The 144179-nt window shown below is 42.2% G+C and overlaps 2 protein-coding genes across 10 annotated transcripts; both read left to right on the top strand.

The window, feature by feature from the left end:
• The first annotated feature begins 18199 nt into the window (after window positions 1–18199).
• fat1a (FAT atypical cadherin 1a) lies at window positions 18200–93306 on the top strand. Of its 8 annotated transcripts, none has more exons than XR_015036197.1 (31): window positions 20031–20227; window positions 21817–25106; window positions 36705–37019; window positions 47961–48022; window positions 53091–53420; window positions 54388–54604; window positions 55948–56016; window positions 56525–56664; window positions 63342–63617; window positions 63772–63982; window positions 65354–69427; window positions 70084–70280; window positions 70397–70550; window positions 71919–72152; window positions 76115–76501; window positions 77197–77411; window positions 78702–78839; window positions 79052–79195; window positions 80962–81159; window positions 81902–82513; window positions 83531–83753; window positions 83855–83986; window positions 84077–84234; window positions 84932–85400; window positions 86296–86449; window positions 86609–86719; window positions 86827–87467; window positions 88419–88556; window positions 88831–88894; window positions 90506–90541; window positions 91642–93306. XR_015036197.1 is itself a non-coding variant. In XM_085782902.1 (31 exons), exons 2-31 carry the CDS (start codon window positions 21845–21847, stop codon window positions 92319–92321), a joined length of 14037 nt encoding a protein of 4678 aa, XP_085639028.1. In that variant the 5' UTR covers window positions 20031–20227; window positions 21817–21844; the 3' UTR covers window positions 92322–93137. The 8 variants fall into 8 exon arrangements, 7 of the variants coding, with proteins under 7 accessions (XP_085639010.1, XP_085638979.1, XP_085639028.1 ...); XM_085782902.1 differs by lacking the exon at window positions 88831–88894 and adding an exon at window positions 90003–90062 and having other exon boundaries at window positions 91642–93137; XM_085782853.1 differs by lacking the exons at window positions 20031–20227; window positions 88831–88894 and adding an exon at window positions 18245–18501.
• A 12422-nt stretch (window positions 93307–105728) lies between these two features.
• On the top strand, window positions 105729–142719 carry mtnr1aa (melatonin receptor 1A a). Of its 2 annotated transcripts, XM_085782927.1 has the most exons (3): window positions 105729–105895; window positions 105929–106303; window positions 141053–142719. In XM_085782927.1, the coding sequence occupies exons 2-3, from the start codon at window positions 106117–106119 to the stop codon at window positions 141919–141921; spliced, it is 1056 nt and encodes a 351-aa protein (XP_085639053.1). In that variant the 5' UTR covers window positions 105729–105895; window positions 105929–106116; the 3' UTR covers window positions 141922–142719. The 2 variants fall into 2 exon arrangements, with proteins under 2 accessions (XP_085639053.1, XP_085639041.1); XM_085782915.1 differs by having other exon boundaries at window positions 105729–106303.
• The last annotated feature ends 1460 nt before the right edge of the window (window positions 142720–144179 follow it).

Genomic DNA, 144179 nt, shown 5'->3' on the forward strand with positions numbered 1-144179 from the left:
CAAGAGGCCTCTGACTTCTTCTTGCACTGAAACTCCTTCAATTTATGACGTTAATCCCATTTCCCATATCCAACTTCCAAACTCGTTGGTTGGACATGCCACAATTTGTAACCTCTGTTAAAGACACAGGGAAACTTTCCGCTGTCTGTGTTTTTGATTTTGGAAAGACTAAAGAACTGACAGTGAGACCAAGTTTCTCTCTAATTAGGGCCCCATTCACAACCACACAGCATGTAGAGAAATTCTGACAGGCCTGTCATGCCTACTTGGGGTTGCTAATCTATGACAATCTCTGTTCAGTGGAGAGGTTCAGCAAGTCGTCAGTTACGACAATAGTCTACATAAAATCTATTCTAATGAACCACTGCACAAATCACACTTTTATCTCTTTTAATTTTACTGTAAGATTAAAAAACACTTGGATATTGTCCTTTATGTTCCATTCAAATAGTTATGTAATATTCTGTGTTTAAATACGTGAAAGCGTTTTCATTGGGAGTTGTGCAATTTACCATGACATTGAATACAACACAAGAAGAATTTAAGGTAAACTTTCATCTTTCTATTGGTCAGTTGTCAATCAACGTCAAGTTCCTTAGTTACTGATTGGCCAAGGGGGCGGGGAAACAGAGAGCGTCAGGACCAAGAGCCTGGGAGGGGAGTTGTTTGATGTAGCTGCCTCATAGATTCATGCATAGCTCTTTCGGTGCAAAATGCTATGAGATAATAATGGCACGTTATGAGACAGAGTTGCGTGCCGAAAAACTGCCCTCGACAGGAACGCGCATCAGCGGTTTTGCATGAATTTACCTCGAAAACAACTCTGTCTCGTAACGTTCTGTCATTATCTCATAGCGTGGTGAATGTGCAGGTCACAACTTGTCCACGAGAGCGTTTTGGAGTTGATGGATTGTGTATTTGATGAGGGAAACCAAGAAACTCCATTACCCTCTGTAGCGTAGCTCTGAGCAGCTTGCAGCTCTGCTCTGCCGTTCTAAAAATAGCTTGCACCGACAATTAAAGGTAACGAACCTACTGCTATGACTATAGGGATTATGGCAATGGGCCAATTTGTATATTATATTATATAATATTATTATTATATTGTATATCCATATAACCGATGGTGTCACTGAGTATTTTAAAGGAAGAGTGAAACATGTGCTTTACTGAATGAATTTGTGTCTACTTACACTATCTGATTGTACACCTCCCAACAGAGGATAAAGAGTGAAACGATTTGACTCTCTTGGTTTAATTTTACTGAGATTTTATTATTTAAATGGTGTAGTTATGGAATATATATTTCATAGTTACTTGTTCAGATCTAATTTCGATTTAATAAATCCTTATGTTGGAATTGGAGATGGTTTAATATGAATTATAGATGAGGTGAAAGTTAAAGAGGGTTAAAGGTGCAGTAAAAGTGAGAACATGCATAATACTAAAGTCTTTTTGGCTATTCAACAGCAGACACATTAACAGTAACTTAACTGTCCTAGGCAGTGTTCATAAGACCAGTGAGTAGACCAGTGTTTCATTATAAAATGCCTATGTAATGTTTCCGTTCACTATTAACCCTTTGATGCACAACATATGCACACCCCCTCTAATGCGCAACATGGGTCTAAAATGACCCGCATTCATTTTCCATGTGAATTCATGCTGAGTGAGTGTTTCTTTGTGGTATCTTTTAAAATCAATATATTTTATGATTGAATCCTCCAAGTATCATTTGAATATCTTGTTTTTAATTAGTACAGGGTGTTATTCCCATTTTTACTTTCTTATTTTATGAACAAATAGACAAAAAGTCTCAGAGAGTGGACCAGTTAGCTAGCTAGCTGTTGACATTTCTACATTCTACTGTATTAGTTAACTACAGTAGAACATGTCACCAGCTAGCTAGCTAGGTAGCTGGTGACATGTTCTAGCTGGTGTCTACAATTACAATATTATTCTATTGTTGTCACCAGCTAGAACATGTAATCATGTTAACAGTTAGCTAACTTGCTAATATTAAGGTATTTCCCTTTATGACAAGTAATGTAGCTACTTATTCAAGGTAACTAAAACCTTATCAATTATGCACAGTTATCTTTAATGAGTCATCAAATGTTTCTTTAGGTAAATTGGAATAATTGTAAAACAAGTAAATATGATTATATGTGCTTAAAAAAGAATATTTACTGAAGAAAATGATAAATACTGTGCAGTGATTTCAAAGATATAACATTGAAATAGCCTACTCAGATAGAATAAACTATGGCTAGCTGTTGACCACAGTAGAATATGTCAACAGAACTATTAATGGGGGAAAAGGACAAGTAATGACTAGTCATTATTGTAATCAAGGAAACAATGGTCTGTTGTTGGTATAGATAGTGAGGGAATGCTAAAATTAAAGTATTCTTGCTATACTTGTTTTTTCAACTGGTCCACTCGCTGAGACATTTCTGTTCATTTTTGTTCACAAGTAAGAAATGAAAAATGGAAATAATGACCCCACTAATAAAAAACTAAATATTAAATAATACTTGGAACATTATATCATAAAACAGATAGATTTCAAAAGTTACAGCAAAGAAACTATCACTCAGCATGAAATCACATTGGAAATGAATGTGGGTCATTTTAGACCCATGTTGCGCATTAGAGGGGTAGTGATACAAAATGTGTTTTTATTAAAAAAGTGAAAAAGTAAAAAATAAAATAAGGATGTATTATGATCAAAAACAAGTTAATTGAGGAATACCTGGAATTCTATATGATGAAATAAATTTTTCGCAAAGATATAGCACAAAAAAACTCACTCGGGTCTATTTAGACCCATGTCGTGCATCAAAGGGTTAATACAGCTCTATTAATGTTGTTGCTTTTAATCTAAGTTGTGGTTGTAATAATAATAGAAGCCATTATGTAGTAGAAGTTGTAGTAGTAGTAGTGGTGGTGGTGATTGCAAGGCAGACATAGCTTGGTATTTTTACTACAGCACACATGCCACCTCTCTATACATGGCCTGTACCATTAATATGTTTGCTAATGGTTCACTCGTTAATATTAACTAACAAGCCAAGTGAGCTGATGTCACTCTATTCTCCAAAGGATAGATTAAAGCAGCTGATCAAAGCTTCCAGAGAGCAGAGATCACATTAGAATGAATTGCTAATTAATTAGGCCTATTTGTCATTGCCACAAATGTGCTGTGGGACTGCACAGATTCTGTACTTGTTGATTCTGGTAGCTGCAGCTGTGGGGGTATCAGATTTCCCCGGAGTGTCGGTGAGGCGCGGGCGGGCTGAGAAAAGAGTGAGCGTCTGGCGGCTGAGGCGCAGACAGACGCGGCCTGCTGACCTTTGAGCCAGTTGCTGATTCTGCGGGTGGTGGCATGAGAGTAAATAATGGTGACGTGCCTGTCACCTCAGGGTACAACTGCTCGGAAGTTTGGGTGGAGGGGGGGCTGCCATAAATTCACCAGGGGCCAGATTGGGTGGTCTACTACCTCAACTGAAGGGCATTTCCATTTAGCTGAAGGGGAAACCTAATGAACTAAATGCAGGGGCAGGAAGACCAATTTCATCATATCTTTCATCATTAAAAATAGCTGCTGAGGCATTAGCAAGCAGAGGGTCTGCTTAGAGTGAAATGACCACGAGGGAACCCAAACCAACAAATTACACATGTCCTGTTCTCATTTTTTGTCATAATTTAAAACTCAGCAAATCATATTAGCCTAATGTTAAATCTAATAACAATTCCACATGAAAGGGGTCACTCACAGTGATGGACAAAGGCTGCAGGTCTATGGGGCTTTGTATTTTGTGCCTCTTCAAACCCATTGTTTAGCTTTTACCGTATGGTTGGGTCACAGTGTTATCAACAAACCTTTTCCAGCAGCAGCACCGGCAGCTGTTTTTAACAAACAAGCTGGCAAACAGGTTGGCAGCTGCCTGGTGAGGAAAACCCAGTACCGCAGCAACATAAAACATTACAGTCTTATTTGCGATTGCAAAAGTATAAAAAAAAAAAAACTCTTCTTGGTTTTCTGCACTCTTAAGTTCTTGTAAAAATACATTATGTGCATTCTATCGAATGGAATAAAACATCTGTAGGTCAGTTTAAGACCAGGTGATAGCACAGAGAGACACTAAATATTGCAGATATTGGATATGCCTATTTCTACTTCACAGAATCAATTCAGTCACTTTCTCTCCCCCCACTCCTAAAATTATATCCCAGCACCAAAATGCTGCTTACTGTAGCTCCTTAAGAGATCGATAGAAAATAAAAGCCCAACAAAGATTTACAGCAGAAGCACGGTCTTTAGAATAAATGAGTTGGTGGGGAAAAAAAGGAAGTGTTTACCTTTTTTGTTCACAGACGCAGTCATCAATACATGGGAAATATATAAGTTTCCTGGTGACAATATAATTGTGCCGTAGCAATTTGGTACTGCAAGCAAACACAAGCAATTCTTCTTTCCTCGGTGGAAATGGACAGTTGTAATTTCAGATTGTTATCGTCACTATAGTTTGAATTGGGGACTCTAACTGTTTGATCTCCCCCCTCTCTCTCCATAGATAAAGCTCAGACACCACTTAGCTGTAATCGTGATAAACCTTGACAAGGAAATCCACTTTTGGAGATAAAGAGTTTGTGTGAAAAACATGTTACTGGTGTAAAGTAAATCACAGTTTAGCTTTTCTTCTTGTTTTGTGGTGGGGGTTACCATAGTATATCACTGATTGAACAGTAGATACCCTCACCTTTATATGTTACTCCTATTTCTCCTAATAGGGAGCAGCAGACATATAAATGTCCATAGGCCAAACAGAAAAAAAGGGTTTAAGATATTTACTTCCCCAGAGACTTCTGTGATGTGATGCTGAAGTGCTTCTATTGAAGTTATAACCTTCATTCAGTCAGCGTCTAGTTTTGCTACTATTTACAGTCTCCTTTTTTCAGTAATGGCCTTTCAATGTGTTTAGAGTCGGATTCTTCTCTTTGTAGTAGTTTTTATTGTTAGTGTCTGGATTGATATTTGCAGGGAAACAGGAAATGGTGAATGCATGTAATCCATTGTTACTCTTTGTCAGTTTATCTAAGTGATGCTCGCATTACTGTTCATGGTCATTCTTCTGTAGCCAGAGGTGGACTGTATACACTTTACCTGTTCCCACCAAGAACCTCAGGTGTCACCATTGTTTTGGAGACAAAGTGATAAATGCATTTTATTAGACAACCACAAAGACAGTCCCATGCCGAGCATTTCAATGTTATTTTTAGAAGGAACCTTAATAAAGGAACAAAATAACATATGGCCGAGCATAATGCCCAGATGTCACCGCAGAAGCAGTTGCCCTGCCCTTGACATGTAGGTCAAAACATCAGCATCTGTGAAATGAATAAATGCATCAATGTATATGCATTTTTCCCCTCCTTTTTTTCTTTTTCTTTTTTGTTCTTGTTGTACGTTTGTTACCATGAACCTGCAAGTCTCAGACATGAGCTCATGATCCCATAATGACACGCTTTGATGCCCGAGTGTCGGCCATTCACACAATGAAAAGAGACTAAAGGCATAAACATGCCAGAGATTTTAAAAGGTTGAAGAGCGGACTGTGCGTCTCACTAACCAAGGGCAATTTTCAGGGTGGAACTAAATGAATGATGATGATAATAACATCCCAGGTCACCCCTGCAGTGATGTGAAATATTTTTGCCTTATCTAATATATTTTTGATTCTCCAGCATCGGCCATGTCCAAAGGCTCTCCAGTCACTCATGCCCAGTCCGCTGTATAATGTCAGTCTGTGATGAAATGAAGAAATGAAATATTCACTTCAATTTCACTAACTTTGCAAGGGCCCTGCAATTTTCATGATTTCCTTACTGCTTATGAAAAAATAGTCATATTATTCTTTATCAATATTTTAACTTTCATGCTGATTATTTTTCAGTCCTGTTTACAAAAAAGGTCCAGATTATCATGCTGCACACATTATTTTATGAATATTATCCCTTCAGGCTGAGTATACATGCCTATTGTGTTCTAATGACCATGTGGATGAAATAAAACCGATTTGTTAATTCTGGCAATTTCATAGCGCCCAGCTGCAGTGATTCAGTACTGCAATATGTTACATTCACTCGGCATTATCCCAGTATAAAGATGACTTCTTGTCTCCCTCCTCAAGGTCCGGATCTCCTCAGTTTGTCTTCAGTCCCAGAGGAGTTGGGAGATAACTCGGCCTGATCAAAGAATTTGAATGAATCATTCTGTAGTCTGTGGGCCTTTAGCTCCAGGGAGAGTCACAGCATGATTGGATTTTCCACTTTCAGGAGCAATCCTCTGTAATGTCACTGACACCTCACTAAAGCAACACTGTCATAGTCTGTTATCTGGTTCAATATTCTCCTATTGGCGTTTTCCTGTCTGTGGAGAGCAGGGGGTATACCAAGAAAATGAGACAAGTGAGGGAATATTCCCCTTGTTATTTCCAGCCAGCAACAGAGCAGGCGTAAAAAAGGAGTTTTGTTGTGTTGACAGAAATACAAAGCAGCGGGGAGCCGACTGTAACAGCATTTTGATACAGGTAGCATTACAAAGCACCGTATATATAAATGTTAGATCTACTGGTACGACGGCACTTCATCAATTATGCTCAAACTAAATATGCAGCCTTATTGACTCTGATGGGAGTGCTCAGTCGGTTCATGCTGTTAGTGTGTTTGTGCCTCCAAATCAGATTATAACAGCACAATGATTGTGCTGTATTTCTTGATGCAGGGACATAAATCATGAGATTTTGACAAACCCTCTCTTTAAGGGAAGTGTGTCAGGTGGAAAATGGACGGACTACACTTCCTCTTTGTTGCTCCAAAGTATAGATGGTATAAAAATAGTCCCATTTTCCCCTCTTGCATTTATTCACCTGAAATGTGCTGCAAGCTGAAAATAGTAGATGAAAGCTTTCCTTGAGATTAGTCACGGCAGCCTGTCAATTGTACTTATGTTACCTTATCATTTCCCCCTCTCTGTTGGAATGCTCCCTGATGGTAATATACGACTATCTGATTCCTTATGAAAATATTGAATTCAGCTATCTCAGACGGCTAAATTTCATTTATGTGGCTCCAAGACAAAATCCCACACTGTTATTCTGTCTTTTCTCATTTTTTCTTTTGGTGTATACTTCAAGTGTAGTTTTCCATTTTTTTCTCTGTGAACATCATAAGTTTGACCAGAAACCTGTTTTTCAGTGTTATATAAACCAACATTTGTGAATTATATGTTAGCTGTTGATCATCAGTACCAGCTTGTTGTCTGCAGGCTGTTAAACCACAATGTCTTGGTTTCTGTTTCTACTCATGCTTAATACAGAAGATATGTGTGTGAATGGTGGATTTTATTCTGAAAGACATACACATGTCATGCGCGATTCCGCCCCCAAAGCCAATACAGTCAATACTGTGAACCAGGCAGCTCGTTGGGGACGTAGTGTGTGGATGGGTGGTATTTAAAAATCATTGCGAGTGAAGATGGCAGAGGGAGAGCAGCGCTGTTTGGTCCAGAAGCAAGGTAGAACAAGTTCTCTGGGAGCATGATGAGCAAAAACATATTCAGGGTTTTCCCCTTCACTGAGACACACCAAGCCGAATGAACGGGCAATAAAAAAACAACAACTCTGCTTGTCCTTGAAGCTGCAGCTCTATGTCAAGCACAACAACAACAACAACAACAACATCCTTCTACAAATGAACAATCATTGTTCATTCGACCAACATGTGTCAGTGTATTGACAAGATCAAACATAATGAGTATGTGGGCTGCTGAGTTAGTTAGCTCTTCTGACCGCTTGTTGCTGGTTCATAAAATGTGCAGCTCCCTCGCACCCAATTCAGTTTTTCTGTGTAAATTTCAACAAAACCTCAGCTTTTCTCACTATACTGTTAAAAAGTAGTATTTGTTTTGTGCCATCGGTGTATAAGCCAGTGTCATCTTTACACACTTATCTACAAGATGTGCTGTATGTTTCAGGGTTTGCACTTGTTGCTATAGCTGTTTTATTTTTGAGGCCACTGTGCTGCACTGACAGTGCTGTTCCTGGACTCTGGGAAACTGCCACTATACAGAACAGCCTGTTCCCAGGTGCAGTCATATCAAGGCTTGCACAGGACAGCAATGTTTGAACACCCTAATCCTCAGCCTTCATTCTTCCCAAACTTCAATAGCAGCCGCTGTTGCCACTTCCCCCACAACAACTGCCCCTGTAATGTTTTGCACACAAACCCAGAGAGGGCCCGGGCTGGAAGAAGCATTCGTTAGACCTTCAAAGGGAAGCCGAACCTGCCTGATGATAAAACACTGTTTTGACCCGTCTCTTTGAAGAGTGCTACAATACGTGAACTGTACCAAAAACCTGAGCGCCACATGCACTGTACAAACTCACCTACACACACACACACACACACACACACACACACATACACACTCACATATAAACACACACTCTCACATACATAATATGACACAGGGGAGAGATGGATAGCAGCAGTGAGTACAGTGGTTTTTGCAGCAGCCTGCAGATCAATCCAAAAAAGAAAGGGCAGGGTTCTCGCCCTATCAGTATAACAGAGTCTGTTGACCTTTTTAAATGACTGAAAGATACGCTAAGGTAAAGTAAACAGTGGTTTGTTTGCAGCATCATGGCACGCCATATTGATCCCTCTTCTCAGAAAAGGTCATACACTTGAGAGGTGATTGTTATTAGATAAGCAAAAAACAGTCTGTGAACTTTTCAGTTCTGCACAAGCAAAGACGGACAATGGCATTTAATGGTATTAGCTCCATATTATTTCAACATTGGAAGTATGTTTTCATTTCATGCACGTTGTTGTGTTGTGTACAGCTCTTTCGCTCGGCTTTGGCCGGACAACTGTGCTGAATCAGCAGTACGGTTGTGTGTGGCGGGTCATTAGCTAACGAGAGCCAGTTTAATGTCCACTAAATAGCTAATAAGTGCAGTCTGAGGGAAGCCCGCCAAAAAGCGATGAATGTACCTTCGGCAGATCTATAATGCTTTATTGGCCTCTTGGAGATCAGGTCAAGCTTTCATTGTTAATTTAGTCAGGGATTTGGAACTACACTTATCAGCTACAACATTAAGACCAGTAACTGGTTTTAAAGTTATTAATCCTCTATACAGTATATACGTATATGTAAGTATACACACAGGGACCCCTACAACGTGTGTGCACAGCAGTGGTTTCCCATTTGAAAACTGATCTCAGACTTTTGGATCCCACTATAAACACACACACAACCACCCACAACATTGAAACCAGCATGTTTAGTGTGAGTTGTATATTCATCATTGTCCATATTATATTGTTTGTGTGTTTAAAAATAGACAAGTTGATGATGGACAGGAAATCATTCAAGAGCCATGTCAAGCAATTTGATGCAATTAAAGAGACTAACCGCTCCTTAATCGCTGACATTGTGATTGTGAGAACTTCTTCTATTAAGAAGATATGACGCGATATGTTCTGTCGTCTGCTTGCTTTGAGTGACAGGCTTATTGCCTGCTTGTCCTACTTCCAAACGTGAATGTTCAGGCTTTTAACAACTGCCACGATCACAACAAGCAAATCAAAGTCAACTCCAGACTTGGAAACATCTGTTCAGAAAGTAGCATGTGACATCACAGATGCAATATCCCTGTTTTCCTAATGGGTATGACATGAAATGTATTCTGACGCCAGATGTGAACAGATGTCCCTCTCAACCACATCAGAACGCAACCTGGATGTACGACATGAGAGGGCCTCAAAAACCTTCATCTTAATCCCAAGACTCCTGCATCTTGTTTAAAGGCACCTTCATACGTGATGATAATGCACCACACCTTCATTGCCACAAGGCATTATTCAGTTCAAGGAGCATACAGTATCTGAGGTATGAGTCTCTCAAGCTACTGTGATGCTGTCTTGATCATAGCTAAAATCAAATACACCCCCACTGCTGAAAAAAAGAAAAGGAAACAGAAGAAAAATCTGAGATGGATTACTGAGCAAACCTGCAACAAGTCAAAATGTCAGCAAGCATTGTGTGTGATGTCATTCTCTGAGGGGCAGAGGGTGGAAAATAATGTATCAGAAATAACCCTGAGCACAGCAAGCACAGACATTTTACCCCATTATATTTAACTGAGTGACAGATAGAAAAGAGGGCTTCCACTCCCAAAAGTTGGATGATTTATTGTTTCAGGGGCTTTTTATTCCTTGTTTTAATGTTTACGTTGCCGAATATTGATTTAGATAAAACATGACATAATAATGATCCTCTGTGTTGCGGTTTGAGATCTGTTTGCCGCTCGCTCATCTCTCCATGCTGTCGTGAGTTCACCAGACTGCCACTAAGAAAGAAAGAAACCCATCAAACATTGATGAATGCCACTCTCTGCCTGCTGCTCCACTGATTTGCATCTCTGTCTCTGGCACTGATTTCCAGCTCTGACTCTTGCAGAAGGGACTAAAACATGCAAATGCACGTCAATTAAACTCAGCATCTTTCAAGCCAGCTCGTTTACGTGATGTGTTGCACATTTTAAAGTGCACAAGCATTACACACGGAAGAATATATTGCCTTATTACAATGACAACACGGTTAGGGCCACCAACACAGCCCTCTCAACATGTCCTGAGGGCAGATTATTTGCCACCAAAGCAGTTCACTATTTTCCTGCTGAGAGTCTGTGGGGAGAGGAGGCTGAACTCGCAGTGTCAGTTTCATGCACATAATGCACCGTGAGAATACATCTTTCATGTCCCTTGAATGTTAATAACTCCCGGGAACAAGACACAAGCATGAAACAATATTTCTGGCTGTCATTTTTTGAACCAAATCGACAACCAACCATATCTAAATGACTGAATAACCACTGATTTGACCATTCGCTAAGCCACACACACTTTAGCTCTTGTTACTTCTTAAAACAGGAAATCATTGATTTCCTACTGCGGTAGACAAACGGAGGCCTCTCAGTTCTACCTGACGGCTGTTCCCTACTAGCTGAAATGACAATAGTAGACTCCTAGCATAACTCTCTTTGGATATAGCTTCAAGAAACACATAGCTGAGCAAGTAACAAAGAGTTAATGATTAGATTTGCTTTGTATTTTCAAACTTCATTTCAAGTTTAAAGCCCCAGTATGTAACTTATTTGGCTTTTTATTAGCAAAAATCAAATATTGCTTTCATAAATACGTATTTCACTGAAGTCGAATCACACCCGCATATAAATGAAAGCTTTCTCGTACCTTAGAATGAGTTGTTACAAGTCGTTACAAATACATAAGCGGGGTACACGGAAACGAGGCTGCCATGTTGCATCGCCATTTTTTACATTCAGTGGCAGCGTGACCGTAGGTAACCACGGAAACTCACCGGAGCTGTCGGCTGTTAAAACTGTCACCACTGTGTAGTGTGAGGAAAGACGGAGGCATTGATGTTGCATTCAGGTGCAGTCAGGCAGACGGCCGTCGGCAAACCAACCAGATGTCATTTTACTCGACGAGAGAAAGACGGTAAAACGTTGGTCAGGTAAACAATACGACATCACCATGACAACATTGTCACGCCTGTATTGTTTTGCCTCGTGCTGGCGGACCACTTGTTTACATAGAGGCGTGTTTATCCTGCAGCGTCTGTTGTCTGTCTGACGTCTGCCCGATTTCACGTGAATGCAACATCAAGAATACGTTCCGATATGCAACCGCACCGCTAGATGGGGGTAATTCCTACATTTTATAGATAAGTATACATATGTATATGATAAGTATTTCAAAATATCAAATGAGCTAATTCTGCTAATACTGATATAATAGCATCCAGACCTCAGTAAAATAAAATAAAAATGACATTCTGATCATAAAGGAGGTTTTTTGTTATTGTAACATAGCCCGTAATATTTGTTTTACTTCCCTATGTGCATTACGGCTGATCGATTAATTATATTTTCATTGTCATCATGATATCAACATGCACAATAAACACATCGCAAAAGGTCTATTGAACAGTATCATCACACATAACACATTTGTCTGATATCGTGTAGGCCTACTGTGTGTTCTTCTTGTTTGTGGTTTGCAAAGGTTAAAAAAAAATACAGCAAAATATTTTGATGCTGAGTATGTCTCTGATGAGCCTCATGCACACTCACTTAAGGGACCCAAGTTAGACAAGACTGTCAAACTAAGTTACAGCTGCTGTAAAGTTATGACCAGGCAAATGCTGTTCAGGCAGGGAGGGAGGTTTAGCGAGTGGTTGGTTTAGCATAAGAGTGATCCGCGGTTTCCAGTTACCTGTGACAAAGAACTGGTGATTCAGGTGATTTCAGCAACAAGACACCAATAATTATACAAGCTTAATTTGTACCCCTTGTGAAAAGGGATACGGTGTGAACATGGTGGTTTGTCTGTTTGCCGCAGATGTGATTACACAAAATATTGTCTGCAGGCAAGGGCCAAGTACCCATCATCTGCTGCCACTGTGCCAAGGCCGTGTGTGTTATTTTAGCGTAAGTCACACAAATGTCTCTGTTTTGTACACGAGGCAGGGGAAAAAAAAAAAAAAAAAGAACTAGGGAACTTTGGTCCCTTTTAGGTCCTTTTATTCACTCCCAGAAGTGATTTTGACTTCCTCCAGATCTGAGGATTAGAAGGCAGTGTGAGAGCCCTAGGGCATTCCCTAAACTGTCTAAATCCGAGACACGATATGGCTCCTATTAGATAAGCAAATGTGTCTGTAAATACATGAATACTAGACCATGATTGGCTTGTTTTTGTAGAAAGAACACAAGTGAAGACGGGGGCAGCGTCTTGTGGAGCCTGAATTAATTCACTGTGAAGTACTCAATGGTTTTTGTTTTATTTGCAATTTTCCATTTTCCGAGCACCAGTCTGTTCAAGTGAAAATGTGGACTGGGTGACAGTGAAAGGCAACATTATCCTCAGGGGTTCAAAGCACTCCCAATCCTCTGTATCACTGTCTTAAAGCCCTGAGCTGTAAATGAACATTCAGCATTGGGAGCCAGTTGTTTTGAGTGGATTGTTGACATGTTAAACTGTCCTTGTAAAGCTGAATATTTCTGACTTTGGTATCTGTTCTTTGCTGATACATACAAATTCACAACTTTTATAGCAGTGAGAAATTATCAGGCCTCTCCCAGGGTGGGAGATGAGTAATGTGTGTTAACATGAAGTGGAGCATTTTAATGTGCGACAACAAAAAGATGGAGGTTTCTCTACAAACACGAGCCTCCATTACAAGGCTTTACTAATCCATCCATACAAATCCATGTCCAAAATGCGCCTTTTGTGTATAATCCCGACACAATTTCTGTGGGATTAGGATTTAGCAAGGAAGGGAAAAAAATGACTACAGGAATACAGTACATAAAAAAATATCAGTGAGCGTTGTGCTCAGTTTGTTGTTTATCCCCCACCGCCTTTATATATTACATCACATCAAAGAGCTGGCCACTCACAAGCTGAACAAGGTCTGCTTGAGAGACATTTTGCGTACAATGATGTGTTTCTTCTGTGTGACAATGACATGTATTGTGCAGAGCCAGTTTACTAGTTTGCATGTAAGAGCAGATTAAATTACTTTATCCCATATCATAACAATTTATTCTGTTTCAATCTAGCTTTGTGGCTGCAGTGACACTAATCAGACCGCTCTGCATCTGGTAAGTAGTCATGATATGTTTGGCACACTTCAAAGATACAATCTCCCCAAGCCACCTACTCTACAAGCCAGTCAATCAGCACTTAAGTCCAGACTCTGCAAGAGACGAGATGAGGCGATTTGACTAAGGGGGAGAAAAAAAAACACGCCTCAAGGCATCTAAGCTACATGATAAAACAAGGACATTGACCACACTGGCTGTGATAGGCTTCTTTTTTTTCTTTCTTTTTAAGACATTTGGGGAATTATGCTTTTTCTCAAGAGATACGTACATGTGAAGATTGATACTCTTCTCCACTTGTATCCATTAATATAAAGTGTTAGCTGTCACTTTGATTGTTAGTTTAGCATAAAGCCTGGCAATACCTGAAAATATCCTCACTGTTTCATTGCAACTTGTACTTTAACTTCATTGGGAGCTGTCATTTTTCGATACTTGAAATATATAGTTAATTAGCTTTGAAGTTAAATCATAAATGTTTTATGTTCTATAGCCAAAGTGGCCATTTATCTTTAAATACTGCAAAAAAACAAAACAAGAATGTTGTTTTTATTTCTCACACAGACTGCACTGAGCTACAGAAACTAATGGAACAGATCCTATAGCTCAGACATGATGCATGACTTCAGCTCTCTATAAAATCATCATCATTGCGCTCTCTGTCCTTGGGTGACTAGATGGACTTTGTTCTTTGGAGCTAATAAGACAAAGAGTTTGTTTATAATATATTTTGAACGCACTTCTGTGATCCACCTGGGGACATCTCCAGGGATGCAGCCATCTTATTTGGATTATGGACCAATGAATAACAAAAGGGGAGTCGAAATGCGAAGCAGAGCTGAGTTAAATATAGATATTATGAGCAAGGAAAAAGGAGGTTATTGATTTAACTGAGGATACGGTATAGGTTTTCATGATAGCCTTGCATGCAGAGAGAAGTGCCCTAATCCATTTCACACATTTAAATTTTTCACTTGCATGCTCTCTTAAAGTTACAACACCGATAAATAATGCAGTAATGTTAACTCCCAAAACAGGTTGCTCCAGATATAGCGCGGTGTATTCTTGTGTCATTTTTTGGGGGGGTAATTACGGAAGCTTCTACAACCAAGGGGCTTTGCTAAGATAATCTCCTGCTTTGCTTGAGGCAGCTGAAGACTTTATTTTCAGAGCACAGCAGTTTGTCTCCAGCTGCAGGGGAAATGTAAATTGTTTATTATTATTTCCCATAAATTTCTTGTGTTATTTTGTATTTAAAAAATCCCCGCACCGAAATAGTATCAGGTACATTGTTGATGGAACAAAGCCTATTATAAAGCCCCAAATATCTGCATTTGTGTGGCGTGTTCACTTTGTGATGACATCTTGTGTTTTTTTATTTTTTTTATTTTTATTTTTTTCTCAGAGGGTCAGCGACACCAGCTCGGGGAGGGTCAGTGTCCTCACTCGAGGACACTTCAGGCGAGTAGATATTGAATTATTCTAATCTCTTTTACAGTTAAGCTCTGCCTCAGGAATCAGATTCTACACAGATTGGGTGGTGGGAGAAACAGATACCTGGGTGCTCCATTGCTGCGGGCACACTACAAATCATCTGTATCTTTTCCAGATCTCTATCCAGTTTCAAGTTGCAGAGGAACCTACAGCTTAAGACATTAGTCACGGCAAAAGGAGAAGTAACTCACTCAGCATGCTGGTCCATGCCCGTTCCTAACATCTACCAACAACATGAAGACAATCTGTAGCAGATTAGTATGATGTTTTTTTTTTAAAGAGGAAATTGAGCCTGCAGCGTCTTACATGGAAGAAAATATGCAGCATTGTGTGGAGTCAAATATGAGGCACCCGGACTGAACATTTGTGGTGCTTTTCACTCACGCAGGATGCAGAGACTTGCGGGCCAGTCATCAAACTATCACTCTGAATTCAGACTGACAAAGAAAATCAGCCAAAAAGCCTCCTGGATGTAAAACGTTAGTCCTCAGTTGTGGTGTAATGACAAGGAATGAATTACTCTGCAGAGTTTAATCCAGGTTAACTTAAAATAACTAAATCCCCTGTAGTACATGACAAAATTCAAAGCAAGATGTTGTGGTTTACAAGCAGCCAGCCTGTAGTATAGAGATTACCATCACCATGCAACTACCTTACTATTAGAAGCACTTGCTAGGTTGTCAACCCACACTAACACTACGGTATTCACACACCCTCTAGCTCTGGGAAAACAAAGTCACAGAGTGTGACATCAATTAGAAACTAATATTTTTTTTTACAAATTCAATTTCTATTTCTTTCTCTGGCATCATGCTTCTGTGGGTAGCATGTTATTAGGAGGGGCATGGCAGTTGCCTGGATACAATAGCTTGGCTGTTTCTTTGTTTCAATCTCAGTTTCAACTTTGTCTCTCAACAGAAAGAAACTACACACATTGTAAAAAAGGAACTTTAAATGTGAGTAAAGTGACTTAGGTTAACTTATTGTAATACTTTTTGAAGACCTTTTTGAAAACATGGCTTTTTTGACACATTTTGGCCTTTCATCATCACACAAACTGCATTTTAGCTTATGGAAAACAGATATTTTGTAAAACTCCTTTCACGGTGGAAATATTCAGAAGTTTCAGGGAAAATAATGTTGCATATGAGAGTCGGTCATAACTTTTTGAGGGCTCTGATGGGCGGGCACAGCTTTATGGCCTCTCTTGTTTTGGCATGTTCTTGACCTCCTGTGCCTGCATGTTTTTTGCTTAGGTTTTACCTTGTTCATTCAGTTTTACCATACATAAAGTGTATGTTGTGCCTACCAGAAATTAGCAGTTTACAAGTGACTTTACTTTATTGTGTAACATTAAAATGTATGATATTTTTTACAGTGCAGAACTGCACAAAGTATTGTTGAGTTTAAGGAGGTCTGTGTGAGGGTCTCCATATAAGTAACTGTGACCTTTGGTTACCCATAACTCCCTTCTCTGCATGGCTTTGGATAGATATTTATGTTTATCTTCGGAGAAACATAATTCCACTCTAAGTAGTGAGTTGCCACCCAACAGTGCTCCTTGTGTGCCTGCTCTCTGCAGTTGATTTAACTTGTTATTAAGGGGCTGAAATAGTCCCCCAGTGCAAACACTATACATCCATAAGGTATATAAGGATCTAGGACTTGACCCCCAGCAGCCAGGAGTGCAAACACTTGGTGAGATCAAAGCAGTGGAACCAGCCCAGGGCATCACCTGACCTGAATTCAATTAAAGCTTTACAGGCAGATCAGAGGAGATGCTAAGAGAGAGAGGGAGAAAAAGCTGTTCCAGATACCTAACATTGTCTAAGACAAAACTGAGAGCGAGATAGAGGGAGTCCAGGAGTGAAGGTAGAGAGGGAGGGAGAGAGATGAAACACTACACACTTGCTCTCTGACACACAAGCTCAATCTTTCTCACCCTCCTTCCTTCCTTCCCTCTTGCGCAGGCACACACACACACACACACACACACACCAAGCCCATAGGTCTCGTTCGTTTACTCAGCCTGTGGGCAAATGTGACTTTAATGAGCCAGTGCTGAATGGACATTAGGCAGAGATTCTCACGCTGGACTGCCGGCTGCAGCAGCCCTCTCTGCTGTGGCATTTTTTGGCAGCCACTTCACAGCGCGGTGTCGAGTTTAGTTGTTAACCACATGTTGGAAGAGCTGAATGAAGACATTTGCGCCTCTGATGTTCAAAATGCATTTTTTTTTTTAACTTCTCATTGTTCAAACAAAGTGGTGGTTTCTTTAAGGTTGCAAGATCAAATTCATATTGAGGGTGTGTTGAGAAAAATATTGGAATTGGAAAAAAACAAACAAAAAAAACAAGACAAAAATGCTGTAGTGGCTGCTAACATTATGGACAGAATAAACAGGAAAGACATTGAGCTGTGTGAATGCAAGGCACGAGAGAGGAATTTGTGACGTCAGAGCTGTCTCCCTGGGACTGACGGGTTCAGATCATGGGTGCCTTCAAGGAGATCTGATATACGACCTCCAAACTTTGTAGATGTTCCAGTGACACTCGGGTGCTTTTGGTTTTAGAAAGAGAGGTGTTTTTTTATTTTTTATGAGTCAATGAGAAAAAAATAACTTTAATAAAATGTTGATCATTAGGAACAGCATCAAATGTAGGCTAAAATTCACGTTTTGATACATTTAGTAGACATATTAAAGTTTTTTTTTTCATAAGCCAAAATAAAAACGCACTACAAGCCATATATCAAAAGCATCACTTTCTCCATCAGTTGATGTGACTTCCTTTCACTCCGCCCCCTCTATATCCTTGTCACTTGTCCGCGTAGAGAACTGTAGACAAGTAAATCACGGCTTTGCCTTTCTTTTTTAAATATATATATATATATATATATTTTCTACTTACGCGCCCCTATCAGGACAGCGATATTTCCCGACATCACCTGAAGGCAGCAACAGTACTATGCAACACCACCTGAACCGCTGTGGAGGAGAGGATCGAGACAGAAGCGTAGCCTACAGCTCTACTGTATCAAGCCACCACCATGTGTGATGGCTCTGAGGCGCTGAGCGGATCGAAACACGGGGCTCTGAGACTGAGAGAGACTGAAGAGGACTAAAAACTGCCGGATCCACACCAACTGAAGCCTCGCTGGTCTTAGAGATGCTGGCAGAAAGCGTTCAATTGCCAAGATTTATGTGAAGGGGAAGTTTGGAGCGGCCACCGGCGATCATCCAGCCGGTCTGGTGAGTAGCTCTGAGTGAAATGAGAGGACAGTGACCCGTTGCTTTGTTTCTAAAGAAGGTTAAAGAAAACTTTGCGCTCAGGTCAAAACATCTTTTAGGAGAATGCGTTAAAAAAAAGTGAGTGTAGTGTATCTGTGTGACTTTGTGCCAACTAAGCAACCAAATGGACAAATACGCACGCTTAGCGCACTCGCACGGGCAGGCAGCGGTACAAGTTGACAAGTTGTGAAGCTGCATGCAGCACAGGCTTTCTGCAGGCGCACCAGCTGGATCACTGCAGTCCGGGCAAGAGCAGTGAGACAGCGCCATCAATCGCATAGCAGCCACACTCTTGAGCGCCTGTGGAGGGAAGGTAGTGCAGCTTTGGGCTGGAGGAGCAGTCAGGATGACTGGGAGGAGGAGGGGGAGGAGGAAGAAGGGGGGGTGATAGGATCAGAGCCTTCATGGCGACTGTACCTCCATCATCAGTCACCCTGCGCTAATGCCAAAATAGAGACCCAGGCACGCACTGCCGGGCGCTGTATTTCCATCCCAGATTCAGGCTATTAAAATACAATAGCATTAGGAAGAATAATGACGAGAAGATAATCCCAGGAATTGTTGTTCCAACACATAAAATGCAACAACACGCGCGAGGAACTTTGCATTTGCAAGTATTATGAACCTATTTATCATCATCAGTGATGCCCTGAACTGCGATTTCATTTGCAAAACACTTTCTCTTCTGCTGACAACAATATTTTGATGTTAATTCACGGACCATTTTCCCCCTGCACTGAGACCATAAACGAGGCTGTATTATAAACTAATATTTGTTTGCTTCTGCTTCATCATCAACTCAAGTTTTTTGTTTGTTTATTTAGCCTTCTATTTCTTTCCCCCACTAAATAACCTCGTCACTGCACGTAGCCTAAGTGGTTTGTGCTGCAGATGGAGAGGTGAATATTGGATTAGGCTTCGTCCCATTTGGACAGCACAAGTTTGTGTCCTTTTGTAAGGACATCTCACGTGCCCTAACTTCAACAGGACTTTTGCTGTGGATTGTTTTAATGTGGATTCATGTAATTAGAAGGAAAGATTAATACTAGCCTACGGGTAATTTTACTAGAATTGATAAGGCCTATATGAAAAAAAGGGTCATAATGGGAACCCTAGATCTCCTGCGCTGAGAAATGATTGGTTAATATTCTTCGGCCATTAAAGCCATAATCAGTGTTGGAAAATTGGAGTAACAAATTATTCCAGTGAAATTATGCCCTTAATAATGAGCAGGTTGCCTTTAGGGTATAGGTGAAGTGGTGGTGGTTACTAGATTAAGAAACATGATTTAGCCGAGCACAGCCCTTTGGTCATTTTTTAAATATTTAACATAAATTTAAACTAAAAAAAAAAGTGTGGTCAGTCGCTATAAATCAAAGTGCCCAGGTCCGGGGTTCAGGCAGAGCGGAAAGGTTTTATCCTGCTGCCAGCCGGTAAGTAGATCCGGACGTGCGCAGCGCGGAGAGATACCGGACAGCTCCAGTACGGGAGAGAAAGGGAAGCAGTGGAGGGAGCGAGGCGGAAAGAGAGGGAGAGAGAGAGAGAGCGAGTGAGTGCGAGAGAGGCTGCCTGGTGGTGGTAGTCGGACTAACGGAGAGGAGAGAAGTCCATGTACTACCATGCCGAGATTTGGACTATATAAACTACATGCAAAACCCCCAAATCTATGAGATTAACAATAGAAGAGGTACGTGAATCTTTGTTTTATGCCCTCGGGGAAGGTTTTTCCAGTCGGCGACGGTTTGCAAAGGCATCTGTGTAACGTAAAAAAAAAAAAAAAAAGTTGAGAGAGGTTAGGTCGGCTATTGTGAGCAGCGGGGCTGTGGAAGAAACCAGCCACCGCTGCCTTCTCCACCTCTCCGGAGAAGTTTAACCTCAACAAAGCTGAAGGTTTAGCGTTGGTTTTGATACCACGACGAGTTAGTGTATCCATTATCCGTTCTGACGGTAGTTTATACGCTGCTTTGGGGTTTGTTAGACGGTGTTTTTTCTTCGTTTTATACGCAAACGGCTGCCATCGTCTAGTGAAGTGAATGGCTTTAGTTGGGGGATGGGGTTTGAAATGAAATAGCATGGAAGCACCTAACTTATTATCTTGAGAGATTTAACTTTTTTCCCACCTTTGTAAGAAAACCGACTCACTGGTGATAGCTTATGCTGTGGAGAAATGTTGCAAATGTGCTGAGTTTTTTTTGTGAAAATTAGCTACAAGTTTTGGTTTTAAGTTTGAATTTTCACAATGGTGCTCCTCGAGCAGATGGTTCTTTTGTACCTGCAGGCGATAGTTTCGGATTTAAGGTGATTTGAGCTCGACTCTGTCACTTATTAACCCCACATAAAGCAGTGATAACTAAACCCCGGCCGGGTCACTCTGGCACGCCAAAAGTAAATAATGTGGCTTTTTATAATAGAGCGCTCCTGCTGCAGACATAGCAACGTCTTGCTTTTTATTTGTCTTTGTGCGGACTCCCACGCAGAGCCCGAGACGTTGTAAAGCGGCTGTAAACGAATGAATCTGCAATTTTAAAACAGTTTCCTACTCATCTCCCCTGTGGCTTAAACCATGATTGTAGCTCGACGAGATTGCAAAGAGTACCCTTGTGTTTGATTTAACTCTGCAGATTTTGCCTGTGTGCTGCTGCTGCTGAAATCACAGGCAGAAACGTCCAGTATCTTTTTGAGTTGTTGAATTGTATGCAATTAGGATGATGATCAGAAATGTAAAAAAACAAACAAAAAAAAAAACAATGCAAAAGAAAGCAACCTTCATTGTGCATGGGTAGAATTTTTTTTTTTTTTTTTTTACATTTTGCAATAAGGAAAGTAAAGATTTATGTGTTTTCATAAGAGCAGTTATTTCTATGAGCCCATTAAGCTGACGTTTTGGTAAATGAGGTTCTACTGTTGAGAAATGCACATAGTTGGCGTATGGCATTGTGCAGACATGGGAGCAGTGCGGGCTTACATCTTGTCACCTGACTGACTGCTCTGCCTCATCTTTTCCACATGGAGCCTATTAAGCCATTTATCATCCCAACCATCACTTGCTATGACATTTAAAATCTGGGAAAGTGCAAGATGACGAAAGAAGTAAGGTGTGGGGTTTTTAAGGGCTTATCTTACCAGGCTTCTGACACGGGGAATGAGATGACTGTGTGTGGGTATTTGCTTTTCAAATTTTAGTCGCTGTAATTACAATAAATTACACACATTTTCTGTGATTATGACATTAAAAAAAATTGAAACATTAACAATCATAACTCTGTTTCTTTCCAGGTGGTTCTGTGAAGATCACGGTACGATAATGGGGAAGCACTTGGTTTCACTGCTTGTGCTGCTCCTGCAGCTGCTCTGTGGCTGCGCAGGGAACCGAAGGATGGCGAGAGCTCCCACCATGCAATTCACCCACTCTGTTTACAATGCCACCATATATGAGAACTCTGCTGCTAAGACTTATTTAGAGAGTCACACCAAGATGGGGATCTATATCACAGATCCAGCCTGGGAGATACGGTACAAGATCATCTCTGGAGACAATGAGAACTTATTCAAAGCTGAGGACTACCTGTTGGGAGATTTCAGTTTTTTGCGAATAAGGACCAAAGGAGGCAGCACTGCCATTCTGAATCGGGAGGTTAAAGACCACTACATGCTGACTGTTAAAGCCTCAGAGAGGGGCACCAATCTAGAGTGTCGCACTAGAGTTAAAGTGCAGGTACTGGACACCAATGATCTGAGGCCTCTCTTCTCACCCACGTCCTACAGCATCTCTCTCCCTGAGAATACAGCTATACGCACCAGTGTGGCCAAGGTCACGGCCACTGATGCAGATATCGGTACGAATGGAGAATACTACTACAGCTTCAGAGAGTGGACGGACATGTTTGCAGTTCATCCAACAAGCGGTGTGGTGACACTGACCGGCAAACTAGACTACTCTGAGACGAAGCTGTATGAGTTAGAGATCCTTGCAGTGGACAGAGGGATGAAGCTGTACGGCAGCAGTGGCTTCAGCAGCATGGCCAAACTTACAGTGAGGGTGGAGCAGGCCAATGAGCATGCACCTGTAATCACTGCAGTAACCCTAGCTCCCTCCGATACAGACCATGACCCGACTTATGCTATTGTGACAGTGGAAGACAATGACCAGGGACCAAATGGAGAGATAGCCTCATTGAGTATTGTTGCCGGTGACCCTCTTCAGCAGTTTAAGGCTGTGAGAAGCAGCCCCGGGAGCAAAGAGTACAAAATAAAGGCGGTTAAAGACGTTGACTGGGACAGCCAGCCTTTTGGATATAATCTCACTTTACAGGCAAAGGACAAAGGCAGCCCCCCTCAATTTTCATCTGCTAAATTGGTACATGTCACTTCTGCACAGTTCAAAGTGGGTCCTCCTGTATTTGAAAAGGCAGTTTACAGAGTCAATCTGAGTGAATTTTCCCCTCTTCATACACCTGTCACTATGGTAACAGCTGTGCCAAAGTATCCACAGTTAAAATATGCATTCAAACACAAGTCTGACAAAAACAAATTTACAATCAATCCGGACACTGGCTTAATCAGCACCACTGGACCAATCAATGCTGATTCTGCCCCCCAATTTGAGCTGGACGTGATTACCAGTGACAAGAAAGCAATGACAAAAGTGATCGTTGATGTGATTGATGTGAATAACAATGCACCTGAGTTCCATCAGACATCTTACAAGGCCACTGTTGATGAGAACGTACCCATAGGGACCAGTGTGGTCACAGTGAAAGCCACCGATCTAGACAGTGGTGAGAATGGCTATGTGACCTATAGTATTACCAATGTGAGCCCTCAACCATTTGTCATTGACTACTTCTCTGGTGTCATTAGTACCTCTGAGGTCTTAGATTATGAGCTCATGCCCAGGATTTACAGTCTCAAAGTCAGGGCATCAGATTGGGGATCCCCTTTCCGGAGAGAGGTGGAGGCATCAGTCACCATAACATTAAATAACCTGAATGACAACAAGCCCCTGTTTGAAAATGTGGACTGTGAAGTGACTGTGCCAAGAGACCATGGCGTGGGAGAGCAGATAACAACTGCATCTGCCATAGATGCTGATGAACTGCAGCTTGTACGGTACAATATTAAAGCTGGGAATGATCTTGATCTATTTGAACTGAACCCAAACTCTGGCATGCTTTCACTGAAGCACTCGCTGAGCGAGGGAGAGGCAGCTAAAGTGTCCTTTCATAGTTTACAAATCATCGCAACTGACGGCGAACACGAGACTCAGCCCATGATCATGAACATAACTGTCATCACGGCACGCAAGCCAGTCCAGTTAAAATGTGTTGAAACTGGTGTCGCTACCATGTTGGCTGAAAAGCTACTGCAGGGCAGCAAAATCCACACTCAGACCGAGCCAGATGACAACTTTATGGACTTTCACTCAGTCAACCGGTACACTCCTCAGTTTGCAGAATCTTTCCCCACTGTTATTGAGGTTAAAGAGGACCTCCCTGTTGGGGCCAGGATTGTCCATTTAAGTGCCACAGACCCAGATAGTGGCTTCAATGGGAAACTGGTGTATGTTATCTCAGGAGGAGACACAGAAAGCCGCTTCATAGTAGACATGGAGACTGGTTGGCTGTTGGTTTATTCTCCTCTAGACAGGGAAACAACAGACCATTACACCCTCAACATTACAGTCTATGATCTTGGCATACCACAGAAATCCTCATCACGTCTCTTGGATGTTAAGATCCTAGATGCCAATGATAACAGTCCTCAGTTTTTGCAAGATTCGTATTCAGTTGAAATAAGCGAGAGCACACCTGTTGGTACGGAAATGATCCAGGTGGATGCGACGGACAGAGATCAAGGAGATAATGGAGTCGTCAAGTATTCGATTTTGGGCGGCACAGATCAATTTTCAATCAATGAAGAGACCGGTGTGGTGACTGTGACGAAGCCGCTGGATCGTGAGCTCCATTCTACTTTTAATCTAAAGATCGCGGCACGTGACCAGTCGGTGAATGAGCCACAGCTAGTGTCCACTGTGCCACTCAAGATCACCTTGGAAGATGTGAATGATAATCCACCTAAATTTGTCCCTCCTAATTACCGCGTGAAAGTAAGGGAAGACCTCCCTATTGGTACTGTAATTATGTGGCTGGAGGCCCACGACCCTGATGTCGGACCCTCCAGTCAGGTACGATACAGCCTCATTGACAATGGAGACGGGAATTTTGAAGTAGACAAACTCAGTGGCGCTGTGCGGATTGTGCAAAACCTGGACTACGAGACGAAACAGGTCTACAACCTCACGGCGAAAGCTAAAGACAAAGGGAAGCCCATGTCCTTGTCATCAACCTGCTTCATTGAGGTGGATGTGGTGGATGTGAACGAGAATCTGTACAAACCTTTGTTCCGATCATTTGTGGAAAAAGGATTTATAAAGGAGGATGCCCTTGTTGGGACCTCTGTGATGACTGTATCAGCCGAGGATGAAGACCAAGGACGCGATGGAGAGATCCGATACTCCATTAGAGATGGATCTGGCCTGGGGATATTTACCATCGATGAGGAAACTGGTGAGTGTCTTTTCCCACTGTTGCTATAAAACTATGTGAAGCTTGTGTCAAAGTGTGCTATTTGCATAAACATAGTACTGTGCAGCTATGGTTCATTTAGTCATGTCACACTGTGGAACAAAGAGGTAAGGGAATCTTCCAGGAGACAGAGGGGTAAGGTTCCTGATTCCAGTCATTTTTCTTCTTTGGGAGAATTGACGGCAGGAACAGATGGACCAGCTGTCTCTCAGACCTGTGTGGACATTCTTGAGTAGTTGTTGTGGCACTAAGAAGATTGAGAGTGATTTCACCCTCTCTTTTCCCCAGCCACGCTCTCACTGTGTAAATACACACTCCTTTTTTAAAACAGATTAAACTTGGAAAATGTTCCAATCTGTTTGACCTAAGGATACGATATTCTAATGGCATTTAAAACATGGTTTTTTATAACAGCATGTTTGTAACATTGTACTGACGGCAAGGCTTTGCTTGTGGGTTCCTTATTTATGTTACTGAAAATATGTTAATACTTGCTCAGCTGCCTAGAATGATTTTAACAGCTGACTCAAATTAGCTCAAAATAAGCAGTCTGGAATTTCAGGAGTTTCTGCCCAAAAACCCAGTAATCACCTGATTTGGATGTTTTGGACCTGGCTTGCTGCCCCTTTTTTAACTAGATAACCACATTCTCAGACAGCTCAATGTGACATTTTCACCTATTTGAAATTAAAATTTGCTCTGCATTATGCATGTTTAATGTCTAAATGAAGCAGTGAAACTTAATGCATTATAGATTGATTTATCTTGGCACATGTAATCTCTAAGGTTCATATTGCAAAAAGCTGGAAATGTGCTGCCACTGATAGTGTTTCATATTTTTAAATGTAAGTTAAATGTTTGTCTAGAATCAGATTTATTCAGTTCTCCACAGAGGGAAATGTTTTTTCTCTGTGTGGAAAAATTCACATGAGATGAGCCTTTATGAAGGATGCATCCTCCAGGGCTGTGTGCCAGCTGTGATGCTTTTGTGGTTGTGTCTGTGGCAGTGCTTGTACATTGATACTTGACATACTTGATTAGTAATACAGTTTTATTTTATCAAAAGAGATGTTTAAAGCTTGAGCTAGTACTGTTCTATATTGTTTTCTCTCAGGATGTGTTTTCTGGTTATGTGTACAATTGACTGTGGTGGAAGTTGAATTTTGCATGGAATAGTGTTAAACATGGAGTGTAGCGCTTAGATGGATCCATATGCAGGCCAGCGAGCTTCCTTGTCTTAACTCAAAATCCTGTATCGTGTATGGACTCAGGAGTCTAGTCTGATCTTCTGCTTAATCCCAGAGGCCTATATTAAATGATTGTCAGGAGATGCAATGATAGGATTGTCCTGGGTTGGGTCCTGTTATTATGGATTACATCTGAGGTCAGTAGACAACTAAATACAGCCAAGGTGGTAATGCCCCTCCTAAGATTTCACTAGACGAAGGGTGTGGTTTGTTAGGGTACCATATGCATTTAGAATATTATGCCTCTAAACGGAAAATATAAGCATGGGTGCACAGCCCACTGCATATTCTGTTCTGCAGCTGCATGTTGTGAATCGTAACCAGAATGTTTTAAGAAGGTTTAAAATTAGAAAACAAATGAAAAAGTGGTATAAGGAAAAATGCCAGGAGCCACGCACCTTCAGTTATGGAATTTGTTTTTCCAGAGTGGGAAGGAGCGAGGAAAGGCTGCTCGAGCCTTTTCCTGTTTCACTTGACATTTGTAATCCTAAACCCTTGCACGTGAGCACAAAAGTCAATTGCACAGTCTCGTTCTGTGTTGTAGTGTTTTGTTAGTCCGCTCACCACAATATAAATCATTATTCTTTCAGCTATTCCTCTCATAGTGGCATGCACAACAACATTGAAACAACAATACAACTTTGCGGGTGACAAAGTGTTCCTGCGGAGAGCCTTGCACGCTGTGGTCGCTGATGCAAGAAGACAGTCAGTCATTCTTGTGCGAGTAGGTGTATCTAACCAATCTGGGAAGAAGATGTATTTTAGAACAGGCTAAACGATTACTTGCATGTTTGTGATACATATGATTAAATTTAAATGTGGTGTCCCTGACAACGGTTTACTGAGTGCCACCCTGTTTTCATCTACAATGATTTCAAGTAAAAGAAAAAAAAAACTTTTTAATGACTTCTTCTCAAGATATGGCTCCTATTCTGTCAGACTGCTTAGGGAGTCCGTGACAACTGTTTGCCCAGACATTCTCTGTGTTATTAAAAGCGCTGTGGTCACTGGCTCGGTGCCATCTTAATTTAAACTTATCAAGATTCTTTTCTGGGCCCCTTCCCATGCAGACCAAATTTACCATTCCATGCTTTAATCAGAAAATCTGCTAATAGTTCTGCGATTTTTTGACAGATAAGGTCCACGAAGGCTCTCTGTAATGACACTAAACCTTGATGCACTAAAAGCTTTCCAAGCGCATATTTTTTAACACATTAACCAACTTGGAGTTTTAGCAGGAACAGAGCAAGATGGATATTCTGCTCTCTGATGCCATTTAGCTTTTATCCCCAGTTTACTCTATTAACTTTAGACAAATATATGCACATTTTATAATTTGTGAGATTTTCCTATACTAGCCATTAGTGTACAAACATCGCAAAAGTCTATGTAAGCGTCTATGAGCAATGGGTGCTCAAAACTGCATAGACTTTATGCAGAGTAAGTGCACCAACTGTGCATGATGACAAAATAGATGTGGCGTGCCCTTTATTCGAAACATTACAAAGACAGCCGAATGTTGTTGGACCTAAGAGCCTATTTATGATATTTTGATTAAGTTCTCCCATGGTATATTTTCTCTTTTTTGCTTTCCTCCTGTTCTGTGGTTTTACTTTTTGATCCAAAGCAACAGTACATTATTTGTGGGTCAGTAGAAGAAAGTTGAGAGGATTATAACTCCTTGTGCAGGCCCCACAAACTGAATGCAACCAAAGAGATATGTGATGTATGGAGTACAAAAGAACAGATGAGTAAAATAATGGTAATAAAAAAGATGGATAAGCATCAGCAAGAATTGCAGCAGTAATCAGGTGAAGAGCTCGTGAACCTATCTGAGGACAGCTTCCACTGCAAGTCGAAGCAGACATGCAATAAAACAATGCTTCTCATTATAAACTTGTGCAAGACTCCACGCCTCAAGCTACACCTGGCTGATGTTGAATGTGACACACCTTATACCTTACCAGATAAAAATTGATACAAAAGGCGAAGGCGTTTTTATTGCTTATGAGTAACAGTTTTTTTCATGACCTATCCTCTGGAATGAGCAAGTCAGCATGTAAAAATCAGGAAGCGGGGGCGCAATTAATCAAAAACATAGGTAGAAGATTACAAGACAGGGATGTGAATGGAAAAGGGGAACTTTTAAACAACCCATTGGCTGATTTCATCTCATACTACAGGGTTGTTAGGTGAAAAAGGTCTTGAGGTTTGAGCTAGGATCTGAACCATAGTCCAACAATCTGATTGTCACCCTATAAACTGGGTTTGAACTGATTTGGGACAATGAGATCTTCATGTCTGTAGCCAAACACCACTATTAACATACTCAAAGAACAGTGACAGCAAACCCTATACACAAAAGGTATGATATGCTGTGATAAACAAGTTAGGACACATCACCTAATCCTTGGGTGCTGAATATCAACTATCATAGGCCACAGGATAATCAATTTGTGTCTCTACTTGAAGATAAATAATATTTCAAAGATTCATTGCCATCAAGGTGGTGGTGTAGAGCTGGACCCAACTATGCTCAAAGAAAGTTGCGTCTCGACTTGAAGTGAAATTATCCATTATAAAGTGACCAGAGCAGAATGTGTTGAGTCTAAATGAGACGCAGATGCTGATTGTATAATGTATGCACTGCCCTTTCTTGTTGGATAATGTATGCATTGCCCTTTCACTCAAAGCTGTTTGCAGCCTTTGCTGTGAAAGCTTTCTTTGTGAAAGCAAATGAAACAGTTTGATGCATAATGGCAAAATCCAGTTTTTCATTTCCACAAAAATTGTCAGTCATTCACTCCTTTTTCCACACTTTTTCCTGTTACAGTAAACAGATTACTAACGGTACGGAAAAGATGTATGCTTTCATTTCCTTATGGTCGGGCCTTCTGGCTTCAGTGATAGTTTGTCCAAGCTGAAAAAAAATTCTGCCCTCCGTCCCTAATTTTCTGTTCAGTCTATATGTTTTAGATGAAAGCAGGGCTGCAAAGTGCCACATGATTCCAAATAGTCTTTGCTTGAGTGCTGTTACTGTGGAGACGGGACCAGGAATGTGCAGCGGGACAAAGTTGATTGTAGGTTGCTAAATGAAAAACACACTTTCCCTAGTTAAAAGTATGTTGTTCTCTCAGTCCATTAAATCTTTTTAAAGAAACTCGAGGCTGCCTTGTGCTTCATTGTGTGTTAATTCATGTCATGCTAACACTCTCATGAATTAGATCTATACTTTCTATTCATGTTGATGCACTATGGTTAGCCTTGTAGACTTTACACTTTGAAGCCGTTTTTTTCAGTGGGCCCCAAGGAACATTCAGATGTCCATATTTGTTTAATTAATTTAATAAAATACAGAGCTTGAAGCTTATTATTTTGTAATCATGTAATACTCCTTGTTAATGATGCTAAACAGAACCTCTTCCTCTAACTGTAGTTTAAAGCATTTAGTGGAACAAACAGCTGTGATATTTTGAAAACATTAGCACCTTCCCAACAGACGCATCTGAGTATCTATGCTCCATAGATTCAATTCAATTCAATTCAACTTTATTTATAAAGCGCATTTCATGCACAAGGCAGACTCAATGTGCTTCACAACAAAAATCAATCAAATTTAAAATCAATTATAAATCACATAGAAAACAAACAAAAAAGATCAAGTGCAAGTAAACAATCATATATAAACAGAGAGAGTGCAAGTGCAAACAATCATATATGTCAATTTCAACCCATACACACTTAGATGCACAAATTCACACCCACTCACCCAATCACATATGCATATCTACACACACATACACACACACACACACACACACACAGGTCAACAGAATGCTGTTGAAAATAGATATGTTTTTAATCTGTTTTTGAAGATGGCTAGTGACGTGGCATGTCTAACTGTGTCGGGCAAGGTGTTCCATTTTCGTGGGGCATATACACTAAAAGCTGCCTCCCCTTCTTTGGATCTGGTGCGAGGAATGAGTAAGTTGCCACTGCCTGATGACCGAAGTGTTCTTGCTGGGGTGTAAGTGGTGAGCATATCTGTGATGTATTGAGGTGCAAGGCCATGTAGTGCTTTGTAAACCAGGAGTAGTATTTTAAAATCGATTCTTGTATTAACAGGTAACCAGTGCAAAGACTTCAGAACGGGTGTGATGTGTTGATATTTCTTGGTACCAGTGAGAACACGTGCAGCTGCATTTTGAATTAATTGTAACCTCTGAATACTTGATTTTGAGAGTCCGGTGAATAAGCCATTACAGTAGTCTAATCTACTTGTTATAAAGGCGTGGATTAATTTTTCTGAGTCCGGTTTTGACAGAAAGCCCCTCAATTTGGAAATATTTTTGAGATGATAGAAAGATGATCTGGTGATGTGATTGATATGACTTCTGAAATTTAGATCGCTGTCGATGATTACACCCAGATTCCTTGCTTCGGTTTTGCTGGTAAGAGAGAGAGAGTTGAGATGTGCTGCAATTTTCTGTCTCTGAGCCTGTGCACCAAAAATGAGTATTTCTGTTTTGTCTTTGTTTAGTTGTAAAAAATTTTCTGACATCCAATGATTAATATCTTTGATACACTGAGTGAGGGATATTATGGGTGATAGGTCATCTGGGTGTAGTGAAATGTAAAGTTGCGAATCATCTGCATAATTATGGTAGCTAAGATTATGTTTGCGTATGACATGTGAGAGTGGAAGCATGTAGAGGTTGAACAGTAGTGGTCCGAGAATTGACCCTTGTGGTACTCCACATGTGATGTCTGTTTTGTTGGAGGTAAATTCTCCAATAGAGACAAAGAACTGCCTATCCTGAAGGTAGGTTCTGAACCAGTTTAGAACTGGACCAGACAAGCCAACCCACCTTTCGAGCCTTTCCAGTAGGATTTTGTGGTCAACAGTATCAAACGCAGAGCTAAGATCAAGTAAAACAAGAATGGAGGTATATGAAGGTGGATGAAGACTAAAGAAGAGATACTGACATGCTTTTATGCTTTCATTCAAATTCCAGTGGCTAGTTCAGGCATTTATAGCCAATTTCATGCAGTGTGATATTTGACAAGTGACAGCCCTGACCATGAATACACTTGGGTGCAGTGAAGTGGGGTACTAAAATACATTAGTCTCTCTGTCAACCCATAATGTTATGGCCATGTCCGTCGACACTACAATTTATCATCTGTCAATACAACTGTTGAAGTTATTTTGATTTTATTTAAATCAATCAAGTAATTTAAACATCCTCACTATAATACTGTACTTACATTTACTTGAATTAAATTGTATTTATAACCTAAATAGTGTGGAATATGGGCAAATATCCTCATTCGCTTTCTTGTTCTTTCAAATTCTCAGCATGAAAGGAAATAAGCAGAATTGCCAAAATGCCAAACCAGTTCTTGAGAATCTTGAAGCAAACACAATATCGAAGTTAATAAACATTTTTTTGTTGGTGTTTTGTAACAACTATGAGGAAGGGAATTGATATGTCGCCATGCAGTAAGATGACTGACTGCACAGGTGGGAAGCCAGCAGGGGATCATGTCCCGGTCACTGCAGTGTTATCTGGGAGAGAAGGTGTGAATGTTTTCTCGCATTATGCTGTCCTAGAGGAAATGTGTGTTGTTAGCTAGGCCAGTTTCAAGCTATTATACAATATAGATATAGATTGATAGCATATATATTGAAGTAAATATAGAGCCATTCCCTATACTGAGAATGGCTATACAAAGGTATTCAGAGGGACGCAGATAAAGATGTGAATGGGAAGGTTTTTCTCATTGTTATCAGAGGCACAGACAGAGAGTACTGGGAGGACAAGGAGGTACAGTAACTGCTTCTAAATAATACTGATATTGAATCAAGGAGTATTGCTCTGAGGCCTGTTCAAAAGGCTCTGAAATAATGCTGTTCCCACTAACAATAGACGCTTTGTATCGTCAGCTAAGTCCCAAAAGCTATCTCAACTGGAATTAATAGGCAAAACTTAAAAAAAAAAAAAAAAAGGAACGTAAACCCTATTCATTCATGCTCCATGTAACAACTACATCAAAGGAGTTTTGCAGTTTCTTTCTAATGCTTACAAATAAATTGTTTTCATGTTCTCTTTGGGGTTAAAGAAATTCTGAATTTGTTATTAGTACTTGCTGTGAAACGGCTTTGTATCCACTGCTTTATATATTGTCAGACATATAATGGAAAAATTACAATAGGATTACACTGATACAGGAGCCATCAGTGTTCTCCATCGTTAGGCTGGAGAAATGATGAAGCTTGTCTTAAGTGCCATCTTTTCTAAAGCCAGCAGTTGACAGCCACTTTTCTGCCAGTATAGTGACTGTGTGTGGCGTGCACAGTGATGCATGAAGTGGAAATGGCTCACTGGCTCAATAGGCTGTAATTGTTTGCCCAAGATATTGAATACATGTTTTCTTTTCTTTTTCTATAATAGACATGGTTTTTGTGGGACACTATTATCTTAATGATCATCTAAGAGACCTGTCCTCATGCATTATGACCCAAGTGCCCTTCAACCAGGAACAGGAAGCAGAGTGAATCAGCAAATGATTATGTTTATCATAAGCCTATCTATTGCTAATAGATGACCCATTTAGACTGAAGGGGGGGAATATGGAACAACCTGACACTTGATAATATGCTCTTCAATAATGATATACTATAGGAGTTTTATGAATTTAAGTTTTATTTCACAAAGATAATACAGTACCACAAAACTAAAACTTGTGATGCTTTTTAAATGAATACAGAATCAAACACTTAGTGAAATATCTATATAGAATAGGCAGTCCAGTATAGTACAAAAAGAGTAGTTGTTGTCGCTAAAGGTTCAAAGACCTTTTTGACTTTGACTAATAACCCCCCTATCATATTGCACTGAAATGATGAAATTGATGCTTCAGGCAGTGGTGTCAAAACATATTTTCACTTCGGACTGTACCTTTAATCTGCGCATTTTCTAAATGTTTCAGACATTTGTACTACCAAGCTTAATGGCTTTGAGACTTAGATCTTGGCTACAGATATCTGGGAAATGTGGGATGATGTGATATTAAGTTGCTGGGTTGCAAAAAGCTCAGTTTAGGACCTTTTCTATTACAGTAGGCTCTACGTGGTGGTGGAATTTGAAGCATTTTGCCAGGCCTGTGGAAAGAGAAGAGGGGGGGCACTGAGAAAGTTTATGTAAGCATGTGAGCTAGAGGCCTGAGAAGGCTGAGGAATGTGGGGTAGGGGTGAGGGGAATTAACAAAGGTAGTTCAAAGCAAGTCCCCAACTCTTCTGCTGCAGGATGGACAAGGGCATTTGGGTAGATTTTGAAGGTTGAATGCAAATATCCAGAGTCAAGTCAAAAATGTGAAGATCCTAATCTTGCATTGATGGCATATACAGCATTTATCACACGGCTTTGTTTCACTGGACAACTAGTGTCAAGCAGTGACTAAACTATGTCTTTACTTGGACTCTGAGTCGTTTTAAAATAAATTCATTGTGTGTCCTCACACAATGTTGATTGAAGTGCACTTATATGTAAATTACCTGCTGGTCTTGATAGCTCAAAAATCCGTTGGCTGTCTGAAGATTCCACCTCACTGCCACTGTGCTCAAGTAACTTTGAAGAACAAAGCCAGAGGGAAAGAAAAGAGCAGGGGAAAAGTAGCGGAAAGCAAATCTGGCAGAGGCTGTTGCACAGTCTGTCTTTTTTTTTTTTTCTTTTCTTGTGGCCTTAGGGCAAGTTTTGCTTCTGCCTTACTGGGTAGGCTAGGTATATGGGATGGGTGTGGCAACTAAATTCTTCAGATTCATCTTTCATGTGCTTTGTTAGAAACTATTCACCCAAGGGCCAAGGCAGATACCTTTTCATTTTAGTCGCACTAAGGTCAAGTTGGTGTGTTTCTCCGTCCCCTTCAGAGATAAATGAACAAAAGCTCTCGAGTGTTGCAAGTTGGCATTCACTTGGTAAAAGTATGGATAGTAACATCCCCTATGCAGCCTCAGTTATGTTTGTATTGTCTGATAGACACAAGGTGAGCAACTGTGCAGAAAAAGCATGACCCTGGTGAAAGTGGATTTTTTTTTTCTGTTATGCTTGCATCTGCTGGTCAAACAGATGAGCACTGAAATATGGACATCTCCTTGGAAAAAGCACAAAATATTTGTCTTCTTTGTATGTAACTCCCTTTTAGCATCACTCCACACTTTACACCAACCTCACCTCAACTTCTTATTTGTCTCACGATATAATTCTCTTTCTATATGTGTCTTTAACATTAAACTCCATACTCCATACTTGCATTTCTTATCTGGGTTTAACATTTGCAGTGTCTTGCATACGATTTCTTCGAGAAGAGACCTTTATTGTCCACCTCAAGTTTTCAGCGTCAGTGTTGTCACAAGTTAGTCATTACCGTGTTACCCAAGTTCTAAATTGTTCTCTTAATCTTATTTTCGAATGTCTCCAAATGGTTGGTCATGTTTTTGTCCCATTATTTTGCTTAGACAGAGTCATCCAATTTGCGCTCTTGATATATTTAGCCTATGCTGTTTTTGCCATTGGACTTCTGGCTTTGGGGATCATCAGGGAGCTACCTATTTTCCCGTGCTTGAGTTCCCTTCTTATTACATGCCTCAAGATAAGTTGAAAAAGCTGTAATGATGACTAATGACAAGAGAGAATCCCAGGGCTGAAAACACAGCGACGCTTGAGTAAAGCAGGGCAAGAGAATAGATTAGCTGCAAACCCCCCTCCAACTCCCCTCCTGTGTAAAATGTGAGATTTTTGTGACAAGTCATTTGGCGTGTTATCTATCTCTTTTTCGGAGAAATCTTTCATTACCGAAGGCAAGAGGTTTGGCTGGTCTCAGTTACACTCCATCATCACAATTCATCAAGTTACAGTGCATGAACAAAGACAGCAGCAGCACAAAGATAGCCTATGTAAACTATTCAAACCTTTGAAATGTGTCCTTATGTGTATGGTTTCCTGGAGGCTCCTTATCTGGGCCAGCAGCGACTGGAAGTGTGCCATAGATTCAAAGCCATTGTAGGAAATTGGCCAACACCCATACCCGGTGATGATATGGGTGTGCTTAAACCATGATTCACGTTTATTAGTTTCAGATAACAATATAGTCATAGCCATAAATTTCAATTGCAGATATCAAAGTTATACAGCTATTGCAAATAACAGCTATGAGAGAGGCTGCTATTATACTGAAAAAGGTTGTCAATGTTTCCATTGTTGGGAAGATATCGGCATGTTTGTGTTTCCATCCACAGCCCCTTTATTTTATGCTCGTTAAAAGAATGGGACCTCACATGCGCAAGTTATCCAAATAACATTCTTTTGCTTGTTTATCATCAGCTCTGTCCTTGTTTTTTGCAACACTGTCTGAAGACCTTGCCCTTTGTTTCATCCCTACTCTTCTATCCACATATTCAATTCACTGAAGAGACATTCAGCATCATTCAGAAAGGCATGCACACAGATCCTCTCCCCCAAACAGAAATACCTAAATACCACTACTTGAACCTACACAAAAACACGCACACTTATCGCCTCCGCTTCAGTCCAAACCTACCTACAGTGCACCTGGTGAGTGCTCACAAGTGGGGTCGGATGGATATGAAAAGCACAAAAGCAAATCCTCTGTGCTAGCTAGTCTCAGCCATTTAGGGATCTCAACTAGTGTTGACAGATGCAGTAATTGCAGCATTACTTTAGGCAAGCAGGTCAATGACCAAGTAATTTACATGTCCAGCAGCACTGGATTGCTATTAAAACCAATTACATATATTTTTTGTGTCATTATTATGCACCATACAGATACTAATTATGCAAAACATTTCACTAGACTAACAAAGTTTCACCTTAAAAAAAGCAAAACATATTTAAAACTGTTTTAGACTGTATTTGCTCTCAGTGTTATATTTCCCCGTAGTTCTTCCAAACTGCTCAGTCTACCCATCCTCCACTGTTCCATTTAACCTTGGTCAACGTAGAGGACTCCCACGTTTCTGAAAGCTCTTTGTTTGCTCAGCTGAAGCCTATAGCCCCCACATGGCAGTAAAAAAAAAACTTCCCTACCAGTGAATGTAAACAGGGGAGGAGGCTGTTGTCAGTACTCTACCTTGACAAGTTTCAATCCTTACATCTGCTTTAATAAAAGCTTGTGTTCTCTTCATGGTCCGGTAATTATTTCACAGGTCACTGTTACTACAGGTAGTGATGTTACGCTCAGGGAATGTTGCAAAGGAAATGTTCCCTGACACGATGTAGACTAAAGAGTTTCTTTATGTCTTTTCATTTCTTAGGTGTTATCCGAACACAGGAACTGCTTGATCATGAGACAACATCTCACTACTGGCTCACAGTCTACGCCATGGATCGCGGCGTGGTGCCGCTCTCCGCCTTTGTCGAGGTCTACGTCGAAGTGCAGGATGTCAACGACAACGCGCCGCAAACCTCGGAGCCCGTCTACTACCCCTCTGTTATGGAGAACTCTCCTAAAGACGTGTCAATCATCAAGATAAATGCAGTGGATCCAGATGACAAGGGCAGCGATAAACTCACCTACAGGATCACGAGCGGCAACCCCCAGGGTTTCTTTGCCATTAACACCAAGACAGGTAAGATTGCTGTAGCTGCGATTGCAGTTCATGTCACTGTAAATTGCCTCTTCAGAGTCTTGAGCTTGTGTTGTGTTCCAGGACAGATGCCAACCTTGAATATGGCTGCTCGCTTGAGAGTGTACAGTTTATCTAACAAAGTCCAAAGGAGTAAATATTAACAAAAACAAGCTTATTGAGGCATCCTATAACACTACTGTCACATCTCGTGATATCCATGAAAGGGAAAACCATGAGATTTATGTCAACAACCAGGGATCAGTTGAGATATCCTCACTGATTGATGGATTTAAATGATGGGCAAATTTAGGTCAAATTGCTCATATACTGTATCCTCTTTACCTAAAGACAGTGCCTACTTTAAAGGTCATAAATGAGGCAAACAAAAGGATTGTCCTCCATATTAAATTATCCTCTGAGACTGGAGGCGAGGTTTATACTCTGTAGTGTATGGCTGACGCAGTGGTGGGCTTCTGTGAGGTTCCTGTTTCCTTTCTTGTGAGAAGGAAGAGCAGTGTTAACATAATATTTTAACCCAGGACAGGAGTGGGTTGAGCCTACAGGGGTTTTTCCACTCAAACACTCTAAAGCGTGCTCTCATATGCGTACTCTGGAAATGGTGTGATGATTAATATTTCATTGGGTTCTTTTAAAGTTGCTGGAGCAGGCTATGTTTAGTTAAATAGCAGAAAAAAATAAGTGTAATGCAAAGTGAAGCTCCATGTACCGACAGAGGTAGTTTGTAAACCTACAGATTTATTCTCGTCTAATTCTAGGCTCAGGATTTGACCGTGATTGTGCCTCAAGTTTTGAGTGCTTAAGTGCACTTGACTGATGATGCATTATCAAAACATAAAAGAAATCAAGGACATGAGTCGATTTGAATTTAAACGACTCGACGATCATAGATCACAGGGACAAAATGAGATCCTTAAACTCTGTATCTTCCTCTTGAAGTTCCAATTACTCAGATTGTTTTTCTTTCTTACCTAGTGCACACACCGGTCTCTTATTGCTTTGAATGCAAGTGCTCATTAAACTGCAATGAGGAGAGGGTAGTGAAGCAGTTGCTCCAATTTGTCCTCCCTGACGTGTGTGTGTGGTCCTGTTTCCCAAGGTAGTCACATCAACAAACTGGAGTTATTTTTGTTGGGAGTGGCAATGTGAATTTTCTGACCAAATAAGGATTCGTCATGTAGTGTGGCTCTCCAACAAGCCTCCAAGTAACGCTGGGCTATCCCCAATGGACAGGAAGAGAAAGAAAAATGAATAATAAAGAAAAAAGGGGAAACTTTAGGTATGCGGACACACAAGGTTGTTGTTTTGTCTGCAGGCATGACAGGATCGTCGTATGCATGCTGATAACAAGCCTGGGATTCTGGAGAGGAAAAAAAACTGGGAAATGGAATATTTATACACAGAGCAGTCATATTTAACACTGTTTTAATGAGCTGTGGAGAAAATACCACAACTCAACATATATTCTTGTTATTTTTTAGGCTTTCTGTGACCAAGCAACCTTTGATAATATGGCAACAGAGCTGGAAATCACTGTTTACACTGAAGCAGCTGCTCTCAAACTGCACGGCCTTGCATTTTGGTATTTCACTTTGCTACAGGACTGCATATTTATCTCATACCCCACAAAAGGACGGCCTTCTCTGTTGATTTATTTTATTTTTGTCAAGTTTTCCGTCGTAAACGTGCATGGTAAAGTCACAGCACATAAGTCATTCAGCACTTGAATAAAGTCGTCTTAGCCCGTATATCTGAAGTAAATATTTCCTACACCGAGGATTTATGAAGCTTATGGCCAAGTCGACTATGGGCACAACCTCTTTACAGGAGAATGTAGCTGTACCTTTACATGGTTCTTTTTTCATACAAGTCAGAACGGTTCTCTGAAAAAAATAAGAGCTCAGAGGACACTGAAGCATGTGGATAAGACCTATCCATGCATATCAAAGCATGTTAAAACTTTTATGAGTGGGACACCGGAGCCCCTCGCGTCAGGTTCAACAACGGGTGGGTTTGGACAATGAAAACTTCATTAAATCACTGCTTTGACTCTTGAGGTTGTTTTTCCAGCGTCTTTGTTTTTGAAATGTGAAGGTAGAGAGGGAGCTGGGGAGAGAAGACAGAGAGTCGAGTGCGGCCGACTGCAGGACGGATGATTTATGAAGAGGCCCAGTTAAAACAGCAACAACATTCATAATTAGACAGTTGTTTTAGAGAGAGCTGAGAATGATTACAAATGAGTTTTATTTATGTAAATCTGTGGTTCCAAACAAGGTCAAAACAGGCCTGATATCTATCCACATTATCAACTCAATATGACATTTGCCCGCATATTACAGGTTTTTGAAAATGTTTAAATTTACAACATGCGAGTCTCTGTAATTACATGTTCTAAAATTGCATTGGAAGCGCAGGCCGTGTTTTGGCCTATCTACAAAGCTCGGCAAAGGGGTGGGAAAAGGGAAAAGACGTTAAGGCCTGTGTTTTGTGTGTGGGTTTTGGAACTTCATAGGCATGTGTCCCAAGCTAACTAGCTAGCCTTCTATCACGGGCTACGGCCTTGTGCTGCTTTCCAAGTAACCTGTCAAGCTTCAAACGCATACGAAGGCTTTGCTTGACGCCTTGGGTGGTGTCGGCCGGCCTTTTTTCTGCACAGACCCACCGAGGCTAGCTAAAGCCCAGGATGAAAGGCTTAGGCCAACTATATTTCTGCCAAGTAAACAAGTCCTGCTGTTTTGACTGTTCTGACTTAGGTTTGTCATTAAAGTGCAAGGCCAGCTCTTCTCTCTCTAGCAGACACTATAGCAATCCCAATGTCTTGAGACCTCAGAATGAAACGGCTTGATACAGACGAGCTTTTGAGGGGATTGGGAAAGAGAGAGGAAAGAAAAAAAAGAAAAGGCAGAGTCGTACGTGGTGGAAATCGTGCCAGTCAGCTGGATATGAATTATGTGTTGTAAATCAGTGTATTTGAATAATGCTGCTCAGGAACCAGTGCTCCGTTTGTCAAGTGGCATGCATCTCATCCCACCCACAGACATGACCACAGTTGTTTCAGGCTCCGCGATGCGCCTTCATTTGGCGGCTAAGGAGAATTGCATTTCCTGGATAAAGACTCGTGCTGCTTGGTGCCACTGGCTCACAGCAGGATATGAGACTGTATGTGCTGTGCCGTGTAAAACATCCCATGGTTGCATTGCAGAGTGGCCGAAAGGTTGTTTATTGCTTAGGTGTAAATTTAGAAAAGAAATTAAAAAAAAGAAAAACATGGGTTTGTTCACACACACACACACACACACAGCTCTTGAGACAGTCAGCCTACTAGCTGTCTAGTTTTATTTTCTCTTCATAAAAGAGTTGTCAGCACTCGGAGCCAGTTCATCTGAGGTTGTTGACATGAGTTGCCCACCTTTTCTGTGGGAGAGTGAGCTGTGTTTGTTACCCAGTGAATCACTCTCTCTCTTTCTCTCTCTCTCTTCTCTGAAATGCCTCCACTGTGCTATGACTTAGTGGACTTTGAACATCTCTCTTATGCCAGAACATGCAAGAGTTAGGAGAGGGCAACCAAGCAGAACATGCTGTCAGAACACACACACACACACACACACACACACACAGAAAGAGAGAGAGAGAGAGGAGAGGGGAAGTTTTCATATCTTAGCCAAGGAGAGCAAAGATCACTGTGATAGCTATCTTATCTTGCCGTGTGCTCATTAATCTACTTCCTGCTGTACCTATTCTACTTCTCCATTTATAGTATTAGTACTTTATAAGGCTGCTGTAATTGCCCTATTGTCCATTGACTTTTTTTTGAAGTGAATTATCATCTATGTCCATGTTGACCTGACACATGAGATTTCTGCTTGGTGCGCATAAAGCCTGTTGAAAACTCCACCCTATAATAACGGTGCCTATCTGTATTCGTCACCAGACAATGGTTACGGTCAGAGCTGACAAGAACATGCCTTTAATAAGATTTGGCTGCCTATACATGATTGTATTTGCCCTTAAATGGTAGGTTTCATTCCAGTGGTTAAACCCAAATGAAGACAGATACACCCGAGTGAATTCTTACACTGTGTCGAACAATTTTAGCCTGTCCTTTTTTTTGCCTCAAGGAAAAGTCATTGTCATCAATTGAAAGGAAGAAAAAGTCATTGTTATCAATAGAAAAGGAGCGCCGCGGCTAATGCTTTGGCGAGCTCCAATACTTTTGAGAGGTTTTTATGTGCATTTGTCATCTCCGGGGGTTGAATGAAAAGGTAAGGAAAAAAAAACAGCAACCGGAATTTGCAGCTGTGAATCAACCACTGTTCATGGGGCTCATATCAACTTTCCGTAACGCCTTCCCTGTTTGGAAGAGAAAACATACACACACACAGACACAGACACACACACACACACACACTGCTGTTATCAGTGATTTACAAAAGCCCCAACAACTGTCAGGGGAAGTGAGATAGGAAACGGATAGTTCCAACAACTTCTTGATGTTTCCGGTGATTCAGGGGTCGAGTAATTGTCGCAGCTCTCCAAAGAAGCCAAGAGCAAAACGGGGAAAATGAAAAGTTGCTCGTTTCCCCCCCCTAAAACTACAAACAGTGGTCATGGTGGCGGTCAGGCTAAGATTCGGTTCAAGCGCAGTATCTGTGAACCAAATTTAACCTGAAACTTTTATGCCAGAATTTTTTTTTTTAATGTGGCATTGGTTCTCTTTTCAGAGGGTAAAGCGGGCCACAACATGAAAAAACACAGCTCTGATTTATTCAGTGCAGAGTGAAGCTGGACAAATGAATGTACCAATGCCAAACCATTTGTGCCAGGTGACCAGCTGCATGGTTCAAAAGCAAACCATCCAACCATCTGTGTCATCCACACAGACCAAGTTCGACTTTTTAATGAGGCCCTTGACTGGTTGATCTGGTCATATTATATATATATATTTTTTACTATTGAAGACACATCTCTTCCAAAGAAGCCGAGGCCGAGCGAAGGTAATGGAAGGCTAACGTGCAGTCAGACAGCAGAGCAGATTAAACACTTACTATCACCGCACATTGATGCTAAAATGTGCCGTGTTTTAGTTTGGACACCTTTTCGCTTTAAATGTTCCTTCTCAACGGTTAATGTGGCAATGCTCCAAGACACCTCTGTTTAATGGACCAGACTGTGCTTGTTGGTGCACATCCGAATGCGATTAGGGCGTTCGCTCCTACTCAAGTGAACCACACAAGTAAGCACCGCTGATGTGGAAGGTGTGAAAGTGCAACGGGGAAAGAAAACCAACAGTGCGATGCTACAATTGGTAGACTTGTGTACAAATTTGAAGGAAGCAAATACATTTCGATGTATTTGTATTTAATGGAATACAGTTTAAGTAGGCATGGGAGGAGGTGTTTTAGATTTCAGTTGCTTTTTTAAAAATATATACAATTATTGCATTTAATGTGAGCGCAGTGCAATTCATCCATGTGTGCCCTAAGTGTGCCCAGGGCGAGATGGTAAACAGCTGTAAAAAGTTTATAATAAGCGTCAAACTAACTGCTAACAGCCAGGCAGTGGCACGCTGCTGTCACTTGGTCAGAACAGCTCCATATTTCTTTCTATTTTCTGTACCACTTACCCCTTCCTAACATTTTGAGGTTGTACCATCATTTCATTAAGAGAAGAGTGTCTCGGCGAGTGAGTCCTCCTGTCATCACGACTGTGATAAATTGATTTTTGCCACAAAATGTATTCACCATTTTAAATGCCGGTGTCACCACCAGGCACAATCCCCGTCCACTAAGTCTGTCAGAAAGCTACATTCTGACAGACTCTGCTGAAGGACCTCACCAGTCGTGATCCAGAATTATTTTTACAGTCGCTGGCAGAGGGCGAACAGTCTAATTGGCCCTCTCAGATTTATCCTGAAGACAAGGCACTTACAACGGGACTTATCTGATTTTACATGTCCATGGATGTGACAGTTGCCAAATAATGAGTGTGAAATCTGCCAAATTCCACGCGTTAGACTAGAAAATCATTAAATCCGACTCTTTTCTCATGCAACCACATCATAAGAAATACCCGCAGTGTATATGAGAACCAAATCATCCATCAGCAACATCAACATCTGTGATATTCCTGTAATGCCGTGTCTTGAATACCTCCCAGATTGTATGTGTACTTAACACAATTTACAGAGGTCAAAGCTACCAGTGGGCACCGTGGTGCCTCAGCTGCTCCACGGCTTCCAAACATCCCATCCATTTACACAACACCACATAACATTCACTTTCACGAGCACTCGGGAAGCGGAATCCCCTATAGCCCCAACTCTTCCATGACATGTTTGTCTTTGCAGATTACAAATAAACCTCGCAGCTGCGAGGTGCTGAGATATCTCGATCCTAATGTAAACAGCCCCCTCCTCCTAAATGCCTCTTCACTCATTTTAACAAAGTATATATGAATGTGTTTGCATTAGCTAATGTGGCCTCTCTTTGTTGCATTTATCAAATTCTACTTGTTTGTTTGGATGACAGGACAGGTTACTCCTTGGACTAGACAATCTTTTTTTAAATGGTATGCCAGGCACTGCTTTCCCTCTCGGTAAAAGAGAGCAGTCAGAAGCTGATGTTCAGCAGCATTTCATAAAGAAGGCACAAACAGCTACTTGAATGTAAGAATCCCTTCTTAAACTCCCACGGTCCTCTTGGATTTTGATGCCCCACAGTTTGCTTTCGACAGTATCGATGGCACCATGAGCAGAGAAAACAAGCACTGTTCGCACTGCTTGTGAGGAAGACACTTAGATCATAATCAAGCTGAGAATATCCCTGTGGTTGTTTTGGTATGAAAACTTTCCTTACTTTCCTCATTCAACTAAAGTGCTGATATAATGAAGTGTCATGGCTCACTGTTGGAACTCAGTAATTTCAAAAACTGCACAGCGAGTCAAAACCGCTGCAGACACCCAGCGCATAACATGACCCGATTGTCTGGAGTCGCAGCTAAATGTGTGTTGCAGAAATATGCGTGCCCCCTCTCAAGACTGCTAATCACAGCATTAATGCCTGGGTATGAACAAGCCCAACAATGTCCTAGACTCCTCGGGCTCCCTCCAGGCCTCCATTTTGGAGCAGTGGCTGTAGGACTCAAGGACATGGTTGAGAGTGCCGCTGCTGCTTTGCTGTTGTTTTTCTCCCCCTCTCAAAACAGCATGGCTATAATTACTGTCGGCCCAGCTCAGCCCACGCCTGAGGATGGCTTTTGTGTGTGTGTGCGTATATGTGTGTGTGTGTGTGCGTATATGTGTGTGTTGTGACGAAAACTGTGGTTTGGAAGTGCAGACTTCTTTGGTGAGCTCTGGCTTACCAACCAATCATTTTACAGTTCCTTAACGTTTAGGTAGCGATGGTGAGGTATGCACCTTCATTGACTGGAACACTAATGCCAGCAGAGTCTTACATAAAAAAAATATGGTTCCTGGTGAGCATGCAGCCTTGTAGGGTGAGTTTAAATAGATTTTTTTTTCTTGCATGTTTAGGTTTTGGCTTTTTTTTTTTCTTTTTTTTTTAGCTTTTCTGAAAGTAATATCAGTGCTGGGACATTAGAGTGGGAGGCAAGGCCCGTGGTTAGAGATCTGGCAGAGAGCTGGTAGCGCGTCGGACAGAAATGGAACAGAAGCAAACAAAAGCAGTTTAATCCACAACACCACATGCATCGAAATAACTTTTAATCGTCCACAGATGCAGATGCAACACTTTCTTTTTTGCATTTTCAAATGTTTTTCATCTTATACCTCTTTAGGTTTCGTGCTTCATCAAAACACTGAAACTTTAAGAATGTTGAAAGAAACACTGAAACTGAGCCCGTGGTTCAAACCATTTCACCATGAGGCCATGCCCCGAAACCGCTTTGCTGACAATTATAGGACTGAAATAATAAGTGATATAATTGATCTGTTTAATCGCAAACTACTTTGACAGCTGATTCTTTTTTTTTTTTGTAATTGAAATCGCAGATGAATACAAAACAACCCCAAGCTCCAACTTCTCCAGTATGAAGATGTGCTTTTCTTCATCTTATGTGATATAAAGTTGAATATCTTTGGGTTTTGGACATTTTATTGTTCTTGAAGACATCACACCATCTTTTAATGCAACATGATAGACCTTTTAAAGCTCTTAGACCATACAATTCATCAATTAATTGAGAAAATAACTTCCTAAACTTCTCAACACACACTGTATGTGGTTATAAACAGGAACCTACCTGAGACAAACTGCGGGACTTGAAGTGGTTGCACATTATATGACAGGGCTGCCTGCTGCATTTGAGATGTGTATTCAGAAAACACACGTGGGCAGGAGTCTTTGCCACCCTGCTGCGAGAAGGTCGGCACCCCATTGTTGCCAGAGGCACAACTGTATCTTTAAGGAGTTCTCACCAAACACCTTCCTGATTGTGTTGCTCTGGACAATGTCATTTCAGCAGGGTATAGTTCCTGAAATCTGAGTGCGCTGTGCTCTCTACCAGGGGGGTTTGCTGAGAGATTTAGCTGTCACCATTTTCATTCCAGCAGGTAACCACAATGAAATAAGAACCAAATAACTTTTTTTTTTCTTTTTTTTTTCAGTTATAGCCATAGCTAGCTCATTTTCTGAACGCAATTCCCATCCCTATTTATGACTGGAGGTGATGGTGCTAATTTGTGTGTCAAGTGGAGAAATGGCGAGAGAGGGAGGGAGAGAGGGAGGGAATGAGAGAGAGATTACACCAGAACCAAAATGTGATTATTGAACAAGTGTGTGTACCCAGAAGCAAAAGGCAAACAGTAATGCTCCGTCAGTCATTAACTCATCCTCCCCCTTAGCCACTGTTGCTGCATTGAGGTGTAAATCATGTTAGTGAAGAGGGACCTCCCCTACAAGGCAGAGCTAGAATTCAATTTTGTTTTTTTTTTGCAGAGCGCGCTCGGGATGAAGGCCAGTCGTTTTGTGGTTTCCGTCGGTTTTTGCTAATGTCCCGTCTGCTGCCATTACAGATTACTGTTTACGTTGAACACACTTGTATATGTTATGATACCCGGCCAAGTTTTGATTAGGCGGCTGATTAGCAGAGGAATTGTAAATGAGAAGGCCTCGGCTCGGCGGCGGTTAATATCGCCATCTGTATTCTGCTCTATGATACACGCTCGGAGAGAAAGAGTTACCTAACATGGCACACGGGGGAGCTTAAAAAACATCATCATCCATCAGCCCCGGTCTTGCTAAAGCACATGAATAATTAGTCACTGCGGACTGTTTTGATGTGACACAGCAGAACTATTAGCTTTGATGGTAATATTCAGCAGCTCGCTCCCTTCATGTAACCCACGCTGATCCCTCACTAACTTTTTATTTTTTTAACCCAGACGTCACGCAACATGGCAAAGAGGAATTCCTGCAGGTCGTATTAATTTACTCGTGTTAGTTGTTGAGGAGGTGTTTGTAACAGGACCAGTTAAGAGAGACACAAGCTGTTTTTCTCTTTGGGCTACTTTAGGTTCGTCAACTCAATTTTTCTTTTTGGTGCCCATCAGTATCAGCAAATACAGCGGTCATGTCTACATCAAATGCGTGCTGCTCTTTATTTTTCCTCATGGAATATCAGCAGACCCTTATCCCCTCAGCTCACTCTGAAGATTAAATAAAGCCGAAGAAGAAGGTGATATGAAAGAAGGGGGAGCTGGAAGCACCTCGCTCATATGCCTCAACAACTGCAGCAGTGCAGAGGGAGGGAGGGCTATTTCAGGACCTGTAAGTTGTGGCCTGCTATTCTCGTAGCAGGCGTATGTGCCATTGATGGGTTTGGGTTTCGGAAATCCTTTGCTTTATGCTAATCAGGAGCAGTGTGGCAAGCAGACAGCTCTGGTGCGGTTGAAGCCTGGCACGTCTACACTCGGTGTCTCTGCAAAGTTGCAATTACACTATCCGTGCCTCGTTTTCTTCTCCTTTCTTCCCCCTTGTTTGTGAATTTGATTCAAAATGGAATTAGCAAAGGAACTCAGGCATATTTTATTTTTACTTCTTTTTTTCAAAGCCTGGCTCAACAAAGTCCCCTATGTATGACTGATGTATCACACGACATCAATCCTGCTACTTTAAATGCACAATGGAGTTCAAAAAGACCCTTGAAATACTTTGACTAGCAGCGGGATCTTTTCTGAAATTTCCTTCTCTCTGTTTGAAAAAGTACTCAGGACTTGGGGCGACGTCTGACTGCCTGTTTATTTACTCAGCTTGTGGAAGAACTAAAAGCAGGGTGTCAAGGCTAGGCTGCTGTTTGGGCTGGATTTGCAGACCTTTGTGATATTTCACATATTTAAGGCACCGTGGTGGTCTGACTGGCAACTGGTTTGGCCAAAAACAAGGAGAAGACCTACAGGGATCGCACTTCTCCAGATGGAGACTCTTAACTCACGGGTGGCTGATGAGATAAGCAGCAGAGAAAAAAAAGGACAACTGACCTCATGATTTAGTTTGTCAAAACAATAGCAGTTTTCCCAGGCCAGTGCTGATATCAACAATTGAGAGTTTAAAAAATTCAATAAAGATAACGCAACATGAATAAACATTTCTAATGAGGAGATTTGTGCACAAAATCTGCTTTTGATCATCGAAGTGTGCGGTGGAGAAATTCTTTCTAATCTACCTAAGACATATGTTTGACGTTTCTCTTCTGCAATTTCTTTGTGCTAATTGGTTGACATATGCGTACAGTATTTTTTATCTTGACCTGTTTATATTTGGGACTTTGATCCACATGGTTTATGATAAAGCAATGCAAAATTGAGCTCACTTGGTTGCAAGGTAATTCTATATCAATGCTTTGAATGATTCATTCATTCTATTTATTTGTTATGTTGATTTTGTTCTTATTTTTTGTCTCCAATAGGTCTGGTGACCACGACTTCAAGGAAACTGGACAGAGAGCAGCAAGATGAGCACATTCTTGAGGTGAGCCATTTATTCTGTCAGATTTTCAAGTCCATGGAAGAAAAAATAAACTCTGGTCAGTGTGAGCCTTTATTCATGTTAAAATGAGAATCAGAAACCTCAAGGTCAACTTGTCTAGTCCGACAGTTCAAGAGGGAGACTTTCTGTTTTTCTTTCAACTTTCAAGTGTTTCCACAAAATTTGGCCGAGTGCCACGTGTTGCCAAGTTGGAAAAAAAAGGAAAAAGGGTCTTTTTGTATATGCAAGAAGCATCCTTTTTGGAATAATTTCTCCTTGTACTGATTTCCGCATGGGGTAGGAGGGAGAAGTGGGAGGCGCGTGGGAGATCCCGGTGACTGTTCCTTTGTTCTTTCCCACTGTTCCGTCTCGTGGATGGAGCAAGCTGGGACAGGAAGCTGCTGTCAAACCAACAGGCCAATGTCTAAACTTGTGGGTTTTAATTGAGCTCCGCTCTGTTCTCTCCCGATGCTTCCCTCCCTCTCCCTCCCACCACGCAACTCGAGCTTGATAATCGGCGTTTTAATTGTGTTTCCGGTGCTGACAGGGAGCAGATTGGACGCCTTTTAATTATTGTTAGAAGTTACACATTTCGGTGATCACTGGGCGACGCTTAATGCTTGTGCATCTGGTGCCAGAGCAGTGTTGTATTTCATACTCTGATTGTAGATTGCACTGCGCTAATTTCATTAGAGGACTCAGTGTGAACCATTGGGACCAAAGTGTGGGATAAGAGAATACTTTTTTGGAGGGTGGATTTAAGATGATATTATAATCGAAAAACAAATTTGTATGGAAAAGAAATTACAATTGAATCCTGAGTTCTTTGCCTTTTGAATGAGGGAGGATGATGGACGTCGGGGTCAGAAAGAGGTTCCTATGCAAACCCGGAGCTTGTCTCTTCAGTGGTTTGCTGTAGAGGTAGAGTGTGCCGTTTCCAACATGTGGTTGAAAGCTGTTGAATTACTGGGTTGGAATTAGTGTCTGATGTAAAGTCTTTGTCTTTAAAAGAAGACGAAGAAGAAGAAGAAAGCACATCCCGCCTTAGCCGAGTTCATGAATGTTGTTCATTTGTCTCATTTGACAAAACGCCTCCAGACAGACATTTAATAACCACATTAAACACTCGGCTCCAACTCTCACACTTTAATGCTACGCCAGATTCAACACCCCTACCCCCTCCATGCTAATATTCTGGCTTTTCTTTGTAATGTTTATTACCAAAGCTCACAATGACTAATCAGATACTGTAATTCCAGCGCACAAAGAGCTGCAATCTTCTAGGAAAATAACTAATTAAAAGTTTCGCTTGCACATACTTATTTGGAAATATGTGTTGGGTGGATCATTTTAAAGCAAGTAACATTTGACCTAAATAGGTAGAAAGCGGCTGAGTGTGTAACCATGGTAACTTCAGAAGTTTTTTGTGTGTTGGTCACTGGTGATTGCGTATCCAGCAGGAAGCAATTTATTGGCCTAAACGTTCATTGAGGAGCACAGAGCCCTAAACCCTGCAACCCCCTCCCACTCACATGCACACACTCTCACAAACACCTTAGCGTGTCTGTAGGGCAGTTAATGAAGGGTTAATCAAGACTAAGGAGAATACACGTGTGCGCACATACCTTGTGTGTGTGGACTGTGTGCAAATCAAATTCAAAAGTCTCAGCTCGTGCTGAAGTTTTTGTACGAGCTTGTTGTAGAAGAAACATGTGGGGCCATGTGGAACATGTGGAGCAATTAGGGTGGGGGCTGTGTCAGCATTGTTTGCACCAAATGCCAAGAGAAGGTGGAGGGAGCACAGGGGGGCTTCAGCTTTTATGATGAGACAGATGGGGGTTGGTAGCTGCCGTGTGCCTGTGGGCGCAAGAGAGAAAGAGAGAGACAGAGACAGAGAGAGACAGAGAGAGCTAAAGGCAGAAAGGCAGTGGGGGAATTTGAGAAAAAGCAAAGCTGCTCTTGATGGTCTGTGTGGGCTCTAGCGGCAGGATGAGAGGCCTCCATCCCAGGAAGGAGGAGGGGGGTGGGTGGGTAAATAGCAAAAGTGGGACATGCCAGGACATGCTGTGGATTTAGGCCTGGGACTGTAGGGAACACACTATAATGGAAAAGCAGAGGTGAATGGGCTGTTCACATCTGTTGTCTGGAGCCGATCTCAGCATGCAGCTGGCAGGACGCAAGGGTGCACACCCCGCACAGGCTGCTGGGCTCGGCTGGCCTATTTGAGGAGGATATTAGATCCGACAGAGTCAATTTTTTTTTTACGATTAATCAGTAAACATGTAAATGTGTTGACAAAAAACTGTGAAAATCAGAATCAAAAGTTTTCCGAGCTCAGTGGGACGTCTTTTGAGTAGTTGCTCTATAAAGCCAAAGGGAGTAGCGGCAGGAGGTAAACAACGGTAGGGACTGAAATTCCCCTTTAGGCATTCCTGTTGCAGTTTCCATTACATCTGAACAGCGGTGAGGACTGAGTAAATCAGGCTGATGACACTTTAAAACAGAACAACAACAGCTTTTGAAACACAATTTAATAGTTATTACAGCAGGCGCTGCTCCCTCCTCTGCAGTGCATGTTTGATGGGGATAGAAAAAAAGAGCAAGTTGTGCTATAGTAGATGTAACAGCTGGTATGGAGCTTGAGCTAAATCCCCTCCCCCAGTATTATGGCAAAGTATAATAAAACACTATGATAATTTCACTTTATATAGTAATCAACTTAAAACCATTCAGTGAGTCCTGATTGTCTGGTTATTTGAACCTAACCGTGGATGTATTATAACCACAGTACTCGCAGATAAAGCTCCAAAGTTTTGCAGTAGCGAATTAGAGCGTAATGGGTCGTCTCACTGTCTCAGTTTGCAGCCTCACAGCAGTGCTGTACTGATGCAAAGAGACACACTCCCTCTGGTGTAGCTTCTCTGCCTTTTGTGTGGTTTGCCTAATTATCAGACAAAGGCTTTTGATGAAAATGTTCCAAGAAGCGGCACGTGGCGATGGATAGCTGCGTAGCTGCGGCGTGCATCTTCACACTTGCACATACACAGTGCTCAGAAACTGTGCTGGGGCATGGTCTCATGTGTGGTTTTTATTTATTTATTTATTTTTAATGTTTTTAGAAATGATTTCCGTTATATGCCTCCTCACATTGAGAGCGTTCCTGTGATATCAGACTCTATACTGACACATACGAGGCCAAAAAGCTCATTAAAACAGTGGAAACGTTGATTACAAAGCACAGGATGGGCACCAACATCCTCCCTGAGAGAGACATTCACACACAGGTTTCCCGTCATCCCATTTAATTAATTCTGCTCATGTGAATACCGCGGACAGCTGCAGACACTGAGAAAAACAAAAACACATTATTTTAGAAACCGAAACTATGGTACCAAATGGTGTGTGCCTGGCCCCGGACTCCTGACTGTTTTAGTGAAGCACTTAGCAGATGGTTTTAAATGACTGTGACATTTGTCCTGCCCTTCTGGAGGTTGTTTTTTTTGCTGCTAGAAATGTTCACATCTCTGCCAGCGCTCAGACGCACAACCTTTCAGCCCATCCTTTGGGGGGACTATATGAAAACTGGGTTTGTTTAGGTCAGTGTGTGGCTCTTTGGCTTTTGATTAAACTGTACGCTCAAATGTCTGAAAGACACAACGGAGAGTGTTAAAACATGGCACACATTACAAAGCGTCACGTGCCACAAGTAATATTTGATGTCAAGACTTTTAAGGCTCCATTAATGATGCAGTCGTGCAACACTTTCCTTCTGGGTCTTTTTTTTTTTTGTACTTCTGGGGTTTTAAAAAAAGTCTTTAGCCGCGGGCGCTTTGTCTTAATGTTTATTAGCACTGTAAAGTCATTTTTGCCATTTTGACACACAGCAGCAGAGTCAGTGCAGCTGGTGTTAACAGTATGTTGAGGTGCAGCTAATTAAAAATAATTAGCTCTAGTGTGTTGTTCATGTAGCAGCCGTACGGTCCACTGTTATCATGATCACAGGGAAACAGATTAAACGTTATTTCAGATTAGGAAAGTTTCAGACGAAGCAAATCCTGTTTACCTGAAGACACTGCAGCACGCTATAACCTGTAACTCCTCAGGGCCGCCACGGGGTCCACTTATTATCTACAATCAGAGCACTGACATTCAAAGATTCATAAAATAAGATTATTAAATCATTATTACAAGATTAAATTTGGAGCCCAAGAGCCTGTGAGTCCCCACAGTGTTGTGCTTCTGCTTACATCCAACTACACAAAAGGGGCTTCATCCAAATGCTGTGAACCAAGGGAGTGAAAACCACTGCAGTTAAAAGTTGTGCATACATTCTTGAGCTGGGCTGAAAACACTGTACATACAATCCAATTTAAACTTCTGCTGGAGAATCTGCCTCATAAGTCTCACAGAGTTATATTTGCAGTGCAGAAAAAAGAGAAATCTCTTTTTACAACATCAAGATGTTTTTTTTTTTTTTTTGTCAGAATTCATCATTCTGTAGAGAGTAGATTTTTAGGTTAAAAAAACACAAAGACAATAACTAGTCTGCAGCAGTGGAGCGGAGTATAGCAGCCTGTAAGCAATGTGTATTTGTTTTTGTTAAGTAAAGAATGTGAATTAGAAAAGACCCTCTGACAGCAACTCTCAGAAGCCTTGCCTTTTTAATTTTCACTGCCAGTTAACTTGCTGAGAAAGAAGTGGAATGAAAGCGTGTTTAAGGGGGAAAGCGCGCTTCCCCTTTTCATCTTGTCTTTGATTAATTTTGGGCTTTGGAATGATGAATACATAACTGACTGTCTTGATCTTGACAAATTCCCACGATAGTTTTGTGTAATGTTCAGTGATGTCGCTGACATTATTCGCTGCCTCCTGTTCCACAAGACTGGGACTATTGGAAGGCTTCGAGTCTCATCTGCAACTGTGTCTAAATTACAACAGTCGCTGCATTGTGCGTCATGGAGAAAAGATCGACTGTGAAAATCCTATATATTCTCTGTTGTGATACCTGTTTTTTGCCTCGTGTCTATACACTGTGTCTTGGTGTTAAATCTTTCTCGTCTATTCCTCCCAGATCACCATCACCGACCATGGCGTTCCGGCTAAATCCACCACCGTCCGCGTCATCGTCCAAGTCCTCGACGAGAACGACAACAGGCCGTTGTTCCTGGAGAAGATCTACAAGATCCAGCTCCCTGAACGAGAGAGGCCGGAGCGAGAGAGAGCCACCAAGAGAGACCCGGTGTATCGCGTCATTGCGTCGGACCGCGACGACGGGCCGAACGCTGAAATCTCCTACAGCATAGAGGAGGGAGACGAACACGGCAAATTCTTTATCGAGCCCAAGACCGGCCTGGTTTCGTCCAAGAAGTTCTCCTCTGCTGGAGAATACGACATTCTTACAGTAAGTATTGAATCCCAAGCATTCATCCTGTGAGTCTGAGTCTGAGTGTGTCGGTGAGCAGTTAAAAACAGGTGTTTGTTTATTGTCCAGCCTCATCCTTTCATGTTTTCTAGCCTCCTTTGTGTCTCGCTCTTTTTCTCAGATCTTGTGTTTAAAATGCAGTAAAAGAGAGACCAACAGCTAATTGGTCTACGCACGGCAATTTAGACCACAAGTCTGGAAGAAAATTACTTTCAAAAACATCTACTTTAAATTTTAGATAGCATGCTCACCAGCCAGCACCATACCACATCAGGTTACAAATGTCTGTTTGTTTGTTTTTTTGTTTTTTGTAAGAGCCGACTTTGGCCGACTTTATCACAGAATTCACCTATTTAATAGTTTTTAGACAGTACACCATGTTTATACAGGTGAAAATGATCATTATGTTATCTGTCAGTCGTTTTACCTGGGAGGCAAAACAGCAAGAGTTTACTTTCAGATTATTTTTTCTCAGCCGGCTGTCAAAACCGCAGAGATACACTTAGTGGTGAGACCTGAAGTGATTTTTATCCTGATCCATAAAGGTTGTGTCTCTTGCTGCAAGACGACACTGCTGCTCACCACAGTTTACAATCATTGAAGTTCTGACAAAAGGTGGAATCACAAAAGGACTCTGCACAAAAGATGTTTTGTTATTCCGAATACAAGGTTTTGTTCCCATGTGGACGGTCCGGAAATGCTTCCACAATTGAAACACAACCCTTTCTGTAGATTTGACAGTTCTGTTCATGCACACGGTGTTTGACATTGAAAGTGTTTTATGATATCTACGACGTGTTCTTGTTGTAGTATTTGTATGATCGAGCGAACATAACACAATCCTTGTTTATGTACCTGTGAAAAGATTCAAGTAGAGGATCTGAGTAATGTTAAAAATGTTGCGTAACACTGTGTAACACATCCTCTCTCTCTCTGCCTCTCTCAGATTAAAGCCGTCGACAATGGACGCCCTCAGAAATCCTCCACTTGTCGTTTACACATTGAGTGGATTCCAAAGCCAGTAGTGCCAGCCGATGCAGCGCCCCTGCTTTTCGAGGAGTCCCCCTTCACATTTTCTGTGATGGAAAGCGACCCCGTGGCGCACATGGTGGGCGTCGTCGCCACCGAGTCCTCTGATGTTCCTGTGTGGTTTGAAATCACAGGTACTGCCTTGTTCACCAGCCTCTGCCTCTGTGTGTGTGTGTGTGTGTGTGTGTGTGCATGCATACGGTAGAAATGCTCTGTCTCATAGAAATGCTTTGTAGATTCGAGCTCTCTCACACATCAGGACTAACATAGTATTTGTGTGTGAAATGGCTGGATGATATGACAATTAAAAACAGTAATTTATAAAAGCAATAATATAAAAGACAGATGTCTTATGTTTTATTGCATATTAAGAGTTAAAGTCAAAGTCAGAACACTGAGGTGTCAGATTAGACTTCCTATTAAATTTGCTTCTAAAGCTAAGATGCAGTAATTTCATGTTTTGTCATAATTTGTTAAACCATGCAGAAATATGCCCAGAGAAGTGTATAACTTTGTAAAAACAGCCTCTAAAGTCCCAGCAGAGAGAGAGAAAAAAAGATATGGCAAGTGTAAGCTATAATGAAAGATAGCCACAGCTAGCTTTAACTCAAGCTAAAACTAAATTTACTCCCTGCTCTTCCCCAGCTGTAATCCATCATTTAAAACTACACATTTTTATGAACTGAGATCTTCCCGTGTCTATATCTAAACAAGAAAGGGGGAAAAAAAGATTCAGCTAAAGAATTCAGCAGTAATTGCCATGTCAGTTTTTAAACCAGATTTGATCGTGTGGTTAGGATACCTCAGAATCATACATTTAAATGTTTTAGTGTTTAAGAGATCTTATTTATTTATGTATTATTCACTGAACTGTCATTATGAACAGTGGAATTTAACATAAAACCAGATCTGTTTCCTCCGAAGGATTATGAAAAGGCAGAATGCAGCATCTGCAGTTTGAAGTCCCCAAATTGTTTGTTTGCCTGAACTTCAGTTAAAATGAAGACACCACAGCCTATGTTTTATGCAGTTTACACAGGCACTGGTTTGCAGTCTCATTGTCACTGCAGTTGCTGCTGTCTGCCTGTGTAGAGCGGTGTAGATAACACAATTGTAGCATGAATCAGAAGTTTCAGAAACAACGTTACTGCACATTATAGCTTTTTTTTGTAAGTTTTCCTCGCAGCTCAAATTGCCAACTATGTTTTGAAGTGCTACTTATTTCATCCTCTCTCAAATGTGTGTGTGTGTGTTTGTTTTACCTATGTGAAGAACTATGTGCATGAGTCGACTTCAATTGACTCCTCTCAGAAAATGCCTGCCTCTTCTCCCTTCCTCCCAGCCTATCCTCCCTCTAATCAATGTCTGACTGACACGTCTCTTTTTTTTCTTCTCTTCTCTTCTTTCCTGTGATCTGCTACTGCTTTCCTCTTTTCTCTGGAATGTTCTCTTGGTTGGTTGGTTGGATTTTTGCAAGACGGCATAGAGGATACTGAGATGTTTTACATCCTTCAGATGGCTTGTGACCACAACTGTACAGCAGAAGGTAGCTGCTGGGATCTCCTAATAGGCTGTGCTGCATTAAGAGATCATCCTACATTGTCTGTCGGTGCTGCCTGTTGTTGGATGTGGTTGAATTGTGTTGTGCCTCTGGATTGATGTTGTGCCATATTGTTCCCCTGATGTAGAATCTCTCCTCTCTTTGTGTAAATAAGAGCTCCATTATACTGTATATCCATTGCTGTGAGGGTTAGCCTTGACAATTTGCGAGTAATTTTATTCAGTGTATATAGAACATATAATACCTATTGTGTGGATAATATTTAGCACAACAACAACAACAAACCTTTACAGATAATTAAAACCATCAACCTGAATGTGTCAGTTCATCATCATCTACATCAGCACAGCAGGAAATTGATGTATTTGTGTTCATCTCACCACCTCCCACTTAATGTTTGTGTAACCTTGGCACATAAGCGATGATTTGTCACTAATCTCTCATCCTTTCTTGTTGTTTGTCCACTGAAAAAAAAAAAAAAAAAATTCCACAGGTGGTAATTATGACAGCCGCTTCGACGTGGGCAAGGCCAGTGGAACCTTGATTGTTGCGCGGCCCCTGGACGCCGAACAGAAATCAAATTACAACCTGACGGTGGAAGCCACAGATGGGACACGAACTGTCAGCACCCAGGTAATTGAAACACTAATGAAACGGTTGGAAGCTGATGAGGCAGTTGTCATTGGTTCTGTTACTCCCATGCGAGGGATATCAGGAGGGAAGGGAAGGGAAGGGTAGTGAGTGAGGCGGTGGCCAAACTGTCGTGTTTGTTTGGGATCTGTTTACAAAACCATCATCACCGTCCATTACATCTGCACATGACCCGACTTCTAACTATACAATGCTGCTCTGATAAAAAAAAAAAAAAAAGAGGACAGGTGACACAACATAATAGGATAAGATGTAGAAAGAGGTCATTGTCTGCGTGGTGTGGCTAAATTGTGTTTTAGAAGAAAAAAAGGGTGAAGTCTGCACACTGTTGGAGCTCCTCAAATGTTTATTGTAGGCTAGGGATCAACGTTTCGATCCTCGTCAGGATCATAGATCATAAATTGTGTTTTACCATTTGATCTTCTGTTGTGTTTTTTTTTCAATAGACAAAGAGAAGATGTCAGAAAAAAATCGATATTTTGCAAAGTATACATATTCCCTGTCTTGATTAGAATTAGATGAGAAAACAAATTTACACGACCAACAGCTAGTTAGTTTAGCCGAGCACAATGATAGGAACCAGCTAGTCTAGCTCCACCCACAGGTATCAACCCTCACAGTAAGGTCACTAACAAACACTTATATGTTGTTAGTTTAAATGTACAAAACCAAAAGTTGCACGAAACTGCAGAGGTGGATTTTTCACCTTCAGACAGAGGCAGACTAGCTGTTTTCTGTTTTATAGTGTTTATTCTAAGCTAAAGTAATCATACCTTGGCAGATGCACATATGAGAGTGGTATCGAAGAGGGCAAATTAAAGAAGTAGAAAGGACAAGGATTTTCTTTCTTTCCACCTCACCTACTCTCTACCATGTCAGCTCAGCACTGAGCTACAGGAATCTTCCATTGTCTCATTCCTGACGCTGCTGCGATGATGGTGCCGTCTAGTCAGAGTTGTTGTGTGTTGTTTTTTTTTTTTTTGAAGTGTGCATTCTTAAGCCCCCTCCAACTCTTCCACTCTACCGTGTCTCGCTGAACCTGTGAACCTTCTCTTACTTTGCTCGAAGAAGAACAAATTGCTTCGGCCTTTTGTGAATGGACTCGAAATAACTACATGTATCAAACAAAGCCACACTCATGGCTCGGTCTGGAAACTGTGAAATCAACTGAAGAGATGCTTTAGTGCGGGAAATGAACAAAGTAATGGCTACTGTAAACCATATGTGTGAGCCATTTTGATGAATATTAAAAATGGCTTCCCAAAAACCTCCAAAGCACTTGCATACTTGCATTTTAATATATTAATATGCTAATTTAATCCTTTTTGCATATGTCTTGCTCCCAAGTTGATACCAGAGCTGAGCAGCCATGATAAAAGCTTTTAAGCATGCAAATTGTCTTTAGTTTTTTGTTCGGATGGTCATGCCTTGTCCATGAGATTTTCAACATTTTTACATGGTAGTTTGGGTCATGTGGGAAGACGGCATTCAAAATGTTTTGTCCTTTGTCCTCGGAGGGGAGCGTCAGAGAACTGTAGCTGGAAAGGAATCTATTTGTTGTCACTCCGTATGAATAAAGCCTTTCATCATCTGGCTGCTGTGCTCCACTGAGCCCTGGATGAAGCGCCGCCTTCACTGGCATTTTGCAGCTCATCCACGGCAGCAGCCGAGTCCTTAAGTTCAGCGCGGAACGGCGCGCCCGTTTTCTCAGCCATGGTTTCCTCTCCCCGTCGTAAAACCTCTTCCTTAAAAGCCTCAACGACAAACAGTTTAAGCAATACAGCATGTGCTGACATTTGAAGACAAATTGTCAAAATCAAAGGCTAATTCTGAATGGGACCAGCTGTACACCACAGACATCACATCACTCAATTCAATCTTCATAATAATAATAAAAAAAACACATAGAATCGCCTAAATCATCCCAAACTCATTTTGATTTTAGTTTGTTTAAGTTGCTTTCTGCCCAACTACTTTATTGTATCAGGCTGCTCCAGAGACCGACCTTGAAACTCCGTCACGTGCAGTGATGTCATGACGTTTTATCTCTTTTAACCTAAGTTCACAGCCTGCAGAATGTGACATGTGCCGTGTGCTCACTGGTCTGTGCAGTATTTAAATTGTGTGACCTTGGCAGTCAATGTTGGGTCCCTGGAGTGGATTCTCAGATTGTGTGTTTTTTTTTTTTTCCCCAGCACTTACTTACTTTGAATGTTCCTGCACAGACCCCAAAGCACCGTGTAATCACAACTACAACTGTAAGAACTGCTGGATATGAATTCCATTACTACAGGCCATCACAACTCCATTGAACGTGAAGCTTGAACCCTGAACCTTGGAAAAAAATGGGTCAAAAAACACTCATTCTTCGTGTGTATCAGATGAACCGTACTGCCACCGACGGCTCAGCCTCTCTCGCTGCCCACAGATTCTGAATGTGCATATTTTTGCGTATATACTAATGTTAACGCTGTGACTGATGAACCCTCTTGTAGATGAGTGCTAGAGTGTATGATATTGCATACCCAGCTGACCACTGTGGGTCAGCTGCTTTCTGTTGAGGGAACGGATTTACTGAATTTGTATGCTCCATAAACCACACTTGGTGATGTAGGCCAGGTGTCTGGGATATACCCAGAGCCAAATAAGTGCCTGAAAGAGGCACAACGCAACCAACAGACTCTACAGCCGTCATCCAAATCTGTTGGGCTTGTAATGAACACATCCCTGAGAGTAAACAATTGTTATCATCGCACACAATTTTCCATGAAAAAGCATTTCGGCCTCAGTGCTTCAGCATTTAAAGCAAGGTAACGCAGCATGTGTCTTAAGCGCAGTGTGTAGGCTTCATATTTACACTTGCATACCTGTACATCGGATATATGACACACAGCGCCAGTTGGCTGCCTCGCACAAATCCTCACATGTCCCGAGGATTCAGAGTACAGTGTACTGTGACATGTTTCTGGAAAGCCTTCTGAGTGTTTTGGCTACCAACTTGTTTATCCGATAACATTGTTGATCTACAGTATTTGCTCTGTCAGAGACTCAGAACACGTCTCTTCCTTGGGAGTGCATACTTGCTTTAATGGTATGTAACTAATAGGTTTTGGAAAGGTTTTGCTAAATCACAATGAACTGATCCATATTAATTCACTTCTTGATGTAGGTTTACACATTTGCTCTTGGAAGGCAAATAAGTAATATGCCTTCCTCCTTAGTTAATCTGGCTCTTTGTATAGTATTTAGATTAACTATCAAACACTTTCTACTTAAGAATCTGTGCTTGCAACATAAATTAATCTGTTTCAATGGGGAAACTTGCGAACGAGTCCTAGAGTGTGTGGATTTGTTGTCTTTGGGGACGGTGTGTCGTTGAACTTTAAAGCAAGTCATTCAGAGTTTCACTGCAGATTAGATCTAGCCGATCACACACATGCAGCGCACCTCGTGAAAGCTCAAAGTTGGACTCGTCTATTCCTCAAATCAAAGTCATGTGGATGTGCTGCTGCCCGACAGGCTGGCCTATTTTCTCTCTCCTTGGAATGCATTTTTTTTTGTATCTCTCCCTCTCTTTCTCTCTTTGTCTCCCTTTCTGATTCTTCTCCCCCTCTGGTTTTCAAAAATCTCCACATTTATTGGCCAGGCATGCAGGGATGATGATTATTCTGTTAGGCTAGAATCAAGCGCAAACAAGAGCGCTGGACCTCTGTGGGTAGTGGGCTGTGTTAATCCTGTTTTGGGAACATGTTGGAGTGCTCGGTGCCAGTGCCCTGCCTTTGCCCAGAACCTGCCACCTGGCAGGGGGGCTTCCTCTCCTACGCATGGCACAGGAGGACAATGCGCACAATGAGAACTCCCATGTGTCCTGTTCAAGGATACCGCACAAAAAAAAGGTGTTTTCATCATTCAGAAGGTGGTTTTCTATCTATACAGTTAGACTTCTGTGCTTAGAATGACATTTATTTTCAAATGACAGACACAGAGTTATGTCACCCAGCCATGCTGTGGCTCCAGTGATGGTGTTGGTAGTCTGAGAGAGTCTGTTCTGTGGGAGGTCCGTGGACAACAGTCGGCCATTCTGTTGTGCACTTTTCCATTTGACCGTTGCAGCTCTGCGAAGGCGTCTCTGAAGGATCAGCTGATGGAGACAAGGGGTGCTGCATTCCAGCTCGGGCACCTCATAGTCAGGAGCTGCGCCAACAAGGCAGCCTCGGCATGCGGCCCAGACTCCCTTCCCCCCATCTCCAGCTATATGACATCCTTCCTTGGCCGTTCAGAAGTACCTCAAGCTGTTCTGCTCACAATCTGTTCCTGGTCTCCCGTTTCTCATGTTATCTCAGTCCACAACACAAAGACTCTCTTTATGTTTCCCTCCAAAGTTCACCTCATATGTATATATAGGTTTTCTTGCTTTTCTTCATTATGAAAGCTGACTATTATGTAGGACCTACTTTCTCATGGATACACATAATTCTTGGCCACCTCCTCTCTTTTTTTCTGTCTCATCTCTGTTTTTTTATCTTTTTCATTTTCACCTGCAATCTGTGTCTTTGTAAATCTGACAACTTCCCTTAGCTTTTCTTTGGTTTTCCACTGTCACATATCTTTTCTACTCTCATCTCACCCGCACGGTACTTTTTTCCCCCTCCTTTCCTTTAGTATCTCCATCTGTCACATCTGTGTCTCAGTCCCAATCTTGCTCCCCCTTGCATTCCCAGAGGAAGCCTTATACAAAGACAACAGAGTTTTCTTCTACAGCAGCATTTCTGCTGTAGCCCGGCTGTATCATGCTGCTTTGTGATGTTTGGGGGCAAAGTTTCTTTGAAGTGTTGTAGAGCCTCTTTGCAAAGGAAAGCCAAGTTTGTGTGCATGTGGAGGGTGTATGGAGAGGGGGAGGGGGGGCAGCTGAATAGCCTTTTGTGCGCTTTCTAAACCCACTATGAAATAGTACATTATGGATAGATGTGGATACCACTGACCAGGTTGCATTTCTTTCTGCGTCTTGACGGCACTATCAGCCGTCGCCACCTTACTCACTATTCACAAGACGTGTTATCTGACACTGGCCAGATTGAGACACACTGGACAGCCTCTTTGTGTGTGTGTGTGTGTGTGTGTGTGTGTGTGTGTGAGTGTGTGGAGGAGCATATTTTATGTGGCTGTTGTTGTGTATGTGCATCTGTGTGTGTAAATGGTGCTTTGTGAGACATCAGGGATGTCATAGGCTATATGATTTCTGGCATGACATGAGAGGACTTGTTTGGAATGAGATCGTTCCTTGGTCCTCTGAGGGCGCAACATGTGCTGGAGGCCCAATTACATACGTTTTTTTTTACTTTTCAGGGGTTAATCTTTCATTAGGAAAGTGTCATTTATTTTACATCACACGTCCTGATTAGCGGTGCGACATGGGTCCGCTCGTGACACATGACTCGCCGGCAAACAGCCAGCTCACGGCACCGACAGCCAGCGTGCAGCCCAGCGCTCCCCCTGCAAGATGACATCTGTGAGCCTCAGCGGTGTTGCCAACATCACAGCACACAGCAGATTGTAAATGTTATCAGTCCTGTCAGGTTGAGTCTATATTTGTCTCTGATATAGGCTCACGGTGCTCAACAAACAGTATTTTGACAAAAAACAACAGCGGGGCAGTTGTGTCGACCAAAAAGATCTGACAAATCCCGGTCAAGCTAGCGAGCTGCCCACCGGCCACAGCTTTTGTGACCATACAGTCCCCTCCGCTCTTCCTGCACCATACGGCTCGGCTCCCACTGTTTCCTTACGGGACATCACCCCCTGGTGTCTGGTATGCAGGTGTCTAATCTGGGCTGATCCCTTTGTTCCCCATGTTTGGCAACGGTAGAAGCCCCTCGCTGGTCTGGGAAGCAGAGATGGCATTCCAGCAGCTCCCCATAATCCTCTGTCGGAAGTCCAGTAGACGAGTGGCTGGTGTTGATAAAACATGCTCCCAGTGGAATTTTACAGTTTGGGGATGTGAGATTCTTTGTTGTGTGTGTGTGTGTGTGGGGAAAAAAAAGAGCAGTGCACTTTTCTGCTTTCCAAAGCAAGAAGCAACAATGTGTAGAAATGTATTTCATGCATTTGAGTTTGTGAATACATCAGCATAGCATTTACAAAACAGTATCAATGAAACATATTCAACCACCTTGAAAGTTACATTGCTCTTTAGACATCTTATTAGAATCCCTCTCTCTCTCTCTCCAGTCGGTGCTCGCCGTTCTTTCGATTGAATCACCTGCGCTGACCTACATCTGATTTCGTTTAGCTGCACTGTGGTTATTCAGTATTGATTTCTTGTTTTCACCCTTAGCAGCATCAAGTGGACGTAGAATATTGCTTTTGCTATCATACGCAATCGATCTGGTGCATATCTGCATAATACACGAGAACTCAGGTAATCACTGGGTTGGAAATCCAACTCACAGCTGTAGATTTATCCTGCCTTCAGGCTTTTTATCAAAGAAATGAGCAGCAGCAAGTTGTAACAGTGGATTGATTTTTTTTTTCTGCGTAATTATGCTCTGAAACGCAACAGTTCTTTGTGCTCTGACAAAATTAGAAAAAATAAATTACATGCATGATTCAAGAGGCGACTAAAAACACATTTCTCTGCTATTTTATTTTCCCCCCTGTAGGTTCTTATCCGTGTCATTGACACCAACAACCACCGGCCACAGTTCTCTCAGCAGGCGTATGTTATCAATGTCCCCGAAGACACGCCGGCAGGGAGCGAGGTCATGCAGATCAGCGCTGTGGACAGGGACGAGAAGAATAAACTGACCTTTACGCTCCTCAGCAGCACCGATCCGTTCAGCCTGCGGAAGTTCAGACTAGACCCGGGGACTGGCACTCTGTACACCGCTGAGCGACTGGACCATGAGACGATGCATCATCACATCCTCACCGTTATGGTATGAATCAGTGGAGTTTGTGTCTGTGCTTTTCAAAAACATGAGTCGTTTTGTGTTGTGAATACTTCAGAAGGAATGATCCCTCCAGGTCTCTCACACTCTCCCTCCCTCTTCCTATTCTTCTGTCCCTTTCAAAAAATGTCTCCCCCTCTAGGCTCGAGACCAGGACATCCCAGTGAAAAGGAACCTTGTGCGTGTAATTGTCAATGTGGACGACACCAACGACAACGCGCCCTGGTTTGTAGGCACACCTTACTCCGGACGTGTGTTTGAATCTGCTGCCGTGGGCTCGGCTGTGCTCCAGGTCACAGCCCTCGACAAAGACAAGGGCCGCAACGCCGAGATCGTCTACAGCATCGAATCAGGTAGATACAGTACACACGCATTTGCGGTGGCACTCTGCAGAGCCATGGTTTCCTTTTTTTTCCCCTTTTTTTTTCTCCTCACAGCAGAAAGCTTTCATTGTAAAAAGATGCAAATGAAATCAGCTCGTAAAAAATGCATGAGTCATCTACAGTCCTGCTGCCCACTGGATCATGATCATGAATGGAATACTTTACAGAGACCGGGGGAATATTGAGGACCGTGTCCGTAGGCTCTCCAAAATACGTGGGAGTCGGGCATACCCCCAACCCTCAGACTTTCCCACAGTCATATTGGCTGCTATATGGGAACAAGAAACATGCGGTGATTGGCTAGTTGTTTGAATACATGCATATTTGAAATAGTCAAGATGACTTCATGTTATTGGGCTGCACGGCTTGGTTTTAAACTGAGAGAAACTGAGATCTAATGTTGAGGGAAAGGAAACTTTTTGAACCTTTTATCTCAAATGCTCATCAAAAACGTCTCTCAGGTACATCACGTAGCAAAATGAAGCTAGATTGAATTTGTAGTTTCTCCGTGTAGTGTGAGCTGATAGTATATAATGCCTCACATATATATATTAAATGCTACATTTCAAATATTTCCATTGCCAAGTATGATGTGATAAATAAATAACAGAGCAATATCCACAGCTCCGTGTCTGTGCGTGCTGTCAATCTCACCTGTTGCCGCTGCCCTGGCTGGCTCTCCCACAGCAGCGTGTTGGCTGCTGTCCTCCTCCCCCTCTCCTACATCACTCTCTTCATGAGCTACAGCTTTTCCTTGCTGACCTTCTCTTTCTGCGCCGGGCGGCCACAGCAGCACAATTTGATGCCTGGAAATATTCTAAACAAATGAATTGGGTAGCTAATCCTGCTGGTCAGACTGTTATAGGCTTCCCCACATGTGTTTTCTTAAGTGTCCAGGTGCTCTGGTTTGCTAACGCCTCTGGTACAGACTGTCTGCCTGTTTGCATCTTTGTGAATATTGTTCACTATTCATGTGGATGTGGGAAGCAAATGCTCAGCATCAGAGTTTAAGGCTTAACATTAACATTATCCACTTGCATGAGCAGTTCTCCCTCTCCAGAGAGAGAAAAGGAGCAGGGGGTGGGGGTGAGGGCAGACACGGGCTGAGCAAATTAATGCGCTGCGCCCTGCTCTGCAGTGAAATAAGATTTTACCCATTTGAAACAGTAAGGAAAAAAAGTAGAAAATCAATATCAGTGTTGATATTGTGGCCGGCCGCCACAGATAAATCAATGCATGGGAAACACTGGTTCGGCATCATTTGCCATCACAGGTCAGGATGAAAACATTTCTAGAACAGCCACATAAACATATTATTCTTTTTTTTTCTCTGTCTCACAGGAAATGTTGCAAACTCATTTGCCATCGACCCGGTTCTTGGGACAATCACAGTGGCCAAGGAGCTGGATCGCAACAGCAAGACCCAGTTTGAACTCACTGTTAAAGCATCGGATAATGGAGCACCTCCACTGTCAACCACAGCCGCAGTACAAATTGTGGTAACAGTTTCTGATAATGCATCTCCCAGATTCGCTGAAAAGGAGTTCTCTGCAGAAATCAGTGAGTCTGCCCACCCGGGGAGCTTTGTGAGCTTGGTCACAGCCGTCAGCCAGTCGTCTATCTTCTATCAAATAAAGGATGGCAACATCAATAATGCATTTGATATAAATCCAAACTCTGGAGTGGTTGTGACCCAGAGAGCTTTAGATTATGAGACCACCCCCCAATACAAGCTCATCATACAGGGCACCAACATGGCTGGAGTTGCCAGCAACACAACGCTGCAGATTCACCTGAAGGATGAAAATGACAATGCACCCGTGTTCCTGCAGAAGGAATTCAAGGGACTAATCAGCGAATCCGCTCCCGTCAACAGCGTCGTTCTGACCTATGAAAACACTCCTTTTGTCATCCGTGCCTCCGATGCTGATTGCGACCGAAATGCCATGCTCGTCTATCAAATTGTGGAACCGTTCGCACACAAATATTTTGCCATTGACTCAAGCACCGGAGCCATCAGAATTACAACAGTGTTGGATTATGAACAGCAGAGTGTTTTCCGCTTCACAGTCCAGGTTCATGATCTAGGAATGCCACGCCTGTTTGCAGAGACTGCAGCCAATGTGACCATTGAAGTCATTGATGTTAATGACTGCTCACCAGTTTTTAGCCAAGAACTGTATGAGACAACTGTCATAGTGCCAACGTACAAAGGCGTGGAAGTGATTCAAATGAATGCTACAGACTCAGACTCCGAGCCCAACTCCAAACTGCTTTACTCCATCTCTGAGGGAAACATTGGTGACAAATTCAAGATGGATCCAATCACAGGCGTGATCTCTGTTCAGAATGTCACACAGTTGAGGAGTCGATATGAGTTAAAGGTTAGGGTGTCAGATGGTAGATTTGCCACCGTTGCCACGGTAAAGATAAATGTTAAAGAAAACAAGGAGAGCAAGCTGAAGTTCACCAGGGAGTCCTACAAAGCCTATGTCCAAGAAAACTCTTCAGAGAGGAAAACACTAGCAGTCATTGCTGCCGTTGGGAACCAAGTGAACGAGCCTCTGTTCTATAAAATTTTGAACCCCGACAGCCGATTTGCAATCAGCCGCACATCTGGAGTCGTCTCAACCACTGGGATCCCATTCGATCGTGAGGTACAGGACACATTTGATATCATAGTTGAAGTCACAAGAGAGGACAAATCTGAGGAGATGGCTCATGTTTTAGTGACTGTGACTGTGGAAGATGTGAATGACAACAAACCTATGTTTGTGAACCTTCCCTATCACGCCTTAGTCCAGATGGATGCAGAGGAAGGCCAGGTCATCAGACAGGTCACAGCAGTGGACAAGGACATTGGTTCTAATGCAGATATCCATTATCATCTGAAAGAGCAGCAGGAGCACTTTCAAATCAGCTCCATTGGTGAAATTTCCCTGAGAAAGAAATTTGAGAAGGAATCCCTCAACACTGACTTTGTCATCGTTGTCATGGCAAAAGATAATGGAGAGCCAGCACTCTCAGCTGAAGTGGAGGTGCCAGTAACTGTGGTGAACAGAGCGATGCCTATATTTGAGAAGCCTTTTTACAGCATTGAAATCCCTGAAAACATTCAGCTCCACACACCTGTGCTTCATGTACAGGCCAATGATTCTGAAAGCCCTCGTATCGTGTATACCATCTCTGAGGGAGATCCTTTCAAACAGTTCTCAATAGATTTCAACACAGGCGTTATTCATGTGATTCAGCCGTTGGACTTTGAGACACATCCTGCGTACAAGTTAAATGTTAGAGCCACAGACTCGCTGACTGGAGCGCACTCGGACGTGTTCGTTGATATCATTCTCGAAGATGTAAACGACAATGCCCCTATGTTCCTGCCAAAGACCTACTACGCTAACATCTCTGAGGCCTCTGTCATTGGTACATCAGTTTTGCAAGTGGACGCCAAAGACTCTGATACTGGTAATAACCAAGAACTATTCTTTCAGTTGGTTGAGGAAAAGGGGAAGAGCTCAGATTATTTCACCATCGATCGTAACACAGGATTTATTTCTACTGCTCAAATGCTCGACCATGAGGAGATCCAGCAGCACAAGTTGAGAGTCCGCGTTGTGGACGGAGGTGTTCCAGCTCTTTCCAGTGACGTCATAGTGACGATAGATGTGACCGACCTGAATGACAACGCTCCAATGTTTACAGAGCACACTTACAAAACCACCATCAGCGAGCTGGCCCCACGTGGACACTTCATCACCCAAGTCCAAGCATCAGATGCTGACAGTTCAGACTCCAACAAGTTGGAGTTCTCAATTATATCTGGAAATGAAGATCAGAACTTTGCCATTGACAAACGCACAGGAGCCATAACCATTTCCAACCACCGGAGGCCACATATGCGGTCTCTGTACAACCTCAATGTGTCGGCATCTGACGGTGTATTCAGGAGCTCAGCACTTGTCGTAGTCACAGTTATTGGTGCCAACTTCCACAACCCCACCTTCTCTCAGATGGACTATGTAGTGGAGCTTGTTGAAAACTCACCTGTTGGTACATTGGTAGCCGAAGCAAAGGCAACAGATGACGATGAGGGCATTTATGGGCAAATAACATACCACATCGTCAATGACTTTGCAAAAGACAAGTTTTCTATCAATGACAATGGAGAGATCTTCACTCTTGAAAGGCTTGATCGTGAGAACACGATTGAAAAGGTCATTCCTATTTCCCTCATAGCTAGAGATGGCGGCGGAAAAGTTGGTTTTTGTATCGTCAATGTCATTCTCACAGATCTCAATGACAATGCCCCACAATTCAGAGCAGCTGAGTACAAAGCCACAATTGCATCAGATGTCCCAAGGGGAACCTCTGTGGTTAAGATTGCTGCTTCAGACATGGATGAGGGAAGCAATGCTGACATTGAATATTCAATAGAAGCAGATGTTGAAAACGTGGAAGAGAACTTCAAAATCCACCCAACCTCTGGGGTCATTGAAACCAAAGAGAGTCTCATTGGACTTGAAAATGAGCTGTACGCATTCTTTGTGAGGGCAAAGGATACCGGGAATCCAACCCAACATTCAGTTGTACAGGTTTACATTAGGATCGTTGCACCAGAGACCCCAATTCCCAAATTTGCTGAACCACATTACCGCTACACGATTGCTGAGGACCTTCCCATTGGCACAGAAATTGATGTGATTCAGGCAGAGAGTGAGCAACCGGTCATCTACAGCCTTGTGAGGGGGAACACTCCAGAGAGCAACGAAGATGAGGTGTTTGTTGTAGACAGAGACAGTGGAGCCTTGAAACTACAGAAGAGCCTTGACCACGAGACCACCAAATGGTACCAACTTACTTTGCTTGCCCAGACCAAGCATGAGAACTACGACATAGTCATATCTGTAAATGTAAACATCCAAGTCAAGGATCTGAATGACAACAAGCCCGTGTTTGAGTCTGACCCGTATGAGGCTGTCATCGTGGAAAACCTCCCAAGTGGGACTCAAGTGATCCAAGTCAAAGCCTCCGACCACGACTCTGGAACCAACGGCCACGTGGTTTACAGCCTGGACCCCAAGCAGAACTCGCAGGAGATCTCCGGGCTCTTCGCTGTCAATAGTGAAACTGGATGGGTGACCACCTTGAAAGAACTAGATCGCGAGAAGATGAGTAGATACACACTGGCTGTCCTGGCCACAGACCAAGGGGATATAGTCCAACATGTTACTGGCACCAAAGTGGAAGTAACAGTTGCCGATGTGAATGACAACCCACCCCGCTTCACTGCCGAGATCTACAAAGGCACAGTGAGTGAAGATGACCCTCCTCCCAGCGGGGTGATCGCGATCCTCAGCACCACGGATGATGATTCTGAGGACATCAATAAACAAGTGAACTACTTCATCACAGGTGGGCGTTTTATTATTTTGCAAATCAGATAATTAGTAAGCCCAGAGAGTTTACTCCCTACTCCTTTGTGTAACAGTTTTTCATAAACAGAGCTTAGGGGGGGATTATCCGTTTATGCCACTTAATATGATGATAATATCTCATCTGTGAAACATTACACAGTCCTATTATCTCTTAGGAGTCTGAGTTATTGCCTAATCTGCCCAAGCTCTAGGCAAATATTTAGGTCATCATAATACAGAAATGTATAATTATCTGAATAATGCTTTGAAATAGACTGGGGAAAAATACTTCCTCTGGTGCTAATTAGCAAGTGTGAATAACTATGCCAAGTCTGGAAATATCAAGAGAAATCAGGAACCAGCTCTACCATTAGTTCACGTACATTTTTCAACACTGGTCTGTTTCCTTTTGGTTTGTAGGAATGCTTGTGTACCAAACGTGCTTGATTTAGTGGTAATGATTTGTGAAGTAGCGAGAGTGAGTAGTCGAGACATGATTTCAGTGATTATTTATTGATATTTAGTGGAGTGGAGTTTACGATTGAGGACAGATCCTTATCCTTGTTTCCTTTTCGTGGCTCAGGCTGCTTCCTGCTTCCGAGTTGATGGTCATTCTGACGAGGTTTATTCTTTTTTTTTTTTTACACCAAACAGGAGGGGACCCACTCGGCCAATTTGCCATCGAACACATTCAGAATGAATGGAAGGTCTCTGTCAGGAAGCCCTTGGACCGTGAAGAGAAGGACAATTATCTCCTTAACATCACTGCCAGTGACGGCATCTTCACTGCCAAGGCCGTTGTGGAAGTCAAGGTGCTGGATGCCAATGACAACAGCCCTGTATGCGAAAAGGTATATCGTCTTTTTTTCCCCCCCTCCTGTTTTGTGTAATGTCAGCAGTAAATTTCAGTTTGCTGTGCCTTCGTCTTCCAAGTATTTGCTTTAATTTCTTCCCCTCCCTACACCAGTCTGTATACAGCGAGAGCGTCCCAGAGGACTCCCCTGCCGGCAGGCTCATCTTGCAGGTCTCTGCCACAGATGCTGACATTCGCTCAAACGCCCAAATCTCTTTCGAGCTCCAGGGAGTTGGATCCGAATTGTTCGTCATTGACTCCGATTCAGGTGTGTATGTGTGTCCTGGCAGCATCGTGTGATGTTTTAGGGTCAGTGTAAAAATGATGATCTGAAAGAGTAGAATGTGATATATTTTATTCATATGTCTTTCTTTTCTGAATCCATCTGTGTCCTTATCCATTTTGTTGTTACATTTGATTCTAGCTCTGTTGTAGGTTATTCAGAATTTCAGGGAGTAGTATGTGGGACACTCATGTTAAAGTCTTTGCTCACTCACAGCCCTCTGCTTCGAGTCACAAAATGAAAAAGGCAGCTCAGCATGACAGCAGTCTTCAATTCATATTCGTACGATTCAGGAATAGTGATCCCTCTGCAAAGTTTGACTGTTTTTATTTCTGTGTGTTTGTGTGTGCAAATCACCATCAACCATGAAGGAGACCAGCAAGTTTCTTATGCCCAGTTGTTATTTACTGATTCGCTTTTTTCTTCTTTTTTTTTTCTAATAGCCAAGAACATTCTCCTCCAGGGTAACTGAAAGAGCCACAGTGGCATATAAAATACAGAGTCAAACAATTCAATTCAAATGCTTCTATACTTGCCTCCAAATAATGTCTCCTGGGAGACCTAAATCAGCAGCCCGGCTGGTTGCTGGGATGAGAAAAGAAAGAATAAAAAAGGAGAGGAAAACAATGCCAGTTAATCACCACCAACCTGTTTTTTTATTGTTTGTTTGTTTTAAGAAATGCAAAGTAAAATCATTATTAGACCAAACTAACTAATCCAGTAGATTTAAACAGGCATCCAACACATCTGCTGTTGCACAGGATCCCTGATTAACAGCAAGATTCAGCTGAGAGGCTTGACACCAAGGCAAGACAATAAGGCAACAATGCCATCCAGCTGTCTTTTGACAACACTCACTATTGAGTCTCTCACAGCAGCGCTACTGTTATGGAGAGGGAATGTTTTTTGTTTTTTTTCTTTTTCTCCGCGTAGACAAGTAGGATTATTGCAGATGAGGACCGCCAAGAGGCTCTGGAGTTTTCCAGAGAGGCTGTGGTAATGTTGGCTGCCACTATTCCAAGCTGATCTTAGCTGCCAACACTGTTGTTTCCCTTCATCACCCCACTCTCTTTACCTTTCTCTCCCTCCCACTGTGCTTCAATTACTTATTTGTTCCCCTCTCTTCTCTCTGTTTCCATGCTTTGACTGCAGACAAGGGAGCAACAGAGCTGTAGAATATACACTTTTTGTTCTCTTATACACAAACTTACCCTCGTCATTAATTGCACAGATTGATTCCGTATCAAAGGAAAGGCTTTGATGTTTCACAAATTACCTCGACTTACTCTCCCAGAAGAGTGTAGCCTACATGTCTGTGGGTTTTTGTTCAAAGTAGCTCTGTCTCGCCTGCAGGGGAGTTGAAGACCCTGCAGCCCTTGGACCGGGAGGAGCAAGAGGAGCACAGATTCAAAGTGCGGGCGGTGGATGGAGGAGGGCGGTACTGCGAGGCCGACATCCACATCACCGTGGAAGACTTCAACGACAACCCGCCGCAGTTCTCGTCCGATCCCTACACCTTCACAGTCTTCGAGAACACAGAGACGGGCACATACGTGGCCAAACTGCAGGCAAACGATATCGACACTGGTGAGGAATCTTTACTTTACGTTAAGTCTTAAAAGGCAACACTTTCTCATATTCTCAAAATAACCATCAGGGAACAACTGATAAAGAATCAGACACCCTGACTTTACAGTATGTGTCAGCTTGTCAATTTACTGTTTGAAATGCATTGCCATTTTTGAAACAAAGGACCTTTCTTTCAAAAAGTGGCTCAGTTTTAAAGCTTCCAGGTGACTTGTAAATGAGGCATGAATATTTCCGAGACAAAAAGCCAGCATCCTCATTATCTGAGGAGACATGGATTATCAGCTCTTGTGACTTTACTTTTGGAAAGGCTACCAAGAAAGACACTATTTTTCAATATCTTTATATAGAGGGTGTTGTTCTTACTATGGATCCATGCACACAATTTAAAGGTGTGGAGTAATTTAAGGCCTGCAGCTCCCTTTACGGTTGATAAGTTATGATTGGACCTTTGCAATTCAACAGAGGTTTTTGGTGAACAATCGATTAGAAAGAAAGTACCATTACACATCATCTCAGGTCTATTATTAAAACATTAAAAATGTGATTTAAAAATGTGATTCAAAAAGAAAAAACTTTACCATAGCCTTTATTACCTCGGACAAAACTTCACATTTTTCACTCCCTTTCTGTCTCATTGTATGATGATGTTAGTGGTAGACAGTCAATTACAAATGGATCTTTAAATCATGCTATTCACGTCTCTCTTTTTTTCCTGTTTGGAGAGTTCTCATTTTTAATACTTTTTAAATTGTGAAAGTTGTAGAAATTCTGCTTCAGTGCACTGAATCAATAATTTTCAGTAACTTTGCAGTCACTGGAAGCTCTCAGGTAAATCTGCTTTCATTCAGTTTTAGTTTCTGCTGAGTCAAGAAAAAGTTAATTATGAAGCACAAATACCCGTACATTATTCTTAAAATGCAATTAAGGGCATCCCAGTGCAGTAGTCAAAGTCACAATAAAATAGCGACCACTTTTAACTCAAGAATACTTCATAAAGGGACATTGTGTGGCGCAGTGGGTTGAGCAGCTAGAGGCTATAGTCCTCGCTACAGTCGGCCCCGGCACGAATCCCGCATCGGGCGGCCCTTTACTGCATATCATTCCCTCTCTCTGCCTCCCCATGTCCTGTCTCTCTCAACTATGCTATCAAATAAAAAATGCCCCAAAAAGAATACTTCAAAAGAGGTTTTCTGGCTGCATGGTATACTGTCTGCATATGTGTCTCGGCTCAAGGCTGACTAACAATGCCCAGGTTATTATCTTCCCATTATGCAACTGCATTACACTAAATGGCAAGAGGGAGGGATAACAAATGTGGAATTTCATGAATGATAAACCCCTCAAATTAAAAGCTCCATTACACTCTAATGAAATTCTTCTCTCTTCAAGCTGAATTCTCAAAAGGGATGATTGTAATTTTCCATTTGCCTGGTGCAAAGCCACTGGGCTTCATATTTATCTCGGGTGTCTTCACCTTTCAGCAAAGCAGTGCCAACCACTGAGAGGTTTACACGCGGGCAAGACCGCGAACTTAGAGCCGTTGCAGTTTAACAGTCATTTAAACACCTTGAGATTTAATCCAGGGAGCTGTTAGAGCTGTCACTTCAGATTATACCTTTGGTTTAGCGAAGCAAGACATTCAAGCTTAAAGAACCATTTCAGTCTCTTCACTGCCAGAGAATCAACACCCTCTAAAACCCCCTCTTTTTAGCCCCTTCTCTGGTTCCTCATTTTGGATGGGCTGACAGCTTGACATAATGAAAGGAATGCTCAAATTAGGTCCCTCAGAGAGAAACATTAAATGGTAAAAGGAAAGTGCTGGTATTAAGACATTTCTTCCTTGGGGCTTTTCTGGCACAAAAAGCTTCACATTTTGAATATCAAGGATAAGGGTACTTGAAGAAAAGGTGGAGAAAAATAAGGTGCTGCCTGCAGTTTAGCCAGCAGCAGTAATTATTTAGAGTTACACTGAGTGGAAGCAGAGGGCGGTTTGATTAGTATTTGTCTCACACTCAGGCGTTATCACACACATTTAGAGTTCTCTGTGCATGTGCATCTACCATTTCGACTTTTGATTTAGGCGCGAGCTCGAAGCAGAACCGGCAAAGCCCCACACAGACACACAGAGAGCGCGAGAAAAATAGACGTTGTAGCTTTGACCCAGTTCACTCAGGCTCCAGTCAACTGTCTTGCAGCCAACCATCAAAATTGGAAGCCTAATGTAACCCTCCCCTCCCTTGGAGAAAAGAGTTTCTTTATCTTCCATCGATATTTGACTCTGCATGTCTCTGCGTGGACTTGTTCTTGGCACTAGTTGCTGTGTGCCACAGCCCTCTGCAATCCGCCTGCCCGTTTGGCTGGAAGACGTTTGATAGTTCCCCACATCGCCGCTCCTCAGTTCAGCCTGCTGCTACAATCTCGGAGAGGCAGCACTTATCAGTGTGCAATGGTTATGAACCAGACAGACAATCAGACCCAGACTGGTGCCCTTGATCTGTGATAAACCAAAGTTATGCAAGTGCACATTCTTTCTTTAATTCTGCTCTGACCTTTATCACTCTGCCCAGATCTGTCTGTCTCCCTTCGCCCTCTGTGCTACCTTGCTGGGGTTTTTTTGGGTTTTTTTTTCTTACCTCCATTTGGTTTTTGCCTGCTGCTCAGTTGTACAGGAACTGAATCAGTTCTCTGCTCGGTCCACTTTGCTGTGCCAAGCTTGTTCCTGACAATCTGGCATCCAATTGAAGCTAATGAAAAAGTACAGCTGAAAAAGAACAGCTGTCCACAAAATGAAACCTGAGATCAGTTAGCGGTTCCTGTGCACTGAATAAACGTCCTGTACAATGGAGCTGCGAGTGAACATTATTTTCACTGTTGAATGATTGGGTTCTTTATTTTCTTGATTAACACAATGGTTTGTTTGTAGCAAAGATATTCAGTTACCATCATACATGACTAAAACATCTCTGATTAACTTAATGTCGTAGATTAATTAATCCAACTCAGTTTTTAATATCAAATCAGGCTTGAGCGTATAATCAGAACCGTTTGTATTAAGAAATATAACCAGTCGTGATTTCAACTCAGTTCTCTTAACAGTTCCCCACCATTAAGCAGTTGTCACAAGGATGATCAAACCAGATTAAAGTGATGGGAAAGCGTATAAGCAGGGCTCCCCACGGTAGTCTCTTCAGCGCGATAATGAGATCCACGGAGGATGGGTTTAGGCGGGGGTGGGGGTGGGCGGTGGGGTTGGGGTTGGGGTTGGGGGGGCGGACTTACCTGATAAATGGGAATATAATAGCGCATTTCAAATGGAGGCCACCTGCAGAAAGGCATTATGATTATTATTGTGATCCGTCTCTGTCTTGTTGCTGGGAGCGTCTTGCTAGTGGGAGGACATGAGTTATGAGGAGAGCGTGGATTAGACGCTCACAGCTTCCTGTTTTATCAGAAGCTGCGCGAGAGATGGATGCTCCGGAACAAGAATAGAGGGAGACCATATCAATCGGCCTATAATCAATACGTCAATATTTAAATCAGTAGGCTTGTTTTGAAGGAGTGTCAGTATTGATGTAGCCACCAGCCCTATTGGCGATGATAACATTTTACTCACCAGCTTGATGTAATGAAATTTAACGAAAATACATCTAATACAGGATATAAATCCTCTACATCAGACTCAAAATAACATACAACCATTAAAAACTTCAATAACCCATACATAATATCACTTAAATACATATAACAGAATAATCCAAAAAATAATCTCCCACACTACCTCAAAGAAAAAAGAAAAAAAAATCCAAGTCTAAATTCATAACCTTGCTTTATAATTATATAAAAAATCCTTACTTGACTGCCAGGATGTAGACGGGAGGTTCAGCCAGAGGACAGGTTGGAAACAAGGAGCTGTCATAATATAACTAATTCACCAAAATGTGATTTGTCTTTCATTCCAGGCCTCAATAGCGACATCCTCTACTCGTTGGTCAATTCTGCTGATGGCTATTTCTCCATTGATGAGCACACCGGGGTGATCAGCCTGGAGCGTCCCCTGGACCGCGAGGTGCAGTCGGTGTACGAGCTGAAAGCCCGCGCCAGCGACCAGGGCTCGCCTCGTCTCTCCTCCCTGTGCCAGGTGGTGATCTCCGTCCTGGACATCAACGACAACCCGCCGGTGTTCGAGCACCGCGAATACACAGCCACCGTGTCGGAGGACGTGGCGGTTGGGACACAGGTGCTCCGAGTGCAGGCAGCCAGCCGGGACACGGAGGCCAACGGAGAGATCTCCTACAGCATCATCAGCGGGAACGAGCACGGCATGTTCCGGGTGGACCCACATACTGGTATGCAACACCACTGAAATAAATCACATCAACAAATTAGTACAGTTCTACTACTTCTGATCCAGTGAAGGACAATTAATTCTTAAAGTTTAAATTTATTCTAAATAAATTTCACAACTCCTATCCTAACACCACCACCACAGGGCTAATTATCTAGAGCCACATTGCCCATACTCTAACTAACACTACTGCCTGCGTTCCCATCTAAACATGTGTGATGCCGACAGAAATGGCACCAAACCAGACACCTCACCCCGTGTGTGGGCATTTGCAAATGAAATCTATAAATAAGGCCCAAACTGCAAACCGAACTTTACTTGAATTTCAAAAGCAACACCCGGTTTTGGTGTGGTGGACTGTGACGCAGTGAAGAACCACAGGGAACAAAAAAAAAAAAGAAAGAAGGGGGACAGGATGCTGCTCTGGTGTCCAGCTGTGAGCATTAATGCAAGTTAAAGCCGCAGAGTCGGACACAACTTTTGAATTTCAAATGAGCGCTAGAGGCAGACGTTGATTTGACTTGCGGTTTGTGACACATTTCGGATGAAATTGTTTGCATATGGGGGAAAAAAATGTTTTCTTTGTGTGTGTATGCTGTTGTATCATTGTGGTATTTCGATATAATTTTCACAATGTGACACCAGTAGGCCTCTGTGACCTTTTCCTGACTCTCTCCTGTGTCTCTTTCTCCTCAGGTGACATCTTCGTGATTGTGCCGCTGGACTACGAGGCCTCCCACGAGTACTACATCACCATCGAGGCCACAGACGGTGGCTCGCCGCCGCTCAGCGACATAGCCACCGTGAACATCAACCTGACCGACGTCAACGACAACGGGCCCGTCTTCAGCCAGGATGTGTACACGGCCGTCGTCAGCGAGGACACGGAGCTGGGAAAAACTGTGATGGCGGTGAGAACATGCGCACACTTGTGTTTACATACAGTTAGGTGCTTGTTGTGGGGAAATAACGTCTAATTAATATCAAAGTGCATCCAGGGTGAAAGATTTCTTTTTCTGTCTTGACTTTCCTCCAGCTAAATGTGCCGCTTCATTCTCTCTCTCTCTCGCGCGGTCGTTCATCTGCTCCCTCACAGGTTTCCTCCTCTCTTGTCCATTACTCGCTGAATACACTATCACGTATCTGCACCTGTGGCAAATCACCATCTGGTGGCACAGCTAAATTAGGACCAATGCTCTTCATGCTCGCTGCACCCCTGTTCTCCAGCATTATCTGACACACATGCTCAAACAGTTTAATTAAAAGGCATTTGACTCATTAAGCCTCTATGAGAGATAAGGCGCTTTCTATCTTTTGCATGTTAAATCTATTCCGGTCTACCACCACCACCACCACCACCGCCGCCGCTCACCTCTCCTCCAAACGCATAAAACGCCACTGCTTATGGTCATTTATCTGTGTCTAATGTACCTGAATATAAATTATCGATCATGAAATTAGATTTTAATACCCGCCATTGTCTCAGAGTTGTAAATCTTCACTGTCTGCTGATTTCCCCGGGGATTCCTTTCAATATGTAACGGTTGGTGGGATTTAATATTGTGCGTCTTTCTGTGTGTGTAAGTGTTGGAGGAGTGTGAAGGGGATAAGGAAAAGGTCATGCTTATCTGTATGACGTCGCCACAGGGGGTTGTTGCAACTAACGATTTTATTGATTGTCAAGCTACTGATTATTTCCTCTATAAACTGATCAGTTGATTGAAAGTGTTTCAGACTCCAGTGGGAAAATCTGAAAATTGGAAACGAGGAACAAGAAAATATACCTCAACTATGATGAAATGATTATTAAAACAGTTGCTAGTTAATTTTCTGTTGATTAAATTAAGACGTCAGAGGTTTCAAAGCATGTCTCCCAAAATATAAACAGCAATTAATGACAACTAATTAAAGACAGAAGTTAATTTGAAAAAACACATTTATATTTATTAAGAGTTCACTGAAAAAAGAACTGCTTCATAAGGACTGTGTAGGTGTTCTTAACATCTCCCAGACAGTCATTAGATTTCAAATAAAATGTTGTTTAACTAATTGGCACATGGAGGCAGATGACATTTTTTTCCACCCACTGGAAACCTGAAGCTAATTGAGAAGAGAGGTTTTTCAGAGTCTTAAACATACAAGTCAACATGAACATTTCGTAGCTTAAGGGTCTCATCGAAGATTGTTGATTGACTCCCAAGGTGATGGCCGAGGATCTGGACGGGCCGTCTTACGATCGCGTGCGCTTCGCCATCGTGGACGGGAACCAAGGCAGCCCCTTCACCATCGATCCGGCCAGAGGAGAGCTGAAAGTTGCTCGCCAGCTGGACAGAGAGAGGGTAAGAGGAGAGAAGAGACGAGCAGATTCAATGCTGACTGTACACATGCACTGTAATCCACAGAAGAACTAATTGCACTCTTTGCAGAATCCAATCAGAGTCATGTCAGGCCTAATAGGGAAGCTTGTTTACCCAACTCGCTGCATTATTGCTTAGAAAAGCAGCTTTGCCTACATATGTTAATTCTCTGTCTGTCTCTCTCTGTGTGTCAGACTTCAGGGTACACTCTGACGGTGGTCGCCTCAGACAACGGGGTGCCCCCTCTCTCAAGCAGCGCCATGATCAACATCGACATCTCAGACGTCAATGACAACCCGCCCCTCTTCTCCCAGTCCAACTACAGCCTCATCATCCAGGTGAGCAGCGGGGAAATGGGTCGGTGTGGAGGAGATGAAAATGAGGTGGAATGAAAGGAAGAAAGAGAGGGGGGAGGTGCAGGAGGGGATTGCAGTGGACACAGAGAGAGGGATTAACAGGGAGGAATAATGGGAGACGGTGCGACTAGAATGTCAAGAAGCAAGTAGGAGGATGGAGCAGTAACAGAGGTGATGAGAGGGAAGAAGGACGAGGAGAGGGAGGAAACTGGAAGACACAGGCTGCATTTTAAGTGTCAGAAGAATGCAGATAAAGTATTTATCGTGAGTTTTAAAGCTGATAATAGATGGCTGGGTGGAGTAAAGGGAAGTGAGGATGAGAAGAATGAAAGCAGATGCACTTATATCTGTAACCAAAAAAAAAGAAGCAAATAATGATCCCAAAGGTAGAAGGGAAGGGGGTCCGTTTTCCAATTTTCCCGTCTGTTTAGAAAACAGAAAAAGTAATTTCAAAGATACTCCGAGGAGGCACAGTTCCAGCAGTTGACGATGAAACATTGCTCGGCACCTGAGAAAAAAAAAAAAAAAAAAAGCCTGACCGGCTTTATTTTCCTTTGCTGTGGAAACTTTGATCAAAGTGAGGCACAGAATCACACTAAAACAGAACAAGGGGGAAAAAACACACAGAGCCCACACACACTTTACACATCACCAGGAATATCAGGAGAGCTTTGAGTCGTGACTTGAAAGAGTCAACGGAAGGTGACACATCTGAAGCCCTTTCAGGCACAGAAAAGCAAGAGACAAGGACACATCACAAGCCTCTTCACAGCATCATGGACCAGCTGTTAGACAAGTGGGAAAGCAGAGTACGAGTTGACGACACTGGATTTCACAACTGAAAAAAAGGCAAAGTAGGAAATATATTTGAGTCATAAGTCATCTCATTCAGAACAACAAGAGGAAAAGCCAGATGTCACCAAATTAGGATTCATCAACTGGAAAACTTGAGCATCAGATGCTGTGACACTTCATTTTGGATAGCAAGCAAAGCAAAACTGTATTTGTATAACACATTTCATTCCAGGTTGAAGCACAATGTGCTTTCCACAAGGCTAAACACAGACTAGACTAAAAGCATCAGCCAGACTACTCAAAGACAAAGCTAAAAAGGAATGTTTTGAGATCTTCCTTTTTTTAATAGATACTAATGTTGGGGCACATTTGGTATGGGGTCAACGTGGTTCATATGATAAAAGCATGTCTGACAGATATTGACATGCAGGGCCTTAAAATCAGGGTTGAAATTCTAAAATTTACAGGGAGCCAATATAAAAACCTCAGAACAGGTGTTATATGATCATACTTCTTTTCTCGTTTAAAACCGTGAGAGATTTCTCAGTAAGTTAAAACTTTGACCTGCTGGTGATGTTAGGAGAGAGAGAAAGAGACAAGGATTGAATGTGAATAGGATTTCTTTTCGGAACACCACGGATGTGTGCAAACTGTACATGACACACCAACATTTCTGTCTGCTGCTAAAGAGGCTGGGGAAGGAAAAAAAAAAAAAAAAAAAAACATGGTCCCGGCAGATCTTTGATGAAGACAGTTTCTGGCACAGTCACTGTTGCAATACATTTCTCCCACATCAGCAGTGTTCTGTGGGTGAATATCTTCACTTCAGAAAGGAAAGAGAAGAAGAAAAAAAAAAACGTTTGCAGTAAAACATGACAGAACTGAATAGCTTCACGACAACCGCCTCCTCTCGAATGTTAAACCCCCCCCCCACTCCCTCTTGTATCCCACAGGAGAATCGACCCAAAGGCACAAGTGTTCTCCAGCTCACCGTAACCGATCGGGACGCTTCCCACAACGGTCCACCTTTCACCTTTGCTATCGCGGATGGGAACGAGGACGACGCTTTCCACATCAATCAGCAGGGAGCTCTAGTGGCCATGGGGGCGCTGAACAGGAAAAGTAAAGAACACTACCTACTCCAAGCACAGGTGAGTCACAACGCTGAGGAGAAACCAGAGTTGAGAGGTTGTATCGATTTAACCGTCAAGCCACAGCAACCTGATGTATTTGTCTGTCCTCTTTTCCCTCTCTGTCCCTCTCCTGCCATCCTCACTCACTGGCTATCTCCTCCTCTCAAACCAGTCGGTGTTTGTCTCTGCGTCTCCATCCTTTAATCCCTCTAAATATAATCTTAAATACAGCGTTTAGCCTGCATAGAAAAGGAATGAATTGGAACAGGCGGACGCAACAAAGCTGCTACAGTACATCCCAGTGCACCTCGTATTAGAGGCATAAATAAAGGACATTTGCTTTGAGTTGGCACGATGCTGTGTGGTGCTGGGTGTTGATGTGTCATCTCAGAGCAAAGAACAGAAGAGGAAAAAAAAAAAAAAGAGTGGGCAGATGGGATATGAGATCTAAGTGTGAAGTCTTGTTACACACAAGCTTCACACTCACACTTGAGTCATAGTTGTTGTTTTTTTTTTGTCTTTATTTTTTTTTCCTGCAGAGCCGATGACCATCCATGTGACAGTATGAGTGTTAAAGTGCATGATCTGTCCATGTTTTGACGGCTTTAGTATCTAATGCGCTGACTGGATGTAGATGCCCTGAGCAGTGGAAGAGCTTGATTGCCCTCTGCTGTTGGATGAATAATTCTTGCAGATGAAAACTTAAATGATTTCCTCATGAATGTTTCTTCACCTTTCTTTTTTTTTTTTTTTTAATTAGGTGTCAGACAGCGGCAAACCTCCGCTCTTCTCCACGGCCTTCATCAGCGTGCGCATTATCGAGGAGAGCGTTTACCCTCCTGCCATTCTCCCTCTGGACATTTTCATCTCCACCGCCGTGGACGAGTACGCCGGGGGCGTGCTGGGGAAGATCCACGCCACTGACCAAGACATCTACGACACCCTCACCTACAGCCTGGCCCCTTCGTCGTCCTCCTCCTCCTACTCGTCGTCCGCCGACGAGAGCGCCGCCTTGTTTTCTGTCTCCGCCTCCGACGGTAAAGTCATCGCCCTGCGGCCCCTCGACGTCGGCCACTACCCGCTCAACGTGACGGTGACCGACGGCCGCTTCACCACGGCCGCCGACGTCAACGTGCATGTTCGCCAAGTCACCCGGCAGGCGCTGGACAACTCCATCGCCGTGCGCTTCGCCAATATCGCTCCCGAGGAGTTCATCGGAGACTACTGGCGCAACTTCCAGCGGGCGCTGAGGAACATCGCCGGCGTGAGGAGGAGCGAGGTGCAGCTAGTGAGTCTGCAGCCGTCCGAGCAGGGAGATCTGGATGTGCTGCTGGCGCTGGAGCGATCAGGAAGTCCCTACCAGTCTCAGGAGGTAAGGCTGAGAAGAATAAACCTCTCCTCGTCCAGATGTTGATTTGTAACTGATAGGACCAATATTGATGACTGGGGATGATTTGAACGGCAGTGACTGATCAAAATGACTCTAAAAGAACCAAACATCTTCAACACTGCTGATAATTTGTACTCATTTTATCCACAATGTTTAACCTGAAGATGTGGCAGTGAAAATTGACCCATCCATTAAAGGGATAGTTCAACATTTTGGCAAGTTGGCCCATTGCCATAACCCCCATAGTCATAGCAGTAGGTTTGTTACCTTTAATTGTCGGTGCAAGCTATTTTTAGAACGGCGGAGCAGAGCCGCACATTCACCACGCTTTGAGATAATAACATAACGTTAACGTAACAGAGTTGTTTTCCAGGTAAATTCATGCAAAACCGCTGATGCGCGTTCCTGTCGGGGGCAGGTTTTCGGCAAGCAGTCTCTGCATTTGCCTCTAAAACAACTCCATCTGTTAATGTTCTGTTATTATCTCATAGCGTGGTGAATGTGCAGGTCACAACTTGTCCACCAGAGCATTTTGGAGTTGTTGGATTGTGTATTTGATGAGTTTGATGAGGGAAACCAAGAATCCCATTAGCCTCCGTAGCGTAGCTCTGAGCAGCTCACGGCTCTGCTCCGCCGTTCTAAGAATAGCTTGCACCAACAAATAAAGGTAACAAACCTACTCCTAAAACTATAGGGATTATGGCAAAGGGCCAATTTGCCAAAATGTTGAACTATCCCTTTAAACTTCCTAGGCTGTAATTACTGTGTAGCTCATCATTTTATCTGTGAAAAATTGAAAGGTAAATGATTGATCAATTATCTGAGTAGTTTTGAGATGAATTTGTTGTTTCAGCTGATTCCTGAGTATTAATGATGTTTTTGCTTCATAAACGATTTCAGCCATTAATCAATATCATTAATTAAGCATCACTGCAGATTTATTCTCTAATCGATTAGTGTTTGCTCCTCCTTACCGAGTCCTTTTCACTTCGCCCTCAGGTTGTCTTCCGTAAACTGAACTCCTCCGCGGCCGTGATCGAGGAGATGACGGGGGTCCGCATCCTCCGGGTGGTGCAGAAGCTGTGCGCCGGGCTGGACTGCCCGCTGCGCTTCTGCGACGAGGTCATCTCCCTGGACAAAACGGCCATGTCCACTTACAGCACGGCTCGCCTCAGCTTCGTTACACCGCGCCACCAGAGGACTGCCACCTGCCAGTGCGATGGTACGGCGATCGCACCTCAGATTCCCACAACAGACACATTTATTCATACATTCATTCTCTGTTAGAGCCTCCATTCACAGCGCATGTGTTTTGGTACTTAGGTGGCAGATGTCCCGTGTTGAACAACCTGTGTGAGAGCAGCCCCTGTCCTGAGGGGATGGACTGTGTAGCGGATCCCAGAGAGAACATCTACAGCTGCGTGTGTCCAGAAAGCAAAAAGGGCAAATGCTCCGGTAAGACCACCCACGTCTTTATGCCTGTGTCTCTAAATGTCTTAAATGTCCTTTTACTGTATTTCTAAACAAACCTCTGTCACTTGATAGATGGCCACTCGCTGACATTCAGCGGCAGCGGCTACGTGAAATATCATCTGATGGAGAATGAGAACAAGGAGCTGATGAAACTGTCTCTGAGGCTACGGACCTTCTCCAGCCACGCAACTGTCATGTACGCCAAAGGAACGGACTACAGCATCCTGGAGGTGCGTGTGTAGCATGCATAATCATACATTTATTCCTCCAACCTCTTTAAAACCGACACAATGACCTTGCTTATCATAATTAAGTCTAGACTGACTGACCCCTGTGCATTTCTTGGCCCATCTCTGTATTACCACCCAGAATTTCCATATCAGAAGGGCTTAATAAAACACACAAGCGACCCATCTTCTTCCAGCCAGTGTGTGCACCAGCTAACTACGCCGAATGGTTCAAAAAGCCATTTTTAAAAACTCCTTTCTCATGAGGGACTATGGGAATGTGGTGGTGGGTTGACAAACTCACACACAGGAGCTATTTTCGGACTGGGAGGGAAACAGAAAGCAGTTTTCCACACATTCCTTTTAGAGTCTGTCTGGAGAAGCAGTCTGCATGCCAGACTTTGGACTAAAACCTGGCTGGCCAGCAGGCAGTTATTGTTTATCAGACTGCCATGTACAGTAAGGTTTTTAATATCTACAGTTCCTGTGTGTTTATTTTAGAGGCGTGAGGCAAAGTGATATTGTTGTAGAAATCTGTTGTTCCCGTTAACACACACTATATTCTCGGATAGGGAGTGATTTATGACAGTTATCATATGAAGCGATTTGATTACAAGCTTTAATCATGTGGATTAATTATTAAAAATACACATTGAGTGTTCAACACGTTCCAACGCTGTATTTTTGTCCTCTGTGACAGATCCTGAACGGACGCCTGCAGTACAAGTTCGACTGCGGCAGCGGCCCCGGCCTGGTGTCGGTCCACAGCGCTCAGGTTAACGACGGGGAGTGGCACACCGTCTCGCTCGAGGTCAACGGTAACTACGCGAAACTGGAGCTGGACCAAGGTCACACCGCCTCGGGCATGGCGCCGGGCACCCTGCGCACCCTCAACCTCGACAACAACATTTACTTTGGCGGTCACGTACGCCAGCACGCCTCCTCTCGCCTCGGACGCAGCCTGCCCGTCACCAACGGGTTCCGCGGCTGCATGGAGGCCATCGCCCTGAACGGCCAGGAGCTGCCTCTCAACACCAAAGCTCTCCGGCCCCACGCTGTGCTGGAGGACATCGTGGACGTGGCTCCGGGCTGCGCGCTCGCACCTGCTGAGAGTTGTTCCAGCAACCCCTGCACCAACGGAGGGAGCTGCACCTCGCTGCCTAATGGAGGTACATAATGTCCTGCTCAGCTCATTGCACTCACTCAGATTTCCACTGAAGCCGCTTCATTTGAATTCACAGCTCTCCCTTTCCCTGTATACACCACCACCACTTTAGTCCTTTTTTCAGGTCTGGGAGAGATTAAGAGGAGCTTTGATTTAACACATTTTCAAATGTACTTATTTGAAGAGATGAAGCAGGCTTCTACTGACGATGGGTAACTACAGGCAGGCTAATTAATAATTAATATGTTTCATATTAAAGGGGAATTTCTGTTTTTTACAATCTGGACCTTATTTCTAGCATAAAATACGATCATTTACTCACCCAAATAACTTCGGTGTCATTACGAGTTCCTTCCGCCGAAATTAGATCCAGCCGAGAGCCGCGTATGTCTTTATAATGCTAGGTCAACCTACAGACCCCGGATGTTGATAACAGGTCACCTCAGATTCAGAAGGGAATAGTACTAGCGTATCATGACAAAATATTGGTGAAATGAACACGTTTCGCGGCAGATAATGTGTTATTTAGAGGCTGCATTCCGCTGCCCCATATACTTTCATTATACGGATATACGCGGCTCTCGGCTGGATCTAATTTCGTCTGAACGACTTGTAATGACACCAAAGTTATCTGGGTGAGTAAATGATCGCATTTACTGCTAGAAATAAGGTCCAGATTGTAAAAAACGGAAATTCCCCTTTAAAACCTTGCTAGAGGTTCAGAAGGCGGGATCCCTCACCATCCACAAAAAAAGTAAAGTAGATAGAGAGAGAGCAGTAAAACAGTATCTGGTATTGCACTATTGATATATTTTTGACAGACAACACAAACGCTACTTTTGACACCAAGTCAGTATTAACATCTTCACTCTGCTGTCTCCTTCTTCCTCGTACCACAGGCTACTTCTGCAAGTGTCCCGCCTCTTTCATGGGCACCCACTGTGAGATTGGCATCAGCCCCTGTGCCTCCAACCCCTGCCTGTACGGAGGCACCTGCGTCCCACGTGCTGACGACTTCTACTGCCAGTGCAGAGGGCAGTACTCAGGACAGAGGTATCACAAACTGTTGTTGTTGTTGTTGTTGTTGTAACTAGAACAAGTGAGCATTGTCTACAAACTACTGCATTGATGTGACCTTCACGCTGTATCACACATCTCAGCTCGGCGGGGGGATTCTTTAGGTTGCTCACGTTAAACTGTTTTGAATTCAAGGTGCCAGCTGGGGCCGTACTGCAGAGACAACCCCTGTAAGAACAGCGGCAAGTGTATCGACAGTCTGGACGGTCCAGTGTGCGAGTGTGAAGCAGGTTTCCAGGGAGACAGGTGTGTACGCTTTTTAGTTGACATTCATGAACTGATGGTTTTGTATTTGCGATGCCAAGTGCGTGTTCTTGGACCGTACACTCACCTGATTCCTGTGTGTTGTCCAGGTGCCTGAGTGATGTTGACGAATGCATCAAGAACCCGTGTGCCAACGGCGCCCAGTGCCAGAACACGTACGGCTCCTACAAGTGCAACTGCTCGCTGGGCTTCAGCGGCCTCATCTGCGACCAACGCGCGGAAGTTCGCAACGAATTCGTCTCCACGTCCTGGAACATCGGCCTGGAGGAGGTGATCGGCATCGTGGTCTTTGTGTCCAGCATCTTCATCATGGTCCTCCTCTTCATCATAATCCGCAAGAAGGCCTGCCGCGGCAAGTCCAAGAGCAACGACGACAAACACCACGGAGGCTCGAGCGTGCCTCACTCCTTCCTCCAGAGGCCGTACTTCGACGCCAAGCTCAACAAGAACATCTACTCCGACATCCCGCCGCAGGTCCCCGTGCGGCCCATCTCCTACACTCCCAGCATTCCGAGCGATTCGCGAAACAACCTGGACAGGAACTCGTTCGAGGGCTCGGCCATCCCGGAGCATCCGGAGTTCAGCACCTTCAACCCGGACTCTGTGCACGGTCACCGCAAGACCGTGGCCGTGTGCAGCGTGGCGCCCAACCTTCCCCCACCCCCTCCCTCCAACTCGGTCTCTGATAGTGACTCCATCCAGAAGCCAAACTGGGACTACGACTATGACAGTAAGTGACTTGCCTGTGCATCTTAATTATCACTGTCAGACCTTCTTTTTTTTAACACTGTACAGAGCACCTTATTTTAGGTACACATGTAAAAGACTTGAACATTATGCAGCGGAGGCACACAATATTTCAGAAATAATCCCGTCAGGTTAATGTTTTGTATAATTCTGGCATTTATTTTAAGGGTCTGTAATTCCCCTCTAATTTTCTCAAAGGTTTCCCATAAAGGACGATGTCATTTAGTTATAATTATAGAGAAAATAGAGACAGTCTTAAATTGGTACGCTTCCCTTTTCAATTATTTGCTCATTTAACCTGTAAATGTTTCTTCGGGCAGGCAGGCAGGCATACAATTCAGCATATACTGCACAGGCAGGAGAGAGTGTCTAAAAATAAATAAATAATGAATGGATATTTATTTAGGGTTTGAATGGGGCAGTTATTTTATGGAAATTCCCCTGGAAGTCTGAAAGTACTCAACACAAGTAACAAAAGCCTATTTTAAATAATTGAAATAACAGAACTTTGCCTTTATTTCCTCCAAATTACTCCAAATCATGCAGATCTTTCCAGGAACCCTGTTGAGAATTGTTAAAAAAAACCAAAAAAAAACAGACCCTTTAAATAAAGTACTGCCCAAGTTGATTCCAAATGAAAGAAAATAATTGTGTTCCACTGTTTGGCATGAGGCACAGTTCATTAGATAAATTTGCTCATGTTCTAAACAAACCAGAACCAGACCATTATGTTATCATCAACCAGAAAAATAGACGTTTTATATTGATTTTCAAGCTCTTTAAGTGTAGAAATGTCCCATAAAATGGAATGCAAAACAGTTATTTGCACAAACCCATGCTCTGATAATTGGACTCTACTCTACAGGATGTTTTTTATATCTCACGCATGCAGTTTTTTGCTAAACCTTGTACTGTGCTTTTTTTTTTTTACCAGCTAAAGTGGTGGACCTGGATCCGTGCCTGACCAAGAAGCCTGTGGAGGACAGCGCCTGTCACCCCTATAACACCAGGGGCAGCATGTCTGAGGTCCAGTCCCTCAGCTCCTTCCAGTCAGAGTCCTGCGATGATAACGGTACGCTGCCACTCAGCATGTTAAAGTGAAAATGAATGAAAAACAACTAACAAAGACAGTAGAGTTTTGAAAATGTCTGATGTTCAGATACATGTAGGAAATGTCATTTTGCTCTTCTTTGGTCTGATCAGCCTGCATGATTCTTTTGCAGCAGTTACCTTTTGTTGATTTCAATGCTAACGCTCTTTTCTCTGCATGCTGAGAATGGACGACCCTAATGACTTGCTCTGGGGTCACGTGATCTCTTCTCTTTCTTTTTGCTGCGGGGCTTCAGCTCCCATATGGATCAAATCAGTCCACAGATCCAGAACAAGGTTTTAAATAGGGGGGTCCAGCCTGTAAGTCCTCAATCACTACCGGTACAGACGGAAGCAATCACAACATCTTGTGCTGTGTAATTCTCCTGGGATTATGTGTAAAAAAAAAAAAAAAAAAAACACCCAAGCATTCTGACCCTGTTTCCTATTGAGCCGGTCTCACTTTACCTGAACTGAGCTTCAACAAAAGGAGTTTGATGACTTACTCAGACAGCCGTTATGTTCCGTTTGAAAATCACTCACAGGCTCATTGAGTTTGACAGACATCTGCATTTCCATTTATTTATATATTTTTGGTCTTTTTTTTTTATTTACAAGCATGTTTTTATTCTTCTTTTTTCCCTCTTTATGTGTTTCTGTTTCTTTTTTCTTCAAAAACGAAGCCACGAGTGGATGTTTAAAGCAAACATCAAGGAACATATCACAAGGGTATAATAACGCGCATATGTTACGTTCTCCCAGCTCCTCTTCATATCACTATCACACATATTACCCTGTGCCATCACTGGGATATCATGGTGGGGGATTGTGCTGCTCATAAGTCATCAAATCCTGCATCTAAACCTCCCGAAAACAGAAAAAAAATATAACAAATCTGAAATGTGTTGTGAGAAAGTAATTCTATTCCCTCAGTTTGTCTCCCAAACACACACTCACACACACACACACGCTCAGGCTCTTCTCTGTGTTTAGGGTTGGAAATGCGTTAATATCTCCAGGGAATTTCACTGATTCTTCCATCTGTACTGTCAATGGCACCCAGTAGCATTCAGTATGTTGTTGTTGTTGTTGTATCTTGCACAAACAAAAGAAACCAGACCCTCCTCCACACTTTGTTATCACCCTCCTCCATCGTGCTCAGCCATGAACCCCCCCTCCTCCCCCCTCTCCCCCTCCTCTTCCTCCATATTTTCATTGTCGACACAGAAAAAGGCTAAATGTTAAAGTATGGTAGTATATCCAGCAACATGAATGGGAATTGTTGCTTGTGTTCCCACCATCATCTCTCCATGTGTGCTTTGGTTTTTTTTTCTTCTTCTTTTCTTTCATTTGAAATGATAAAAGCATTTTTTTGTACTAACATTAGGTCTCTTCCACCCACTCTCCCCTCCCTTACCTCTCACACAAGCCTCCATAGTGACAGTAATCCACCTTGTCAACTGTGCTGTTGACACGGTGGAAGGAGAAGGTACTCTTTCATTGCTTCCATCTTCCACTAGTTTTGTCCTTGATATTTGGATGTGAAGTGCAGGTTGTAGAGCTGCCATTATCTTACACTGACAAAAAAAACCCCAAAAAACATCCAACCCTGACTTGTTTCTTTTCAGATTGAGCTGCTAATTCATTAAGATATGCAAATGCTAAATTAAACAGGCACCTAAGTGCGGCCCTACAAGTCTCGGCATCGATCTTCGCCAACTTTTGATTACCAACCTGGAGAAGTCTGTTTAAGAAAATGGCAAACCTGCCGTCCATTAATTAACCTGTCACCCTTGTTTATCTTTATTTAGCCGTGTAGTGTTTCATTGTCCTCATTTCATTGGTGTTCTCTTTGCCGATTGTTCCTTCCACTCAGGTTCTAATGTGACTTGTTCTTTCTCTCTTCTCTTCTCCTTCTTGCCTGATATAAAGAGTCTTTTTTGGCTCATGATCTCAAGAACCCAAGAGGTGACTTTTTTCATCTTTGTTTGCCTGATGTACACTGGTGACCCTAACCCCCCTCCCCCCTCCCATCCTGCCCGTTAACTTTTAACCACTAACCTGCCGCTCCCCGAAGCTTTAAAGGGTTAACCCTGCTCCCTAAGGCAAAGCTGGTGCTCCACTGAGAGCTTTCTGCATCAGTGGCCTCATACGGTGTCACGTCTGCCCCCCCCAACCCCACCCCCCCTCCTGTAAGACTATTTATTACCCCCTGAAACATTCCCATGCATGGCTTTGATGTGGTGACAATGTTAGAGAAAATGTTAATCCGAGTGTCATGTGATCAAAGGTTGTGCTCAGTAACTAACTGGAAGTATTCCCAGCCATGTGTGTTCGTATATGTGTGTGTGTCTGTGTAACTGGTGTTGAGAGTTTGTCACTGATCTACAGTGACTTTTCTTTTTTTTTTTTTTAAGATACTGACTGAAATGTAGCATCTATGGAAGAAGAGTAACTCTGCCTCAAAGACATAACGAAACTAAAAAGTCCTCAGCTTCACTAGTAGTGTGATGTGTTTTTGAATCTGAATAAGGAACCAGTGGTTTAATTACCAGAGATGGGAGTGAAATCCTAAAGGACTGATGGGATTGATTTAGAGCTGTAATGAGATTCAGAACTGCAGAGGATTGTGGGATCTCGCCCACATCTGCTTCACCTGTGTTGTCAGATTGAACTATTTTGCCAGCGGATGATAACCCACAAGGACTAGAGGGTTTCATCATCGCCCTAAATTTGTATTTGATTGGATACGTCCTTGTGTTCGTCCCCGGCCTCAGAATGAGTCTTTACAAATGTTTTAATGTTTTAAAGAAAGAAAAGAAATGCTAGAAGGAAGATTTTTTTGGATTATTCGTTTGAATGTGTCAGTGTGTTGAAACGTCTCACAAAGTTGAGTGTGTATTAATGAACCAATCGTTGTGTTGGTGTGACCTTGTTGTTGTTCCGTGTTCCTGTTGCATGGTGTGGGGTTTTAACATTAACCTGATGGTACTTGGTGAATGTTAATAACCAGATGTGATTGAGCGTCGACCTTGACACTGACATGCGGCCGTTTCCCTCTCCAACAGGATATCACTGGGACACATCTGATTGGATGCCAAGTGTTCAACTTCCTGGAATCCAGGAGTTTCCACAGTATGAGGTTGTGGAGTCGCCCGCCCCCATGTACAGTGACCCCAACGCCATCGACACCGACTACTATCCCGGCGGCTTCGACATCGAGAGCGATTTCCCTCCGCCGCCGGAGGACTTCCCCGCCAACGACGACCTGCCGCCGCCGCCTCTGCCAGAGTACGGCGACCGCTGCGACACGCTGCGGCCGCTGGGCAGAGACTCGGACCCGTCTCCCGGCAGCCCGGGCGGCTCGGGCGGGGTCCGCCAGCGCCCGGCCCTGCCCCAGCTCTACAGCCTTAACCAGTACCTGCCGCAGCACTCCTACCCTAGCGATGGCGGCGACACCGAGGGCCAGGGCGCCACTTCCACCTCAGCCAACACCACGCCAGCTTCCACCCTGGGCACCGGTGGCTACAGAGGGGGCTACCCTTTAGGTTGTAGTCGGGACTTTGACTCCTCAGCTCTGGACAACATGTCCATGTCTCTGTACACGTCCACAGCCTCTTGCTCGGACATGTCGGCGTGCTGCGAGGAGTCCGAGGTGATGATAAGCGACTACGAAAGCGGCGACGAGGGCCACTTTGAGCGGCTGGCCATCCCGGCGCTGGACTCCCAACAGCACACTGAAGTCTGACACTGGATCCAAACAAAAGTGCCTGAACCCACAGCTACACCTTATGTTATCCCCTCCCACACCACCCACACTAAACACGCACAGTATGTGGACACACAAAACACGACGCAACACACACACACACACACACACACACACACACATACATGCACACACACGATGATTTGAGTCACAACACAGGGGTTGTTGAGACTGGTTGTGAAGGCCAATCGGCTGAGAAGATCAGAAGAAGTTACGGGAGAGAATCTGTAGCATCTTTGCGTCTGCTCAGTCCAACTCCTGCCCCTCCCAGTTGGCGGTGCCATCGCTTTACGTAACTGTCATCTCACATAGGAAGTGGATTGTCTGAAGGATCAACATTTCAAAGAACAACAGGAAGAACATCATGGAGAAAAAAAAAAGAGTATTTCACCACAATATCTTTGTTTCTATAAAAAAAAAAAAAAAACAAGCAAAATGTTTTTATACAAATCCTCATTTTCAATGTAAATTTAAATGTACAGTTTTGATTTCAAAGTTTACTAGGTTTTGTAGATATTCTATGCTTTTATTTTCAAAAAAAAAAGAGTTAAATGGTGTGACATTATCAGCCTTACTGTGCTTACATTCACGAAAAAAGAAGTGTTAAAAAAAAAGAGAGAAGAGCGTGGCTTTCCCGCACAGTGTACTCGTAAAAGTTTATTGTCTCCTGCTCATTTCAAAAAGGGTCTTCAGTGAACGACTGCATATTCTTGTGTTGTTGTTGTTTTTCTTTTTTTTTTCTTTTTTTATTTGTTTGTTTGTAAATTTTGACTTTGGAACCTCTTTATTTTTCCACCAAGAAAATGGGACCCAATATATTTATAGTGCAGAGTTATCCATGGACACGTGACTTTTTCAGGTGTCTATGTGTGTGTGAGCAATGCTATGGTCTTGTTAAGGTTTTTATTGAATACTGCCACAAGCTCACGCTTTCCTACTGGCAATAAATTATTCCTAAAAAATATTCATACTGTCTCCGTGTGCATTTATTTCCAAAGCCTATATGTGAAGAGAGGTGGTTTGTAAAATAAAAATTGTAATAAAAGCAATTTTATGCTAACTAAACACATGTGGACTGTGTATTGTACTGTAGCTGTTTGAAACCTTGTACATGCAAAACAAAAACAGAAACTGAAAACTGTCACAATTTTAATAATTCATCGTTTTCCCAACTGTAATGTCAAAGATCGTCGCATTCACTGTTTTCATCTAGTAAAAACATTGACATGTTTTTGTGAACTGAAAATGAAATTTATACATAAACTTAGGGATAATTGACTTTCAGGTGGAAAATGTAGAAAGTTCATGCTCCAGTGAGATTATATGATGAAAGTACGGCATTTCAGTAGAAGTATGGAGTGGTCATTTCTTCATCTCAGACAATGTAAGCTAACAACAGCGGTGGGTATAACCACAACAAAACATGTCAATGTGTCAATAAGTTGTCATGTGGCTAAAGGGCGTCCACTTCTCTGTCATTCGTTGACTCTTCCAGCCTTTCTGTGTCTCTGCTGATGACACTTTGTGACACTCTGAGTTCAGTGGACACTTCCCTCTGACAACATCCTGTTTCAGGCCTCGACATGTCCAGGTATTGTTGATGGACCGTTATACAGGTGTCGTCTTGGTCTCATGATGTTAAAACGTGAACAGCATGATGAAGAGGATAGTTTCAATACAAACTGTCATTGAACCAGAACATTTAGTGGTGGATTCATGGATCAGACACTTGTGGTTTTTGCAGTTAGAGAACAGCATGTTATGTTAACACTGAACAGCTGGACATGTGCATTCAAAAATTTAGGGAAGATCAATTTAAGTTTACCTGTAAAGGTTATAGTGCATGTAAGGTGCATTCTGAAGGCCGAATATATACAGTATATATACTGTATATATTTAATCCAAAATCCAAATATCCCTAACTGTGAGTAGTGTATGTGTGAAAGAGCAGCTGATGTTTTATAGATCCAACAACTATTTGAGGAAACTCCCAAGAGTTTGATTTAGCACTGCCTCTGCATCAACAATTCATTTTTATTTATAATAATTTACTCATAAAATATCATATAGCTTTAATAAGGAGTTGGGACAAGCTGATTTAGATAAATATGACACTGTCAGGCAGCGTGGACATAAACAACAAATAGTTTCATTCATTTAAAAGGGGGGAAGCACATCTTGTTTCAGGCCTCCTTACAGCCTGACAGTTTTATATCACCTCCCTCCACTGAGTTCCCGTTGCTGCTTGTATCAATAAACCCCTCATTGCATCGCATGAGGCTGATAAACTAACATGACCCTGAGACCTCTGGGTCCGGTCTACCACCACCACCACCACCACAGTCGGTCTGTTGTCTCACTATTTGGCTCTGTGCATGACGCTGACCCAGTCATCGTTCTACGCAGGACTGACTGTTCTCCTTCCTGGGCTCTGTCATGGAACAATGACCTTTTGACCTTCCATGTGGATTGAAGAGTCAATCCCTGTCTGCCGTTACAGGCCTTCCACTGTCAAGATTAATCTCTCCTGAACCTCCCTCTAATGATGTTATCATAACTCCATGTCCGCACAATAGTGGTGCCAACTGCAGAGTTCGTCTACAACTGAATACAATCCTAGAAACTATTTATAATGAGGAAAACGAGGCAGCTATTGGCTTTTATAATCAAATCAACTTAATGCTTGAATAACCAATTGTCTAAGAATGAGTACGGCGCAGTTCGCTGTGTCCTCTCATTATTGTTAGGGAAGATCTTTGCAGTGATCTGACAAGTTCTTTTTTAATGTGATTACACTGCAGTCCCATAAGTGGCAGCGGCCTCTGTTGTCTTTTAGGATTTCAAATTGTAAACATACAGAGGTTAAATTAATAAGATAAGAACTGCAGACTTATTGGATCATTGTAATGGAATAACCCATTTTAACATTTATAATTGTAGCATGGTTTATTCCACAATGAGGAACTAAACCTTAAACACTTGAATCACTTACGTTAAAATAAGCCATCAGTCACTATTAGAACTCAGATTTATCACCATCAGATTCATCTTTATTAAATTTTGTCTTAGGTATTAGAGTAAATGCAACTGAAGCCAGCAGACTGTTGAACTCGCAGGATGCTTCCTTGACTTAAGCAGCTGTTGATGTTGACTATGTAGCAACAGCATTTGTAGCCTGTGTGATATAATGTAAGTTTTTTTCTGAATTTAAGAATCCTTCAAATTTTTGAAAATAAAAGTAATGTGTAAAAATGAAAAGACTAATTTGAGTGAGAACTTAACCAGAATTGCTAATCAATACCTTTTATTAGCATACAAGGACTATGACATTCAAATATGTACAACTACAAAATAACAAAATATAAATGAAGATGTGCTCTTTGTACACGTATGTGCAGGTTGTGTAGGGTAAAGTAAAAATATTTCAGATATACAATAAAAATGGACTTTGATCCCACTTATGGGATTTCAATGGGGAATGCGTAACGTAATGATAGCATAATGTTAAGGCCTTTTTTGGCATAAGGAGAGTAAACAAACTACATTTCTGTTGTTCTGTTGTTTGATTGGGTGAGACAGGTGTTCAGTCAGTGTCACTTGTGGTGATTGGAGGGCAGAAACAAACAATTGTTTATTTATACTCCTCCACTGTGGCACAAGTGGACCAGTCTTTCTCATGTGGTTTGCAGAAACAGGACTGGAGTCCCTAAACTCAGGCTGTGGTGGGTAATCGAACCACCACTAATTGCAAGCACTCATGTGCTGCTTAATGTCATGCTTGATGGATCCAATTAACTCTGGAAAACAGCACCAGGTGTTTTTCCATCAAGTAAATGAAGACTTTCATACCTTTTTAATGCATTATTCATATTATAGAATCACAAATGCACTTCTGTGGGAGAGGAGGGTGTTCTGCTTGGAGGGTCTGTGGTTATTAGCGCTCAGCTGTGGAGGCCCTGAGTCCTGTAGCGCACCGTGACATCCACAAGATGGCGGCATATGGCAGCTGATGAAAGCTGAGACGGCAGAGCAGCCCAGTGAGAAGATGTGCAGCTTCACCAAATGATGAGCCTGGCCTGGATAAAGTAACACAAATCAGCCAACTCACTGATCAGCTGGTATGAAAACTGGCACAGTCATTACAAACTCTGCATGATCTCCTCCTCACAGCTCCGTCTGGCAGCCATGCTCTCGCTCTTTCACCCTCAAAGCTAAATAGTCGAAGGCCTATTTGCAAGATTAAAGAGAAAATGTTCAATATATACATATATTTCATATATATACAATTCATACTGTGGGGAAAAATAGTTCATACAGAAAGTTTAAAACAGTCAATGTAATCCCAAGCTTTTGACAGCAAGATTAGTTTTTCATCAATCACGCCTCAAGCTATGATTTGCTGTTTGCACAGGGTGTTTGCACAAGAGCACTTATCAATTCAGACCTTGGTTTCTTGGAACAAAATGCAAATATCAAATACATAAAATATCAAGTCAAATCAAACAACAGTGTCTTGAGAGTAACGCAGTGGAAGATGGTGATTAACTAGCGGCAAGCGTGCTGTTTAAATATGTTTACACAGTGGTGAATGTCTAGGAGAGAGGGGGGAAGAAGAGAAAAAAAAGAAAAATGGACCTCCTGGGCCTGACAATCTGCCCAGTCAATCATGAAAAATTGTGCAGAGAGCCCCCCCCCCCCCCCTCCCAGACCCAGAAACGTCTGATCTATACAGAGAGTTGTTATTAACATCGACCCACCTCAGCTGTCTGCCCCCAAAATTATTCTCCTCAGACAAAGCAGCCTGGGAGAAGTGCTGAGCTGCTGTGTGGAAACAAAGACACTTGTTGAGGTGTCCTGGTCACAACAGAAGCAACAGGCACAGAAATACCAATCTGAACTGCATCAGTAACGACAGGTCCCATTGTGGAGGAAGCGTCGGGGCAGTGTGTTATTCATGCTGTGTAATAATCATTATGTTGAAATGTCAGTTTTACACACAGATCTGTTTACTCGTCGGTAAAGTTGGTGCAGTTTAGCCAGTGAAAACAGGTGAGTAATGTGTTTTGTGACTTTGCAGGAGCTCTGTTAAGTCTGGAGATGGTGTCGTAGTGATGTCATCTCAATCGCCCTCAACCACTCGGCACATCCAGGGACTTTTTGAGAAAACAGTCGTCGATATTCCTCAGTGAATCGACGATGCCCGGCGAGAGGCAGAGAGCAGCACTTAGTCAATTACCAGCCAGCCAGAAATATAAATATGCTTCTAAGGAGTGAATGCCACACCCCGTTTTTAGCTGGAGGCTTCATCTCTGTTTGGAAACAAAATAACTTGCCAATTAAACTTTTATTGGCTAACTCGTTACATAAGAGGAGAGTTTACCTAAGAGTTAGTTCATTCAAGGTCTGGAAGCCTCACCCACTGAAATGTTAAGACCATAGCAAGCTAATGATAAAAACTGTTAAGTTGAGCTGAGTTTGACCATCAACAGGGCCCCCTAAATTGAGTGTTATGGTGTGTATGATGACATATCATGATGGAAATAATCACCATGAATGAATATTTCCACCTTTGACCTGCAGTGAACCAATGACAGTCTCAGGAAAGACAATGTTGGTTTCATACATCGTGGATCTAAGCAACCAAAACCTTTACTCTGCTTGAACAACTAAAAGACACTAACTGCTAAATGTTCTTGTCTGCTAGTGTCTGATTATGGTTTTAAAGCAGAAGTAAGTGGTCCGGTCGTTTTCGCTAATGCTGCGTTCCAGGCAGGCTTTTGAAATCGTAAATTACAGCTTCAAGTCACAACTTATGACTTTGTAGCGTTTCAGGCAACCCACTCGTGTTTTTCCGACCTGTTTTACCGGTGAAAGTCACTATAACGGCCACTCGTAACTTCCGACCGGTGAACTCGTACCAGATCGAACTGGTACCACTTCACGGTCGGAAAAATACGAGTTTCCTTGAACGCACCATAACAGTCCTCGTCGCTACGTCACCACATTCACGGCGTTCCTTGGCTGCACACACAGCCCTGCATGCCGTTCTCTCTCCTCATTGGATAAAAACTGTAGGATACGATAAATGTTTTCTCCTCGGCTCAGAGCAGAGCAGAGGGACTGAGAGACCCGTGTTTCAGACCAAACACTCTATGTAAGTGATTGCTGTCGGAAGATATAACTATTTAAGACTTATATTAACACAAATATATCACTTACTTCTGCTTTAACAGACTCCTCATGAGTCTGGGGTCAGATTGAGGCTTCAAACATGAGTCTGATGTTTCCTCCTCAACCATCACTCTGTTCTTTCACCTACAGTGAAAGCAGTGGTGGTGGTGGGTGGGGCACAAGGTCTGAGCCAGGAAGTCAGTATAGGTGTGCTTCAACCCCTTTTTTTCATGATAAGAGGTTTTTTCTTTTTTTATTATTGAATAAACAATAATTGGGAGTTTTAAATAAAATATTTTCACATTTAACACACACTGTTTAACACAAGAAAGACAAGAAAAAAAACTAGCAAAACACTGAAGCAGAAGCACTATAAGTCCAGTCAAACTTAAACATCGTTATGACAGAAATGTAGCTATTTATTCATTTCATTGAATCATTTAAAAACTTTTTGAAAGTCCAATGGTTAGCCTGTTGGAATAATGATCACAAACACACACAAAAAAATGCTTCTCCGTTAGCGGTCAGTATGAAATGAATTCTTTAGTGTTACTCTGCAAACAGAAACTGTTTGTCTGGCCCCATTTGTGTAAAACAATCAGTTACTGTATTTTGACGTGTTTGTGCATCGTCATAAGCTCTGAGAAAACATGTGTGTTCCCATGTGCGTGAGAGAGAGAGAAACACACACACACACACACACACATGCAGAGACCACTGACCCCAATAATCCTCTTTCTCCCAGCGTACACACACATCTCTTTTCCTGGGTGGAGCTCCGCTGTTGTCATGGCAACCGGGGCGAGTGGAGGAAGAGGAGGAGGAGGAGGAGGAGGTAGGCAGGGAGAGGAGGAGGAGGGAACAACGGCAGATAAAAGCAAACACTCTTGTTTCTCTGTGGGATGTAGTGATGACCAGTGAAGCGGCAGAGACATGCCGGGGCTGTGTCGAGACCGCACTCATTACATTACTTCTGTCTCCTCTCCTTCATTTTGCTGACAGCTCTCTCAAATGAGAGACGTGAGCGGGGGTGCATGTGGGTGTGTGTGTGTGTGTGTGTGCGTGCGTGTAGGTGGGGAGGTGGGTCCTCTTGGCACCCTCCTGTCCTCATCACGGGAGCATCTGCCCTTTCCCTCCCCCCACGCATAGCACTTCTCTCCCACTCTTCCTTTCTCCCCCCTCACCCTTCCCCTTTTCATCCCCCTTCCTTCCTTCCCCCTCTCGCATAACTCTCAACGGCTCTCCTCCGTAACCTGTTTCTCTCTGTTTGATGTGATGAAACCACGCCGTAGCTACATCTTCGCTCCATCTCTGTCCTTCGTTTTGCAGACAGAGCTTGTGTGAAAGTCTTTATAAATTCACTCATGTCTCTCTTCAGATTTACTTCACTCCAAAACCTTCATCCGTCTACGCCTGAAGATGCAATGTGGCATGTCTTCATATAGGTGCATCCTGAGCCAGAGAATTATCTGGTTTACTCCTTAAGACCATTTTAATAAAAGTAAACCCTTGTAGCGACAGCGTGCTCTCCTAAAAGCATGCGAGTCAAAACAAAACGCAGAATCCCCTGCAGATATGTCTCTCTCTCTCTCTCCCTTTCAGATGTCTTTTCATTACTTGTCCTGGGTCAGGTTACACAGTTCCACGCTCGCTCCTCCACCACTGAAATAATTGATTTATAAACTGCTTCAATTATCCATTAGATAAAAAAGTCTCATTGCTCTGGGTGATTATGGAGGAAGGGAAAACAGTGATGGGCCCCAGCGAGGAATAGATACTGGAAGTCTCAGCTGGTGGACGGGAAGAAAATTGTTTGGCTCGTGTGATTGTTTATTGTAAGTCAGTCTATTGTTGGAATTTATTTGAACTGTTCCGTCAGCAAAAGGAAGACATTAATGTTTTATCTACTTATTTAGCTCTCTCTAGACTAGTGTTCTTCAGGGGAAGTGAATAATTGGTCCACAGTTTGACTGATGCATCATCTCTGTGGGCAGGAACTGAAAATACTTTTACTGTAATATTAGTTCCTATAGATACACAAGCTGTTGTCCAGCTAAGAGCTTCCAGCACTGTTACAAGCTGTTTAGTAGGCTACATATGATTTGAGCAGCACAGGTGCAACTTTGTCCCCTTGTACTAAATCTAACTTAAGGTGCTGCAGGTGTAGGACTGCTCGTAGCTATGAGTTTTGTCATTTGTTTCCATCACTGTATGTATCTGGCCATGTGGAAGAGGAAAAGATTATGCAAGCCAAACTCCTTCTGTTCAGTAATGAAGAACAAAGAGAGCACTGAGCAAAAAGGAGATGCTGAATAGCTTGGATAAAAAGTTGCATTTAATGGGAATCGGTACCGACAGCAGGCTAAGCTAATTAGCTTTCACTTTCTGAGGGGGGGTACAAACAACATCACATTGTGCCATTATGAATACTGAATGTTCTTTTCAGTTTTAAGGACACAAAATCACCATGGATTTGTTGAAAATGGGAAAATATTTTTTTCTTTCTTTCTTTTTTTTTTTACTTTCTAAGTAGTATATACCAATATGAACACATATCTTTAATCATATGATTAAGTTTGTGGTTAATACTACATGAACTTGTTGAAAAAGGACTGGAATAAAAATCCTTGTTGTATAAAAAGTGGGCCTAACGTCTATTGAAAATCAGCGCTATAGGTCGGCTCTACAGTCCTACACTATGATGGATGCGGGGGGACACATGTCGTGAATCGCTAACGGAACACAAGCAGCGTTATGTCATATCATTATATCATTGTCGGTGGGCACCAGGGCTATGATGTGCTCCAGCGAGTAGCACATGAAGCAGGTTGATGGCCAGACCTCCTAGCACTGCTGGGCTTCAGATATCAGTCAACTGTTGCCATGGTCAACAAGAGGCCAGAGGCACTGTTGCTGTTTCCACAAAATATGTCCAGACAAGGTTTTATGCTCTTTTGAAAAATAGCCATAGAAAATACAGATTAAATTCCCATACACAGAAAGCAAGACAACTAAACACTTGCAGACAGCTGACAACAAGAGCTCTCTCTGTTGACACAAGGGTGGGTCAATAATACTCAAGACAGGGGAGCTTAAATGACTGAAACAGGATTGAATTAACTAACGAACATTTCATTTTAAATAATGCTAGCCATGAAATAATCATATTTTGGTCATTTCCAGCAAAAAAAAGAGGAGAGAGAGAAAAAAAGAGCAATGTTTTCTCTACAAAATGTATCCATTTAATAACAGGCGATTTACAAGTATTTGCAGCTCTGATGAAACAGCTCTGAATGCTCCACTTGTTCTGCTGATGCTGCTGTAGCTTCTTTTATCATCAGGCAAAATGGAAATGATTGAACGTCAGCAAATGACACACAAAGATTCAGACTTTCCTTTCCCCTCCTTGCTCCCACCCCTGTCCTCATTTACTTTTTTCTTACAGTATGTTTGCTGCACTGTCTCACTAACTGCTGTAATTATTCAGAATCAGTCACTGCAGCTTCTTTTTCCTCCCTCCAATTTATTCTGATCCACAGCAGGCGTTTTTCCTTTTAATGTGTTTTTTGAATGCACTACAGATTTCTGCGTTTGCTGATCAATGTCTGATAGCAGAACAGTCCGCATGGAGAACAGACCAACCTGAAATGTGATATAGTGAGATGAATGAGGAGAGGTAATGATCATGTTTTGCTTGCATGCAACTCACAAACATATTATATTATTTATTATAATAATGAGCTGTTTGAATTTTAGAATGACATGGCAAGAGGCAACGAGCTGGAGGATAAAGGATGAGCTCCACAGGCAGCACAGGATTATTATGACAAATAATTTGGGGACATTGTTGAGTAATCATGTTACATTGGGCAGAAAAGGACAAAGATGAGAGTCTCTTCTGAATAAACTCACAAGTTATCCTTAAAAATCCATGAAGCATGTTAACACGAGAATTTCCGTCATATGTCTCCACTGTTTATCCAGAATCATATATTATTTGTGTTTGTTTGTGATCGTGCCTTTGAGGTAGTGGCTCCAACTCTCTTGAACTCTCTTTCTGTTACGTCTACGGTCTGCAGTCTACCTAGAAGCTTTTTAAAAACAACAACTGAAGACCCATTTATTCAAGTTGGCATTTGTCTCTGCTTAAAATGCCCAGAATCTGTTTTTTAGGGTCGTTTTCTATTTCTATTTGTGGGTCATGCTTTGTCTGTGTTTGTTGTGTATTGTGCCATCAGTCGTCACCATTGTGAAGACTAATGGACTAATGTTGTAGTGGTATTTTCACAATTTTATCTTGTGGTCCATGATGAGGATTGGACATTGTCATCATTTTGTGGAAATTGCTGTTGTTGATTGCCTTTGCCTCTATTGTCCGAATTTTATGAAGCACTTTGTGAATTTTATTTCTGTGAAAGGTGCCATGCCAAATAAATTTAATTGCTGAAAAATGTTTTGTGAGGTCACACTGACCTTTGACCGCCAAGTCCCTCGGTCCAGGTGAACATTTGCACCTAATTTGAATTCATTCTGTTGTGGATTTACAGAGATTTTACATTCACAAGGGCGGAACTTTGTGAGATCTCTCTGGTGAACTTGACCTTTGACCACCAGAATCTAATAACTTCATCTTATAGCACAACTGTTTGTGCAGAAACTGTAGGGTTCACCACGACCTTTGACCTCTGAACACCAAAATCGTTGTCCTTTTGGATGTTTTGCAGAGATGTTCCTATACATGTGTGCATGTATGTGTGGGTGGCTGGACACCTCGATACCGATATGCCTTCAGCTCTGGCTGCACAGTGGCATAAAAAAGAGAACTCAGTGACTTTATAATAAACAAAGACTAAAGTTAAAAACAGTTTTATTATATAGTGTTTATTCCAAAGTTCGCACAGGTGAAACATTACATAGAGAAGTATCCGCGTGGTGCTGGAAAACTGAGCTGCTACCAGAATGACTCACTTGTACTAATAGCCAGTTTTAAGCCAGTTCTTTATTTATTTGTTTATTTGTCTGGAGGTGTGGTTTCATGGAGCCAAATAGGTCGGAGCTTTTCAGAAAGTATGTGCTTGGCTCTCAGCAGCTTAACATTAGCAGCTGTGGGTGTCTTGGTGAATAATGTAACAAGGCCGAGTGTTTTTCTTTCTCAGAGAGAGCTGAGGATACAGGCAACACACATAACAAACCTTAGTGACAGGAGTGTGCTGAATAATAAGACTTTACAAGTTGTTTTCTCACTATCATGTCATGACTACACACTGGGTAAATAATTGATTTGGAGCTGACAAAGGAGAAGCATTATTGACACAGATTATTTGTTATATTGCAGGTACAATATAATGATTATTGGAAACTCACTTGAAGGATATGCAATCAATAAGTTCTCAGTGTCTCATCAGTAACTTGTGGGCCTGTCAGCACAGGCCAGTAACAGCCTGACCTGCTTCACTGGTTTATAAAATGCAGAGAGATGCAAGTACATCAGGGCAGAAGTGCAAGAGTAAGGAGTAACGATGACTCTATGGATATTTATTCATGCTACAGTGATATTATATCATGAAAGTAGGTATAGGGCATTTAAGTAGAAGTATGGAGTGGTATTTTCTTCATCTCAAACAATGTATTGAAACAAAAGCTAACAACAGTGGTGGGTATAACCACAACAAAAAAGGTCAATGTGTCAATAAGTTGTCATGTGGCCAAAGGACGTCCACTTCTCTGTCTTTCTGTGACTCTTCCAGTCTCTCTGTGTCTCTGTTCATCCTGTTGATGACACTCTGTGACACTCTGAGCTCAGCGGACACTTCCCTCTGACAACATCCCATCGTCTGAAGCCTCGACATCTCCAGGTGCTGTTGATGGAGCGTTATGCAGGTGTTGTCTTGGTCTCATGATGTCAGAATGTGAACAGCATGATGAAGAGGACCGTTTACAAACTGTCATTGAACCAGAACATTGAACAGTTGCATTTAAAGTTTAAAAATGGTCAAATTAAGTTTCACCTGTAAAGGTTGTAGCGCATTTTATGTGCATTCTGAAATGTCATATATATCAGTGTTGAGCTGCAAGAATTTTAAAATAAGTAAAACAAACAACGAGGATTGGAAGGGAGAAAAAACGTATATAAGTATACAATTTTTTAATGTCAACTTTTGTGTGATGTTCCTCTGAAGATATACTCATTTTTTCAATTAATCTAATTATTGTTTCATATAGGCTATCATATATTCTGTTCAATTATATAAAACAGTAAAGTGAAAACTTAAAAAGTTAAAAAATTTGAGATTAAAATCATGGTTTTATGTTATGATAAATAGCTCACGTTATGTATTACGGAATTAATAAACATGGTGGCAGATTAATCATTCAGCTAATCTTCTCACTGCTTCAACTCTACTCTATATCAAGATGAGAAATCCAGTGCAAATGGGTGGCAGGCAGCTTGGGTTATGACCAGCAGTCTGTCATCTAAGAAAAAAAATATTATGATTATTTTCCAGTTCATAATAAAACCATAAAATGAGAGGTTTCAACTTTTATTGTGACAAACTGTCATTTCCCGAGACAGCTGATGAATAGGCTGCAGGAGCTGTGTATGTGCAGAGAGGAAGGGTTGAGGTGGTTGAGTTTGAACATCATTAACTGACAATAGTAACAACAGCATAATGGCCACTCCACCATCCATTGTCATGGACACTCACACAAAAGTGCCATTGTTATTTCTGTGCATTTTAATTCTGCATAGTGGAAGGGTCAGTGGTTACACTGGGGTGTGCAAAATCACTTTATATTATAGTTATGGGCTTGTGCATATTCAAGTGTTGACTTATAAAAAAAAAAATGAAGGTTGACAAAGCAGAGGTAGTAAATTCTGCATTAAAAAGACTGAACCCCCTTTAATCATCAGCATGTTAAGACTATATAGGCGACAATGAGACAGTTCCTTCTAATGTAAAGGAGCTTTTTCATGAAATAGCTAAAACATGAATGATTCTTCAAAAATAATAATGAATGGGCTGAACTAAGGCAAAGCGTGAGACCGTGGAGCCATGAATGAACACGCGTCTGGTAAATGGAAAAAGAAGTAGGACGGTTTTTCCAGGCGGTCGACGATGCAGTTCCACCTCTCAACCACCGGGCGTCAGTGTTTCTCCCTGGAAATAAAACCCCGCTCCTCTCCCGGACTGTTTGATCACATGCTGGGAAGGTTTGAAGTTGCTGCGGCTTCATGTCACACATGCGTACCGTACAAAGTGAATGGCACACGGGCGCAGAAGTGACACCGAGGCGACCAGAGAGGGGGAGACAAGCAGAGCTGATCCACGGCATCTGGGCGAAGTCCACGAGGGCGAGTGGAGGAGGAAAAAGAAGAAGGAGTAGGAGGAGAAGAAGAGGAAGAAGAAGAAGAGGAGGAGGAGGAGGAGGAGGAGGAGGAAGAAGAAGCGCGTGCGGGGAGGATGAAGATGAAAGCCGCGGGAGGCTGTTGTAGTATCCCACCACCGGCGTCTGTGAAAGCCAGGCTTTAGGACGCGCGGTGGAGTCCCGGGCACGTTCAATTTGGCTCAGCTGAGAAAGTTCAGTGCCTGTAGCCTATACAATGGTTACAAATGGGTCTCACCTGAACAGCAGCTCCTCGCCGGACCCCAGTGACGCCGTCCTGAACCGCCCGCCGTGGGTCACCACAACTTTGGGCTGCTTCCTCATCTTCACCATCGTTGTTGACATCCTGGGCAACCTCTTGGTCATCTTCTCCGTCTACCGGAACAAGAAGCTCAGGAACGCAGGTGAGTCGATGTTTTTTTTTTTATTTCAAAAGGCGGTGAATAAAAGTGCGCACGCCTTTAGTGAGCGCGTGGCACCCGGCTGTGTTAAAAACAAAACAAAAACTCCTGAAGCCGAACAGTTTTAAAGGGACAACAGCCCGACGTGGTTGTCTGTCAAGGCTTAAAAAAAAAGAAGCACTTTTATGAAGTGTTTGTTTACGCTCGTGAAGGTGACACAGACTTCCCCTTTTGTTAACGCGCTGTGTTATTATCACGATGTCATTTTTATGTTTGTTTTGTCATTTTTTAACGGATGTCCATCTTTTCCCGGCGAGCTGCTCGTTAAATCCGAGCCAGCATCCCTCCGAGCTCGCGCTCCAATACAACCTCTTATCGAGTCTGTTGTTATTTAGATTGCTAAATCATTTTTAATATAGCTACCCACGGCCAAATGCAGTGTTTATCTTCCATGTATATCTAAGGTTATTATCGGCGTCACACAGGCTTTTCATTGACTGTCTGCAGCCGAAATGGACAGCTCAGATCGACCCCCACTTGCTATAGCCTACTTTTGAAGCGGATATAATTTCACTGACCTACACCAAGTAGCGGGCAGCTAAGCAGGTTCAGAGGCGAGTGAAAGAGAAAAGAGACACTACAGTAATTATTGACTCAGTCTGATGCCACGGGGAAAGCCCAGTGCTCATCATCCCACCAGCGCTTAATGCTTCCCAGGCTTTCCTCCCATATCGATGCTTCCCCAGCCAGGAGATTTGATTTAATAATGATAATGACAACAGAAATGTTTAAAGTAATTACCAGGTCGATGATGGACCATGAGTGTGTGTGTGTGTGTGTGTGTGTGTGTGTGTGTGTGTGTGTTTTTTCTTTTACACTCAACCCACTTTGACATGAATTTAATTAGGATATGGGTTTTGGATTAAAGTGTGAGTTGTGGACAAGATTGACAAAACAGTGTTTATCTTGCTTGAGTGAAGGTGGTAAAACACTGATGATTTGACAGTCAAGAGAGGACAGGGGCTGCTGTGAAAAACCCAAGAGGCTTCTGCGTGCTCAGGTCTGCACACACACACTAACTGGCAGCTACACTCATAATGCCTGTCATCATTTGGAGGCTGCAGTAGGGTGATTTGCTAAATACACTCCTGACATTACCATTTCACACACTGCAGAAATGTTAGGGTCAGAATAGATCTCCATCAATGTGGAAAGGCAGCGGAGATCCCCCCCCTGCGAGGAATACTAAGTGATAACCAGGATGTAGAAGGATGTGATTGCCTTCTCACTGAGATTCTCCTAAACCTGCTATTGCTCCATGATAATCAATACTTGATAAAGCGCACACGCAGCTCAGACGCCCTGGATTTGAGTATTTTCACAGAGCTGCTGACAACAAGGCTTCTGCTGAGCTGCCTTGAAATAGAAATTTATCTCTGGAAGTGAAAACATGTGCGATTTTTCTAAGTCATGGTATTGCATGTTAAATTGAGGAACAAAGTATGAGACAAGACGAGAGATATATTTAGGAAACTGCATCTTTGAAGTTGTTCCATTAATTATGGCTAATTACATGTAAGGGGGACATAATGCAGAAGCAGCAGCAGGGATTTAATCAAGCATGCAGTTAACTTATATTATCTCTACTTGAATGTTGTATATGGTTGAACATTTCTAGCGGGGATTACCATTTTTTTGTTCTTTCCATTGGATATTTAATTTTTTTTCCTTTTCTTTTTTTTGCCACACTGACTTCCAGCCAAGCATCTTGAAGAAAAGTCCAATGTCTGAGGATCCACCACCGGCTTAATTGTGTTTTGCGAAACTCTCTATGAATACTGATAAGGCCCATACGTAAGCTGATGACGCCATTCCTCAAATTCATGCCTTTTGAAGTGTATTCGCTACTTTCCATTCAAGGTCTGGAGACGTGCATGACTAACATAAGGCTCTTACAATTTTCTGTTCAAAAAGCCTTCGGCAAATTATGTGCAAATTGGCAGACGATATCGATTGGTGTAAAAAAAAAAAAGAACTTTTCCATTCATACTTTCACTTCCACTGTTGGAATGTTTTGATGGCAGGCGGGCTGATAACTCTTCATTTTACCGGACCTCATCAGAGGAAGTTAGATGCCACAAATGATTATTTCAAATCAGCCATACTGTAGATTTGACTCAGCCCGACCAGCAGTCTAAACCTTCAATATCAGGTTTTAACTACCATGTTTTATGTCCTCAAAAGAATTCAATTCCCCTGTTGTCGAATAAATCAATTGTCTTCAGTGGAAAATCAAATGGGCATAAACTTTCTTGGCATGAAGTAAATGTTGTTAGAGGTTGCACAGCAGTCCAACAACAACAAGGCGATGAATTAAATAATGAGTAATGAAATATACTGGCTGGAAAAGCTGGCACGCTGCGGCCACATATTGCAGGCAGCCACAGCAACACTGCGGGCTCTGCGAGGCCTAACCCTCTTGTCGGTGTGCACAGTGAGCGAGTGAGCGTGAAGCCAGCGACACATGGCGAGCGCTTTTCAAGCTGCATGGCTGATTACAGAAATCAGTTCAACACTAAAGTAATTTACCTGTTACAGTCGCAGGTATTAGTTCAAGCAGTTTTTCCATGCTGTCGGAAAAATATGATTCCAATGAGGAAAATGTTGCAACTCACCGCTTTGGCTAGCTGTTGAGCGACATTCGCTCATAAGGTATTACCTGAGGTCCATTCATGTAGTTTTTAGTAAAGCCCCGGCACGGAGCTTTTAACTGGATGCGCAAATGTTTCTGCTGATGTGTCTCTGTTACCTACAACAGCAAATGAGCCCATCAGTGTGAAGATACGCTATTTCTAAGTAGTCTAATTCTATACCTCTGGAAGGCATGGTCGGGTCGGACCACTGACAAAACGATACGAATAGATACATTACCTCATCCATATGCATGCTGCAGATAGCTGCTAAAAAAAAAAAAGTTTTCAAAGCAAGTCCCATCTTCGACAGTGGGAAATGCAGTCTTCATTCCGGCAAAACACCACCGCTTTCGTCCACAGGGGCCGCCAAAATCAACACTAAATGAAAAGTCTGTACAGGGGCTTTAATGACATAGTAGAAAAACCAAAACCTGGTCCGGCCATGCAGCGCCATGTCTTTGCATCGACTGTGGTAGGGCACTTAGCTTATCCTCTGTGTTTGATCTTCTAAAGCTGTTTGCATCTTGCATCATTGACTGCTGTTGTGAAAAGGGTTTAACATTTGACTTTTTAAGCATGAAGAAAAATTGAAAATTTGAGCTATTCTATCCTCTTTGTCCAGTGGAGCAATCCAGCTCGATAGGATCTCTGCAGTCTTCATTAGAAAACAATGGAACAATTTTTTCTTTATTGTGAAGAAAAGAGAGGGAGATGTCTGTAGAAGATCTAGAGAGTGTATTCTTAGAGTCACACCATCGCTGTTTTCTTTGTGCTGCGAAAAACTTTGCAGGTTCAACAGCACAGGAAGTTTAAACAGTGACTTACCCACTGTACCATTCGCAGTCTGAAGTGACAGACAAAGACGCACTTTACTGTGCTCATACCTTGGTGTGCAGAGATTTTCTGCTGCAAAATAAACCAAAGCGCTCCACATTGGAGCGGGGCTGTCTGTTCCTCAGTGTGACACAGAGTTTATCCTTTTTCAGGGCTGCGTGACTTGGCTGTGTGTGTCGGCAGAATGTTATTTGTAATCGTTCAGCACATCTCTAGTGTCTGGTACAGTGGTATTGCTCTAGTGGTAATGAAAATATCGAGGCATTAATGCAGAATTAAGTGGCATTTGCATGTGTCTCCAATTAAAATGAATCTTTTAGCTCTCTAAATATCCATTGGCTTTGTTGGGAGATTCTAAACGGAAATTAGCTCTGAACTGCGGCGCTTAATAAAGAGTTGACTATGAAAAGAAAACAAATCCCCTTCTGTAGATGTCGTACAGTAAATGTTGCTTTCGCAGCATCCTGTTTTATTTTCATCATGAGGAAAGCCATTTGAAAGAGTTGTTTTGTGAGAAACTGTAATCCTGTAGACCAGGGTTAATCAGGGCCTCACGTATCTGTATCAAGATTGCGCAGCTATGATTAAATGGAAAAGACCGAAGAGGCAAGTTTCATGGGTTGAATTTGTTATGCTGGAACAAAGCTAAAAGAAAAAATGCACTCGTGTCCCCTCTCTGACAAGCTGAACGCTGATTTCTATTTAAATTCAGGAGTCAGTCTCAGGTCTTCTTTGCTGAGCTGAAAGTGGGTCGCAAGCTGTATTTATTTGTTTTTATGAACTTTAATGTTATGCTTGTATCTGACATACCTTGTCTCCGTATACCATCCATTTCTTCTGAAAACAAAAGATAAACTCAGGCACCCCCAGTGTTGTTCTCCAACAATATCATTTTCTCAATTCATGCTGTGCCTTAGAACCATGTGCGACACCTCATGCTGTATTTACTATCCACCAAAGCTGTATGTTCCCTGCATGGCTAAACACCACTTAAAAAAAACGTATTCTATTGTTAAGACTGGATGAATGTGAGTGTATATGAGAAGCCATGGGTGTTTGAAAAGGTATGGGGCATTGTCAGTCTACACTGCATAATGTATCCACTGCCAGCAGTATCAATATCGGGTGGCTGTATCATGTGTTCCCACCTCTGATGACAAGGCTGCCTCTTTGTGAACCCTGCTGTGCCCGCTTTGGCTCACACCGCTACAGTTTCACTAACAGTGACTGAAGTTGTTTTCTCCTATGAACTCCCTTTCATACACAACAGGAGACTGACTGTCTGTGTCTCACCTTCTGGAAATACTCCATCTGGTATGCAGAAATCGCAGCGCTTGGTTCACGGTTGTCTGACAATATTGGTGTTGGCCCTTACTGACAGAATTTCCTCAATCTTGTTTGTTTCTGTAGTTAGAACTTTTTTTATTGTTTGGGTAAATGGCTCCCCAGACAATGACCTGCTCTCATCCAGAAATGGTGTCAATAGGACATTACACAGACTGTGTACTACAGAGCTGGCGGTGTCTGTTTAAAGGTCCCATACATACACATTTGTTGTAGCATAATAGTGTCACTCGTCTCTGAGGCTTCTCTCTGGTGGTAACAACAACCTTGTGAGCCAATTGGAAGAGATGATGCACTGATTGGCTGATTTTTTTTTTTTTGAATGACTCATTTAAAAATATATATCAGACTTCAGGCAAACACCCAGATAAACCAAATCTGATCTGGTGGGTGATGGTGGGTCCAGGTGGGCGGAGCTTGGTGAATGCCTGAAAGTAGCACCTGCTTTGTTGTGACATCACAAAGTTACAGACGTCCTGACAGCTTGTAGTAAGGCTCATTTCTGAATACTGTGTGCATCCCTCTGTAGACGGAGCACTCTGATACTCTCACAGTATAAATATAAAACCTAGATCTGCTTTATAATCAAAGGACACACGTGGATATTACTGTATACAATATAACCTTTATTATTTAGTCCTTTGGAGTCCGACTTTCTCCTCCTGGTTATGTCTAGATCTAGATGTTCAGGGTTTCAGTGTGTGTGTAATAGCATCATAACAGATAGGAGTTGTATACCGGCTGTGGCTAGGAGGTTTAACAGCTCTGATGTTAAGCTAATATAACTTGGTGCCACATCGTGATCAAAGCAAGTGTCTTAAACAGGCTGTAACAAGGAAAGGACAGTGAAGGACATTATTGAATCACTTTAAAAAATATATTTTATCAAAGTCCAAAGTGATATTCCTTGACTTTGATGTTTTCTCCTTTTTCAGAAGGTGCAGAGTTTTGACACTCCTCTCTGCAAACACTTTATTAGGATCATTATAATAATACTGGGTCATTTCTTTGCTCCAAAAACAGCCACTTTTCTTTCTCTCATGGATTTTACAAGATACTGTCAAATTTCCTTTGAGGTTCTGCTCCATGTTGACTTGATTGCATCACATCATTTCTGCAATTTTGTCAGATTTTTTTTTTTTCCCCCATCTCCCGTTCCACCACATACCAAAGGTGTTCTGCCGATTTCAGGGTCAGGAGTATAGTGACTGATGCACGCTGAACTCATCGCCACATTTGATGAAACCGGTTTGAGGTGACTTTTGCTTTGTGACACGGTGCATTATCCTGCTGGAAGTGATGATCAGATGATCAGTTTCTGCATCAGCAGTAACCTATTACAGGTCTGTGTGAAGAGACGGAGCATTAGACAGGGAGGCTGAATCTGTGTCGACACGGGAACGAGTGGTGTGAGCAGCGGCCGCAGCAGGAGCCGCCACGCTTTTAAACAAATGATGCGTTCAGGCACAGTAGCGAGTTGTAGGTCACTGAATCACACCTACTCACCTTCGTAACACTGTAGACAGCTTTGTAAAAAAGGAAAGGAGGAGACTTCACTCATAACACTCAGTTTTTGAAGGTGTAGCACAAATAAAACACAAGCCGTTACGTGGCCTGTCCTGAAGGCTCAATTCTGTTTCTTGAGATGCACAGAAACTGGGTCATGAAACTGTTAAGAATGATAACTTTAATGGTAAGTTTAAAGGGTAAATCGCCGTTTTTTTTACAATCTGGATCTTATTTCTTATTCCGGTGCCCTATAGACTCGCATTATATGGATATACGCGGCTCTCGGCTGGATCTAATTTTGTCGGAATGACTTGTAATGACACCAAAGTTATCTGGGTGAGTAAATGATCATATTTTATGCTAGAAATAAGGTCCAGATTGTAAAAAAAAAAAAAAAAACTGCAATTCCCCTTTAAGTTGTGTAAGTGTTTGAACTTGAAACCTCCAGGCTCTGCAGAGGCAATCCTGTGATCTAAACTCGCCTTGAGGCTCCAGGTATGATTTGTGCAGCTGGATGTGCTCCAAACTGCCGTACGTTCAAGGAAACAAAGGGCTCATTCAATAGCAATCAGAAAATAAACAATATTCAATAAGAGAACAAAATGTTAGCTAGGAAATAAACAATAACAAGCCTTCAGATGAATGGGATGAAAAAAGAGAGAATAAGGAAACTGTGGTCAAAAGTCTACCGCTCAACCTACCCTAAGGATCTTTAAAGTTTCTCTCTGTTGTGTATGTGCCACATTCAGCTTTTCTATAAAGTACAACAGTGTTTAGTTAGCGTTCAAGCAAGCCTCAGAGATTAAGTTATTAAAGAGGCCCTCGAGAACTGGAAAGGCCAAAGGTTGGAGAGAATAAGGTTGACATAGGAGGCACTGTATCTACTGTGTGTTTCTTTTTTTTTTTGCCAAGGCATGATCAGATTTTATGCTTCTGAAAATAAACACAATCTCACAGGGCAGTAATATATTTTCTGCTGCTCCACATCGTTGAGTTATTGGTTCTGAATTTGATATCCTGAGTATTTATCCGGCGGATCATTAATATTTGAAGAAAAGCAACAGGTAACAAAAACAGTCGGATAATTAAAATCCTCCATTTGGCTGGCTGGCTGGCGTGGTCTTGCTCCCTCACAGATAAGCAGAAGATGCAGAAGTCGTAGCTGCTCACTGGGGTCCGTCGGTCTTGGCGGTGATTGCTGTGACAAGCGTCGAAGTTGCACAGTATGGTGGAGCGGCTTAACGGTATAAGAAGTGAAAGAAAAAAGGGCTCAGCAGGTGAAAAACACCGTCTAATTGGGGACCCACAACAGCCAGCAGGTCATGACTTTGCAATTAATTCATAGTTTGCCCAAGCTGAATAAATGAACATTGAGTGGGAGAGGATAAAGATCTCCTTCTTTTACTCATGAGGCACTTAACTCCCAGCTATAGATTAGTTAATGCCCCTGCTGTCAGCCAGGACACGAAAAAAAAAAAAAAAGGAGCGCCTACTCGCGCACCCTGAGGCCCCTCCACACCTGATAACTTCCAGTCAGCAATAACCACTGTTTTTTCACTGTGCATCCCTAAACATGTAAAAAAAAAAAAAAAGACTTTATGCAGCTTCATTAATTACGCCTGGGCTTGCAGATCTACTTTGTACAGATTTCCTGTCAGGGGGCTTTTGCTGCTCTCATAAGGATTAAAACTCAAAACATTAGATCACACATGTATCTAATTAGGCAGCAGATACAGTATGTGCGTGGCCGCGGTTCCCCGCTGCTGGGATTGTGTGCATGATGTTATCATTGCCAACCTTGTCTGGCTTGTTTGCTGCTGCCTTTTTTCCCTCTCAGACACAGCGAGGGAGAAAGGTTCACAACAGTACATGATAGTGGAGATAAAGACAAGAGGAGGGAGGCAGCAGATTGGTGTGGGCCTGTCATACAAAGCAGGCTATGCCATGCCATTTCAGTCCCTGTTACTTTGTTTCCTCCACCACGGGTGACTGGATTCACTTTTTTTTGGAGACATTAAATGTGACAATCATGGGAAAGTTGCTCAGCAAAAAGCTGTGTTTTTTTTTCGTTCTCTACAGTACTTGACCCAAGTATTCATGTGTTGGCAGGTGACATATTGCCCCGCTGGGTTTAGGCCTCTTTCCAGGGTCATCTGAAAGAAAAATTGACCCAGCAAGTGCTCATTTGACTCAGCCGACGCTTTATGCTCCTAGACGATGTTCATGATTTTAATATTTGCAGGATTATCTGTACACACAAGCCTGCCTGCAGTAATCCACTCTGTATATATGATTTGCATCGGCTGTATGATGAAGAATGTAGGTTGTGTTTTTCTCCTCTTGAGAGGACACCTCTCTTGTTTCTTTATGTTTCTGCCTCACATTCTGCGCCGTGTTTATTATTCACTCTCACCAAGTTTTTTTTTTCCTCCCTGCCTCATCCCAAGTCTACCACCTTCTTTGTACCTCTCCCTTCCTCTTTGTTGCTCGCCCTCACACACGCACGCACGCTCGATATATATATATTTTTTCCTCTTTTCACATAAATTTGACCTTCTAGGCTTCATATTCCATGACACCCTGTCTGTTTGTATCACTCTGATTCAACACCCCCACCACTCTCTAAGGATGTTATGTTGTCGGCCCCGCATACCTGTAGTGGAGTTCTGCCAATAGCGCTTTGCGTCAAGCCAGTCAGGCAATAAGAGGGATATCACACAAAGCCTGTGGATTCCTGATTATATAATGACCAAGTTGGCAAAAAAAATGATATGAGCCTGTTATTTTTGATAAGTGTTAAACAATGACGTGGTAGAATCTAACAAGAACAGTCGTCTGGCATGTGGTCCTCTTTGTCACGACCCCCCCCCCCATTGCGACCGCCCGCCTGCCCGCCCCTACCTGCCCATCTCCCTTCTTCTCCCGCTCTCATTCTGTTTGTGTCCGTCTCACACACTCAGGAGGAGGGAGAGCACGTTTTAACTTCGGAAGGAAGACACATAGACTATAAATACTTATACACATACAAGCGGACATATTTGCAGCCACTTAAGAGAGCCCCCCCCCCCCCCCCTCCACCCTCCCTTTCCATGCTTCCCCCTTGCTATTTTTAATCATTTACAATATTATACAGTGAAACTTGTTTCTGCTTGATGGGAGCTCGGGATGACGCACATGGGAAGCTTAGGGCAGTGAGATCAAGTAAAACCTAATGCTCATCCAAGGGGAACTATGCATAACACATGCATACTGTAGAGTGCTTACTGTAGAGCGGTAACTATTTGATTACACATACATAACACACACACACACACACACACACACAAGGCGGCAAAAGCTCAGAGGTTAGAGATGCTGGCTGGTGATGAGAGGGGTGTTTGAATCCCAGTTTGAGTTGAGTGCAGGGAAGCAGAATGGAGGGAAGCAGGAGAACGCTCTCCTCTGCGCTCAAGGTGCCCTTGACTGAAGCACTTAGTCCACCATTTCTACTCAGTGGCGAACAGTGGAAGACTGTGGTTGGACTCAGCAGCTTCCAGCTGTGAACGCGTCAGATTGTATGACTGTTAAAGCGGGGGCACTGATGAAAAACAGAAAAATATGCAGGCACGGTCCAGTCCTCCTCAGATGTAATTTAGCACACAAACTGACTGACCTGATTACGGCTCAAATTCCTCCTCCATTATTTTTGCCCCCTTTTTGTTATTTTATCATTACTGAGTTTAAAAACAGAGCACGCTTCACTAACGGCAGACTAACAAGCAAAGCGCTCAAATAAAGAGAGCGTCGTCACTCTCCATGAGCCAATGGGCTGATTCGCTTGAATGGCATGCAAAGATGATTATTTTGGCAGACGCACGATTTTGATGAAGCTCTGCAACACTGCCCTATTCAGTCTTATCAGACCACTGTCTCTGGCTTCAGTATAGAGATTCATCACAGAGACTGAAACGCATTGTCCCAAAAAATAACAGTTTCACTAACTAGAAAGCAAAGAAGGGAAGGGTGTCGCGTGTTTAAAAATATCCCCGAGGTTAGAGGGGTTCATGTTGAATGAGTGAAATTTGTAACATGGTTCAAACTGTGCCAAGTCTAAAATAGCAAAACAAGTCCTTTGTTTGATAATAGCAACTAATTTTGGAGTGTAGGCCTTGAGGTGTCAGAATTTAGTCAGCATGTGTAAACTCTATCAGACAATGAAAACACCATGTACGAGTAGTGAGACGATGTTTTGTTGCTGAGAGACACAGAAAAATATTCATGAAGACACAATTGTTCTTTCAGACCACACAAGGCAACATTCACCGTGGATATCCTCAGATAGCTGTTAACTTTTATGTTATGCAATAACCAGCGGCTTGAAATGCCGTCTCTTAGATTCACATTAGAACAGACTGAAGACAAGATCTTACTCATTTTTAAAGACAGTATAGTTCTTCAATAGAAAAAATAATAAAACAGTAAAATATTAGTGAAATAGTTTCCCATAAGAATTAAAATGTTACAACCCTGGTAGTTTTACTGTCTGTGTTAGTTAATTGCTAAAACTTGTCATTTGACATGAAGTCAACTGAGGCCCTGATACTGGGATTACAACAAATCTAGTCATTTTCTAGGAAATTCACAAAAATTCACAAGTTTATGAAAGCTGCTTTCATCAATATTTTTAATAGCGCATCATATGACTGTGTAATGTGACAGGGGAGGTACTTGTAGCATCAGAAATACTGAGAATTATTATCAACTTTTATCAACTTTGGCGCTGTGGAAGGTTTTATCCTCCTTTTCGTTATTGCTGTGGTTTTATGCCTGACAATAACTGTTTTGATCCAAACAAGTCTCCATAGTAAACCCATTATGCTACATGCTCTGCACTAAATGGAAAAACAGCTTTTGAACATAGACAGAGACAGATTTAGAAGTCAGTGAGCCACCCAAAGAGTTGTCAGAGGACAAATTCAGAACTACAGAGTTTGTCAGGTGATTAGAAATGTTACTCTGTATTTGCAGGATGTCTAACAGCTCTTTGCTAACAGTGCACATTGATGTCTTTATAGCTTGTTTCAGTGGCCTCCCAAGTGTAAAAGAAAATGTGTTAAAGCAGGTTTAAAGAAACGTGTCTTAGATGTTGATGTTGTGCTGTTGCTGCTGCTGCTGATCTCAACAGCATCTGGCATTTCTCTTTTGCAGTTTATTACAACATCTACTGAGAGATACAGATGTGGTGAAAATCGTCCCATAATGCACCAATGTAGCGCATCAATATGCATGCAGGTGGCTGGAAGTGCTTGCCTCTCTGTGCTCCGCCATCCACACATTTGGTACTTACAGTATTGTTGTGCAATGATATGTTGCTCTCCAACAGCCAATCCTCTCATTAACTCATCCATTTAATTCAATCTCATCGCCAATGAATATTTCCATTATTAGATCTTTATTATGCAGCCCGGGTCCAATTTAGTTTCTATTTGTCTCTGTTTTGCATCACTTAAGATCACTTAACTCAATTCCCCGATTTATGTAACTGGTGTCACTGTAAATACGCGGGATTCTATCATGGATACATGAACATCAGCAACTGCACTTGTTGTTTTACCTACAGATTTCTGCGAGACCAATCGGAGCTTTTCAGCAGCCTGCTCCTGATAAGACGAGTCGCAGCAGTGCAGAGGTGTACTCTAATTCTCAAGAGGCAGATTATGACACATTCTTCGTGGCCTGTCACGTTTGTAAAGTAATTAGTCGAGTCCTACGCGTCCCCTCTAATGAGCAGGAGCTTAGTGTGTGTGATTTCCTCATCACAGTATGCTTTCCTTTAATGACCCGCAAACATGCTCCCTGTGATTATTGTCTAAATTAGTATATTTTGTCACACTTTAAGACACATTCACACATCACTTGGGCTCAGTCCAGCACTCGTTGGATGCCATCCAAGAGCCAAAAAAAAAAAAAAGAAGGAAATATGCAGTAGGAAGTTAGATGTTCATGCTGCTCAGTGCTCACTGACCTAGTCTTAAACCTCCGCTTCTCTGAGAATATGAGAGTGAACTCATGTGGCATGTAGTAATATGAAGGAATCATCATATATTTCATGGAAAAATATTGCAGCATGAGAATTTGCTAGATTACGTATGATATCAATGCTGCTTTGGGACATTTATTAAAACCCACTTTGCTGACTCCGCTGCCACAGTCGCCCTGATATCTTATAAATTGTAATTTTAACTAGAAGCGCTGTGTGTGATTCAGTATCAGATTGTTTTGCTGTGGTTGCTGTTCACTGACTTATAAGTCTAAGTGGATCTGGAAAGTTTAGGAAAAGTTCAGTGGTCACACCAAAATTGTCACCGACAACATATCACAGTTCAGATTAGCAGCAACAGACTTGTGTGTGTGTGTGTTTGTGTATGACATTTACTGGACTTGATGGTTATTTACCCTATACAGATTGCACCTTTTGTCATCCCAGGAGCAGCATCTATATGTGCTCTGCGCATTAATGAGAGGATGCCGTTTTTTGTTGGTGGTATTCCACAATAACTGTATTAAATATGAGGTCATTAGGGATGAGATTTTGTGAATGTTTCCATTCAGGACTGCTCCCGAAATTGTCTGGTTCCTGAGAATTGTTTAGTTTAGACTCTGTCAGCTCCTCCATTAAGGTTTGTGAATTGTCCAGAATTACTTCTAATTGTATTAACTGATTTTGCATCATTATCGGGGCAGAGAAACGCGACACACACACACAAAAAAAACCACATAGTTCTCAAAATAATGTTAGCAAACAGTTGCTCTCAGCAGACACATGCAGAGCAACATGATCATTTAATCTAAGAGGAGCCTTGTTTAAGTCTGCTCTACGTATCAAGACTAAGCTGAATCAGCTCTGTTTTGATTCATTTAACCACACAGTTGTTTACTTGAGCGCACCACGCCAATCGGTTTAAAAACAGACGCAGTCACCAAAATGATGAGGGAATGTGGCTGAAATCTAATTAGAGCTGTGTTGACTCACAGTGGGATTGGCAGAACCATCAACCTCGTCACATTACACAGTCGTGGTTTGGTTCCTTGTTCATATCAGAAACCACGTGGCGCTTGGGGCGTTAATGCCAGGAACTGGGACTTAAGCCATGGCAGTTAGGAAAAGGAAGTCCAGCCTTTGGGTACATTCTCCTTCACTAATAATTTGGCTTTACCACTGTTTGCTTTGGCATTCAGCACGCCATGAAAATACACGGGTGCTTTGATAGTGCATGTTGGAAATGAGTTGTTGGAAGAATTTGTGTGGCGCAAAACAGAAAAATAAAAGGTCGGCGTCCATTCAGAGCAGAGTAATATGACTGCCAACAAGAAGGATAGATAAGAGATCAGAACTGACTGAGTCCTCTTCATGCCCATACCTAATATTTAGCGTGATAGTTTATTGCTGTTTGCTATAGATGTACTGCAAACACTGCAGCTGCACTTTCTGATTGTCAAAGCAAAGGTAGGTATAGGCTTTGGGCTATTTTCAGCTGGTTATTTTCATTGTTGATGAATCTACCAATCTGTTTCCTCTTAATCGTTTAATTGTCCACCCTTTTAAACATAAAAAACTAAGGTGCAATTATCTGATTTCTTGTTTTGCCTACAGTAGGTCACAACCCAGTAATATTCAGTTCACAGTGATATGAAACAGAGAAAAGAAGCAGTAAGACCTTTTTTCAGCTTGAAAATGACTGAAACAAACTCAGCTTTAGTCTCATTTATAAATTACAGATGAGCAATCCAACTATTTTTGACAAACTTAAATATTCATACTGTAAATGTGAATCGGTAAATATTTTTGAGAGAGAGAGAGAGAGAGAGAGAGAGATGCTACCCAGCAGCGTCAGTCCAAACTGTCAACCGGACCCCAGAGTAGAGCAGGGGAAGCTGTTATAACTGGTGTTTTCACAACAACATAATATTATCCCCAATTTTTGAGGTCAAGGTTATTTCAAATAAATCCTGTGGACTAGATTTGATGTAACCAAAGTGGAGATTTTGGTTACATTGAATGGTTACATCAGACACACGCTCTCTCTCTTAGGACTGGAACATGAACTGGTGTGGAGAGATGCATAACTGGTGATGTTCCCTCGGCGGACCGGGGTGATGATGTTGCCGGAGGATGTGAGCAGCTTTCCTGCTGAGGGTGAAAAGTGTTTGGAGAGCCGTGCATCAAACTGTAGTGAAAGCGTGGTATGAGAATCTGTCCTCCCCTTCCTTTTGTAATTCAATTAGATTTCAGAAAGGCAGCAGCAGATGCCGTCAGTTATTCAGTGCAGAGCCTTAAATACAATATCATCAGATCCCAGATGAGTAATTGATCATTCATTCATCATCCGTGTCCATTAATTTCACATGAGCTAAATCATCCTGTCAGGGGTCCAAATTGCCATCCTGAGCTGTAATTTTGCTGTAAAGTTACTGTGTGTGTGTGTGTGTGTGTGTGTGTTAGGACCAATTTTTCAGATTCAGAATCAGGATGTTTTGAGGTCACAGGTCAGGTGAGACGAATAAAATGGGGTTCACAGATCAGAGGATTCAGACTAGAGGGACGAACGCTGTCAGGGCTCTGTGTCTGGGTGTGTCTCACAAGGGATGGGCGATATGGACTAAAAAATGCATCACGATAATTTCTGCCATTTATCCCGGTAACGATGAAAGTGACGATGAAAAATACCAATTCACCTGTACTGCAAAACTGTAATGATTCAAATCATTCAAAGTTTGAAATGTGAGAACAGATTCAACATTTATTCAAATGCTGGAGCCTCGTTTAGCAACAAGCTCCTTGGTCTCAGCTGCACCTTCCGCCATGTTTGTTATTGTTCTTCACGTGAGCCAAGAGGTCAGGTCTGCACGCAGGCGCCTGTCACGTGAACTGGGCTGCGAGTGCATGGTTGCACAACGTCATCAAGCGGGAGTAAATCTGAACACAATAAAGTTAAAAAAAAAACTAAAAAAAACGTCATCAACTGGAATTTATCGTTATTACCGTGATATGACAAATTCTTATCGTGGGGACATTTTTTTGATGGTATATCGCAAATGGTAAAATATTGCCCATTCCTATGTCTCACATATACACAAACTTTTGTTGTGAATGTACGGTATATTTCTAGCACATTTAGTGTTTCCCCCAGAATACTTGTTAGTTAAGGTGGTGTCTGACCTGTCGACGGGGGGGGGGCACGCTGTGCCGCGCCGCGCCGTGCCGTAGGCTATTAAGTTTCGCTTTCAACACGCGCTGCTGTTATGCATGCGCGCTTCTCTGTGGTGTGTATGTGTGTGAGAGGATGCGGCCATCGTCCGACGGGGGGGGTGGGGGGGGCGGCGGCCGCCTTAACAGGAAAGCGCTGCGGGAAACCCTGACATTGCCTTGTGTATAAATACTGGAACACTTAGTTAATCAAATCCCTCATATATTTTAATTTACACAACCAACACACCAACATCTACTGTGCTTTTATAATATAGTCCATATGTTGTCAACTTTGTGTGGTTGGGTTCATGGGTTCATTTGAGCTGTTTATATTTGTTTATTTATTGCTGTATTTTAAATGGCGCCATGCTGCATCTGGAAATGAGGTTGATGAGATCGTCAAGAGAGAACGTTTCAAGCTCTATACTATAAATAAGGATATAAAGATGTACATAACACGCATGTAATATACATCTTCACAAATGGAAGAACTTTGTTATGTTTTACGTCACCAGTAAGTTTGGACTGTTCCAAACTTCCACTGTTTCCTGACGTATAGATTTTATATTGGTAATATTTGTTCATTGCAGCTCCACTTATATTCGCAAGTTTGTTTTCCTACAATTTCCACAAATCCTTTAGGTTGAACTCTCCCTGCAAACATCAACAAACACAAGCTAAGTATAGACACATCAGGGTGCATTTGTTCCATGCTGGGAACCAAAATAAGAACGAAGGAGTCATTTCTCCTGAAAGTGTTGGTTGTGTTGGGGTCCTCCTCTCCATTATCAGCTTGTTGATGTCATTTTTGATGAATATTGCGTCTATGTGTTTGTGAGTGTGTGAGGCACAGACTTGGAGTAGAGGGGGGTTTGCATGATGAGAGTGGGCGAGTGATTGATGTCCGTCTCCCAGCTGCTGTGTATGTGTGTTTGTGAATGATGCTTATTTGTCTGTGTATTTACTAACAGTCTGTGACGCTTCTTTCCACACGCAGATACAGTTTCTGTGTACATATGCTTGTGAAACTGTACACACACACACACGCACACATTCACTCTCTCTCGCTGTCTCTATGTTTAAATGAACTTTTGATCTTGTCATCATAATTGTGATGGGAACGACTGCACAGGAAGTGATGCAAAGTTTGAGAGACACATGAATGTGGAAAATACCAGCGATGCAAAGAAAAGATAGTGGCTTTTTAATATAGGGATTAGTGAGAATATGACATTCTGCTGCTGTGTATGGGACTTTGAAGTGGTGCTGTTACATGCAGTAAATAGGAAATTGGAGGCTGTGTCCAAAGCTTATGCTCAGAGTGACATTCATAAAAAAAAAGGAAAGATAAGCCGTTAACCATGGCAATAAAACATGGCTCATCTTTTCAAAGGCTTCAAATTTATGGTGTGCAAGTCTGAAAACACAGTAAAAACATGACATGGAACAAAAAAAATGCAGAAAGAATCCCAGCTATGCTATAAGGAGATTACATTGAGCTCTCTCAGGTCAATTGGGGTCAGATAGGATGATGGAAATAACTGCTGCGCAAACTAATCATATATAATAAAGTTCAACAGATGCTAAAGCTCTGGCCTGACCTCAATTTCCATGGGAACAGCAATAATATATCAAAACATACAAAGGATTGTTCGCTTTGCAATTGTTATAGAAGTCATTACATTACTGATTCATCACCTAAAAGTGTCACAGGGCCCTGTCTGTTCCAGATTATTTTCAGGAGCAGCACCATGAACAGAGATACGTAGAATGGAGACTGATTGTTACTTTTATCATGAACATTTGTGCTCTGCTGATGTAGACAGTGTCACTGATAGATCAGTAGGAGTTTCCTTTCTTTTTATGCTAAATTAAATACATGTTTGCATGTTAAGTGAAGAAAAAGAGATGAACAGACTTGGAGAGACTGCAGGAAAAGATGGAGAAAACTAAATGTTCTATATATAAAAAGCGGGTGCATGTGTAGAATAAAAGTAGCTACAGACTATGTAGAATTTACAGTTGCAGTATTCACTTAAATCACCCTAAAATTAAACATGTAAGAGGTTTGAGACTGAACTTCAGCTCCTATACTTACTTACTTACTTATAAAGTAGAAGCGTCATTTCCTGCATTTTCTTTTCCGGGTGTAGGGGGCAGTGGAGTAACAACAGACAGATTATCACCCTTCAGATTAGTTGAGGTGAATGTGACAACATTATCCTTTATTTGGATTAAAATGCCACTGCCTCAGCTGCTTAAATGGTTTAAAATAATATATTTTTTCATACCAACAGATTCAGTCTAGACAGATGCAACTATAGTGGAGTGTGCCAGTTTCTTGTGATGTTGCTTGTATGGTGTCATTATGACTGTCTGTATGCTTTTTACTGGTGAGCAGGAAATGCACAGTGGATTTGTCAGACCTGCACTGAGACAAACAGTTGGCAGAAAGATGATAACATACTTAGATGAGCTGAGAGGTGATAAACAGTTAGGCAATTACTCTCTGTGGGCTCGTCACTACTAGCAACACCTTTCACAGATACTGTATCATTTAGTGCTGCTTTAAGGTAAAGCCGTGACTCATCATCACACTCATCATCCGCTGCACGTGGAGAAATGGCTGCAGTCGAAGCTGTAGAGACATTTAGAGGAGGTGCTGATGAAATTTAGCAGATTCATGGTTTTCAGCGTTAAGCTCCAAATATTTTACCCAAAACAAGATCCTGAAGTTGCACATTTGCCGTCATGAGAAAGTGCAGCAAACAGCGCGCCCACACACATACACACACACACACACACACACACACACACACACACACACACACACACACACACACACACACACACACATACAGACAGACACACACACACACACAGACAGCCATCATCAGCTGTGCAGTGTGATAAGCTCTTAACTTGCACCATGAGACTGCCGCCACACCGTAAACAAAGTATATTAATAGTTAATTGAAAATAACTTTAGCTTAAGGCGTAAATATTTACTACTGCTTCCATCTTATACTGTACGTCAATGACATTTAATTTGAATTATGAGGTGGGGAGGGGGGGTCACATATGGTGATATACTGTACTGTATATCATTAGTATATAAAATATACTGTGGTATAAATTAGGTCTTCCAGCTGCATACCCAGCTAGCCTGCATCGGTGTTTCCCTTCATGTGCTGGCAAAGAAAAAGTTGCTTTATTTAGACAAATAAACACTCTGGACAGAAATAAACACACAACACACGCAAGGTCAAGGAAGTAGGTGGATTCAATTGCATAAAGGGAGTTTACACCCTTCAAGCCAAGGGGAGAATCACCTCAAACAAAAGACTGAGGTAATCCATAGATTTCTCCAAGAGAAAGCCAAAAGCCATGATTGGCCACCTGCCCAAAAAATAACGTAACCAACTGGACTCAAGCCATGAGCTATCAATGAAGTGGACAGTCACTAACAGCATTAGGATGGACATATAGGTCCGGATGCAGCTGCCAGGGAAGAGAGCTGAACACAGAACATCTGTAGCGCATTATCCTGATGTTTTCACATTTCAATACAGCTACTTTAGAAACAGTTGTATCTATAGAATAAATGATGAAACAAAAATCGATAATGAATACAAGACTGAAAAGTATGTGTGTGGAGGTTAGGGATGGATGGGTGCACACAAGCTGTATAAATGTTTATTTCTTTTGCTCCCAGCGCAGGTTCACTTCCTGTCTGTCATCCCAGCAGTTCATTTAATCATGGCAACTTCTGCGTTTTATGAAGCAGCTCAGGACTCTGCTGCTCTTTTATTGTTTCATTTCATTCCAGAGCTCCGGTCGGCTTGTTGTTCATCTGTCTGTCCCATTGTCATGAACAAGATACACCAGAAACAACACAGGGAAATTTATTCTAATTAGATACAGACTTTCACTTGGACTCAAACATGCACTGATATCATTTTGGAGGTCAAAGGTCAAGGTCACTGTGACCTCGAAAATATGTTTTTGGCCATAACCGAATAATTCATACTTTGATCAAGCCACAGTTTTCACACAAACAAAATGTTTCTCAGTAACATCCGTATTTGAAGCTTTCTTCATGTTTCACCTGTGTGATATCAGCACCATCATCCAAAAGACTCTGACTCTTTTATTTTGGATGGATTTTGGATTTCATTTATATAACCTTACATCACAGTTCAAAACATACACTTTTATTATTTCCCTTCAAAGTCTTCATTAGTCATACATCATTCACAGACATTCATGTCCACTGAAACTTTAATGGTTGGCATGTAGCAAAGCTGTATGTCTAGTTATGATAAAAGGATATGCAATGCAAAAGTTGGCTCCAGATAAAAGGACTAAAAGCACATAACAGCAAGAGATTTGTATCAATTTGGCAGCTTCTGGAGGTGTGTTTATACTTTTAAATCAAAATGAAATGAAAACCATTAAAATCTAAAGGGCACAGCATGTTTAATGTGTTCATGAATAATGTGCTCAAAAACTGTAATGTTTATCAGGAGCATCCTGAGGTTTTTCAGAAGGTTTTGGTTTGTATTGTACTATAACCTCAATGACCTTGGAGCATGATGGATGTGCTCATTTCATAATGAATGGCAGTAACTCCTCATTAAATACTTGCTTTCCAGGGACCTAAATGACATAAATGGGATCAATCTTCTGACAAGATCAAGCTGCTTGGTAATTGCAAATGGGAATCCAAGCCATCCTGTAATTGGCTGCTGTGTGTGTGTGTGTGTCAGAGAGAGAGAGAGAGAGAGAGAGAGAGAGAGCCTATAGGTGTTCAGAGGAGACTGTATGCTCATATTAATGTGGCACTTTGTTTACAGTATGTTTTAGATTTATTCTTAGAGAAACATTCAATAATCCTAGATCCAATTTGGTAATTTGATTATTAGTTTTGGATTTTTTTTGTCCTGGCACCATCACTGCTGGTGCAATGATACAAACACTGTGCACACTTTGGTTGTTTAAGATTGCTGTTTCACACTTTGTAAAGGTCACGGCAGCATTTATAACCTGTGTAAAGTATCACTGCAATCAGCGAATGAGCCTGTGCTGGCAAAAATAAATGCACACATTTTTCACTTTGAAGTTTGACAAACAGATTTGTTCTATTTACTAACAGCAAGCCATCTTGGCAATGCTGACCTTTAAGGGAATAGAGATTCGGAGAGCTAACTTGCTAATGTTGAGTCCTTTTACCACTTACTCTCATGGTGTAGGCCTACAGTAGTAATAGCATAATGGCTGAGGGGAACCAAGCAGAAGTTTGGACCCACTGTGACTGACTCATGGTAACAATTTACCAGAAAATATCAGATGCCAGGAAGTTACTCATTCATTTGAATCAAAATTGATCATTAAGCACTTATGCATTACAATGAGGTCTCACACGTAACTTTTCTTTGCTCCGAGCTTCTTCTTTTTCAAATACAAAACAAACTGTTTATTGACTAAAAATGTATAATAATTATAGCTGCAGTTCACAGATTCTAATCTTTATGGCTCAACACTGAGCAAAAACAATAGGGTTCTACATTTAGACCCTCACCTGCTAGCTGTGAATGCTTTATGCAATTCACACCCATTACTGTATGAAATAAATATTTCTCCAAACCGGATTTTCAGTCACACATTTATAGTATTTGTGGTGCCCCATATGGGTCAAGCTCAAAATGTTTTGGTATAGGAATATTCCTCGTCCTGATCAGGAGACACTACCAAGATTTATGATTTATGGCAAATATTAGCTAAGCCCTGCTCTCTGCCAAGTTCATTTTTCTTCACATTTTCTACACCTGTTGTGTTAGAACCCTTAAGCCAGTTTTATGAGCACTTCATTGATTTTGGTGGATTACTTGAGATTTTTTTTGATGCAGTTCTATGAGTGAATGATGGTGTCGTACCAAATCGTCACGATGCAGTCATGGCATATGTCACCAGCTGTAGCCTGTTTCACAGAGTTGTAGGCCTTTGCCATAACTCAGCATTTACCATTTCTGTTGCAAACTATTCTCATGTATCCGTACAGATATGTATAGATTCAGGTGTTGTTTGATATTTTTAGGTGACAAATGCTGATCAGTAAATCAGAAAAACGTCAATTCTGTTTCAACCTCTCCATCATTTATTGCTATTCCAACTCCTTTCCCTTCAGTTCCTATTGTGTGGCTTTTGGCCCTGGATTTCCATCTCCCGTGGGTGCAAACACTATATCAGATACTGGATGATAAGAGTGTCAAACTTCACTTTGTATTAATATTCTAAAGCCTTGAGGCTCTTTTTCATCCACTAATCTGCCGAAGCTCCAGCAAGACTAGGAGCAGAATCGGATGTTCGCTCTCCATGTGACCATCTGCAGACAGTACCTCTGTTCATCTATACAGTAGCCCTCTGTCTTCATAGCTGGATTAGTATGCTCTCTTACGTAACTGACACGACTTGTGTTGTCTTTCGCACCAATCTTGATTTGTCTTTGGGAGATGAAGCAATATCTGGAAGTCAAGACATGGATGTGGCGTTTTGTGTCATCTCTGTTCCTGTATGAGTCGAAGATTGAAACAGTTGAAGTCTAAATTAGGGTTAGGGTTAGCATCATAATAAACCACCAAGCATCAAGCTTAGAGGTAGATTGCCACCTACCAGACTTCAGTGTGCATTGTATCACTGTTATCGTCTTTTCCGCAGTCGTAACTTGTTGAAGACTATGATCGCCCACGCGATTAGTGTGGTAGAGTGGTACGCAGAGGGGAAGAGATGACAGCTTGATTCATAACATCATGATCCAATTGACTTGAACGTTGCCTTCACGATGAATGGATGCTGTTTTTATAGGATTGTCCGTCCCACAGGTGACTGACTTTTTTCATTTTTGTGAAAAAGCATTTAATTAATTGGTTGCAATCGGAGTGTAAAGAGCATTTCAAGCAATTTTGTAAAAAATGCTCTAAAAACGACCTCCAACCCTACCTTTAAGTCGTAATAGAACTGGCGGTTGCAGCACAATCGCTGGTTTGTGCTTTTGTGTGTTATTGTGAGAAATACAAAAAGAGAGAGGCCGTGGTCACCACAACACTGTAAAACCTATCCCATGTGTCCTGGTTGAACTTTAAAGTCTGTCTCCCCCTATCTGGGTCAACCCATCAGCCCCCTGCCACGCTGTGCACTGGTCTGCCTTTCAGACGGAGCTACTCTACTACTCAGACAGGAATCACCTGTGGAACAGTGAGGCAGGACATAGGGGGCAGGTTAAAAGGTGCATTTCTTGTGGGGACAGGTTGGATGAGAACTGCCCTGAAAAAAATCAGTTCTCAGCCGACAATTTGTCTAAATTGTGCACCTCCAATTTTGTTCCCCATCATGTTTGAAAGTACTTTCTCACAGGAAATGAATTGATGCTGAACTGCTTCATTCTGCATGGCGCATGGTTGCACACGACCCTACAGGTGTGTGTTTGCATGTGTAAAACGTCAACTATGATGCTCCTCAGTTTGGTTCTAAAATGGTGTATTTTGTGAACAAAAAACACGCTTTGGAAGCTAAGCTAAACAAAGCTAAGTTAGGTTTACACAGTCAAATGTGATTATTGTGTGAAAGTATTGTATGATTAGGTCATTTTCCTCATAACTAAACATGTCCTGCAGCTTGGCATAATGCATGTCCATAGGTGATTGGCTAAAACTAGTAGGGCTGTTAGAATGTCAAGTTTGGACTAATTAGACCAATTTAAACACAACCCACTTAACCTGATCCTAAGCCATTTTGTAAGATTGATGTTGTGATTTAAGCTTAGGCTCCCTGTGCAGTCAGCAAAACAGCAGTTATTTGAATTAAAGGGGAAAGCCTTAAAGACTACTACTCAAGACAGGTTCAAATAAAGCATATATTCAAGTTGTATGGCAAGATAAAGAAGATTAAGATAAACACAGCTGAAAATCAAGATTTGTTTTTTGTCACACAATATTAATGTTCTGCTTAGTTTCTTCATTCTGCAGTTATTTAATTGGCAAATAGTGAATAAATGACCATGACAAAAACTGCAGTTCCCCTGGTGATGTCTTGTTTGTTTTGTCCAGGCAACAATCCAGACCCTGAAGATATTCAACCTTTTATCATTCAAGACTTAGAAAAACAAAATATTAACATTTGAGAATCAGGACGATTCGCCTCACTCTTCAGCAGTTGAGGGATTAGTTGACTCATCGTCTCGGTTTGAAGAAGTGCAGTTATCACTAAGCACAATATGAAGCGGGATACCTTTAACAGATAGGAAAGCACCCACGTCATGTGCACTGAAAGGGTGATTAGCATCATTTTCATGCATAGGAGAGGAGAGCACGTTTATGTTCTGCACGGATCACAACCTCCATACAGGTTCTGAAAGGCAGGAAAATCACAGCCTCGTGTTTTACGGCCTCTGTGAACAGGGAAACCCAGAGATGAATCTGCAGCTGCAGCCTCAGGTGGGGCTCGTCACTCACATGTCCCCGGTGTGGGGGGGAAAAAATGGGTTTAAAGGCAGGATGCCAAGATACTGGCATCAGCAAAATAACCTGCACCTGCCACTTTAATGACAAACTGATGGAGCTGGAGATCAGCAGAAATGCCTTCATTCATCCAGCCCCTAGCAGCAGATAAGGGTCTCCGCAGGCATTGTCCTACTGCTGCTGTTGTCCTCCGTTGGTAATCTTGGATGGGAGGACGAAGACTAAGAATATGCCACCGTGCTGAGAGTTGTATAGATAATATTTAGATTTTCTCCAGTTCCCAACAGATGCCGTAGCTGAAGCGCGGAGTGCGGCTCACTGGGGAGCAGCTGGAGTACTGTAAATCTTAGCAGCACCAGCAGCTACAAGAGCTGTGACCACATGGTCACCCAACTCACAGCTCCTCGGGGGAACTGGAGTACAGTAACCCCCACACAATGACCTGATGTTCATCAAGTGTGCTGGACAGATGAATGCCAGTGCATCTGTGACCGAGGCTGACAACACTGGTGTTGAACGCAGACAGCAAGAGACGACAAGTGAATATTGTTGTAAAATTTCATGCCCGGTCTGACAAACAGGTTAATTTTTTTTTAATCCTGTTTTGCCACTAGTCCATGACACATGAATACTGTGTTATCAGATTGACAACATGACATTGGACAACTTGTCTAGGGGGCTTTATCTGGAAGACGTGACTGGTCCTGTCAGGCTTTGTCAGGCCACCAGCTGTGGGGGCCTGGCTGACATCCAGTGTGACACCACCCGTGGTGTTTTGTCATCTCTGCTCCCTGACCACAGAAAGTAAGTGTGGTGGACAGGTATTTTCACAACACATGATCCTCAAAATTGCAAGTGGTGGCTGTGAGAAAGAAGAAGACCAACAATTTGAGATTGAGTGTGCTGACTTCTTCTTCTTCTACTTCTTTTTTTTTTTTTCAAGTTTGACGAGGTTGGCCGGTTCGCTGATGAAACCACACTGGGTCCAGGATCTTGCTATAATCTCAAACTCAAATTGCCTCCCCAGTGCTAAAACCCACAGGACATCATACCAGCATCAAGCAGAAGAGGAGCTTGTTTATCTCCCCCAAAGTAAAAGCAAAAGACTAAACACTGACTCAAGATCTGAAATGTGTTGCTGTTAGCAAAATTCCTGTCTTATTAGAAACAGAAAATGGACCACTGTTTAGGGAAGAGGATGTGCTGGATAAAGGACATTGTGTGCTAATCCGAGAGCATCTCGGAAGGAATCTCCTTGCCCAATGGGAAAACTTGCCTGGTCTGATAAGAGACTCACACAGGAGCCACAGTGATAAACATCCTCACATGTTACGAGTCAGATTATTACCTCTAATTAAAACCCAAGTCCACAAAAAGAAACTTTGTCCTGTCACAGTCATTTGTTTGTTTGTTTTTCTAACTGGCATTGTGTGTGTGTGTGTGTGTGTGTGTGTGTGTGTGTGTGTGTGTGTGTGTGTGTGTGTGTGTGTGTGTTGGTGTTAACTGCGGTGATTAACACTTGATTCTGACATTTAAATATTCTTCAGGCTACTTGGGGGCCAGCTGCTTTCTGAAAACAGCCCTGATGCTCAGTGCGAACTAGAATCAGGCTGACAGTTCATAATGCGGCTTTCCACTGTGCTGTTCCTGGTCTGTACACTTCCCCAGCAGAGAGAGACAGAGAGAGAGAGACAGAGACAGAGAGAGAGAGAGAGAGAGAGAGGGCACTTGAGGTCACTCTGTAAATCCTTTTTCTTTCCTTTGCCAGACCAGGGTACTGTAGGAATAAGCCACTTGTGCCCCAATCCATATTAAAAGCGCTTCCATTTTCCGTGCTCTTCCATCAGCAGCTGGAAACAGACTGTACTGTAACGGAGGAGGAGGAGGCAACTGGTAGATCATACTTTATTATTATTATTATTATTATTATTATTATTATTATGGCTATATGTTGTGCTTATTTTTGTGAACGTCCCAGACTCTTGAAATAGGTTTGTAAGAGAAGTGAGGAGATTAAACCTGCCGAGAGTCTCATCATCCACGCCTGTCACCGGCTTCATTCATAAAGACAATATCCGTAAATCCAATAGTGACCCAGGGACATAATCACTCTGCTTCTTCATGGGGCTGCCTTCATCTCTCCCTTCCTCACTCCGTTTTAATTCTTCTCCATTTTGCCTTAACTCCCTTTCTCTTCCCCGCTTCGTTTCTCTTTCTCTTTGGATTATTATTAATACAGTTCAAGTAAAGTTCCACAGTCACAGTTGTTGTTTTGTGTGCGTTTTGTCACATTTCTGTGTGCACGCCCGGGAGCTGCCAACCTATTTCTGCCGGACGGATTGCCTTGATAATCCGATTTTTTTTTTTTTTCTGTCATAGTGGTAGCTGGGGGATATTTTGAGTGAATTCCACAACACTTTCCTAAATATCCCCAACACACACTCATACACACACACACACAGCCTGTCACATACTCACATGCACTCACACATCACACACATCATTTCATTCATGAAGGGCTCATCTTTATTCAAAACATTCACATTTGTCAGTGCAGGTACTGATCGCTGAATCATGTGTGGGAATTACATTTTCTCACAAACAAAGAGAAATGTATAGAGAAGTGATACACTGAGGGCTCTGTGTCAAGGGCACAAAGGCAAAGACAATCATCAAGGTCATGTTTGGCAAGGTCACAGAATATTTTGTTTATTTATTTTACATTCAACATTAAGAACAAAATTCTTACTTACCATGTTGGCCTGGCAAGTATCATAAAACACTTGTAGGGGAAGAGGGAGGAAACAAAACAAACATTGAAACACATTAAGCAGCAATCTGTGTCAGGCTGAAGTAAAACATTTACAGGTGTCACTAAGAATTCCCTTTAGACAGCCATGTAATAATAATAATGTAAAGTTGGACTCGTTAACATGAAAGTCAGGGGGGGTTGACTCACTTGTGAACTCAGATTCAAGTGGCCAGACGAGGAACTGCAGTTTTGACCCTTGATAGTCATTTTTCTGCTCTGAGGGTTGGCGCTGAAGTCACATCATTATTACCATTATTATAGGGTTAGGGTTATTATTGTGGATAGATTTGTATCCAGTAGGGGTGCAACAGATCAATCACCTTACGGATCGGATCGGGTCAGATCACGGTTTTTGAGTAACCGATCGGATCATGTCGGTGCGCCAAAGTGTTCCCACACTACATGCACAACTATGGAGAATGATCCAAATGGATCATGGATTAACAACGATCCATTGCACCCCTAATATCCGGATAAGCTTGTTTGTTGTACTGGTGCTAAAAATGTACCTCAGTACAAAGCATTTAAAAAGGTACTCCTAAAGTGTCTCAACCTGCTTGGCGGCACCGCATATTTTATTCTGGAGCATGCACTTCAACAGGTAACAGCAAAGTCTGGTAGCTCTGAGTTTACTTTTTACTTAATCTTTACTTCATTTTTGTTGTGTTTTGTCATATTTTGTCAACTACTGATGGATACTTCTGTGGGGAGAGGAGTTTGTTTTGGAGAGGAGCTTCTTTCAAGTCTGGAGGACGCCACCCTGCTCCATATGAGATGAAGAGGTGTTTCTGTGGTTGCTGTGCTGCTGGTGCAAAGGTCTGGAAGTGGAGATATAAGTCTTTTCTGCCGTCAGTCGTCATTGTGAGGACTCAGAAAATACCTTTTATGTATCATAACAATACTTTATACATCCCACAGATGGCTACCATGTGAAGTTCTCCATGAAGTCGTTGCTAAGAGACAGACTAAACATCCTGAGGCACTTTTAATAATATCAGGAGAGTTCAATCATGTTTCCCTGATGGATTCACTGGTCGATGTGGTTGAGAGATGCACACTGAAGATGGTAGAGGCCATTCTGAACAACTGGGATCATCCACTTCATCTTCATACTGTAACACCTTGATGGACCAAAAACACAGTGTTGGTGGAAGGAGAGATATAGAGGATCCTTTGTACCTACAGACACCAGGCTTTTTAATTCTTCTGCAAATGGTAGATGAGCTACCAGACAAATGAATGTGCTTTTGGGGGTTTTATACGTCTCTTTTTTTTGTTGTTTATAATTTCCTCTCCCTCTGCGCGAGTGTTCTCACTACTCGCTGTGCTGTTGTCAATAAACACTCATGGTGATGACACAACTGAACTACACGGCTGTTAAATGATTGGCATGTTGCCTGTCACTTGTACCGTCCAGGGATATGATTGGTTGTTTCAATGAGCCAGGCACTTGAGGATATAGTATATTGCTATTATCTAGGCCTAATATTCACAACTTTAAATCAATGTCTATCAAAGTTAGGATCACATGCAAACACAGTCCCTTTTATAGTCAGTTTAGTGTAGGGAAAAGTATTGAAATACACATTTGTACTGGTATTGATACCAAAATGTTGATTGCACTCTGATCCACATAATAAAGTTGGTATGTGTGTGTGTGTGTGTGTGTGTGTGTGTGTGTGTGTGTGTGTGTGCGTGCGTGTAGAGAGATTTGAGAGATCAGATACAGTGGAAATCCTTTCTAATCCCCTAAAGCATCTCCTTATAGTGGCGTCAAAACTGTAGTTTTGTTGTGTCCTGCAGTTAAAAAAGTTTTTGTTTCTCAAGTGTTACTTTTCACCATTGTTTTGTAATCGCTGTGTATTCCTGCCAAGCATTTAGCTTGAGCCCACTGGCAGCAGATTAATAGCCGACTGAGGTTTCACTAAACATGGATCTGCTTTTCTGCATAAAAGAGACATTTTTTCTCAATTAAATATAAACACCTCACTTTGTGCTGCCTCAATGTATTTGGAAGTGCCATCCTCCCTTTATGCATCTTCTTCCGTCTGGCGCGCAGCACTGGGTGTGAAAATACCAAAGCAATAAAGTACATCTGAAGGTCAAGAAAATACCCACGTCTTATACAACTCTGACCAGACTGTGCGCTGCTGTTCGTAATTTACATTCAGAGTAGAGAATGCATTGACTAGTGTATGGAGTGTAATTAAAATCAAAATTTACATATTCTTGACATATTGAAATGTATTCCTATTCCTGGGGTGTTTTTTTCACACATTAACATACATTAAATGAGTCAGTGTAGTATGTTCAGCCATGGGTGCCGTTCTAAAGGCTTTACGTGCTTTTTCTGCACAATCACTCTGACCCCGGTAACTTCCCCTGACAAGGTATGCAGTGAGATTGACTTTTGACCGTGGGTAATGAAATGCCTAGTTCATTAGTGCAGCTGGGACGAAAGGCCACAGAGTGTCGATGCTGTCATATTCAGACCTGCTCTTCCTGCAGAACATTATCTCACATTAGGACTCAGACTATTACAGTCGTTTAGTGGGTGGAGGAGGCCCAAAATGACTGTACAGTCTACCAGCTGCTCCAAATCTGAATTTAAACACCCACATTTTCCATACTGTTTGTAAGTAGTATCAGAACCTGGTTCTTCAATTTTAAGAAAAAAAGCATCAAATTCTGTTTAGCATCCATCAGTGTCACAGGCTGTAAGAGTTGGTAGACAGCTGTCTGCACAGACTGCCTGTAGGCTGATGTCTTTAACGGATCACACATTCTGCTGGAATCACACCGAACCTCTAGAAATAATAATAGCTGTTTATATGTACTGGTCACAGAAAATAAACGAGCCCTTTGAAATTACATTTATTTATGCAAAAATGTGTATTTAAATGTAATATGTCTAATGGGCGGTCATATAAAATTATGCAGCCGTAATTACAACAATCAATTGGTGTTTCCATGTGAAAAACATACAGAGAAACGTTTTCAGCAGGCAGATGTGTTAAAGATTAGACAGGGAGATTTCTTACCAGACTCATTGACTGGGCTGTAAGGTGACAAAGTTTCAGAGAACCACTAGCTGAACTCGAGTTTTGCTGAAAGCACATTTTGAATGACGACTGTCAGGCCACCACTGGCAGAGCAACGTGTCAGAATACTTAAAGACAGCATGACTCCCAGAGCAAGACAGTGGTTGGAAACAAGGAAAAATGTAACTGTCCAGCTGTAATAGAGGGCAGTCCGGAGGAAACGGACAGTTAACAACATCCCTGCTGTAAGGTGTGAAGGTGACAGTCTCATGCTGCGGGGGCTCTTGGCACACAGGGACAGGGGGAGACCTATGTGAGGCTGGACCAAGGATACATGCAGCCGAATGTGAAGCGGTGTGTTATGATGGACGGTTTGTGTTTGCCACAGAAGGGATGTGAAGCCACCTCAAACAGGACAGACTGTGTTTATGAGTCCAGAGTCCCTCTTACGAAATGTTGATCAGCTGCAGGCATAGACTTAATTTGGGCTAATGCCCAATTACAGTGGAATGGCTGTATAATTGGTCAGCCCTCTGGTTATGTTGATGTCTGTGTGGGAGACAGAGTAGCAGAACGAGCTGATTGGAGTCAATAACATGCGCTCTGATTGGTGAGTGGAGACGTTTCCATCTTTATTTGACTGGGTAATATAAAGGAAGAAGGATTTTCCTCCTCTTACCTGATTTGATTTAAAATAAGAGGTTAAAATTTGTGAATGGAGAAGAACCAAGGGGGCGGAGCTTAAATGATTAAATGGAAGTTGTCAATGAACGAGAAGAAGCAAGAGATTTAAGAATAAAAAATAGTCTCCCTGGCTGCACTTACGCTAAGCTCCATATTAAATCACAGCCCTTCCATATCACTGCAGTGGCTGCAGGACAAGGAAGTGACAGTCCTTGTATGACCCAGTAAAAGCCAGGTCTTAAATCCCTTTGGAAAATCTGTGGAAAGACCTCAGTGAAGTCGCTCGCTCACAGACGATTCAGTTTCAGCTTGAATGATCCAGAGTGACTGTGCGCTCAGAGAAAAAATGATGAAAATCCCAAATCAGATGGTTCAGTCTGATAGAGACTCAGCAGTGTCATCACCGCACAAAGCACTGATTGATATAGATGGTTGAAAACCGATATGGATGTGATGCCAGTATTTCATTTTCATCACAAGAAACAATTCTTTCTGTGACTGTGTACCCCGCCACAAAAAAGAAAAATCTCACTTTTCGGATTATGGTGCAACACTACACAGTCAGTAAGGCTGCAGCCAGTCTAAATGCACTGTGTATCTTTTTATCTAGCTGGTCTGTGTCAAAATTCATCACAAGCTACTCTGGCCGAAAAAGGTCAGACAGGCTTCACTCGGACCAAAATGTGTACACAAAGTGGTTGAATGTGTGGGATTGCAGAAATGGAAGAAAAAAAGGAGGGGACACAGCACACAGGCCGTATCTCTCCTCAAGCCAAATGAACTCGGAGGGATGCGTCAATCACAAGACGAGTCACGGTGACGGAGACAGTGAGTGAGAGAGTCCAACAGCCAAAAGAGCCAGCTGCCTGTAGGCCCCTTCACAACATGACCTTGTCAAGGTCAAGGCTGTTAATACTGAGTGACTTGACTTTAAAATCTTGTAACAGGGTCTTTTGTGTAAAGAACGGCTGAGGGACGGGGGAGGGAGCCCCTTAAACATGACTGTTTGCACATTGTCTCAGCGGCTTCTCCCCAAAATGAAAGGCAGCTTCTCATTTGACAGCATGAGGCTTCACTGGCTGCAGCCAGCCGCCACTCCCCCCTCTTGTTTCTGTCACTTATGAGGACTAACAGTAACTCCACAGAGACTTACTCTCTAACCCTAACCACTACACCCCTGACCCCAAACCTCACCAGTAACCAAGCCTTCACCTTGAGGGGACTGTTCAACCACTGGTGGGAGGCAAGTCCCCATGTGGTTAAAATAAGTTCACACATGTGGTTCATTTGTTAACTCTACCCATATGGAAAAAACCTATAGGTTTTAATATAGGTTTGAATATGTGACATACATAAAATTGGCCGTTTTCATATATACGCATATATGCTGCATATATGGTGCATATATGCACAGATAAACTGCATATAGGTTTCATATATATATGTATGTATATATATATATATATATATATATATATATATATATATTCCTCATGAGGATATATGTCACATATATTCAAACCTATATTAAAACCTATAGGTTTTTTCCGTGTGGGTAAAGATGCTCTAGTCAGGTTTTATAGTGACTAGTCAGTAGTCACCCACAGTAACGACCCATTTTATTATATAGACTATAGCCTGACTCTACAGCTCACAGAAGAGCATTTATAAATGTGTATTCTGTATGTACGTGTGTGTTTGTGCGTGTATGTATATATATACACACAGTATGTTTATAAACATCTAGCAGTTTATAAAGTGCTGGATGTTTATAAACGTGTGTATATTGTTGCTTCTGTATATATATTATAAACATCCAGCACTTTATATCTATAAACTGCTGGATGTGTAAAGTTACAAATGTTTACTGACATCTGTGTGGCCACAACAACCTGCTGAGGTGGTTATATGACAGTGTTGTGTTTGTGTCTTGTTTTCCTGCTCCCAGATGGCCAAAAAAAAATCAATGATTGTTGCTTCTACCACCTCTGTCACTACAGTGGAGTCCAAAAGTCTGAAACGTGTCTGACTCCAGCACTTATTAACCTCAGACCTAATTATAATCTGGTCCTTGGAGCTAGAGGTATTCTGTGACATTTCTTTGGCCACTAGTGTGTGTTCAGATGATGCTGCTCTGAATGTGCGTGTATGCACATGAGCACATGGGACACAAGGAAACCTCACCGGGTTTGTTTAATCTCCAGTTGCTCTTGGGAACAGACATTTTGGGGAAAAATGTTCCTTCTCTCCAAAAACATACCCTTACTCCCTTAAGCCCCCGTAAAGTCTGATGTACAAGAGCCGTCTCTCTCTCTCTGTCTCTCTCGCTCTTTCTCACACACACACATACACAGGCATACACACACAGATATATTCAGTAAAGCTCTCTAACAGTCACGGGATCCTGTGACAACAGCAGGTGCACCTAATTCCATATAGAGGGCAGCTGAATGACAGATATAAAAGGACAGAACTTAATTAATAGCTGCATGTGATCCGTGGCAGTAGAATGGCTGGTATGTTGTATGGGAGATAACAGACCACCAGACTGATCAGTTGTGTGTACTTGAGGGCGAGACTGACAGGTCTGCCTGAGGGTCATGGCAGACATGAAATTGCCTCTTGCATTGGAGTGATTGTAGAGATAGATGATACGCTCAGTTCCCGTCTGACGTGCGGTAAATACATCATATCATCTGTGACAGGGTGTTGTCACATTGGTAAAAGTGAATCCGGACTTGTCATTAAACCTCGTAATGTGGTGCATGCTACTATACGATCAACATGTAGCACTGATAGGGAAGTAGCAGCTGTGAAAATGCTGTGTGGCTGCAATAAGATGGGTCCTGCAATACCTGTCACAATAGGCCACTCAAGAGTAAATAATTTTAAAATGCATAATTAACAAATAGCAGAGGAAAAAAGTGGTGCACTCTCATTGTGCACATTCATTCCACACAGCCTAATGAGATATTTGCTCTTTAGCCTCTCTCAAGTGCATCATCATTGCACTTGAGAGAGGCTGAAGACTGCAGCCGCTGCTGGTCGCCCCCCCCCGTGTGCCACAGTGTGTTCTCCAACAGGTCTTGTATAATTTTCCCATCAGTTTGGGGACAGTGAATACACTTGTGTGTCCTTGATTACCACCCAACCTGTAGATCATGCTCGCCTGGCACGCACAATGAGGAGTCCTTGTCGGCAATTAGAAAAATGCATTATTTAGTGCCATGTCCCCCTTCCACACACACACACACACTTTCATTATTCACCCACATCAAAAGGTGACAGCTGAAAGCAAGTTGAAGTTCACACACATGCCACATCACCAAGGGAAGCTCCCAAATGTGTTTACGCATTCACACGAGCGCGCACACACACACACACACACACACACATGCAAAATACAAAACTTGCAGATGCACACTCCCTCTCAGCCTCCAGCCTTGAGGCTCTTTCCCTGTGGCTTATGTAACAAAGTAGCAACAAAAACAAACGGAGGTCTCTAAAGGATCGCGCTGGCTTTTTTTTTTGCATGTTTTTGCATATTTACAAATCTTGTTCTTTCAAAATTACTGCCAACCATTTTTCCAAAATATCCAACATCCAGTTTGTTGGATATTCACATGGGTTACTCTTTCTTCCAGGCGGCTTTTGCATTTCTTTTATATTTTGTTTAAGAACATGAACAGCTTTGAACCTTGATTTAAATCATCACACAAGAATACCTTCGATGCGATAGTTTCACATTTGTAAAAGAAAACAATAATAACAGAAAGCTTGAGAGGGTACCTAGTGGTTCTGTGTGATAGTTGTTCTATTCATTTTTACTACAACTTTCTCCACAGTGGAACAAATGGCTGCCAGGGAAGTGGGGAAAAGTAAATATGCCTAAACAAGCGAGACAGTGGCACAGCCCTTTTTTCTGTCAGATAACTCCAAACTGTTTCTGAATGAATAATTTGACAGTCTCTCGCGCAATTGCTCCCACTTCCCTTTTTATCTTGTTCATTTGGATGTTTCTGCCTCTGTTGCTGGTGACTCATGTGTCCTTTCTTGTTTTGTTTTTCCTGTGGGTGTGATTTGTCTGCAGGGAACATCTTTGTGGTGAGCCTGGCAGTGGCAGACCTGGTGGTGGCCATCTACCCGTACCCTCTGGTCCTCACCTCCATCTTCCACAATGGCTGGAACCTGGGTTACATGCACTGCCAGATCAGCGGCTTCCTCATGGGCGTCAGCGTCATCGGCTCCATCTTCAACATCACCGGCATCGCCATCAACCGATACTGTTACATATGCCACAGCCTCAAGTACGATAAACTGTACAGTGACAAAAACTCTGTCTGCTATGTGATGCTCATCTGGGCGCTGACCGTGGTGGCCATCGTGCCCAACCTCTTCGTGGGTTCGCTCCAGTACGACGCGCGGGTTTACTCCTGCACCTTCGAACAGTCGGCCAGCTCGGCGTACACCATCGCGGTGGTTTTCTTTCACTTTATTTTACCCATCATGATTGTCACGTACTGCTACCTGCGCATCTGGATACTGGTCATACAGGTGAGGAGACGGGTGAAACCGGACAATCGGCCCAAGCTGACGCCGCACGACGTCAGAAACTTTGTCACCATGTTCGTGGTGTTCGTGCTCTTCGCCGTTTGCTGGGCGCCGCTCAACTTCATCGGCCTGGCCGTAGCGATCAAACCCGAGGTGGTGATTCCCCTCATCCCCGAGTGGTTATTTGTGGCCAGCTACTTCATGGCCTACTTCAACAGCTGCCTTAACGCCATCGTGTACGGTGTGCTGAACCAGAACTTCAGGCGCGAGTACAAGCGCATTGTAGTGTCAGTGTGCACGGCACGCATCTTCTTCCAGGACAGCTCAAATGACGCAGGGGAGAGGCTCAAGAGTAAACCGTCCCCTCTCATGACCAACAATAACCAGGTCAAGGTGGACTCTGTCTGATCCAGAACAAAAAGGGGGGATACTGAGAGGACATGAACAGATTTGCTGTGACTTTAAATTTAAAAAAAAGAAAAAAAAACAGAGCAAGAAAAATACCAAATATGATTATAAAACAGTTTCTATCCTCTGGGCTGTCTACAGACTGTCATACGGTGCTATCTGACCTCTGAACAATCACAGTAAGAGCAGAGGTGCATATTATCTTTGTCTTTTATCAAGCACTTTTGTTTGACTCTGCAGTATCTGTAGTGCAGTAAATATATGATGTTGGTTTTGTTTTCATGTTTACAGTGATGATATAAATGTATCAAGCATTATCTAAGTATTTATTTTGTATGAAATGTCATGTAGATATATAGTAAGATATATCAGGTTCCAGTTAAGTGAAGACAACATTTCGAGGCCAACAAAAAGAAGAAGAAAAAAATAAAATTTCTACAGAAAGTAGAAAGTAGAAAGTAATATAACCAGAAGTTTATAAAATGAAGTCGACTGATTTTAATAACCTCATTTGTGACACTGTAACACTAAGTGCAAGCAATGTGGGTTGCTGCTGTCTTTATTATGCCCTGCAATACTGTCCCTTTCATTAGGTGGAATATATATTTTAGTAAATACAAATCTCTCTATCTCTCTCTCTCTCTCTCTCTCTCTCTGTCTCTATCTATCTATTGATCTATCTATCTTTCTCTCTCTGTCTCTCTCTCTCTCTCTCTCTCTCTGCCACCTTGTGAGCTCATTATACTGTATGCATGGATATCAGGAATTGTTCATATGAAAAATAAAATCTGATATTGATGGAGGATCTTGTTTGAGTCGTGTGTTCAATATACCCACCATAACTCAACAATGCAAGCAAGTTTAATTTTTATATATTCAGCCACTGTCATTACAGTAACTTATGATGTGACCAGGCTACTGTACAGAGAAGTCCCACGAGTCAGATAATCCGACTGCCGTGTTGCAGATCAACAATAATTTAACCAGATCATCTAAACTACTTAGAGAAGTAAGTTAACTTTGTTGTCTCTATAGACACTGTCTCATTGTCTGACTGCTCTGGTGCAACGGAGCACAGTCGAGTGTTATGTTACAGTACTGATGAAATGATGCACACTACGACAATAAGACCCAACTGTGATCCATTCATGACTGTTATCAGTGTCTTTACTAATACAACAAAATCTACGCATTTTATTGAGCATAAAAAGTTAAAACTAGTGTAGTACTTGCAGCCCTATATTGGTGTTTCGTGCAGCACATACTACAGTCTCCAAAATGGGTGTAAATCCATCTAGTGTAGGTAAATCAGCTTCTGTCTAAAACAATTTCAATAACAACTGAACATCATACCATGAAGAAAGGTTTCTTGCTGTAGGGGAGAGCGGGGTAAGTAGTGCCAATTTTTACTTAAATTGCCATTAAAGCAAGGGGATTATAATAATGCCCCCAACTAATATATGTACATATAGTTTAGGATGTTGTGCATCCCTGGGAACAATCACTTTGAATCTTAAAACAACTGTTTCAGAAATATAGCTTTAGAAAAAAAAAAAAAATCTGGCACAACTTGCCCCCGGTGCGGGGTAAGTTGTGCCATTGGAGAGAATTCACTGGGGTAAATTGTGCCATTGATAATTGAAGTAAAACAGATAATTTTAATCTCACAAATGTTAATGCTATATAAAAGCAAGACATTCAATACAAAATTAAAGCCAGAAGCGGCGATGATCGGGCCCTCGCTTGTCCCCATGTAGTCGTGGAGGCCTGAGGCACGCTGGGGGCTGTGGCGCAAAGAAACGCAATGTTTTGTTCATCCACCAGGCTACGAGCACAACCAGACTGGGCAGGTGTGTTCAGGGGCGGTCCCTCATCACACATGTTAAGTTTCAAGCAAATCCGTGCCCACTGCCATGTTTCTCCTATACACAGACAGCACTGCCACTGGCACAACTTAACCCAGGCCCTTTGGCACAAATTACCCCAAGCCCAGCATTTTGAAAAAAAAGGATTCCCCAGCTGTTTTGAGCTGGCATCATGCTAACTGTATAGACTCATGGTGTAGCTTAATAAAGCACTAAAACATGTGTGAACTGTTTTCAAAGTTATCTATAATTGTTCACACATGGCAATCAAAAAACCTTGATCATAGAAATTTTACTTTGGAGGGCAAAAACTTGTTTTTTGAACATAAATGTGCTTTCCTCTCAAGCCATGTGTCTCCCTTCTTGATAGGATGAGTGAAATGGATGCCCCTT

Source organism: Trachurus japonicus, chromosome 1 (genome assembly GCF_045865225.1).
Source record: "Trachurus japonicus isolate A0001 chromosome 1, Traja_1.0".
NCBI classification, from domain to species: domain Eukaryota; kingdom Metazoa; phylum Chordata; class Actinopteri; order Carangiformes; family Carangidae; genus Trachurus; species Trachurus japonicus.

Coding starts and splice junctions, on each gene's coding strand:
- fat1a (XM_085782902.1), top strand. CDS start 21,845: ATGGGGAAGCACTTGGTTTCACTGCTTGTGCTGCTCCTGCAGCTGCTC. Junction 48,023..53,090: donor AAGATGAGCACATTCTTGAG/GTGAGCCATTTA, acceptor TATTCCTCCCAG/ATCACCATCACCGACCATGG. Junction 53,421..54,387: donor GAGAATACGACATTCTTACA/GTAAGTATTGAA, acceptor TGCCTCTCTCAG/ATTAAAGCCGTCGACAATGG.
- mtnr1aa (XM_085782915.1), top strand. CDS start 106,117: ATGGTTACAAATGGGTCTCACCTGAACAGCAGCTCCTCGCCGGACCCC. Junction 106,304..141,052: donor CAAGAAGCTCAGGAACGCAG/GTGAGTCGATGT, acceptor ATTTGTCTGCAG/GGAACATCTTTGTGGTGAGC.